Source organism: Staurois parvus, unplaced genomic scaffold, assembly GCF_062004578.1.
Source record: "Staurois parvus isolate SC_StPar_1 unplaced genomic scaffold, SC_StPar_1.0 ptg000381l, whole genome shotgun sequence".
NCBI classification, from domain to species: Eukaryota; Metazoa; Chordata; class Amphibia; order Anura; family Ranidae; genus Staurois; species Staurois parvus.
Window position 1 is genome coordinate 267,149 of NW_028318177.1, and position 144,179 is coordinate 411,327.

Below are 144,179 nucleotides of genomic sequence, written 5' to 3' on the forward strand. Positions count from 1 at the left end.
CCAGCATGGGATGCCGTCACTCCTGCGCATGTGTAGGAGCTGGTCATCCAGGCACACAGGATCGACCCGGCCACTGTAAGCTGAACTGCACATGTGCAAATTAATTTACAGCCCAGGGATCGCTGTGAGCAGGCAGGTAGGTATGTTTTATTGATGTCAATTGAAAATATTGTGGCCAATTAAATGAATAAGCGTCCAAGCTTTAAATTCAGCTACCATATTTACACGCGTTTTTGCCACGTTTAGCATTTTTCTGCTGCCAGAAGAGCTAAACATCTAGGGGAGTTCATGTGTACAAGGCCTAAATGTGTATCTGTTGATTTTTGTTTCTTTTAGTATGTCAGAATATCAAATGACAGTAAGGTTGAAGATATACTCAATCTTATGGTTACGGAGTGGAGGATGCAGCTACCAAAACTGGTTATCTCTGTACATGGTGGGAAGCAAAAATTTGACCTCCATCCTCGTATTAAGGAGGCACTCTCTAGAGGATTAGTGAAAGCAGCCACAACCACAGGATCCTGGATCTTTACAGGAGGAGTAAATAATGGTAAATGAAGAAAAGATTCATGTTATAATGCATACAAGATAAATAGTAAAAAATACAAACAATTCTTAGTAAAGTATGGGCACTATCCATGTTAAATGTACCACATCCCTTTTTTACCAAACATCCAGAAAATAGAGTACCCTATGGGACTTCTCAGGTACAAGTATCACAGACTTTAGTCTCATTACTGATTTGTTTTATTAATAACCATGTAAAATGTCATAAAACACATTGTAAACCTTATATCCCGTGACTACAACACTTTTGCCTACGGCTACATTTCAACATATCATTTGATGTGTTATAAAGTCTGAGCAATGTCTACGTATATCTGGCAGTGATTTGGAGGCATTGAAGAGTCTCAGCTTGTTTCATGAACAAAGTTCATTTCTTTAGGAAATATACAGGAGGTAAAAGCCTACAATTACATAAGTACATATAATACATAGTAATAAATACACTAATGCTTTTCATTATGTATAGTAATTGCATATCTAATATAATGAAGGTCCAAAATGTTATATTAAAACTATCAGTATCAATTGTATTCATTCCATCAATGTCCACCTGGTGGGGGTGCACCATTTGGTAGTAATAATTTTAATTTAACATTTTGCACCTTGGTAACATTATATATGTGTAGGGATCGGCTGCCTTCTACTGTCTAATTTTTAAATAGCTGATGTTTGTTAATTACCACAGAGTTAATTGGTTATAGACAGGTGCTTCCTGTTGCTGCTAGCTGAGTCAGAAACCCCAATTGGAGAACTGTGATCATTTATATAAAGGGGAGTATTCAGGAAGAAGACACAGAAGTGAGAGCTACTGTTGCTGATGTATTTTACCCAGACCAGAAGCAGAGACTACTAGGCAAATATTTCTATGTTCTAATCGTTTAAATGCAGCTGCCCATAACTTCCTGAATGTGTATGTGAATCCTTGTAACAGATGTATCTCTATTCTGTTGGTATTATTTCACTTGCGCAGTGCCAGATAGCTAGGTCTGTGCTACTGCATGTGTGTAGTGGTCACCTTCCAGTATATTAGTAGGTGAATCTGTTTATTGCAATAAAGTTTATATGCAGCTGCTGTTGTACTATTTAACCCTGTCCCTTCTGCTCTGGGATTCTATAGCTAGTTTTAGCTCATGGCTCAATAACCAGCATAGGCTTTTGCCAGGTTAGGCATCCAACTACTGCTTCGTAGTTAGATGTTTGGTTTCATAGCAGATTAAAAGCTACTAGGGAGTAAAAAGCAGAGTATATAGGCTGACTCTGAATTCCAGTGCCACAAAATGGTTCCTACTGGTGATAAGCTGCACTCAAGGTTGGTTGGAAAAACGTCTGGAGGGTCTCTCCATCATTGCTGATCTTGTCTTTAGGTCTCTGACACCAAGACGAATGTCACATCGTGATCATCCTTGGGGGCCCCTGCATTGGTACTTTGCTAAAACCTTCATCTGAAGATATCTTTATTAAAAACTATATAAACCCAGGAATATGCACGCAATTTCACCAGGACCCCCTCGAGTGACGTTCCTCTGCATCTAATTACTTTGATTAAGTTATTGGTTAATTTCCCAGGAAGGGAGTCCCCTCTGTTCACAGAGGCCCTGTCCTCAGTGGAGACACTGCCAACTTTATTATCAAACCCACTCTTCCACTTAGCAAAGGTTCTGGTTATCTTTTTTTTACTCTCAGATTTATTGCAATATTCTGTTTGGGGAGGGTCACTTCTCATAACCCCCCAAAAAGACTGCTACATATGTAAGCACCATACATAATATAAAAGTATGTGTATTGGTATTGCAGACTCTCACTTTCTGCGTATTCTCTTGAAGAAGTGAACTATGTTCATGAAACACATCTAGATTTTTCAATGCCTCCCCATGCTTCTGAATGAAGTAGAAGCCATACAAGGAGTCAGTAGTACTATCAACTATTGTTGTCCAGTCACAAGCTAGGGGAAGGACAAGACTTTTAAATGTCATAGCTACAGAAGAAGAAAATTAGGTCCCCCCGACCTTCCAGACAAATCTGGGTGGATAAAAATACAAATCTTTGGCAGGTAAAACAGTTCCCAAAATTGTTTTACCTGCTGTTCAGAAATTGACACTTTTGGGAGTGTCGAACTTCTATTCACCCTCAACTCTCAGTGGTTCCTCCCACCAAGACATCACTACAAGACATGGAAAAACCACTGGGCGCAGCAGGGGACCAGGAGTTTGATACTCTTTTAAATTTTCCTCTGCATTACTACGGATAATTCCTCTGCATTACAACCGCATTCAGTGGCATGGGCAGAAGGAGAGGTAAGCATTTACTACCCAGTTTGTATTATCCTTCAACACAAAATTGCTATTGTAATCCAGGCAGCCTTCACACTTCCCCTGTTCAGGTTTGTACACTAAACTCAAAAAAAATCTGTTCATGTATGCATTCTTAAGTCAATATAGTACCTTCTATTGCTCTCAGCCTCCTCAAAATTCCTTAATTTTGCTGCTGTGATCCCATCAACATTCATTCAACATGGTTACACTGTATGTAGGAACATAGCCACCCTCTCTTGCTCACTTTTGAGATAGATAAGGGACTATTGGGATTTCAAACGTGCATAGAGCAGTGTACATGACCACAACTAAAACGTACTGCTTGTTCCAAACAAATAAAGGTGAAGAGGGAAACAAAGAGGTTCAGGAGATCACAGAGGGCATTAAAAGGAGGCAAAAAAAACACAGTAAGAAATTATTTCATGAAAAATAAATTGCAGGACCATAAAGCAGTACATGTATATGGATTATTTTTGGAATCTAAGGATATCTTTTAGCATCACTTTTAAATTGTGGTTAATTTTCTCCTAGGTGCCTGGAGATCTGCTTATTTGTTCATGTGTTTTAAAATCTGAAACATATTTATTGATGAATTTGTGTCCAATTACATAATAAGTGTGTACAATACACCCATTATTACCAAGAACATGATAAGTTTACATTTTCCTTATGACGCAGGCGTTGCTGAACACATTGGAGAAGCTTTAAAGGAGAATTCCTCCCATCTAAATCAGAAAGTCTGCACTGTTGGAATAGCCCCATGGGGTGTAGTTGAAGGTAGACAAGATCTTGTTGGAAGAAATGTAAGTCAGCTTGGTCCATGCACAGTTTTCAATATCTGTTCACCTCCTTGAAGTGATTGTCTTCATTATTTTTTTTTCTTCAAGATTGTAGCACCATACCAAGCTCTGCTGAACCCACTTAGCAAACTCCATGTCCTGAATAGCCTCCATTCTCATTTCATTCTTGTGGACGATGGGACAGTTGGAAGACATGGAGCAGAAATTCCAATACGAAAAGATTTAGAAAACAGAATCTGTCAACAACAAATTCATCCAAGTAAATTTTGCCAATATATTTAATAGCAATTTTATTAATAATGAGCTTCAGGCAGAAATAAAAACACCATTTACTATATTAAAAAAAATTATATATTTCACTGATGAATTGCATATGTGCATGTTACTGTAACCAACTGTGCAGCAGCTTTTAGGCCCACCATACGACTAGTGGGTAAAAAAACTCTCTCGATTCCCACATCCGCACATTTAACTTGGATGCAGGAATCCTCCCCTCTGTATCACTGCATCCTGACAGCAGGGAGACTCCCCCACCATCAAAATACACTGATCAGTGCTAAAGCCTTTTGTTCATGGCACTGATGAAAGATGGTGAGTGAAAATATACCGACTAGGTGGTTGAACAAAAGTTGATCAGTAGTGGCCACACATGGACTGAAATTCAGCTGGTCTCTGCTGAACTAGCGGAATTTAGATTCAGGTATGATCAGCTTACGGCTGAGAGTATGAGGGTCAGCAGTGTCGCCAATCAGGCTACAGTATATTATATTACATTACACAGTGCTGTCAGCCTAACACAGGGAATGCACTTACAGGAGAAGAAAGCACAGAGATGACCTCAGCATGTGTTTTCTTCCCCCTTATTGTTCAGTATCACAAACATAAATTTTACCAATGGTGGTGTTTTACACCTTTTCAAAAGGCCTTGCCAGCCTTTATAAAAATTATCAAAACATAAAAACTCACTGTTAATAGCAGAATTAATAAGACTGGTGTCTTATTAAACTGACCATTAACATTTCTTTTTTTTCTTGCAAAATGTTTGCAGCTTCTTTTCTTATAGACTAGGATCTTCTTGCACTTGACAGTATTCATCATTACTAGTGATTTAATATACCTGTGTATGCAAGCAAGTTTTTTTGTCTTTAGGAACTGGCAAGCGAATACCTGTTGTGGCTCTAATACTGGAAGGTGGACCCAGTACTATCCTTACAGTGTTTGAGTATCTTCAGCAAAGCCCTCCAGTGCCAGTGGTGGTTTGTGAAGGAAGTGGTAGAGCCGCAGATCTCTTGGCATATGTGTATAAACAGACAGAGAACCAGGGGTAAGATGTCTTTTAACGAATGACATACTGTATGTGTTCTAATGAAAACCACTAGAAACCACATTGTTATTTTATTCTCATTAACAGAAATCTCCTGGAAGGCTCAGAGTCAGATGTCATTGCCACTATAAAGAAATCCTTCAGCCTAAGTCATTGTGAAACTATACACATGTTCCAGACATTAATGGCTTGTATGAGGACCAAACATTTAGTGAGTATGATGATCTTCCTTCTAATGATTTTTTCAGTGGCAATATCTGCTTCACTTATTTAAAAGTCATTTCATTTGTACACTGCTGTAGTAGTCTCTGACTTTATAAATCCTTAAAGTTGTATTAAACCCACAAACAAACATTGATTATATTGCAGCTTACCAAGCTCTCCAGCAGAATCTATCAGTTACAGAGATGTGACAAACTATTTAGCACTGATAGGGGGTGCTTAAAATGATCAGATTTTATGTATTCATATAAAACCTTTATCCCTAAAGGAAAAAAAACTGCTTGCTATAACTGCTTATAAAGTATTAGCTGGAGTTTGGCTTACGTTTGTTAGTGTATTTAAATCTGCTAGTACATCTAACACTCCCCTCCCCCCAGATTGACAACGCTGCGGTCCCAAGGTGTCCCCTGTGTTCCTTCATCCAGAACGGGGGCACAATAATACATGAGGCATGTTACTGGCCTGATCACCAGGTGTAAACAGAGGAATAAAATCCAAAGCAAAAAAAAAAAAGATGCAACCACCTCATCTAATGATTGGTAAGCTGCAATATGTTGCATTTTTGGTTTTGGGTTTAATACCTCTTAAAGTTATATTGCTGTGTTATTTTGAAAAGGTTACAAAAAACAGTTATTGCTCCAAATGTTATATAGCAGCCACGACTAGAAATCTATTCCATCCAATCCAGAATGACCAAAAGCACCTATTTCTATGAAAAAAGAACAACATGAACCCTTTGGGGTTTGGAAATTTGTTGAAATCACCAAGGAATTGCAGAAAGGCCTTAGGGAGAGAGATGTTAATGACATATAGCAATCAAAGCTTTTTTGTGGGAAATCTTCAAAGCTGAAATGTGAATTCATTTTTAAAATATTGGAGTTTTATTCAGGCCTTAATAAGTTAACCGCTCTTATTTTTAGGGGCTAATTATTAAGAGTGGTAATGCGTAATAACCAATAAGAATCCATCTTGTACAGGTTAGATTTCAATAAGTTGCAGTGGTGCTGCATTTACAGTAAACCTGTTATTAACGAAATATGAATGTTATCTGACTGGCTGTTATGTTGACCTACTAACTTTAATTCTTTCTGAGACCCTGACCTTGAATGGTATGCAAATTGGGAACATTGGAGGTAAGTCAGAAGTCATTATCACCATCCTTGTTCCAGGATAGAGATTCAGAATATTGAAGCAAAAGCATCAACATGAAAGCAAGGCAACTAGTGTTTTCAGTTAGAGAGAGCTTGGTCATAGTGGTCTCTGGATTTCTCTCACGATAGGCGTCATTTGCTATTAAAGGCAAAGGAGGCAATAACATTCTGCTCTTTTCCAAATTTTCTGTTCATTGCAATGGAACAATGTTGAGGTTATAGTATCTCCAGACATATAAAAGGCTACAGAATCTGGAGCCTTTCTTTGTTGTCTCCATTTGTTGGATTGAAAATTTGAACATGGTGTCAGTCAGGACACATGCCTGATAGTCATAGCATGGTCTTCTTCAGGTCCTATAAATATATAAAGCAGCATTTCTACAACTTTGTAACATATTGCAGTTACCCATAGAAACCTTCACCACCTCAACCCTCTCTTCTCTACTTTGCTACTGAACACCTCTATAACAAAATAACATCCCTGTCCTGCTCCAACCTAGCCACTTCTGTCTACAACAGTTCACTGTCATCCTCCCTATACAAGCAGCTCTCCCCTCTTCAATACACACAGAATCAGGCCGCAACTCCTACAACCTTGTCAAAGAGATGACACCAGAAATCTAAAAAAAACATAGCATGCTCTTGAGCGCCTGTGCTGTAAGTCTCAGAAAGTCTTCAAACATTATAAATCTGCCCTCTAAAAATACAATTCTTGTCTCCACGCTGCCAATACCTACTTTATCTCTAATTAACAACTTATCACGCAGTCCTCACTAATCACTTCAAAAATAAGATTGATACAATTCATGATGGAGATTTCATCTCAAATTGTATCAATCTTATTTTTTAAGTGATTAGCAATCACCTGGGCAGTAAGTAAGTGGGTGGAGGCAGTGGAGGACAAAATAGATAGTTGAAGGTAGAGAAGAGTTGACCAGGACTGCATGAGAAGTTGTTAATTAGAAATAAAATAGGTCTGATTGGCAGCGTGGAGACAAGAATTGTATTTTTGGAGGGCAGATTTATAATGGATATGGATATAATGGACTGTACGGATATCTCCCCCACTTACCAACCCATGTCCACAGGTACACTTAACACTTCCCTCATGCAACCTGGCTACTATAAACGAGTTTGCCAAACTTTTCTCTAACGTCCACCCAACAATCGGCCCCCTGGGCTCAGTTCCCCTGCAAATGTTACCCTCTGGTTCTATCCTACACTCTCTAACTCACATCTTCAATCTCCCCTCTCTTCCGGCCAACTCTTTAAAACATTTACTAGTCACCTCCATACTTAAAAAGACCTCCTTTGACCCCACCAACCTATGCCTCATCTCCTTGCTTCTTTTTCCTCCAAACTCCTTAAATGTCTAGTCTACATCTGACATCTCTGGATTTTTCCCTCAATATTCCACAGAAACTGCTCTACCAAAACTCACAAACAATCTACTAACAACTAAAATCAGAAACTATTCTATACTCCTACTCCTGGACCTCTCTGTTGTCTTTGACACGGTGGACCACTCCCTCCTCCTCACAAAACTGTACTCCTTTGATCTTCTTGTTACCTATCCCACTGCACCTTCAGTACCACTTACATTTCTACTTCCTCTTCTCCTTTTCCTTTCTCTGTCAGGGTCCACCAAAGTTCTGTTCTTGGACCTCTCCTATTCTCGATCTACACCTCCTCCCTGGGTCAGTTAATAGCCTCCAATGGCTTCCAATATTATTGCTACATTGATGACACCCAAATCTATTACTCTACCCCTCAGCTCACTTTATCAGTTTCCACACACATCACTGATTTATTAATGCACATATCAAACCTGGATGTCGCACCACTTCCTCAAACTCAATCTACCCAAAACCAAGCTCATAATATTTTCTCCCCTATGTACTCCTTCCCCTGACTTCTCTGTCAAGATCGATGGCTCAGCTATCAATCCCTGCATGCCAAGGTACTAAGTTTAATCCTGGACTTTGAACTATCCTTTTGGCCCCACATTCAATCAATGTCCAAAGCCTGCTGCCTCAACCTCCGTGGCATCTCTAAAATATGCCCCTTCCTAACCAGTGATAGCACAACTTTTTCCTCGACTACTTCAACTCTCTCCTTATTGGCTTACCTGTACATAGGCTATCCCTCCTTCAGCCCATCATTAATTCTGCTGCCATACTCATCCACCTTACCAACCACTCAGTGTCTGCCACTCCTCTCTGCTATTCCCTCCATTGGCTGCCACTCACCCAACAAATTAAATTCAAAATACTAACAACAACCTACAAAGCCATCCACAACTCTGCCCCCCAAGCTACATCACTAACCTTGTCTCAAAATTCACACCTAATCGTTCTCTTCATTCCTCCCAAGATCTTTTGCTCTCTTGCTCCCTTGTCACCTTCACCCATGCTCACCTTCAGGACTTCTCCCGAGCCTGTCCCATCCTCTTGAACTCCCTAGCCCAATCTGTCTGGCTAGCTCCTTTTCTGTCCACTTTTGGATGCTCCCTGAAAACCCTTTTCTTCAGAGAGGCCTACCCTGTTCTCACCTAACAACTGTACTTTTATTTTCTCCATTAGCTCATACCTCACAGTTATTACCTTTTGTATCTCTTGACCCTTCCTTGTAGATTGTAAGCTCTGATGAGCAAGGCCCCCTGATTCCTATTGTATTAAATTGCATTGTAATTGTACTGTCTGCCCTTATGTTGTAAAGTGCTGAGTAAACTGTTGGTGTTATATAAATCCTGTATGATAATAATAAAAATACAGGAACCCTTGACAGGCCTACAAGTTTAAGGGATCCCCTGCCATTAATTATTATATCAACTTCTCAAGGAACATTAACAAGAACAGTAAGCTGTAGATGTTAGAATATATAAACAATATGGAATGTGGCATGCATTGCATATTTGACAAATATGCCCACTTGCAATGATAGTATATAGAAAAGTGCCCCCTTGCATCTCTCTGACACTGGTAGTCAGTGGGTAAAAGGCTCTCTGACTGATGGTCAGTGGAAAGAATACTTTGGGGTCTGTAGTAAAAAAAGCTCTTTACAGCTCATAGGGAAGAATGCCTCTTATGTTGGTGATTTGTGGGGAGAATGTGCTCTTACTGATATCTAAAAAGATTACCGATGTCATTGGTAACTTATTTGAGAAGCAGAAATTACTCTCTGGTGAAGGAACCCCTAACAAACTCAGGAGGAACCACAGAGTTCCATGGAACCCTGATTGAGAGCCTATTTTAGAGGATTATTAAAGTGGTCATTTCTTTAAAAATTAAAATCAGCATGTACAAAAATTGCAGCTGCTGACTTTTAATAAACACTCATTCACTTGTCCAACGATCCAGTGCAGTCCTCACCCGGCCAGTTTCTTCACTGGTCTTTGGGGTCCTGGCTCCAGCATCTTAACTTTGGGCAACTGATTATGACTCCTTGTGGCTTCACAGCCAGCTCCCCACTGCTCATGCGCAAGTCATGCTGCGCCTTGAGAATGGTCCTACAGTCTTCTGGAACTCCCCCCCCCACTGTGGGCAGGGAAGAGGGGAGGAGAACTTCCACCTAGGTGATCTGAGCAGAAGTGGGAGTGGGTACCTTTCAAAACCAGGTACCCCCCCCCCCAAAAAAAAATAACTATCCCAAACATGTCAGAAAAGGGAGACAGGAGGGGGATGAGTGGAACTTCTCCTTTTGGGTAAGGTCCCGCTTTAAGCCAAAATGTGTGGTCATGAGGTGTAGTTATATGGGAGTGAGCATTAGAAACTGTAATGCTGGCCACAGACTGTTCAAATTTCCCTCAGTGCGTGCCTCCAGCCCAACATCCTCCGACTGAAAAATTGAAGGCTCTTGGCTGCATCCAATCAGATGTGGCTGCTCTTCAGAAAAGAATGATATTTTATGGGTGAAAAATCCCTAAAGCCGGCCATAGATGGACTGAATCTCAGCAATTTCAGCAATGTTAAAAGCAATCAAAATTTTGAAGTACTTTTGAACTACATTTGTCAGGTCATCAAATTTTGTGAGAATTTTTATACAACTGTTTGTTCGAAAATGTACTAGTGTATGGCCAGCGTAAGGCTTCTGAAAGTTCAAAGAAGTTCTAAATAAAGGGGGGTTGACTGGTGTTAATGAGGGATATGTAAATATATATCTATATGCATATGCAGCGCTTTTCTCAGAGAAAAGGTGCAGGAACTCATTCCCCCTCCTCTAGGCCACGCCTGTCTCCACCCCCTACACACCCTCTAGAACCACCCCCCAGGACCGCCCCTTATCTCCACCCCACACAGCTCATAGCACCACCCTTTTAGAGAACAAGTAACCAAGTGATTTGTTTGGAATTTGTTAATAAAAAGCAATGTAGTAAAATGTACAAAATGTTAGAAATATTCAGCACTTACCAAGGTAAGCTCAGAGGCACTTCCCGACAATTTCAATAGTCCCATATTCAGCAAAGAGACAGGCCCGTTTCCTGCAAGAGACAGCCCCATATCCAGCAAGCAGGCAGCCCCATATCCATCAAGAGACAGCCCCCATATCCATCAAGAAACAGCCCCCATACCCAGCAAAGAGACAGGCCCATATCCAGCAAAGAGACATCACCATATATAGCAAGAAATATCCCCATATCCAGCAAAGAGACAAGCTCATATCCAGTAAAGAATCAGATCCATATCCAGCAAGAGATATCCCCAGCCAGCAAACAGATAGCCCAGCTCAGCAAACAGACAGCCCACTCCAGCAATGAAACAGCCCTATATCCCGTAAGAGATGCCCAAATCCTGCAAGAAACAGCCCCACATCCAGCAAAAGTCACCCCCCATATCCAGCAAAGAGATGCCCATATCCAGCAAGAGACATCCTCAATATCCAGCAAAGAGACATCCCCCAATATCCAGCAGAGACATCCCCAATATCCAGCAAAGAGACATCCCCATATCCAGCAAAGAGACAGCCCCATATCCAGCAATAGACAGCCCCATCATGTCCAGCAAAGAGACAGTCCCATATCTAGCAAGAGGCATGCAGATCACTCTGCCTTCCGCTCTAGGGTTGCTGCCACAGTTAAGCTGTATCGCCCGCCCGCCAGCCTGCTCTGTACGCCCGCCCACCTGCCTGTTTCACCCGCCTGTTCTGCCATATGACCATTCCGGCGCAGCAGCAGGCTTTGCTCCAAGTGCCTCTCATACTGTCTCTGACGGAGGTGCTAGAACGGCCCTGGTCATATGTTAATCAGCTTCTTTGCATACAGGACTTAAATTAGATGACGGGTTGAGGTTATTGCTTAGCAATGTCTAAAAACATTTTCCAACAATTCCTCTTGTTTTCCAGATAACTATATATAATGCTGGACCCGAAGAACAGCAGGACATTGATGTTGCAATCCTAACATCCCTGTTAAAAAGTCAGTATATGTTCATCTTTACATCCTTGGTTGTAAGCTAATATACTTTCTTCTGTTGGCGAGGTGGAACTCATATTATTTAGAGACTGCCACTGTTGATCTTTTTCAGAAAATGCTAGTTGTCTGACTGTTCAAATTCTCTTACATCAGTACATATTAAATCACTGATTTGATGTACTGTATACAGTCTGTTCAAGTGGAACTAAACTCAAAAATTAAAGATGTGTTATATTATATGGAAAATTTAGAATGTTAACTGTGCCTAAGCAGTACCCTAAAAAATGAACCTTATGTCTGGAATGCCTTAAGAACAATAGCTGTGCCCTTTCCAGTACGTGATGGTGCCTAGGCATCTCTGTGTCTACAGCCTCATAGCTTCATACATTTTCCAGATTAGTGATTCTTGTCATATGGCCAGTGCCATGGCAGCCAGATGGTGTTTGTTGAATGGGAAGGTCTGTTTTCAGGCAGAGCCACATTTACACATCTTTACATAAAGATATCTGTCATTTGTGGAAGTATGAAAGATTTGTCAGTATCTACAAGTCTATGACAGGAATAGTATATACCTTATTTTTAGACAATGGGTCAATTATTTTTACAACTGCTTTACAAACTTTGGTCATCTTAGTTGTTTTTTTAAATACACCATAATTTAATCTGGTGGTTGAAAAAAAATGTTGATACATATTACATCGTTACATAGTTAGTCAGGCTAAGAAAAAGAAGCAAGTCCATTGAGTTCAACCAACAGAAATATTTAAAAAAAAATAGAAAACCTCCATATACACAATCCCCATAGTTGATATAATACCCATAGTTGATCCAGAAGAAGACAAAAACCCCAACAAAGCATTATGCAATTTTGTTTCAGCAGCAAAAAAAATCCTTCTTGATCCCCCAGAAGGCAAGACAATATTTTCCTGGAGCAACTATCCCTGGTATTATTACCTATAAAAGCTATATTTTGTGCATTCAAGAATGTATCCAGCTCTTTTTTAAAACAATCTACTGAGGTGGCCAGAACCAGCTCTTGAGGGAGTCTATTCCATATTTTCACAGCTCTTACTGTGAAGAAGCCTTTACGTGTCCTCCAGATGTAAAGAGTGCCACCTTTTCTTCAGTAATTACTTGAAAGTGAATAACTCAACACCAAGTTCACTATATGGACCGCTTATGTATTTATACAGTACATGGCAAAAATATACCCCCTTATATATATATTTCTGTTCCATTTCTTTTAGGCACAAATATGTCTCCTTATGATCAGCTTGTTCTAGCATTGGCTTGGGACAGAGTAGATATTGCCAAAAATTATATTTTTGTACATGGACAGCAGTGGTTGGTATGTGAACATTTCTCTCTTATTTCATAAAATAGTAAACCAAGCCCTACTAAATAATAAGGGGTTTGGGTAACAGAAAACAAATCCATATATGTAAATCATTTTTGTATTTTTTTCATAGACAAAACCCTTGGAACAGATCATGTTGGATGCACTTATCATGAACAGGGTTGCATTTGTCAAACTTCTCATAGAGCATGGTGTCAGTATGCACAGATTTCTGACAATACCCAGGCTGGAGGAATTGTACAATGCAGTAAGTGTTCATTTCACTATGCTGTTAGAAGACCCATCTTACCATAATATATTCTAGTCAGTTCTTATATATACAGTCAAACCAAGTTCATTCCTCTACAAAAACATATTCTGCTTACAACAGCACAAGTTCATTGTTCTATACCAGTGATGGCGAACCTTTTACAGACCGAGTGCCCAAACTGCAACCCAAAACCCACTTATTTATCGCAAAGTGCCATCACTGCAATTAAACCTGAATACTGAGCTTTTAGTTTAGAAAAAAACAACTCCTGCATTAACATCCTTTGTCTTTAAAGAAAAACACAATAACAGAGCTTCCACTGACCGCCAGCACAAGGGGGCAACGTTCCACTGATAACCAGCACAAGGGGGCAACGTTCCACTGATAACCAACACAAGGGGGCAAAGTTCCACTGACCACCAGCATAAGGGGGCAAAGTTCCACTGACCCCCAGCATAAGGGGGCAAAGTTCCACTGACCACCAGCACAAGGGGGCAAAGTTCCACTGACCACCAGCACAAGGGGGCAAAGTTCCACGGACCACCAGCACAAGGGGGCAAAGTTCCACTGACCACCAGCACAAGGGGGCAAAGTTCCACTGACCACCAGCACAAGGGGGCAAAGTTCCACTGACCGCCAGCACAAGGGTGCAAAATTCCACTGACTGCCAGCACAAGGGGCAAAGTTCCACTGACCACCAGCACAAGGGGGCAAAGTTCCACTGACCACCAGAATAAGGGGACAAAGTTCCACTGACCGCCAGCACAAGGGGCCAAAGTTCCACTGACCGCCAGCATAAGGGGGCAAAGTTCCACTGACCGCCAGCATAAGGGGGCAAAGTTCCACCGACCACCAGCACAAGGGGGCAAAGTTCCACCGACCACCAGCACAAGAGGGCAAAGTTCCACCGATCGCCAGCACAAGGGGGCAACGTTCCACTGACCGCCAGCACAAGGGGGCAAAGTTCCACTGACCACCAGCACAAGGGGGCAAAGTTCCACCGACCACCAGCACAATTGGGCAAAGTTCAACTGACCACCAGCACAAGCTAAAATCTTATGATAATAAAAACGAATGTATAAACCTCACAGCCAGTTCAATATATATCCTTGGCAGCTCACTAACAGTCCCTGTGAAAGCTCAGACGAGTTGTGACTAATGAGTTGCGGCTTGTGACGTCATCGCCTGGCACTGCTACTCCTTTCTGAGCATGCGCATGGCCCCTATGTGCGCTGTTATCCGATGCTCAGCTTCTGGGGTCGACTTGGCTAGCGTGCCGACAGAGAGGGCTCTGCGTGCCTGCTGCTGCATGCGTGCCATTGGTTTGCCTCCACTGTTCTATACAAGATCAATGTACGATTAGCCCCAGAAACTAGTATGATGCACTTTCAATGTACTATTTTTTTTTAAATTAAAGTATGCTTGTTTTAAGGAACATATGGGGACTTCTATCCACTGGTTGATTGGCTGTTATACTAAAAAAAAAACCCTTATCTGCATACTTGTTCAAAGTACTGAAAATAGAGGGTAAGCATTAAAACCAGGCAATCATAAGTCGCAGAAAAGGAGCTCTGCAACAGCAACCTGCATACTTCTCTCTCAGGTGTCCTTTTTGTTAAGTAGACTTTCATACTGCTCAGTCTCTCCCTCCAGCATCTTATTAAAGTGGTAGTAGACTCTCGTTGGTTATTTTTACCTACAGGCAAGCTTATGATAAAGCTTACCTGTAGATAAAATAAGGATCTCCTAAACGTGCACCCAATGCACATGTATGCGTTGTGCTGCTCTGAGTTGGAGAAAATGCTGCACGACATAACAAGCAGTTCACCAAAATGGAAAAGGGCAATTTGGCCCTAAATGACGTTTTGATGCACAGGTAGGATTATAAGAGATATAAGTCAGCAGTTAAAGTGGTTCTAAAAAAAAAAAAAGTTTTTTTACCTTAATACACTTACTGCATTATGTTAAAAAACTTCCCTCTAACTCAGGGGTGTCAAACTGGCAGCCATCCAGCTACAAGTCCCATCATGACCCTGCCTTTGGGAGTCATGCTTGTAACTGTCAGTCTTGCAATGCCTCATGGGACTTGTAGTTTGGCAACAGCTGGAGGGCCACCAGTTTGACACCCGTGTTCCCCCTGCATCCCCAATTACTTACCTGAGCCTGTCAGCGATCCAGCTTCATGCCCAGCTGCAGGTCTTCTCTCTTCACTTCTTGGTCTCACAGGAGATTCAGGCAGTAGAGGGAGCCATTTGCTCCTGTTTCTGTCAGGAGGGAGTAGGGGGCGGTGCTGAGCCACGCTATGTGTGTCTATGAATGCAGATAGCTCAGCATCAAGCCCAGGAGAGTGCTCCCATAGCACATGGCTTGCTATAGGGGGCACATGCAGTAAAGTAGGAGTGGAGAAGTGGGTAGGGGACTCCAGATTAGGAGAAAGAGGACCTCTCTGTGTAATACCATACCATTAAAAAAAAAACAATTAGGCTTTACAACAACTTTAGGTGTTGGCTGAGTTTAGAAAAATGTCTAGGAGCTGTGTGCATCAGTCAGTAGAAGATCTGTCTGGCCAGCTTTACACAGGACACAGCTTTCTAAGCGTTTTTTGTCAACTTTCCTTTAATTGATTTATGATATAATAACATACGTTTCAATGCCAATAGATTATAGTCACATATAATACATCATCCGTGCGTAGCTCCAAGGTAATGAGGAGTGACATCAACATTGTGTAATACATGCAATAATAATTTGTTTTGTTTACATTCGTTTTTTGGGAGAAAATTAAATTTTTGGAGAATCAGATGCATCAAAATTTCCAAATGAACACAGAAACTAAGGGCAACGAATACGAAAAATGTTATAACAAATGCATTCATTTGGATGACGTCTTTTTTGGATTTGTTCCTTAATGATCCAAATTCATTGTGAATAGCTGTGGTTGTTAAGGAGCTGTCAGCTGCCATTTCCTTAACTGCTTCCCATCCAACCTATAGCAGAAATACCGCTACAGGGCGGGTGCGCAAAATCACAAATATACAGTATATGTGATTTTGCATTTCAGGGTAGGAGGCGTGCGTGATCCGCATGTGCACCCTGCCCGCGCCGCCATTCATGGCCACGGCTGTCGATCACCAGACCCCAGCTGGTAATTACTCGCCAGCACCTAGTAATCTCTGACGATCACCGACGGGGATTACTTACAGTCCTCCTCCCTCTCAGCTCGGGCACACTGCTCTGTATGGCTGGGCACTACCATCCAGAGCAGTGTGATTACAGTGAATCACACACATCCCACCCCCTAGTAAAACACTCCCAGCACTCAGGTAACCCTTTGATTGCTCCTCATTGTTAACCCCTTCCTGCCCAGTGCTATTAGTACAGTGTCAGTGCTTTTTTTTAGCACTGATCAGTGTATTGGTGTCACTGGGGATGTCAGTGACACCAAGTCAGTTTCCCCCAGTGTTAGAATATCCGCCGCGGTCCCGCTATAAGTTGCTGATTGCCGCCATTACTGGTAAAGAAAAAAAAAAATCCCAGTATCTCTACCACCATTTGTAAATGCTATAACTTTCACTTTAATTAATTTACATGCATTGTGATTTTTTTTTACCAAAGACAGCAGTAGCAGAATACATTTTGGCCTAAATTTATGATGAAATTAGATTTTTTTCAATTCTTTTACTGGACATGTTTTATAGCAAAAAGTAAAAAATATTGTTTTTTTCTGAAAATTGTCGGTCTTTTTTTTTTTTATAGCGCAAAAAATAAAAACACACAGGCGATCAAATACCACCGAAAGAAAGCTCTATTCATGAGAAAAAGAGGACGTAAATTTAATTTGGGTGCAGTGTTGCATGACCGCGGAATTGTCAAAGTAACGCAGTGCCATAATGCAAAAAATGGCCTGGTCGGGAAGGGGGGTAAATCCTCAGGAGGGCAAGTGGTCAACAACCATGACTCATCTGCTGTCAGTGGCTTTTCCCTCTGTCAGCAGAATGTAAACAGAACAAGTGTCTTTAAATTAAAAAAAAACAAACCCCTCCCCCCATGCCAGGTTACATACCCTCAACATGGGGGGGGGGGGGTGCTTTGGTGGATGGGGACAAGGGCATTTACCCCACAACCCTGGCTGATTCCAGATTCCTATAAGCCACCCGCCTGCAGACCCCCACAACCATCACCCAGGGTTGTGGGAAAGAGGCCCTTGTCCCCATCAATATAGGAACAAAGTGCTTTGGGGGCCACTTCTTTTGTTTACATTTTTCTGTCATCGGGGAATCCAATAAGCAATAGTTGGGTATGCATTAATACATGTATGTTTTCACAGCAGGTCACTGTTAGATTCATCATGAAAGTATACAGTATATAAGCCCTCACCATATAAAACAACCCATTAAGTTTACATTAGAAATGAAAGGTAAAACATTTGTGTGTAGATATAAAAAACATTATATAAACTTTTTTTAAAGTGATCGCATATTCTATGTTCTCAACTTCATAAGATCTAGGGGAGGAGAAGCAGCAGCACACTAATCTTTCCAGTGAATGGCTGTGCAGGGGGGGGGAGGGGCATGTCTGTACAAACCTGATAATTGGAGTAGCTTCCAGCACACCCAGATCACAGACCATGCTGTGCTCTCATGAGAATGTTATCAAATGTATTTTTTACTTAATGGCTTCACAATATGATACAGGGAGACCAACAAATAAGTATTTCCCTTTGCTGTTTCCTAGGCTCAATACACAAGTAAAGACACCCTCCTGCAGCTAATCCAAGATGTCAAGAAGGTAATAATCCAACTTTTCCTGTGCAATGTAAATGATTGCTATACTGTATTTTTATATGGTCACTATGGACAAGTTTAGCATGATAGAACTTTCTGTTCTATATGATTATCCCCGAATCATCTTACAGTTTGTCAGCCTAAAATAAGACATATCAAGTTCAGCCACGCATAAAACAAAGATGCAGTTTGCATCCTGAGAACTCAAGACCCCCAAGTAATACAAAGCAAAGCTGGCAAAACACTGGTGGAGTGAAAATAGCTTTTTGGGTGACCCTGTCAGCCACTCCGGCCTTTCATCCTTCATCTGAAAAATCAAAGGAGCTGGGCTGAAAATGGTTGGCTAAATAGCAGCTTGATCCAATCCACTGTAGCTGCTGTTCAGGTATTCTGGCTGTCAGAATATACAGTGCCTTAAAAAGTATTCATACCCCTTGAAATTTTCACATTTTGTCATGTTACAACCAAAAAAATAAATGTATTTTATTGGAATTTTATGTGATTGACCAACACAAAGTGGCACATAATTGTGAAGTGGAAGGAAAATGATAAATGGTTTTCAAAATTGTTTACAAATAAATATGTGAAAAGTGTGGCGTGCATTTGTATTCAGCCCCCCGAGTCAATACTTTGTAGAACCCCTTTAACTGCAACTACAGCTGCAAGTCTTTTTGGGGGTGTCTCTACCAGCTTTGCACATCTAGAGGGATATTTTTTCCCATTCTTCTTTGCAGAATAGCTCAAGCTCTGTCAGATTGGATGGAGAGCGTCTGTGAACAGCAATTTTCAAGTCTTGCCACAGATTCTCAATTGGATTTAGGTCTGGACTTTGACTGGGCCATTCTAACCCATGAATATTCTTTGATCTAAACCATTCCATTGTAGCTCTGGCTGTATGTTTAGGGTCATTGTCCTGCTGGTAGGTGAACCTCCGCCCCAGTCTCAAGACTTTTGCAGACTGTAACAGGTTTTCTTCTAAGATTGCCCTGTATTTGGCTTCATCCATCTTCCCATCAACTCTGACCAGCTTCCCTGTCCCTGCTGAAGAAAAGCATCTCCATAACAGGATGCTGCCACCACCATGTTTTACGGTGGGGATGGTGTGTTCAGTATGATGTGCAGTGTTAGTTTTCCGCCACACATAGCGTTTTGGTTCTAGGCCAAAAAGTTTAATTTTGGTCTCATCTGACCAGAGCACCTTCTTCCACATGTTTGCTGTGTCCTCCACATGGCAGCTTGCAAACTGCAAACGGGACTTCTTATGGTTTTCTTTCAACAATGGCTTTCCTCTTGCCACTCTTCCATAAAGTCCAGATTTATGGAGTGCATGACTAATAGTTGTCCTGCAGACAGATTCTCCCACCTGAGCTGTGGGTCTCTGCAGCTCATCCAGAGTTACCATGGGCGTCTTGGCTGCTTCTCTGATTAATACTCTCCTTGCCCAGCCTGTCAGTTTAGATGGACGGCCATGTCTTGGTAGGTTTGCAGTTGTGACAAACTCTTTCCATTTTTGGACGATGGATTGAACAGTGCTCCGTAGATGTTCAAAGCTTGGGATTTTTTTTATAACCTAACCTTCATTACATTTTTTCTCCATAACTTTATCCTTGACCTGTCTAGTGTGTTCCTTGGCCTTGATGATGCTGTTTTTTCTCATACAAATCTCTGAGGGCTTCACAGATCAGCTGTATTTATACTGAGATTAAATTACACACAGGTGGACTCTGTTTACTAATTAGGTGACTTCTGAAGGCAATTGGTTCCACTAGGTTTTAGTTAGGGGTATAGCGTGGATGGAGAAACCTGCAGGCTGATTGAAAGAAAATGTATCATTGTATGCCAGCTTTATCACATTTAGTTCAATTTGCTCTAGCAGGGAAAAAGTCCTTGTAAATCTCCAGGGTCAATCACATGGCTAACCACATAAAAATTCTGCATTGGTACTTTGTATAAATAGTATTTATTTTATTTATTACAGGTACTTACTTTTAGTGCTGTCAATTTATGCAGTGCTTGCACATTCACATAAATCCCTAACCCTCAAGGGGTGTACAATCAAAGGTCCCTAACTCATATTCATACACACACATACTAGGGCCAATTTTGACAGGAGCCAATTGGCCTACTGTCATGTCTTTGGAGGAGGGCTAGGGTGCCTGGGTGAGGCCCATGTGGGCACAGGGAGAGCATTCAGACTCCAGGCAGGTGGTGCTGTGGTTGGGATTTGAACCAGTGACACTGATGCTGCCACGTGGAAGTGCTAACCATTAAGCCACTGTGCTGCCCCAGTATTAATAGTAATTTAGATAATAAGTCCCATATGATTTAAACAAAGAAAATATATGCTCGTGGTCCTATACCCTTAACCAGTGACCAATAAAATAGTCAAAACCACGTGTCATAAAGTATATACTGTAGTGCTATATTAGTCCAGAATATGTGATCTTGTAAGGTTATCATGAAGATAAAGTGATCCTCCTTTGCTCCCACAGTGCACACACCGCACTCACCAGAACTTTTGACCTTTTTGTTCAAGAAGTCAGAAACAGCTTGTTAGATAGTTTGTTTCGCCTTCTAAGGGGTTGATTTACTAAAGGCAAATAGACTGTGCATTTTGCAAGGCCAGTTGCACTCTGAAAGAGCAGTTGCTCCAGAGTTTGGTAAGTGAGGTAAATATTCACTTTACAAAGAATACCCAATCATGTGCAAAGAAAAAAAAAGCAGCATTTTTGCTTGCACATGATTGGATGATGGAAGTCAGCAGAGCTTCTGCTCATTTACTAAGCTCTGGAGCAACTTTACTTTGCAAAGAGCACAGTCATGTTGCCTTTAGTAAATCAACCCCAAAGATGGTATATGGTCATCAAGCTCTCTCAAGACAATCTCCTGGGTCCTCATAAGAATGCTGCCTCTGTGCCCTTAAAGTGCCTCCTTGCCTTTAAATACCTCCACGGTACTCCATTAGCATGTAGACAAAAAGATAAAGGAGCCTCTTGTAGTGGAGTATGGCTTGTTAAATAAAACAAAAAGGATAAAATTGCACTTCCAACAAAATTGGAGTTAAAAGCCGGAAATTTAAACTAAGACTGCTGATTTGTGTTCCTTATGTGCTCCATAAAGTGGACATGACGTAAACCGGAGGCTGCTGATGACGGCAGATTTACAACGTTGATTAACGTTGATTATTTCAGTTCATTAGTCATAGGAGAACTTTGAAGTGTCTGGTAATGTATGTAAAGCTTTAGGAAACTTGGTATCACTTTATTTTCTATGAATGTGTTATTAATAATTCATAATTACTTTTTATTGATGTGATTCACTTTTAAAGACTCAGTGAATTATAATTATACATAATGTATTACCTAATTAGGATAAATGGAATTTTATAAATAAAACAATGATTTGACTACTGACTTAACTAGTCAATTAAACAAACTGAATATTAATAATGAAATGCAAACAATTGATGATATGTAGTTCCATGTTTAATTATATATTAATATGTTGAAACTCCTTGTGTGTTTTATTTATTAGATGTCTTTACAATATATTAATATTATTGTGCAATACGTGAGATATGCTGTATACTATATATGCTGTGTACCTTTGTATATTTGATGCTCTGAGCTTGGCACACTGCATAAATATGTAATTGGATTGCACTATAGTAAAGGGAACCTCTAAAAATGTGTACAATCATTGGCTGTCTTGGCTTTGAAATGGGCAGGCTCTGGTATTGTCATCCTTATGCGGACAGCCCTGAAACCTTTACCTTTGAAAAAATATGGCTACTTTCACACTGCTCAGTTGCAAAAACACAGTAAAAACACATGTGTGCTTGACTGCATTTTTGCCGTGTTTCTGGTGTGTTTTGCATCTATGAAATAAAGGTGTGACTCGTTTTTTTACTGCACCAAACGCGCACCAAAAATTCAGCAAGCAGGACTTTGAAAAATGCAACTGACCTGCAAATGATCAGTGATAAGAGTTCCATAGGATTTAATGATGATGTGTATTTCTTTCACTTTTTTAATGCAAAAAAGAAGAAAAATGGATCCGTGTGAAAGCAGCCTAAGCAAAACCTACTCCCAATTTCTATCCTCAGAAGTCCACTTTAATAAATCTGATTGGTTTGATTTTTTTGATTACCATTAAATTTTTTCTCTATTTTAGACCTTAAAGCGGAGCGCCACCCAAAAAGGGAAGTTCCACTTTAAGCCTTTGTCCCCCACTCCCCAATAAGGATTGACACCTTTGGGGAGCGGGTTCCCGAATTTGACAGGTACCCGCTCCCACTTCCGCTGCGATCACCTAGGCGATCAGAAGCAGAAGTTGTCCTCTCCCCTCCTCCCTCCCCATAGTTTTCTGGGACACATGACAGGTCCCAGAAGACTACGGGATCGTGGAGAGAAGATGGCTTATAACACATATAAATGTAAAGTTCTTTACTCTACAGTATAAAGAAAACGTATGATATAGATACCCTGACTCTATAGCCAGGTAGGTGCTACCCCTATTTCATATATCAGCTCTGCAGATTCTTATGTGACTTTCCTGCTCACTGGAAAAAAAAAGACTACTGAACACTGTCCAATGATCAGGAGGGTGACGCAGGAAACTCCAAGGCTGAATAGGATAAAGGGATGTCTACGGTCTGTAAGCTTGTCTTAACAGGATGATGGGTATTTTTTCAGATACAGTAGTTCACATACACTATATTGCCAAAAGTATTGGCACGCCTGCCTTTACACGCACATGAACTCATGAACTTTAATGGCATCCCAGTCTTAGTCCGTAGGGTTCAATATTGAGTTGTCCCACCCTTTGCAGCTATAACAGCTTCAACTCTTCTGGGGAGGCTGTCCACAGGGTTTAGGAGTGTGTCTATGGGAATGTTTGACCATTCTTCCAGAAGCACAATTGTGAGGTCAGGCACTGTTGTCGGGCGAGAAGGCCTGGCCTGCAGTCTCCGCTCTAATTCATCCCAAAGGTTTTCTGTCAGATTGAGGTAAGGACTCTGTGCAGGCCAGTCAAGTTCCTCCACCCCAAACTCGCTCATCCACGTCTTTATGGACCTTGCTTTGTGCAATGGTGCGCAGTCATGTTGGAACAGGAGGGGGCCATCCCCAAACTGTTCCCACAAAGTTGGGAGCATGAAACTGTCCGAAATGTCTTGGTATGGTGATGCCTTAAGAGTTCCCTTCACTGGAACTAAGGGGCCAAGCTCAACCCCTGAAAACAACCCCCACACCATAATCCCCCCTCCACCAAACTTTACACTTGCACAATGCAGTCAGGCAAGTACTGTTCTCCTGGCAACTGCCAAACCCAGACATGTCCATCGGATTGCCAGACAGAGAAGCATGATTCATCACACCAGATAACACAAGAGTCCAATGGCGGCATGCTTTACACCACAGCATCCACCGGTTTGCATTGCACTTGGTGATGTAAGGCTTGGAGGCAGCTGCTCGACCATGGAAACCCATTCCATGAAGCTCTCTACACACTGTTGTTGTGCTAATCTGAAGGCCACATGAAGTTTGGAGTTCTTTAGCTATTGACTGTGCAGACAGTTGGCGATTTCTGTGCACTGTGTGCTTCAGTATGCGCTGACCCTGCTGTCATTTTACATGGTCTACCACTTCGTAGCTGAGTTGCTGTTGTTCCCAGTTGCTTCCACTTTTTTGTAATACCACTAACAGTTGATCGTGGAATACTTAGTAGCCAGGAAATTTCTCAGATGGACTTATTGCACAGGTGGCAACCTATCACAGTACAACACTTGAATTCACTGAGATCCTGAGAGCGACCCATTCTTCCACAAATGTTTGTAGAAGCAGTCTGCATGCCTAGGTGCTTGATTTTATACACCTGTGGCTATGGAGGTGATTGGAACACCTGAATTCAATGATTTGGAGGAATGTCCCAATACAGTGGCAATATAGTGTATGTACATTAAATCTGTATGCTTACTGTATGCTACTTACCTGGAGTTCTGCATTGCCATATCATTGTTTCACTTTAATCATTGAATCTGGTTTAGGGTAACCTCCCAGCAACATACAAGATCACACTCCTGGATGTTGGACTTGTTATAGAACATCTTATGGGTGGAACATACAGATGCAACTACACAAAGAGATACTTCAGAACAATGTACAAACAACTCAATCAGGTATTTGATGAGCTCCATTTATAGATGAAATGTGTCCTGAAAGCACTGTTATGGATCGAGTTGCTTTCTTGCTTTCTAGCTGCACAAAGTATTTTTTCCTTGACTTTCTTGTGCAACTGTCCAACCATCAGATAAAGAATCGTGATCACACAAAACATTGTAATCTGATAACTGCTTATTGTTAATACATGCAATGAAAGTATTTGGTGTATGAATTCCTTTTTATTTTAATTTATAAATCTTGAATCTTATTTCACATAAGTTTTTATATTTTTCCCCACCTTTACCTCCAACAGTAATGACACTGCCAGGGGTTGGGATAAATTACAGCAATCCCAGGGGTCTATTTACTAAAGCTGGAGAGTGCAAAATCAGGCTCATGTCTGCATAGAAACCAGTCAGGTTCCAGGTTTTATTGCGGAAGCTAAATTGAACAAGCTGAGGTTACAAACTGATTGGTTTGTATACAGAAGTGAGCCTGATTTTGCACTCTTCAGCTTTAGTAATTAACCCCCTCCCCCCCCCCCCCCAGTGTTATCTCAACAGTTACAACAATTTTGTAAAAATTGTTCAAGCAATGGGCATGAAAGGCAAATGCCAAAAACACCCACCACCACAAACACGCACACCTCCAGTGGTTTCACCTTCAGGCGAACAAACCCCTGGAAGAAGAAATGAGAGCTGGAATGAGAGTACTAGCAAAGAGAGCCAGTCATGCTCTCATGCGTTGTACCGCCTATGGTAAAATGTTTTAGGCATTAGGTGTTTTAAGGGATTTTAGGCAGTTTATAGCAATGGTGAGAGCACAGATTGGGTCACCAGTGTGGCAATGCTTATTCATAGTCTAGCTGGCAGATATAAAGGGTAACTCCATTTTTGTGAAATACAAAATATAATTGCATATACAATTGCCATATTGTAATTTAACATTATTAAAAATTACCTTGCATGTGAATCACAAGATATGGTGAACAGAATTACAGTTCACTTATATGTATGTCTTATGGTATATAATATATTGTATAATGTTAGGCTGCTAACAATTTAATATTTATTGGTTGTTAACAGAAAGACCTGTGCAATATTAGATTATACTGGTATATATTAGATTTGCTTAGTTCCATGAAAAGTAGCAAGACTCCAACTTTAGGCCCCCGGGACCTCTAGCAGACCCTTTTAACGATAACCTATCTCTCAAGGAGGTTAGGCTCTCAGAAGGAAACATGGGATGGGAGTATTGAATCTAAGGATTCTAAAGTTTAAGGAATGTATCTGTATTTGTCAGTATACTATTAGATTTTCATTTATGAAAAAAGACATATAAAACCTAGTTATACTTCAGAAAACCAAACAAATTATTTTCTCAGTAGCTAGGATAATATAGTTTGTACTAAAATGTGTTTAGGATGGGTCTTTGAAATGGAGGAGTGCCAGCTATGAATCTTTAGGGATTAGGATGTTGAGCAAATGTTGCAACAGTTTAAGCATTTTAATCCAGAATATGCTGAATATTGGACATGTCTACCAGGTGTGTTTGACATCTCCAACCTTGTCACATCCTCTGAGACATTTATGTGATTGTGTCAGATGAAGATGTGCAAGTCTGGATGGTACCATTTACCAACAAGTGAAAACAGGCAGATTCTAGGGTAATTGCCAACCAAGTGCGTTGCCAGTCTTCCTTGGATTTAGTATCACCAATAGCGTTCCCCAACTTGGAAACATAAAAATGTCTTTTATGATCAGAAAATAAGTTGGAGTGTGGGGACTAATATAAGTTTAAAGGCTAGTGGATTGTAAAGGCATTTGTATTTGTAAGTAGTCAGTTTGACTGTGTAATCTTTGTTTCATACTAGTGATAGGATCAAGTGCCTGATCTCTGGCTATGTAAAGAAATCAGTATTGGGTGCTTAGAACTTTTCTTTAAAGCTAGACCAGTTGTACACTGTGTGTACCTAGAGAGGAATTAATGTGTAAGGATGACGGTTATCCACCAATGGAATATCTTGGGCATTCCAGTTCAGGGTAGGAATAATGGATAACCTTGCAAAGTAGTGGTAAATGTGCGAGATTAACTTGCTATAATGATAAATATTATTTTTAATTTTAGGGTTCAGGTCAATCAGATCAAGGAAGCTCTTCAAAAAGTGATGACTCTCTGGGAAGGATAAATAGGAAAGAAAAAACAAGACACGATCACTTCCTTCAGACTGCCAAACCATTCAAGTCTAAGGTATCATTTTTAAATGAAACTTGGCAAGGATATGAGGATATGTTCTCTTTAATGACATTTAATATTTCCTTACTCTTTCCCTACTGGCAGAATGACACAAATGAAACAGAAAAAGTCCAAAGACCTGGCAAAGCTCATCGTGAGGATGACAGTGGAAAACCTTTCCACTATCCATATAATGAGCTCCTAGTTTGGGCAGTGTTGATGAAAAGACAAAAGATGGCACTCTTCTTCTGGCAGCATGGAGAAGAATCCATGGCTAAGGCACTGGTTGCTAGGTGTCTGTTCCGTGCAATGTCAAGGGAAGCTAGGAAATGGGACATCATTGATGATACACCGGATAAGTTCAAAGGCTATTCCAAGTAAATATATTTTTTTTATTTACTGAAGTGAACATTGGCACTTATTTTTATCAGTGTTTAAGTGACACACAAGAAAAGTGGCCTAGGCACTAACAATAGAAGCATGGGGGGGGGGGGAGCTCTCTAGAGATGTTCTCAACAATGTCACCTTTACAAGGCAATCAACAGTGATCAGCTGTGAAACCACCAACCTGGACAATTGACTCCTTTGCCTTTCTCCCAGAGAAAGCTTGGGCAGGGGATGGCTGGGTAGGGCCTTCTTATATATGAATGATCCCCAATCCAGTTATTTCCAGTTTTTAAGTGGCAGAATACCAGAGAGCCTTTTGGGAAGCAGTAATAAATGCAATATTACTGTTGTTACTATTACTATTATATTTTGTTTTCATGTGGTTTATTTTTGTGAGACTATGCTGACAACACTTTGTTATCCTCTCTACCATAGAGAATTTGGGGATCTGGCAGTTGATCTCCTTGATAAGGCCTATCAGCGGAATGAAAGAAAGACAATGAAGATACTAACATATGAGCTAAGCAACTGGAGCAAATCTACTTGTCTTAAGCTGGCTGTTTCAGGAAAACTCCAAACATTTGTTTCTCATGAATGTACTCAGAAGCTGCTGACAGAAATATGGATGGGGAGGCTGAGCCTAAGGAAAAATTCATGGTTAAAGGTAACTAAAAAAAAAATGAAAATGCTAACGTCAGCCTGGGAATATCACATGGTGCTAAAGTCAGAAAGTGCACTCACAATAGAAATTGCTAAGGAAAAAGTATAAGTGAGCACTCTGACAAGCAGCTGCTAGCACAAAAAAAGGTGACACACCAACCTAACAAAACAGTAAAAAAATTATAGTGCAGCACTTTAAATCTAAATATATCACTGCAACATAAACATAAAATGTGCAGTATGAATAATAGAACCAGATATCACAATCTTCTCTGCACTTTATACCGCCACTTGCTCCTGAATAACTGGAGCAATGAGGATCAGGAGCCCTTTGTAAAAGGCAAGGTGTGTTTAGACCTAACTGTATAGTGGGTCAATCTTCTAGGTGAGCACTTTGTTTGGATGGTGGAGGAGTACCACACCCATGGTGAATACTAATATTGGTGGCCAGGGGCGGACTGGCCATTTGGAAACTGGGGCACTGCCCGAGGGCCTGGGGTCAGTAGGGGGCTCCATGAGATAACCCCTGGTACCTTTTTCATAGGCTTTTTTGAGTTTGGGAAAGGACACAGGGGCCCCATGATCCCCTATTGCCCGGGGGCCCCATGAGTTGTCAGTCCGCCCCTGTTGGTGGCAGTCACAGTGAAGAGATAATTGGTGACACAGTTTAAATAATACACAGAATACAGTGATTTGGGACATTTATCGGTTTAAAAGCAGCACAGACATTTGTATTGAAAGCTTTATTTATGCAGTCTAATTTGATGCATTTATGAAACATGTATATACATATGTACCCCACATCAGGTTAGCTGCCAGTGACTATGGATAACAGTAATGCTATATGAGTGAATGTAATACATGTATCTAGTGCTAGTGGCTGCATCTTTTCAATTTTGTACACAATATAAAAAGATGTAAAAGTTGATACGTTTGTTGTTTTTCTAGGTGATTATAGGTATTTTTCTACCACCAGTTGTACCATTTTTTAATTACAAAACCAAGGCACAGATGTCCCACATCCCATTATCTGAAGATGCCCATCAGATGATACAGAATGAACAAGATGAAGTGAAATACACTGAAGAAGGAGTTACTCTGGTAAGGCCATAAACATTGTCTACATTTAGGATATAGAACTGTCTTGATACCAGACTGGCCATTGTATATGACAGCTAGTGGCAGGAATTGTGGAATCAAATAATAACTCTTCTTTTGTACCAAGCTATGTTCCTAATATTGCACAGTATTACTAAACCAAGTTTTCCCACCATGGAAAGAATAGAACCCTAGGTGGTTGGACACACACTCAGCTGTTATATACAGAACCGCAGAAGCAGATGAGGCTACATATTGAATTATTGTAGAATAACTGTCCTGCCTACTGCCTGCCACTTTCTAATACATTTTTAGATCTGCTAGCTCCTAAAGAAGAATTTGTGGCATTTCCTTACCCTACCATATTTATGTTAACGTCTATGGTACAGTTTAACTTTTCACATTTACTTTGTTATAGGGTGCTTGTAAGGAAGACACATTTCCTCATGGATCTGGAGAAAAACATCCTGAAATCAGGATTGAAGGAAAGTTTCAGCGTCTTCCTCTGGCACAGAAGTATTTTGCATTTTACCATGCACCAATTGTTAAATTCTGGTTTAATACGGTAAATTACATGTTTCTTGATATGTTGTCATTCTATTATTTGCTGAAAAGGCATTAATTAGGTCGGCATGATTAGCTGACATAATTACAGGAAAAGCAGCATCTGCAGTGTTGGGTGTACTGCTTTGATGATGAGTTAATTGCTTGTATTGGGGAAAAGTTGAGTTCAGTTGGCTTCATCTGTGCAAACTACCTGAAACAGGTACACTCACTGTTATCTATAGACTCCAATCAGATATAAACTATAATTGTTTTGACTGCAGATTTAGTTGTTATAACAGAGTTGTTTTTTTCTATAATTATGACCTATAAAGACTATTATTTCTAAAGCTGGCCATAGATGGATTGAAGTTTAGCCAGTTCAGCAGGGACTGGTTGAAGTTTTGATCCGTGTGGACACTTCAATTGAACAGAAGTCAATTTTAGCGCGGGAGGTGGGATTCCCCCAACTATCTTGAATGTATGGAAGAGGGAAATTATTCAGTTTTTTCTGTTCCGCCAGCCGGCTGAATGGAAAACACTGAATCATGTAAGGCCAGCTTAAAGCAGAGGTCCAGTCAAAATTGAAAAAAAAAAGTCAGCAGCTACAAAAGCTGTACCTGCTGGCTTTTAAAAAAGAGATACTTATCTGTCTCTTGATCCCGTGGCGTACTCATCCTGGCCAGATTCACTGGCCATCCTGTGTCCCTGGCATTTTCAGTGTGGTCACCTGGCTGTGACAGCTTGCGGCTTCACAGCTGGGTGCCCACTATACATGCACGAGTAGCTCTACGTTTTGTGTGTGATCCCGTAGTCTTCTAGGCCCTGTCACATGTCCAAGAAGACTACGGGAGGGAGGAGGGGAGGACAGCTTCCACTACTGATCACCTAGTCGATCACAGCAGAAGTGGGAGCAGGTACCTGTCAACTTTGGCTACCCTAACCCCCCACCCACTCCACAAAGGTGCCTATCCATAACAGGGAGTGGGCGACGAAGCCTTAAAGCGTAACTTCCCTTTTGGATGGAGCTCCGCTTTAACATTGCATCCTTGTTAACATAAATGTACCCAGGATGCAAACTTCTATAGCTAATAAATATTTAAAGGAAAACTAAAGACAAAACTTTTTTTCATTTTGCATAAGGGTGGGTTATAGCCTCGTTTTTTTACTAGGAGAGATTCCCTTGACTTTCTGTCCCATAACCAAAACAGGAAGTGAGAGGAAATCCCTCTAAAGTGATGTAATCCCGGGGTGTCACCAGAGTCACCAAAACTAGTGTACCCATTGCAAGATTTCCCCTCTATTGCTGTTCTGGTATCAATAAAAAATTTGGGATTTTCTTGTACCTTCATTTTTTATGATAATGGTAAACAGGACAAATAGAGAGGGGGCACAGCCAGCAATAAAACCTAGAGAGGATTTCCTACTCCTCTTCTCTCTATCCAAAACTAAAATAAAAGCTTTACCTGTTAGTTACATTTTAATTCCATTCCAAAAAAGTTGCCCATTGTCTATGTATAACAGCATATTATACTAGTATGTCGCTTTTATTAATGTGATCTCATTTTGGCTAGTTTTTGTCTTCAGTTATTAACCTATTATTTACTTGCATTTAGCTAGCCTACCTATCATTCCTGATGCTCTACACCTATGTTGTCCTGATTAAGATGGAAAGGTTACCTTCTGTGCAAGAGTGGATTGTGATCATAACCATAGTCACTACTGGGCTTGAGACAATGCGTGAGGTGCGTATTAAACAGAATCTAAAAGCCAAACTAAACCAAAATGGAATGTTATCAAGGGGTAGGGAGGTTGAATCACCAACTGGTTCTTTACACCAGGAGCCTACTTGAGTTTTTACCTCTGTTTTCCATTCCCAGTCACATTTATTTCACATTCACCCTGCTGAATATACTCTGTGACACACAAATCTATCTCTCTACTCCTCAGCTCACCCCATCAGTTTCCTCACATATCACTGATTTACTAACAGACATATCAGACTGGATGTCACACCACTTCCTAAAACTCAGTCTATCCAAAACTGAGCTCATAATATTTCCTCCCCCACGTGCCTCTTCCTCTGATTTCTCAGTCAGGATCAATAGCACCACTATCAACGCATCGCTGCATTCCAGGGTGCTAGGGGTAACCCTGGATTCTGAAATATCCTTTAGGCGCACATCCAATCCCTGTCCAAATCATGCCGCCTCAACCTCCAACATCTCCAGAATACTCCCCTTTTTAACCAATGATACAACAAAGCTCCTAATTCACTCCCTGGTTATCTCTCCCCTCGACTACTGCAACTCCTTCCTCATTGGCTTACCTTTACATAGGCTATCCCCCCTCCAGTCCATCATGAATACTGCTGCCAGGCTCATCCACCTTGCCAACCGTTCAGGGTCTGCTACCCCTCTCTGCCAGTCCCTCCACTGGCTTCCACTCGCCCAACTAATAAAATTCTAAATATTAACAGCAACTTACAAAGCCATCCACAACTCTGCTCCCAGCTACATCACCAACCTGATCTCAAAATATCAACCAAACCGCTCTCTTTGATCCTTCCAAGAGCTTTCGCTCTCTAGTTCCTGTGTCACCTCCTCCCATGCTCGCCTCCAGGATATCTCCTGAGCTTCTCCCATCCTATGGAACTCCCTACCCCAAACTGTCTGGCTATCTCCTAATCTATCCACCTTTAGACGATCCCTGAAAACATTTCTCTTTAAAGAAGTCTATCCTGCTTCTACCTAGTAAACTGCCTTTTATTTCCTCCATCAGCTCATCCCCCACAGTTATTACCTTTTGTATCACTCAACCCTTCCTTCTAGATTGTAAGCTCTAACAAACACGGCCCTCTGTATGTCTACTTTCATTTTGTAAAGCGCTGCGCAAACTATTGGCGTTATATAAATCCTGTATTATAATAATAATAATTTAGCCCTGCTAAACCTATTGTTCTTTTCATTGCAGATATTCATTTCAGAGGCTGGTAAAATAAGCCAGAAGCTTAAAACACATTTCAGCAGTTACTTGAATTGTAATGAATTCTTGGGAATTATAACATTCCTCATTGGTTTTGGTCTAAGATTCGGCTCTAGAAATATACCCGACAGTACCTCTAGTGAGGATTTAATTTTTGTTTCTGGAAGAATAATCTACTGTCTCAACACAATTTTTTGGTTTGTGAGGTTATTGGATTTATTAAATGTGAACCAAGATGCTGGCCTCTATGTTTTTATAATGGCAAGAATGGTAAGCCTATATAATCTGTTATTTTTCTATACTGAGTTAATATGAACCATTTCTCTGCATTCAATACTAATTGTATCATTGAGCCAGAACAAGTATGCAGCTAGTGAAGTACTAACTCCTGATCTGTGTGTAGCCCTTTTTTGGGGGCAGGGGGGATATGCAAAATGGCCCTTACCAAACAGGATATTGCACTAAACCTGTCATTAAATAAGAGAACCAGAACCTTCGCTAAGTGGAAGAGAGGGTTTGATAATAAAGTTGGCAGTGCTTCCACCCAAGACAGGGCCTCTGTGAACAAAGAGGATTCCCTTCCTGGGAAATTAATCAGTAATCTAAACAAAACTACTGCAATCAGCATATAACATTAACCATAAGCATACTGATGTACACCAGTACAGAAATAATACAAGCTTTATATAAGAAGAGATGAATAACAGTACATACTTACAGTGTACAAACAAATATTATCAGCAAAGGGCCCAATAGGAGTCCTGGTGGAATTGTGCACATATACCCAGGTATATATGGTTTTTAATAGAGATACCTCCAGATGAATGTTTCAGCAAAAGTCCACTTTCAGAGGACCCTGATGATGATGTGATGTCTCTCTTTGTGTTGAAGACCTGAAGACAACATCAGGGGTCATGGGCATATACTCCAACAGTTGTCTGACCAGCTTGGAATGGAACTTCTTACTGGAAGGAACTGTTGTGTGACACTGGAACTCAGTCATCCTATCTACGTTGTGCTTTAAGCCAGCCATAGATGGTTCGAACCTTGGCCAGTTCAGCAGCAACCAGCTGAGATTTGAACCATGGGCAGGCTGATTGTACCCAAGTCAATTGTTGGACTTGGGTTCAACCAGCATTTTGGATTTTTACATGGGGTTATTGCTAGTGGCCCCTACAGCCACTAGCAGTAATCACTGTGTTCTCTTGGTGGGGACAGCAAGGGAGAATGTCACCTGCACACCGAGGATCACCAATATGGGTCCAAAAGCTTTAATGAACTATCACATAGTTACAGCAAGGCAACGTTTCAGAGTCTCGCAGGACCCCTTCATCAGACCATGTGCTTTGGATTGTAAACTTGCCTCCTGGTGGGGGCAGCTCACCCCCCACCAGGAGAACACAATAGCTCTGTGGGAGGGATTCCCCCATCAACACTGACTGTGTTGATGGGGAAATTAAGCGATTTTCTTTCCTGCAACCACAGGTTGCATCATGTATTGCCTTCCTTAATCCCTTTATAGTAGTGTACAGTATAATAGTCTCTTATGATCCAGGAGTAAGTAGCATGGACAGGACATGTGGCTGAGTCTTTCTCTCCCCACTTCTTCCTTGTAGGGCTTCAAAGCCAACAATCCAGGGCCAGGTAGTGCATACATAATATATTTACAGGCATTTACAAGTTCAGGAAGTAGATCCCTACATGTGTATTTGTTCTGGTTCAGTGAAGCCATAAAATCAGCATAACTGCTAAACAATAAGGACTTTCAGAAGGAGAGATTAACACTCTTTAATCCTGTTATGTGTTTCTGAAAAAAAAATAATTAAAGCAGAATTCAATTCAAAATAAACAAAATAATTTCTGTACAAATTTCAAATCTATGTGTATATTAGCTTCCTTTAACAGCCTGCACAGTATTACTTGGTCTGGGAGGAGGAGGGTCAAAACTCTAAACAATTATGGGATTTATTTCTTGCACAAGGCTGCCAGTCTAAGGCTAAGCATAAGCATAGATTCCTCCATCTACGCTAAAGAATGTGAATGGAGGACTCTTCCTTGCCAGCTATTGTATTCATGTAGTCGCAACATCAATTTCATAAAGGATTCAGTCACTGTACAATCTCCAATTTTCGACCCGACTCCGATTTTTTTATTACTAGTTTGTTGGGGTCGTTGCAGCTGACAGGTGGCCCATTGCTAGAACTGCAGTCAACATGAGCTGTGTTTGTAAAGCTAACATTAGATGCTTGCATATATGTGTATGAGTGATAGTCAACTTGTTGTGTTTCAATTTTTTTATGAGCTTTTACATACATTTGGTGGCTGCCTTGCTGCTAGAACAAGGGATATAAGAATTCTGAAAACTATTTTCTAAATTTTAGGCCCTCAGATTATTACAGTCAGAAAATGTTAAATGATTCTACTATTTCTTAAGCCTGTATATGGTACTGTATATTTCTCTAAGCAAGCTTCTGTTTATAATCAAACAATTTATTTTTCTTTTAGGTGTCAAAAATGTTTTTCATTGTTGTTATAATGGGGATTGTTGTGGTAGCCTTTGGTGTCCCAAAGCAAGGAATTCTTTATCCCCATGAGGAGCCTACTTGGGCTCTTGCTCAGGCTGTTGTATTTCGGCCATACTGGATGATGTTTGGTGAAATGTTTGCCTATGAAATTGATGGTAAGTCCAGTATCTGTCAATAAAGGAAGAGGTTGCTCTTGGCCCATCACGCATCATATAATTTGTTGATGTGTCATATCTCTATGTTGGACTGCCTTACTGACTAATAGGTATGTGAGGAGGTGAGAGGAAATGGGCAAGTCTTGACACTACCAGGAAATTAAAATGCTTTGCAACACTGGGGGTTTGTGCTTGCACTTTACACCCAGTAGGAGACATATTTCTACTTTTGCAGTCAAATTTGAGAAAACCCCACTATATGTTTTGTTGTATTCCCATTCACAAAGCATACCTAAAATTGCTTATAAATATTTTTGATGTTTCTTAGGAAAAGGACTCATGGCAAACTAAGCATTTCTAGATAATCTCAGAGTGAGTTTGTCCCCAGGACAGACTGAGCTTCCTTTTGGTACCATACAATGCATAATTAAAATACAATACTTCTCAATCTGTCACCCTTTGTTAGGAAAGACAGTGTTTAAATCTAGTTTACAACTGAAAATGAGAAATGCCAGCATAGTAGAGATGGTAGCACTTGCACAAAGAAATGTCCCACTGGATTTCTAGGCTGACTGTGACATGTACTCCTTCCAGAGTCTAAAGCTACACACTGTCAAACTCTTCAGTGCTGGGGTCTTGTAACTTAGCCACAAGATTGTCAGTTGACTCCTGCTGATATCCACCAGGCTGTATCCTTGGATTGGAACTTGAAGATAAGCCCTCCAGCTAAGCCTAGCTGGAACGTTGGTGTCTTCTGGCTGGCTTCCTCCCAGAATTCTTCCCCAGGGTCTCTCATACCACCTTCTAGGCACACCTCCCCAGGGATTGGCTGGAGTTCCATAAATATTCAGGCTGCAGACTCTGTCCTTCCTCCTACTATGTTCTAGAATTCTCCAGAAGACAGGGGAAAGTAAAAGAAAAGCAGACTCAGAAACACTGAGCCACCCTAAGTAATCAACTCCCGCTCCTCTGATTACAGTGGAAGTAAAATACATTTTCCTATGAGCCTACTCTATTCTAGGAGAGTGCTATGCAAAGAAAACATAGAAATAGAGATGCCAATATCTTTGTTTTTATCTTTCCATATCTGCAAATGGTAAGGTTTGGGCTGCTTCTGCACTAAATGCAGTTTATGTAATTCCATGCTTTCTTTCATTTTCCAAGCGTGCGCCAATGAATCGGTTGTACCACATCTCTGCGGCACAGGAAGCTGGCTGAATGGATATCTTCAAGCTGTTTATGTGTTTGTTCAATACATTATTATGGTTAATCTTCTTATTGCTGTTTTCAAGTAAGTAAAATGTTATTTTGTTGCATAGTTAAAGTGGAACTCCAGACATGATCTTATTTTTTTTTTTTTTAGGAAGTGATAGAATCTCTGACAGGGGTTCTGTCTGCGTTCCCACTGTAGAGATGTTCCCTCATTTTCTGTGCCAGTGACAGTGTCCTTCCTGGGAAATGAAGAAAAGAGAAATCTTTTGTAGATGCAACTCTTTTCTTTTCTTTTTTCTTTTCCCGGTAATAATGTTTTTACAGGAAAAGGGAGAACATCTCCAGAAGAACCTTTATGTCAGCAAAAGGAACTTAAAAATGAGTAGGGTTACCAACAGGGTTCCTTTTAAGAGCCACACATACAGAAATACTGATTATTTTCAGGGCTTAATAAATCTGTAAATGTGTGTGTATATCTCACATTATTTCCATATCTAACTACTTATCTCTTATGTACATACTTTTTGCACATGATTCATTTTTGTGTCAAAGATTGACAAGGTTTTGTGTCTTTTGCGTCCCCTAGCAATGTATACTTCGAATGTCAAGCAATGTCTAATCACCTGTGGAAGTTCCAGCGCTATAATGTAATTATGTTTTATCAAGGCAAGCCAGTGCTCCCTCCTCCATTTGTTCTGTTCTCCCATATAGCCACTGCCATCGCCTGGATGTGTAGAGGAAGATCTAAAACCAAGTCACGAGGACCAAGTTAGTTTCAATATCTTTTTTACTTATGGCATTATGTGAACAATCTTCCTGGAATAGTTAACCAGAATAAAATACTACCTTTTCTGGGCAACTTATGCCTTTTGTGATGTGACCAAACACATTTACATTTGGTCTCGTGATACCTGCTGAAAAGGCCTGTCAAAGTCAAGACTCCACTCCCTCAGCAGAAATCCTGTATCAACATAGTTGTTGTTGACCTTAAGTTGATCAATGCAAAACACATAGGAAGGAATGTTTGATGACAGGGGTAATGCTTTTGACAAGAATGGTGTTAAAGACAGGGGTCCATATTTCAAAATATCATGTGTATTACCAACTAAAACATATGGACAGCCATTGGTTGGCTTTTCACCCACTAGGAGAACTGTACTGGCCAAAATGTAGTCACTGTGGCAGTTTGGAGCTAACATCCAACAGCAATACTGGCATATCTTGGGACTTTAATACTGTTATTTATTTATTTATTTATCGAGTTTATATAGCGCCAAAGGGTTTGCTCAGCGCTGTACAATAGAGGGGGGACAATACATGAAACAGTACAGTAACATCAAACAGCACACGAGGGGTTAGAGGGCCCTACTCTTTCGAGCGTACAATCTAGGAGGGAGGGGGTAGAGGCACAGGAGGAAACGGCTGTGGGGGATGGAGTGGTAGGAGGAGGGAAGGGCAGCGGCTGTTAGGTGAGGGTGGGGTAGGCTTCCCTGAAGAGGTGGGTTTTCAGGGAGCGCCTGAAGGTGAGGAGGGAAGGTGACAGTCTGATGGATTGGGGTAGTGAGTTCCAGAGGATGGGGGAGGACCTGGAGAAGTCTTGCAGTCGTGCGTGGGAGGAGGAGACCAGGGAGCAAGATAGAAGGAGGTCCTGTGAAGAGCGAAGGGTACGGGTAGGGTGGTACCTGGGAATCAGGTCGGTGAGGTAGTTAGGGGCAGTGTTGTGAATGGCCTTATAGGTCAGGGTGAGCAATTTAAATTTAATGCGTTGGGCAATGGGGAGCCAGTGGAGGGAGAGGCAGAGGGGGGTGGCAGAGGTGGAGCGGCTGGTGAGGTGGATGAGTCTGGCCGCTGAGTTCAGGATGGTCTGAAGCGGGGAGAGCCTGCACTGGGGTAGGCCGGTGAGGAGGGAGTTGCAGTAGTCCAGGCGTGAGATAATCAGGGAGTGTACTAGTAGTTTAGTGGTGTCTGGGGTAAGGAAGGAGCGTATCTTGGCAATATTGCGGAGGTGGAGTCTGCATGTGTTTGTGAGAGATTTGATATGAGGTTGAAAGGAAAGGTTTGAGTCCAGAATGACGCCAAGGACTTTGGCTTGCTGGGCGGGATTGATGGTGGTGTTGTTGGTAGTGATGGAAAGGATGGGGGGGGGGCGCGGGCTGGGGGGAAGATGAGAAGCTCGGTTTTGGAGAGGTTGAGTTTGAGGAAATGGAGCGACATCCAGTCAGAGATGTCGTTTAGGAGGTGAGTGATGCGGGCGGAGAATGTGGGGGTGAGGTGAGGGGTGGATAGGTAGATTTGAGTATCATCAGCATAGAGGTGGTAATTGAAGCCGTGGGAGTGTATGAGTTTGCCAAGGGAGGAGGTGTAGATGGAGAAGAGAAGGGGTCCAAGGACAGAGCCCTGGGGGACCCCAACAGAGAGGGGGAGTGAGGAGGAGGTGGCACCGTTGTAGGAAACGCTGAAGGAGCGTTGGGATAGATAGGACGAGAACCAGGAGAGAGCGGTGTCTCTGATGCCAAGGGAGAGTAGTTTATTAAGGAGGAGGGGGTGGTCGACTGTGTCAAAGGCCGCGGAGAGGTCTAGGAGGAGGAGGACAGAGTAGTCGCCTTTGGCTTTGGCGGTTAGTAGATCGTTGGTGATTTTGAGGAGGGCAGTTTCGGTGGAGTGTAGGGGACGGAAGCCGGACTGTAGTGGGTCAAGGAGGTTGCTGTCAGTCAGGTGGGCGCTTAGGCGATCGAAGACCAAGCGCTCAAGGAGCTTGGAAGTGAGTGGCAGCAGGGAAATTGGTCTGAGGTTGTTGAGGTCAGTGGGGTCCAGGGAGGGCTTTTTGAGTATGGGGGTGATGTGCGCATGTTTTAGGGGGGAGGGGAAGACGCCAGTAGAGAGGGAGAGATTAAAGATGTGGGTAAGGGAGCGGATGAGGGAAGAGGGGGGTGACCGGAGGAGTTGAGAGGGGATAGGGTCCAGGGGGCAGGTAGTGAGGCGAGCTTCTGAGAAGACTCTGCTGACTTCCTCAGTGGTAGTAGGGCTGAAGGAGTGCAGTGATGGGGGGGTTACGGTAGGCAGGGCCTTGGGTGTGGTGGGGGGCAGTGCCGTTGCGAGGTCAGAGGAGGGGAGAGATGAGGGGGTGATGGAAGGGGGGAGGCTAGATGGGGAGGTAGATTGCAAGTTGACTATGTCCTTGCGGATTGCGTCAATCTTGTTGTGGAGATGAGTGGCAATTTCGTGGGCGGTGAGTGAGGTACTAAGTGGAGGAGGGGGGGGAGAGAGCAGGGAGTTGAAGGTGGAGAAGAGTCGGCGAGGGCAGGTGGAGAGGGTGTAAATCAGGTTAACAAAGTAGGCCTGCTTGGCGGCGTGAAGGGAGGAGGTGTAGGTGAGGAAGGCAGATTTGTAGAGGGAGAATGCATGAGGGGACCTGGTTTTGCGCCATAGTCTCTCCAGCGCACGGCTGCGACGTTTGAGGCATTTAGTGTGGTCTTTCTGCCATGGTTGGAGCGGTCTGGGTTTGATGTTGCGTGTGGTTAGGGGTGCCAGAGAGTCTAGGGTAGCTGATAGTGAGTCGTTGTACGTGTTAGTGGCTAGGTCAGGACATGACAGTGGAAGGATGCTGTCGTGTAAGCGGTCGGCAGCCGAGTGGAGGGGGGCCGGGTGCAGGTTGCGGAGGTTGCGGCTGGTGATGGTTTGGCGTACTGGGGGGGGGAAGTTAGGGGAAGGGGAGGTGGAGAACGTGAGGAGGTGGTGGTCGGAGAGAGGGAAGGGGGTGTTAGTGAAGTGGTTAAGGGTACAGAGGTGGGAGAAGACGAGGTCCAGGGTGTTCCCATTGATGTGGGTGGAGGATTGAGTGTATTGTGTGAGTGTGAAGGAGGAGGTTAGGTGGAGGAGTTGGGAAGTAGCTGGGGTGTTGTCATTGATGGGGATGTTGAAGTCCCCGAGGATGATGGTCGGTAGCTCAGAGGAGAGGAAGAAGGGAAGCCAGGCGGCGAAGTCATCCAGGAAGCGGGCTATGGATCCGGGGGGCCTGTAGATCACTGCGATCCTTAGGGGGGTGGGTGAGAAGAGCCGGATGCAGGGAGCCTCGAAGGAGGAGAAGGTTAGGGAGGGGGGGTTAGGGAGGACCTGGAAGGTGCTCAGCGGTGATAGGAGCAGGCCGACACCACCACCTTTGTGACCGCCCAATCTAGGTGAATGGGACCAGATGAGACCTCCATGGGAGAGTGCCGCAGGGGAGGTAGTGTCAGTGGCCTGTACCCAGGTTTCGGTGATGGCTAGGAGGTTGAGGGAGCGGGAGATAAAGAGGTCATGGATGGCAGTTAGTTTGTTGCAAACCGAACGGGCGTTCAGAAGTGCAACCGAGAGGGGGGGGATGGATGCGGGGAGGAGGTGCACAGGTATGAAGTTGAGGGGGTTGCGGCGGCTGGCGGGGGCAGGGGGGTCCCTGGAGGGGGGGAGAGGTGGTGAGGGGCCAGGGTTCGGGGAGATGTCCCCGGCGGATAGGAGAAGGGTGAGGAGGGTGGCATGGGAATGGGAGGTGTAGGAGCGTGTGGGTCTGGTAGTGGTGGCACGTGGGTCGACCGGGGAGTGGAGTACCAGGAGGAGGTGGTGAGTGCCGTAGTGGGGAGAGGGCAGAAGTGAAGGGGCAATGTAGAGCTGTTTTGGGGGGGTGGGCGGGTAGAGGGAGGCGATTTTTGGGATGGAGGAGAGGAAGACGAGGAGGAGAAGTGCAGGTGGCATGCTGGGGTGAGTGCAGTGCTGTTCGGGTCGGGGGAGGTGAAGGGATATGGGTCAGGGCGAGGTGATGTGGAGAGTCTGTATCACCGTGGAGGAGTCCACTAGAGTCCTTCTGTAGCTGCAATCTGTGAGTGCAGTATGCTGGCGTCCGAGGGGTCTTCAGTGGGTCCGGTGGATCGGCGAGTGGAGGGGTCGTAGGGTGCGATGTCTGGGGGTGTTGGTAGGCACAGCGTCTGGTGATGTTGGTGGCTGGAGATTCGCTGGGTGGTCCGGGAGATTCGCTGGGCGACGTCTTGATTCGCTGGGTGGTCCGGGTGTTGGGTGTCCAGAGGTGGTAGCTGGGTGCCCGGTAGCTGGGTGCTGGGTGTCCAGGGGTGGTAGCTGGGTGCCCGGTAGCTGGGTGCTGGGTGTCCAGGGGTGGTAGCTGGGTGCCCGGTAGCTGGGTGTCCAGGGGTGGTAGCTGGGTGCCCGGTAGCTGGGTGGTAGCTGGGTGCCCGGTAGCTGGGTGGTGGGTGTCCAGGGGCGGTAGCTGGGTGCCCGGTAGCTGGGTGCAGGGTGTACAGGGGTGGGCCCAGAACCGATGTATGGGTTGGGCAGCGGAGCAGCGATCAGTGGGCCTGAGCTGATTCCTGGTGGTCAGGGATGGACACAGGGCTAGTGGGGAGGGCCCTGCAAAGGCTGGCAGGTCTGTGGGGATCGGTGGTGGCAGCTTACCCGTTCTGGTGGTGCTGCCGTGCAGGTATCCTGGGGTGGTCCTGGGCTGCTGTCAGCTTGGTGGTCCTTGCTTGCTGTTCCTGGTGGTCCAGGGTAGTCAATGAGGACCCAGGGCTGATGGGGAGGGCCCTGGGCAGGCAGGCAGGTCGGTGGTACCTGGTGATCAGAGCGGAGACGGTCCGGGCGGATGTCCGGCGATATAATATATAATTGTAAGAATACCCTAAAAGAACATCATGGGACTTTACTGGTACAGTCTAGGACAAACTCACATTTATAAAATTACACATTTTGAGTACATAAAAAAGGTACATTGTTTAAAAACAATACATGGCTAACCAACCCAAGTGTATCAGCATTGTTCTCTATAACATGTGTCCTCCAAAGGTTGACGTGTTTCACTTGTTAGCTTCTTCAGGACTGTAAAGATTGGAGGCAAAGAGATCAATTGCCTTGGCAAAGAAAATATACAGTATATATACATGCATAAAGCATTAATCATACAAATAAATTTACAAAGAAAACATAAACATTGGAAATTGTTCTTCGCAAGCTCACATACCGATGCACGTGGGGATGCAGAGTATAAGCACACATATAGGGAGTCAGCAAAGTAGTCTTGGGTGGGCACCCATATCCATTGTTCATCCTGATGTCCCAAATGTATTGGTATCCTAAAAGAAAACCCACAAAAGATTCAATAAAAGGGGGAGAGAAGAATAATGTATGTGAGCTAGCGTAGAAGAATTTAGGAAACATGGCTTAAAGCGGAACTCCAGTCTCACTTACATAGTTACATAGTTAGTCTGGATGAAAAAAGACAAAAGTCCATCCAGTTCAACCATAAATCAACCACTTGAAAAAAATAAAAGTCAGCAGCTATAGAAACTGTAGCTTCTGAATTTAAAAAAAAACAGCCACCCACTTCTCCTATGAGCCAGAGGCGTGTACACACCAGCCGGGTTCACCAGCCGTCCTCTCTCCCAGTGCTGGCATCTTAAGTGAGGGCATCTGGCTGTGACAGCTTGCAGCCTCACAGCCGGGTGTCCACTGCGCATGCGCGAGTAGCGCTACACATTTTGAATGGTCCCATAGTCTTTTGGGAACTGTCACGTGTCCCAGAAGACTACAGGAAGGGAGGGAGGTCGACTTCCGCTTCCAATTGCCTAGGTGGTCGGAGCGGAAGTGGGAGCGGGTACCTATCAAAATAGGGTACCCATTCTCCAAAGGTGCCAATTCCTCATGGGGAGCAGGGGACCAGTCCTTAAAGCAGAACTTCCAATTTTGGGTGGAGCTCCACTTTAAGATTTACTACAAATTCAATGTGAAATGGTAGTGTTAATTATCTGGGTTTATAAACTGAACAAAATCTATGTGAATAAATCTGCCCTGTCACCCACCTCTTCTGCAAAACACTGAAGGTGTCTATAAACATACAAAACAGTGTAGTGCAACCAAATATAACAAAAAATCAGTCAAACAAAATGTCCATTCCATGTGAATTATAAACGTAGTTTATATATAACATAAAACAAAGACTTAGCCCAGGTCGTAATGCATGTAGGGGGTGGAGCTTCACACATGACATCATCCTGCGGCCATCTTGCCGACTTGCGGTTAGCCTGTTTATGCCTGTTATCCTGCACAATTGAATGCTTCATCTTATAAATTTTAATCCACTTTTTAGCAGTAAAATTATTAAAATGGTAAACACTATTGGCTGTTTCTTTGTTTCTGCATGAGTGATGTACATTATAGTGGTGGAAATGAATGAGGAAAAGCAGCATCAAGATTGTTGTCATTTGCCGTGAAGCGCTTTTGACCTTCTGTTAGCTCAGGGGTCAATCTCTTACCCTAGGTTTACACCTAAGCATTTTCTGCAGCGTTTTGCATTTTGCAGAAAAGCGGCACAGTCCATTTAACATGATTTCCTATGGGACAGGTTCACATCTGAGCATTTTCACCTGGTGCGTTTTTTGGAAAGGGTCAGGGACTTTTTTGAACGCAAAAAGTTGCATTTTTGGTTCTATAGACTTCAATGGAAATGCTGCAGAAAAGCATGTGTTGTGTTTTTGCTGCATTTTGCGGTTTAAATCTGCCTAGCAACAAGAAAAATACGCACCAAAAACATGTAAAAAACGCAAGTGCAAAAACTCAAAACACAGTGTAGAAACGTCTCAAACGCAACCTGCATAGATGTGAACCTAGCCTTAAGGTGAACAGCCAACTTGCTTGGTGGAGGTTTTTTCCCATTGGTGGCACTTGTGCAGATTAAAAAAATCGCCACTTATTCAGTTATTGCACAGCGGTGACACGTGAGAAGAGTAGAACACTGTCATTGATTGGACACTGGAACTATGTGCATTATTCACGTGGAAGATAATGGACATTTTGTTTGACTGAATATTTATTATATTTGGTTGCGCTACACTGTTTTGTATGTTTATAATTATCTGGGTTTGCCTTATTTTGTAGGAACTACAAAACTTTTTAAATATGTATACAGAGAAAGATAGCACATTTACTGAAAAAGGTAACAAATATTGTCACCTTCCTAAAATAACCTTGACTGTGACTGATCATAAAAAAGAAGAATATCTATCAACCTTTACTTTCTTTCCAAACAGAACTCTTTCTAACAGAGGAAGACCAAATAAGACTTCATGAATTTGAAGGAGAATGTGTTCAGATTTATTTCAATGACAAGAAAGATCATGAAAGTTCAAAAAGTGATGAAAGAATCCGTGTAACATCAGAAAGGTATTATAAATGTAAATGTAAGCAATTCAAATGGCATTCTGCCATGCAGCATTAAAATACATATTCCCAACAGAGCCAGTGCAAAAGAGGAAATGCAAAACAGAGATGTACCCCTCCTACTCTCCATCATAAATATTTTATATTGTTTTATGTATTGGTCACAGTGTATTGAGTACGGTGACAATGATTGTGGATGGTGTGTATGTGTCACCTAGGTTTCCAGGCTTTATGATTGAGGCGAAGACAATTTTTTTGTATTCTCAGAATCTTAAAGTATACTAAAGGAAAACCTTTTTTTTAGTTGTGGAAAGAATAGAGATGGATTAGAACCCCTGTCAGTTTTTATTGCTGTCTGTGCCCCCACTAAGGAAATCCGCCCTCTCTATTTGTTCTGTATACCATTATCATCAAAAGTGAAAGTAAAGAAAATCCCACATTTTTTGTTGTCCCCAAAAAAGTAATAGAGGAAAAAATCTTCCAATGGGGGACACTAGTTTTTGTGATCTGGGGGTCCCCAAGGGATTCCCTTAATTTGAAGAGGTTTCCTCTCACGTCCTGTTCTCCTATGGGATAGGAAATAAAGGGAAATCTCTGATATGGAACACAGATGGTGAAAAAAAAGATCTGATAGGGGTTATAATCCTCCCTTGCTCTATCCAAAATGAATAAAAGTTTTACCCATAGTTCTACTTTAAGTTCTGTTCTGGGCCCTTGAGCCTGGATGTAGAGCTTTGTGTGGCATAAAGTCTCCATACTACATGTCTACAATGTCTACAGCATTCTACAAAGTCTCCATTCTGTAAGTCTACATCTTACATGACAGACATACCTCTTTACTAATCTCAGCTGTCCATAGGCCTCTATAAATGTGAGAAGACTGATGCTTAGGGCAAGATGATAATTAGAAATCTGCTTGCGCTCCTATGTAAAATACAATTGGTAAACGTGTGAAGCTGCTAACATCTGATCCAATACCCCAAGATCAAAAAAATGCAGAAGAAATACAAATGATGTAGCGCTAAAACACCCAGTTAAAGCGTCAGTGCCTTAGGACATGCAGCATGATGTTAAAATCCTATATGAACATAATACATATATGTGCGTGATGATACTGACAAAATGGAAAACAGATGTGCAACCCCTACACACAGTGCACATATAGGAATATAAAGTCCAGTGATCCTGTATCAATATTTGCACTCAAACAGAGTCCTTGGACTGTATGTGGGCCCGCACACCACCACGTGCAATCCGAAATCAGCTGAAGTGGCCTCTCACCTCCTCCCTGCGACCCTGCAGGGCCACAGAGCTTTATCAGATCCCCACTGAGTCAAGGTATGCTTCCTCTTGAGTGGATGGTTGGTATATCCCCAGTATACAGCTTCCACCTCTCCTGTGGTATCCTCCGAGGTGAGCTGAGCAGGATGCACCCCAGCTCAAGCCCCCATGGGATAAAGGAAGCAAAAGACATCCTCCATAGTGTAAAACCGTTTAATAAATGCCGGAAAATTTATTTTCCGGCATTTATTAAACGGTTTTACACTATGGAGGATGTCTTTTGCTTCCTTTATCCCATGGGGGCTTGAGCTGGGGTGCATCCTGCTCAGCTCACCTCGGAGGATACCACAGGAGAGGTGGAAGCTGTATACTGGGGATATACCAACCATCCACTCAAGAGGAAGCATACCTTGACTCAGTGGGGATCTGATAAAGCTCTGTGGCCCTGCAGGGTCGCAGGGAGGAGGTGAGAGGCCACTTCAGCTGATTTCGGATTGCACGTGGTGGTGTGCGGGCCCACATACAGTCCAAGGACTCTGTTTGAGTGCAAATATTGATACAGGATCACTGGACTTTATATTCCTATATGTGCACTGTGTGTAGGGGTTGCACATCTGTTTTCCATTTTGTCAGTATCATCACGCACATATATGTATTATGTTCATATAGGATTTTAACATCATGCTGCATGTCCTAAGGCACTGACGCTTTAACTGGGTGTTTTAGCGCTACATCATTTGTATTTCTTCTGATGCTTAGGGCGCTCACTCTTCTGTGGAAGCCTGCTGCTGGGTGAAAAGACTTACTGCCGACAGAACACTAAAACAAGTGCTAAAAGTACTGCTCGTTTGTTTTGGAGAACTTAGTAGTGTGTCTCCTGTTAGTCAGGCTTGGAAGAGCAGATTTTTTTTCATGCTATGAACTTGCTGTATAAAGCCCTCCTGCATTGATGTTATGTTTGTTTACTGCTTTGCTGAATTAAAGTGTTTGTAAAGGTTCATATTTTTTTTTAAATAACAAACATGTCGTACTTACCTGCTCTGTGCAATGGTTTTGCACAGAGCAGCTCCAATCCTCCTTTTCTTAGGTCCCCTGACGGAGCTTCTGGCTCCTCCCCCCTGCTGAGTGCCCCCAAAGTAAGCTGCCTGCTCTGGGGCACTTGTGCATGCTCGATCCCTAGCTGCCTCTGTGTGTGTGTGTCTTAGCTCCCTCCTCACTGGCTGGTCCTATGAAGAACCCAGCATATCAGACACTGCACCTTGGTGACACCTAGCACCCCAGCTACTACAACAACCTGTCACTCAGCGGCTCTACTGCCTATCCTCCCTGCACCTCTCCACCTCCCAGAACACTGAAACTCCACCTTTTTGGTAGCTTGTACCCATTCCCACCATACCCTCCCTGTTACTGCAGTGCTCCCCCTGTCACTACACACTTCTGACACTGACACTGCCCTACATCTCTCCTAACCCTCCTGTCTCTATCCCGCCCTTATCACCTCTGCATGGACACAGAGCAGAGAACATGCTGATCCTGGAGTTTCTAAGCACTCTGCCCAATTGGTGTTTGGTGCCACTTACTTCCTCCTCCCTCTGCTGTCATGGCTGGACATGTCAAGCTTTAGGATTAGGGGCAGCCTGGCAAGCACCAGTCTATACATCTAGTGTCACAGACACCCACTGCTTTTAAAGCAGAACTTCACTCAAAACGTTAAATCCCGCTGGTTCTCTACCTCTCCCCTGCCTATAACTGAGTTCCAGGCTTTATTCTGAGGGGGAGGAGAGTACCAACTTTTACAGGTATCTGCTCCCACTTCCACAATCCTCACCTGTGTGAGGATGACGTTCCTTGCCCCAACCCTCCCACAGCCTCCCGGGACAAGGAACTGGCTGTGGTTCCTCCTGAAGACATGGCTGGCTGCCATATCTAAGATGACGGTGACGAGGACCCACAGTGGTAAGAAGAACCAGCTGTGGGAAGACAGCACTGGACACCAAGGACTGTTAAGTACCTGATTTTTAAAAGTCATCAGCTAGAGTATTTGTAGTCGCTGGCTTTCAAATAAAAAAAAGAAAATCAAACTGAAGCTCCACTACATAGAGTTCTGCTTGAACAAAAAAACTGCACTGGTTATGCAGGCTGGGCTATCCCACTGTTTTGGCCAAATATTTAAAGCTAAACTCCAGAAATGATCTTTATTGCATACTTACATTGGTCCACCTTAGCACTGTGTAAGTATGCATATCTCATACTTGAAGGCCCGCAGGGGAAGCTGATAATTACTGTATCACTGATAGCCGCAATCTTCTGGGTCTCACTCTGTGCAAGCAGCTTCCCCTTTGCACTCTGACCATGGAGGGTAGCTTGCTTAGCACCCCCATCATTCAAAGGATGACAGGGACAAGATTGTAGACCTACACAAAGCTGGAATGGGCTACAAGACCATCAGCAAGAAGCTTGTTGAGAAGGAGACAACTGTTAGATTGTTCACAAATGGAAGAAATACAAAATAACCATCAATCGCCCTCGTATGGAACTCCATGCAAGATTTTGCCTCATGGGGTAAGGATGATCATGAGAAAAGTGAAGGATCAGCCCAAAACAACACAGGAGAAGCTTGTGAATGATCTCAAGGCAGTTGGGACACAGTCTCCAAACAAACAATTGGTAACACAATTGAAATCCTGAAGCACCAGCAAGCTCTCCCTCCTCAAAAAGGCACCTGTACAGGCCCATCTAAAGTTTGCCAATGAACATCTAAATGATCCAGAGAAGGACTGAAAGAAAGTGCCATGGTCAGGTGAGACCAAAATTTAGCTCTTTGCCATTAACTCAACTTGCAGTGTTTGGAGGAAGAAAAATGCTGACTATGACCCTAAGAGCACCATCCCTACAGTCAAGCACAGAGGTGAAAACATTATGCTTTGGGGATGTTTCTCTGCTAAAGGTACAGGCCAACTTTGCTGCATTGAGGGGCCAATGGATGGGGCCATGTATTGTAAAATCTTGGTTGAGAACCTTCTTCCCTCAGCCAGAACACTGAAGATGGGTCGTGGATGGGTCTTCCAGCATGACAATGACCCAAAACATACCGCCAAGGCAACAAAAGAGTGGCTCAAGGAGAAGCACATTAAGGTCATGGAGTAGCCTACTCAGTCTCCAGACCTTAGTCCTATAGAAAATTTATGGAGGGAGCTGAAACTTCGAGTTGCCAAGCAACTGCCAAGAATCTTTAAGGATTTAGAGAAGATCTGTAAAGAAGAGTGGACTAAAATCCCTCCTAAGATGTTTTCAAACCTGGTAACCAACTACAAGAAACATCTTACCTCTGTGCTTGACAATAAGCATGGCCGGATCTAGCGGGGTGCTGGGGTGGGCTGCGCCCCCCAGATTTCAGTTATGCCCCCCCCCAGACTGCTGAGCTCCTTCCCTCCATCTCCACACTCAGAGCCGAGACAAGGGAATGGGAGCCTGGAGCAGTTAAGTCCAGAAAGTGACAAAGAAGAGAGAGCAAGGAGGAGCAGTGCAGTGCTCTGCCCTCTCCTCCTGTCAGAACAGCGCTGCTCCATATAGCTAATAACACAGCATCGCTCCGCCCATTGAGCTGTACATAGTTTCATTACCTGCCCCTATCTCCTCCAAGGACTGCTTATCTCCCACAGTAGTAAATGTGGGTAGGGGGCGGGTAATGAAACTGCATAGAGCCCGATGGACGGAGCGAGCCTGTGTCATCAGCTATATGGAGCAGCACTGTTCTTACAAGAGGAAGGGGGCAGAGAACATCACAGCATGAACTTCTGGACTGTAATTTAGGAGGATGGGATTGGGGGAGTTTACAGGCAAATTGTACATAATGAAGAAAGAGGTGTGGGGGGAAATCATTTGTGCTTTGGATGGGAAGGGGCTATTTGTGCTACAAAGGGTAATGGGGTTTGGGGGGGGGGATTTCTGCTAGGAGAAGGAATTGGGGGATTTGAGATGGGAGGGGTCTTTGGGGGATTTTGTGTGCCTATTTGTGCTAAGAGGGTAGGGGGATTTGGGCTAAGAGGGGGCGGGGGATTTGTGCTAGAAGTAGGAATTTTGGTGAATTTGTCATGGAGGGGATTGGTGGATGGGAATTTGTGCTAGAAGGGGGGATTAGTGGGGAAATTTGTACTAGAAGAGGAGATTGGGGAGATTTGTGCTAGGAGGGGGGTTAAAAGGGGATTTGTGCTAAAAGGGGGGATTTTTGCTAGCAGGGGGGATTAGCAGGGGGATTTATGCTAGGCAGGGGAGATTAGCGGAGGGATTTGTGCTAGATGGGGGGATTGTGGGGATTTGTGCTAGAAAGGGGGATTGGGAAAGTTTTTGCTAGGAGGAGGGATTAGTGGGGGGATTTGTGCCAGAAGGAGGATTGGGGGGGGGAAATTCTGCTAGGAGGTGGTGAAGGAATTTGGGTTAAGAGGGGGGACCGGGAGGAAAATTGTACTAGGAGGGGGGATTTGTGCTAGGAGGGGGGATGGGGGGAATTTATGCTTAGATGGGAAATTTGAGGGGAAAGTGGATGTGTGCATGGAGGGGTGATATTTTGGGTAAGGGAGATTTGTGCTAGGAGGAGGGAATTGGGGGCATTGGAGGCGGGACTGGGGGCAAAGATTTGAGCTGGGAAGGGGGATTATACTAGGACCAGGGGGAATTTGTGCATTGTTATTTAGGGAGAATTTTGGCTTGCAGACAGACGTTATGCTTGGGGGGAATCGTGCTGATTAGTGCTGTTTTTTTTGAGGGGGGAAATTATGCTGAGGCCGGATGCTCACACATGGGGGGGCTTAGTTTGTCATGTTTGCCCTGGGAGCTAGATGACCTTGTCCTGGCACCACACACAGGGCAGTCAATAGATCTCCTCCCAACACAGCACATAGCTGAGATCAGATTCCCTTTCAGAAACAGCCTTAATCTGCAGTGTATAGCTGGCTGCTATGTTGCAGTTCTGACCCTGTCGTCTTCACTTCTTACCCCTGTCCTCTACCTTGCTGACCTTTTGTACCCTGCCCTGCTGACCCCTGTCCTCCATCCTGCTGACCCTCGTGCACTGCACTTTTGACCAGTGTCCTCTGTCCTGCTGACCCCTTTTTCTCTGCCCTGCTGACCCCCTTTTTTCTGCCCTGTCTTTGCCCTCTCCACCCTGCTTATCCCTGTTATCTCATCTGTTGACCCCTGTTTTTTGCCCTGCTGACCCCCATCTTCTGCCCTACTGAACCCATGTATGCTGCCTCATTGACTCTTGTAAACTTTCATGCTGATCTCCCATCCTCTGCCCTGCTGACCCCTATTTTGTGCTCTACTGACCGCCTGTACACTGCCCTACTGACTCTTGTACACTCCCCTGCTGATCTCTCATCCTCTGTCCTGCTGACCCCTTGTACACAGCCCTGCTAACCCTGTACACTGCCTTGATAACCCGCTGTAACTGACCTACAAACTAATGGCTTCTGTACTCTGCCCTACAAACTGCTTTCCCTATCTCTCTGCCTTGCTGGCCCACTGTGCACTGCCCTACTGGGTTCTATACACTGCCCTGTTGACCTTGTATCCTCTGCCCCCCTGATGTTTTTTACTGCACCCCCACAGCTAGATCCAGCCCTGCCAACAAGGGTTTCTCCACCAAGTACTAAGTCATGTTTTGCTTGGGGATCAAATACTGATTTTACTCACTGAACTGCAACTCAATTTATAACATTAGTATTATGTGTTTTTTTCCCCCCCTGTAGCCCTTGGTAGGGCTTTTTGTCTAAAAGCCCCCCATGTTACATTTCTAAAATTACACTAAAATTGACAACTCCTTTAATATCTGCTACTTAATTTATATTCAGAAGTCCACTGGAAGTAGAGCAAGCATAAAATAAAAAGTGAAGGCACAGGATAAATCACATAGTATTGGGCTGCCCCCTGCTGTCCTATTCTGCCTATGAGAAATTAAGCAATGCAGTCTTTATTGTATCTGTTCTGTACTTATGCATAGGTGATAATCACGCCTTCCAATTGGCAAAAAACTATTATATTATTAGTGAAAAGTTAATCTAATTGGTTGCTGTGCAAAGATATATGTACTATAGACTTTTTTTTGTTTATTTGTCAGTTATCAGCTTAAAATGCATTGTTACATCATTTTATTTTTGATCTTTCCAGAGTGGAAGATATGCTTGGTGATGTGAAAGATGTCAGAGATCATGTTGTTTTCATTAAACAGTTGCTTCATCATTTGGATGATCACATTGGACACCTACAAGATCTTTCAGGGCTCACCTTGGATTCCATGAAGACTTTATCAGCGCAGAAAACCTTGGAGATTAATAGAAGCCACAGCATCATGTCCAGTGATATTAGCTTATCGAAGCAGACTACTGATGATGGACTTGGACATTCTGTCATGTGGAGAAAAAGCAGAAGTGACCAAGTATTGAATCTTTCCCTTTCACAGCCTGGTATGGATACAATTATCCAACCTAAAGCTTCAGTCTCACTGCGAAGGGTCACTATTCCAGATATTAGTCCTAAAGATAGTTCTTTGTTTCACTCATCTGATGGCCATAAGGAGAGATGTGAAGACCTAGAATTTGAGAAAGGATCGTTCAGTGACCATAATGTAGAATATTCTCAGCCTAAATCTTTAAAAAGACGTAACTCAAGTGTAGCAAGAATTCCCAGTGCCCAAACACTGCCACAAATACAGATCACCCCAGAGCTTAATGACTCTCTTCAATCTAAAAATGTCCAGTTGCACACTTTTTCAGAATGTCCAGATTCTTCCAGCTTTTGTTATGTTGACCAAATCAACACTGAAAAGAAAGAAGGCATTGTAAATTTGGCATTTATTGATGACAGGGGTAATACTATCCACAAGCATGATGTTGACCATGAGGGTTCAGATTTCAAGATATCAGATGAAGAATCAACTATGAAAGATGGTCAGCTGTCACCAGGCATGTCACCCATTGGGGTTAGTGATTGTCATGGGGACAACATTCATAAAAATACAGTTAAGCCTACAACAAGTAAATTGGAACAAACATCTAACAGCAGTGCCATTACAGAGATGTTTCAGAAACTCTGGACAAAATCTAAACATTCAGGTAATGTTATAATACGACTTTATAAAGGTTACTGATTATTCTTTTAAACTATAGTTACATTTTGTGTAAACTAATTGACAATCAAAATGTGATGCTAAAGTGGATTTTGTTCTAGACATTATACACTTGCCATGTGTGACAATTATAGATTGATATCATTACAATATCCATACTTTATTACTTAGGACGCAAGCTGTGTGTAAGAAAGCAGAAGTCGGAGAATACTGAGGTAAACCTGATTTTTTTTGTAATTTGGGAAGGGGGAACCTCTGTTAGATTTTGTTGCTGAATGCATTTTTCTGTCCTGATTAGAAATGTTTTCTTTCCTTGGAGTCATAGACTTCAATAAAAAAAAAAAATAAAATTCTAACTCTTCCTCAGTATATCCAACACCACAAACATAGGTTATATCGAAAGCTGGGTTAGGATGAAAAGATATGAATTTGAGTACAATGTACTGTATATTCATGATTGGATATTTTTCTATCCAATGTAATGACCCAAATATCCAGCACGCTAACCATAACTGTTTTCACAATATGTGAACAATATAAAAGTATAGGGGTCTATTTATGAACATTTTCACAGAAGATCCACACAAGTTTCAACCAGGATTAACACACTTGCAATGGAATCCATTTATAAAAATGCGTGAATCTTGGGTAATATATTTATAATCAGACTCCTAAACCTAAATGTAACTGCCGTTTGATTATTAACAATTAGTCACCTTTTTCCAGGAAACTCCAGTATGAAAAATAACACTGCACCTTCTTGTTTTATTTCTAGTCCACTTACAGCAATGACGATAGTCTGAGAAGAACTTCTTCCTGCACAGACCTGAAGGAGCTCCAACCAACTTCTCCATCTATATTAAATAGTCAATGTAGGTCACACTGTCTGCCAATTATACAGTAAAAGAAAATGTTTCTGGGCATGCTTCACACTAACAAACTTCTGTTTTTAAAAATCAGTCATGGTGATAATAAATGCCTTACTTTAACGTATACAATAATTAATATTTACAACTGCCTGGACTTTTGAGCTCCTGTAGTGGGCTTGTGATGAAGCCTTTTCGGGATTGGGCCCCAATGGCCTCCCTGTTCCCATGGCAGTGGTGACCACTGTTTAAATGGTAGATAGCCTAAGATGGCAGTGGAAACCCAATCAGTGGCTAGTGTCTGAGGGAGGAAGGAGCAAGAAGTGTGGCCCTGGGAAAGGAGAGTGAGTGGGGGTCTGAAAAGTCAATAATGATTGGTCACTAGAGCAGAAAAAAGTGGGCAGGGCAACAGGAGATGGGCAGCATTTAGCCACATAGCATCAGGAGCAAGGTTGAGCTCAGGGTTTGGCTGAATTTGGGTTCAGACCAAACCTGCAGGAAGCTGTCACTTCTGCCCACTGCCTCCCAATCAATAGCAGCCAGGGCAGGGCATTCCCCTTCCTGCAGCTACATGTGAACAAAGGGGTGGGTATGCTATAGACATCATTAACCTAATATGGTCATGTAAGGTCAATGATGTCCCAAGCATCCCTGCCCCTTACTCTATGTACAGCTGAAAACTGGAGAATGCCCTACATGTACATGGTTGGGTGACACTGGGAAGGAGTGACAGCCTCTTGTTGGGTTTGGTCAGAACCCAAATTTGGACCAAACATGAACTCATCCCTAACCGAGAAAGCTTAGGGCCTCAGCAGAGTCTGAGAGAGCTTAACTGAGGGCAGCCTTTGTTATCACTGGGCAGTGGTCGAGATACCACAATCTACAGTAGGGATCCATAGTGTTGTGAGTGTAATGTGAAATTGTTTAATAAATCTGTGCCCCCCCCCCCCCCAAATGTATGCATAAAGTCATTGTTATGTCTTTATTGGATTGCCAACTAGGGAAAAAGGAAGGAGTAGCCCATCCAGACCTTATATCAAAATAACCGAGTTTGTGATTTTCTATAAATACTAGTAAGTTGCTCATGTCCTAACCTGTACTACACAACTGACAACAAGAATCAGATTGCAGCCCATAGTACACCCAATGAGCCTAATAATAACCACATTCTTGTTTGCCTTTTTGTTTACTTTTGTTTTATTTTGTCTTATATAGTTAACTTGGACAGTAAATCAATGTCGTATGAAGATCTGTATCAGATCGACTCCAAGGCAGCCCTACTGAAGGTATGTGGATTGTGGGAAGGAATTTTGAATAACACAGGATAAGAAATTTAATTTTTTGTAAAAATCAATTTGGTAATGAGCCTAAAATGCATTAAATCAGTATTATCAATGCTTTACCTATTTTCCACACAAAAAATATATTTTGCCACAGTCTGTATAGCTTAACTGTCAGGACGTGGGTCTGAACCTGCAAACTCTCCTGTGTCTGGTGATGTCTCTTCTTGCTGAGCCTCCTGGAATGCAAAATCCGTAGACAATTCCTGGAATAATTCTGCCTTGAACCTTTTTGTCTTGAACCCTTTTGCTCCTCCAATGACCTTCCTATTAAAGTCATGCCTTTGCACTTTCTGTTTGCCAAAATTATTGTGCTCTCTCCAGCCAACATCTCACTCGGCTCTCCCACTGCCATTCATATGATTGCTACCATTTTTTACCAACCTTTGGCTTGTTCCTCAACTACGCTTCTGTTAGATCTCAACTTGCAACCACTTGTTACTGATGTTTGGCTTGTTTACTGACTAAGACTCTGCTTAATCCCTACCTGCTATATCTGCTACTCGACCCCAGCTAGCTCACCTCTTAGTAGGGCAATCCTGAGGACAGTAATCTGGTACTAACACACAGCAGAACCCATCTCCACTATCATAAGTTCTGGTGAATACCAGTTAGTTCTAGACCCTCATTTTTGGTGAACCCACATCATTCGCCAGGGTGACCTACTTGTATACCAATCCTTCTGGTGGGTGGGATACTCTCTACTGCTATAGCTACTGGTCTCTGAGCCTGACCTCTGCCTGTGATATTAACTCTGTTGCTAAAATCATCCCAAATGGTGGACGCCACTATCTAACCGTTCAAACTGCTGTGACCTGCTAATACTTGTAGTACCGCTCTAAGCAAAGATGTAGAATGTATAAAGTCCCTCAGGCATGGGGTGCTGGCTGAAAATCACCATCCAGTAGTGTGTAGCATACTTAGAAAAATTGGCACTCAACCCAATGTGGTTAACATGTGTCAGATGGCCTCAGTCTTGAACCACTCCACAAGCCACACTCTCTGACATGTTTGCTCCACCTACTGGGCGCTTACACATAAAGGTATGATTAAGCCCTGGTGGGTAGGGCGAAACATGTCAGCCAGCGTAGCTTGTGGAGTCAATCCAAATATTAACAATGGTGCTGCGCTCCCGTGTTATTAATTGTGTATACCCATAATATAATGTGATAATAAAATAAATACTTAAAACAAACTTATATTCATCTGTGACATGTGTTCGTGATCAAATTATAAACCTGATTATTAACAAAACCAAAACCAAAAAATAGCAATATTCATTGGTTTTTTTCACCCATTGGATGTCACAAGTTTTTTCCATATATTAGGAGAACTGTTCACTTAATACGGACATTTTTTTTTTTTGAGGTTATAATTGTTTATTTGGTTTATTGAATTCCAATGAGAAAATTTTATTATTTTGTTTTGGTCATCATATTTTATATATTTTTTGGTTTTGTTAATAATCAGGTTTATAATTTGATCACGAACACAAGTCACAGATGAATATAAGTTTGTTTTAAGTATTTATTTTATTATCACATTATATTATGGGTATACACTATTAATAGCACGGGTGCGCAGCACCATTGTTAATATTTGGATTGAGGTGTCAGCACTATTTATGAGTTAGTGTAAGGAGCTAGCGAACCACATGTGCATTTATTTTTGATTGATTGATTAATTTAAGCACTTTTGAATTTCACCATATTAGCTCACAAGTATTACCAGCACTTGGTAGCTTGTGGAGTGTTGCAAGGCTGAGGACATCTTACACATGTTAACCACATAGACTGGATTGGGTTGAGCAATTTTTCTAAGTATCCAGACTCATGTGGAGTAACAAATACATAATGTTTTTTTTTTACTAAAGGCAAATAGACTGTGCACTTTGCAAAGTAAAGTTGCACTCTGCAAGTGCAGTTGCTCCAAAGCTTAGTAAATGAGGTAAAGCTTCACTTTGCAAAGAGTACTCAATCACATGCAAGGAACGTAAACAAACAGCGATTTTGCTAGCACATGATTGGATGATGGAAGTCAGCAAAGCTTCTGTTCTGGAGCAACCGCACTTGCAGAGTGCAACTACACTTTGCAAAGTGCACAGTCTATTTGCCTTTAGTAAATTACCCCCAATAAGTACTATACTGTGCTCTAGTGTCCCTGCATTTAAGGTAGGGCAGGAAACTCGCTCCCCCCGTACAGATCTTTACCCGAGTGCGTAATTCCAGAGATGAGTGTATTGCTCTAACATTCAGCACTGCTGAAATAGAATGGGTGATGCGTGAATGCTGCTAACTCTCATCAGCATGTCCCCCAGACGGCTAACAGGTGGACAGGATGAATAGAGGAGGGGAGGACCGCCAGTTAGTATTGATGTACGTGGCCTCCTTTTCAGTTGATTATAGCAACAGAATTAACAGGTCATGGCAAAATCTAGTTTATGTGGAGAAAAACTAATTTGGTGATTTAAAAAGTGTGTAAAACAGTGTGTGTAAAACAGGGTTTCTCGACCTTTTTACTGTGGAGGAACCCTTGGCAAAAATTTTGAGATCTCGGGGAACCCCTGAAATAATGTTCACATCTACAGCTCACAAAACATTGGTGTGATCAGCAAGCTGATTTTAGAACAATTATGCTTAGCAATAGCTTTAAATCAGGGGTTTCAAACTGGCGGCCCTCCAGCTGTTGTGAAACTACAAGTCCCATCATGCCCCTGCCTTTGGGAGTTATGCTTGTAACTGTCAATCTTGCAATGCCTCATGGGACTTGTAGTCTGGCAACAGCTGGAGGGCCACCAGTTTGACACCTGTGCTTTAACCACTTCCCGTCTGGCCCATGTATATAAACGGCCAGAAGGGAGCAGTGCAGGAGCGGGTTGCCGTTCATAAATGGCACTCGCATTTTCAGCCTGGGAGCACGTGGCGATCGCTGTACGGGACCTCTGTGTGAGGTCCCGATCATGTGATCACTGATTGGCCAATCAATGATCACATTAATAGTAGTAAGCAAGATGTCACTTCTGACATCATTACTTACTACTAGTGAAATCTGTCAATGATCACAGAGATCTCATGGCACAAGGCTATTCACAACAGCCTTGTACCATGTGACAAGCTGTGACCAATCACAGCTCTCACAGTATTTCTCAATGGCTGCAAGAATGCAGAGAGAAGGAGAAATGATTGCTTTTACAGCCTTTATGGGTGTGAAAGCAATCAGTGTAAACAAAAAAAAAATCTTCATCACCCCCCACAAGTAGTACTCAAGGGTGGCAGTATGTAAAAAAAAAAACATAAATAGCAATGTAAAAAAATAAAACAAAAATGTAAAAAACTATTTTGAAAAATAACTTTTGGTTATAAACTAATTTGGGTTATTTGTTTTTACTAAAAAGATAGCTGAATACATTTTGGCCAAGTTTTATGAAGAATTATTTATTTGCAAAATTTTATAAGAAAAAGACTTTTTTTCAAAATTTGTGGACTTTTTCATTTATATAGCAAAAAAAAAAATGCCAGTGGTGAATAAATATCACCAAAGTGTTATCTGTATCAAAACAACGCTAAAAAATGTATGTGGGTACAGTGTTGCATGACCGCTCAATTGTCATTCAAAGTGTGACAGTGCTGAAAGCTGAAAATTGGCCTGGACAGGACGGGGGTAAATGTGTCTGGACATGAAGTGGTTAAATAATGAAATCAGTATTAAAATGTACCTACTGTATTTAATGTGCAGCTTGTACTTGCTTTTTTTTCTGCAGAGATGCTCGATTCTGGGTCCAACTTGAAATAAACAGTGTACAAGGGGGTGGGGAGCAGGGCACGTTATGTGGCGTGCAGCGGGGCAGATTATGAGGCACACAACAAAAGCATGCCACTCTACAGTACTGCTTTCCTACCAGTTTCATATGAAGCATGGCAGGGAAGGAGCTGGGATCTTTCCTCTTGTGGCACGCTGCTCCCCACCAGCTCCCCTTCCTTCCTATACATCTCAGGTGATGTAACATACAAGCACCTGGGATTGACTGGAGGGGAGAAGGGGCCAGCCGGGAACAGTGGAGAAACCCCTTGTTTACTGGCACTGCTGTACATGCAGGGATGCGATCCACCCGTCAGCTGCCTGTGACTGATGGCTAGATTGCAGCTCAATCCCTGCGAACCTCTCCTGGAGCCTTAGGGTTTCGTGGAACCCCTGTAGAGAAACACTTCATTAAAATATTGATTTTAAAACAATGGTACCATTGTCCTTTGAAAAAAAAATCTGAAGAGTATATTTTAAAAAATATATATTTTTAAAAATATATATTTTTTAAATATATTCTTCAGATTTTTTTTAACATATAAAAAAGTAATTTTAACATATATCTTTACATATATTTGTAAATGCATTCCAAAAATGTAGATTTGTATTTTTTAAGACATACAGTATATTTGAAATGCATTTTTAAAATATTTTTCATATATTTTGTAATAAAAACACATTTCAACATACAGTATATATATATATATATATATATATATATACAGTCATGGCCGAAATTGTTGGCACCCTTGATATTTCTCCAGGAAATCATGTATTTCTCACGAAACGTATTGCATTAACACATGTTTTGCTATACACATGTTTATTCCCTTTGTGTGTATTGGGACAAAACAAAAAAAGGGAGGAAAGAAAGCAAATTCGACATAATGTCACACAAACCTCCAAAAATGGGCTGGACAAAAGTATTGGCACCCTTTCACAACTGCGGATAAATAAGAATGTTACAAGCATGTGATGCTCCTGTAAACTCACCTGGGGCAAGTAACAGGTGTGGGCAATATAGAAATCACACCTGAAAGCAGATAAAAAGGAGAGACGTTCACTTAACCTTTGCATTGTGTGTCTGTCTGTGCCACACTAAGCATGGACAACAGAAAGAGGAGACGAGAACTGTCTGAGGACCTGAGAACCAAAATTGTGGCAAAATATCAACAATCTCAAGGTTACAAGTCCATCTCCAGAGAACTAGATTTGCCTTTGTCCACAGTGCGCAACATTATCAAGAAGTTTGCAACCCATGGCACTGTAGCTAATCTCCCTGGTCGTGGACGGATGAGGAAAATTGATGAAAGATTGCAACGCAGAATAGTCCGGATGGTGGATAAGCAGCCCCAAACATGTTCCAAAGACATTCAAGCTGTCCTGCAGGCTCAGGGAGCATCAGTGTCAGCGCGAACTATCCGTCGACATTTAAATGAAATGAAACGCTATGGCAGGAGACCCAGGAGGACCCCACTGCTGACACAGAGACATAAAAAAGCAAGACTACAGTTTGCCAAAATGTACTTGAGTAAGCCAAAAGCCTTCTGGGAAAACGTCTTGTGGACAGATGAGACCAAGATAGAGCTTTTCGGTAAAGCACATCATTCTACTGTTTACCGAAAACGGAATGAGGCCTACAAAGAACAAAACACAGTACCTACGGTAAAATATGGTGGAGGTTCAATGATGTTTTGGGGTTGTTTTGCTGCCTCTGGCACTGGGTGCCTTGACTGTGTGCAAGGCATCATGAAATCTGAGGATTACCAAAGGATTTTGGGTCGCACTGTAGGGCCCAGTGTCAGAAAGCTGGGTTTGCGTCCAAGATCCTGGGTCTTCCAGCAGGACAATGACCCCAAACATACGTCAAAAAGCACTCAGAAATGGATGGCAAAGAAGCGCTGGAGAGTTCTGAAGTGGCCAGCAATGAGCCCAGATCTAAATCCCATTGAACACCTGTGGAGAGATCTTAAAATTGCTGTTGGGAAAAGGTGTCCTTCCAATAAGAGAGACCTGGAGCTGTTTGCAAAGGAAGAGTGGTCCAAAATTCCGGGTGAGAGGTGTCAGAAGCTTATTGATGGTTATAGGAAGCGACTGATTTCAGTTATGTTTTCCAAAGGGTGTGCAACCAAATATTAAGTTAAGGGTGCCAATACTTTTGTCCAGCCCATTTTTGGGGTTTTGTGTGACATTATGTCATATTTGCTTTTCTGCCTCTGTTTTATATTTGTTCCAATACATACAAAGGGAATAAACATGTGTATAGCAAAACATGTGTTAATGCAATACCTTTTTTGTGTGAAATACTTGATTTTCAGGAAAAATATCAAGGGTGCCAACAATTTCGGCCATGACTGTATATATATAATATGGCCAAAATTGTAGCATTTCAAATATATGTCAATATATTTGGGTAGAATATATTTAGAGTATATTTCAAATATATTTTTCTTCCTTTATGTGTCGGCGGTGACGGTTTCTGTCCTTTGGCGGGGATTTCTCTTGAGTACAGTGGTATTTTTCGACCCAGCAAAAAAATATTTGCTAAGATCTTTGCAAGGAACACTTTTATTCACAATTTGATTTTAGCAACATCTCTTTCAGTATCAGTAATATCATGTAATGTTTCAAACATTTTTAAACAGGAACAGTATTACAGCCGATATTCTTCAGGCCCTAAGTCGTAAGTTTATTCATGTTTTAAAAATAATTTTATATATTGTTAACCTTTAAAAAGCATTAGTATTTATTCAAATTTCCTATTATATTTTTAGGTGTCCTCAAAAACAAACCTTTACAAGTAAGACATTTTACCAAGTCATTTTTTTCTGATATAGATTGTAAGTCTTCACATGCAGGGCACTTCTAACCCTTTTGTTTTGAATTGTATTATTTCCCTTTATTTTGTAAAGCCCTGCACAAACTTTTTGCTATACAAGAAAGTTGTGTAACAATAATAATAATTATTCATCACATGGCACATAAAATGAGCTATGCAAAGCTGTTCTTGGGGCAAACACCATGCTCCTCCGTGCCAAATGATTATTGTAAAATCTTGTCTTACACAGTAAACTCCTAGGAATGGATAGTACAAGACTAAATGATAAATAGACAAAGCAAATCAAATCATAAGTAAAAAAAAAAAGTAACTTATCTAGAAATGGCAACAGTCCCTCTTGTCTTGTTAATTTGAAGAGAACCTGTAGTGACACCATACAGCACTGAACAGCTGAATAATAAAAAAAAAAGAATCTGACCACCTAGTGTGCTTCTGGAGCTCACCGCAAAAGCTTTCTGAAAGTCATACTGACAGGTCAGCTACATCTTATGTGACATGGCCCAGGCCTGCTGGTTGCACCAAGTATTACAGTGTGGGATGTGGGGGTGTGGGTAGAGTGCAGGGGCAGACTGACCATTTGAAAACTCGGGCACTGCCCGAGGGCCCGGGGTCAGTAGAGGGCCCCATGAGATGCCCCTAATACCTTTTTCATAGGCTTTTTTGAGTTTGGGCAAGGACACAGGGGCCCCATGATCCCCTATTGCCCGGGGGCCCCATGAGTTGTCAGTCCACCCCTGGTAGAGTGTCACTACAGGTTTGCTTTACAGTTCTATATTTAGGTTAATCTGTGGCATGCTTAAAGTGGTTGTAAACCTCAGACATGAAATATGAACAAAGCATATCCCTCTATAATGTGTACTTGTCCCAGCCCAAAGCACTAAGTGTCATTTCTCTCTGCTGCCTCGTTCCTCTGCTATCTGTATGAGTCACTTCTGAAAAGTTTTCTTGACACCAAGAGAAAAAAGGTGATATGGGAGGGAGCTTCAGCACACAGCCTACGATTGACAGTCTCAGCTCTGTTCCTGTGTGCTGTGTGAAGGGGGTTGTGTTCCTTCCCTCCAAACAGCTCTCAGCTCTCACCTCACTGAGTTCTGCAGAGTGTAACTTGAGCTCCCTGCCCCCCTGATTTATGAAAACTCAGACAAGCTGTATAATTTCTGGACTTTGAATGGATGTAGAGGAGAGAAGACTGCAGATAAACAGGCACAACTTTTGTAGGAGGATATGTTACATCTTTGGGTATCAGGTTAGCTACCTCATTAGGTATAAATGGTTTACAACCACTTTAAAGTAAGCCAGTCACAGGCTTGGGCAATGCAAAGTGATAACAAAATAGGCATTAGCAGATTTTACCTTCAGTGAAAGGTACATATCAAAATGAGCAAATGACCCAGAATTATAGGCAACCTATGTTACATGCAGATCTTGACTTTTCCTCTAAATGTTGACCTTCTATCTTTAGAGCAGGGGTACCGAATTAAAATTCACAGGGGTCCGGTCAGTAAAATTTTCTTCCAGTGGAGGTCCGAGTGTCATGTTGGTGCTATGACTCAGATCCTTCACATCACAGCCTCCCATGCACATCACAGTTCCTCCCCCACCACCTTCCCCCTCCCTTTTACATCACAGACCGCCCCATCGCAGACCCCCCTACCCCCATCACAGACCCCCCTCAACACAGATCGCCCTATCACAGACCCCCTACCCCCATCACAGACCCCCTACCCCCATCAAAGACCCCCCTCAACACAAATCGCCCCATCACAGACCCCCTACTCCCATCACAGACCCCCTACCCCCATCACAGACTCCCTACCCCATCACAGACTGCCTACCCCCATTACAGACCCCCTCATCACAGACCACCCGATCACAGACCCCCTACTCCCATCACAGACCCCCTACCCCCATCACAGACTCCCTACCCCATCACAGACTGCCTACCCCCATTACAGACCCCCCTCATCACAGACCACCCGATCACAGACCCCCTACCACCATCACAGACCCCTTACCCCCGTCACAAACTGCTTACCCCCATCACAGACCCCCCTCATCACAGATCGCCCCATCACAGTCCTCCCCACATATTACAGATTCCTGTCCCTTTCATAACATCGCAGCACTCCCCCCTCCCCCCCACTTTCCGACCTTATTCACACAAGACGGCAAGCATGGCAGGTCTGTACATAGAGCGGGACTTTTCATGTTAAAGGCGGGTAAATGATTGCTTGGACCACCCCACTGCCTAGCAACCAATCACCCGCAACCAATCACTCACTTTTAATATGAAAAGTCCTGCCCAGTGTCCAGACCTGCCGTGCTTCCCGTCTTGTGTGAATAAGGTAGGACAGTGTGGGGAGGGGGGAGTGCTGCGATGTTATGAAAGGGATAGACCTGTTGTGCCTCCAATGTTGTGCCCTTCCTTGAGAATAATAGCGGCAGTGGCAGGCGGGTGAGCCAGCGGCAGGAAGAGGACATTCACACAACTATTTGGTGAGGCTGCGGTCTGGAATAGGAATGGTTCTGTGTCCGGATCCGGACCACGGTCCTCCATTTAGTGATGCTTGTTTTAGAGCATTGCCGTTTGTCAATGAGGTTGCCCATTATTTTAAAGGGACAATATGGTTTGGGAGGAGGAACCTTTTAATGAAATATCAAGTCTGCATATAACCTGCACTGTTTATGTCATGTACCAACACCCCAAATATAACCAGAAAAAAAAAAAACTAATGGAGACAATGGGACCTTTTAAAGTAGTCCATTATTCAATCTTTGTCAAAATATATCAATTTATTATTAGAAACTATTACAAATTAAAATGTCAACATATGGCATTCATAAAATCTCTTATGTACAAAAAAGCATTCCAGTGCTAAGCTTCTTAATATATTATCATACTATCTTGCCTTCATATCAATCCCTACAATACAGTACCCCACCCACACCATCGGATTATTCCTTATTGTCATCACAATGCCAGGTGGGGGGCTCTGATGAGGAATATCCTCCCATTTTCCTCTTTTGGATTTTCATATGCATATAAATTCAGCTGTGTGCATATCTGAATCTACTGTTTGTTGTGACATCGAGTTTTTACTGTAGATGACCTCTGATTGTGCATTTTCCATCATAAGCTCAGTCTGAATTAAAGATATCTGAAAAATATAAGAAAATATAATGGAGGCATAAAGTATAAGCAGACAACACAACAAAATGTGCATGCTTTTTGTATAAAGACCAGCAGACTACGAACGTGGTGAATCAGTGCCCATCAATGCCACATACCAGTGACCATCAGTGCACATCAATGCCACATATCAGCGCACATCAATGCCACATATCATAGCTGCCTTTAAGTGCCAACTATCAGTGCCAGTCAGTGCTGCCTATCAGTGCCAGTCAGTGCCACCAATCAGTGCCCATCAGTGCTGCCTAACAGTTCCAATCAGTGCCGCCTATCAGTGCCACTTATCAGTGCCATTTATGAGTGCTGCCTTTCAGTGCCCATCAATGATGCCTGTCAATGCCCACCAGTGATGCCTGTCAATGCCCACCAGTGCCTCCTCATCAGTGCAGCCTATCAGTGCCCATCACTGCAGCCTCATTAGCGCACATCAGTGAAGGAGAAAAATTACTCATTTACACAATTTTATAATAGAAACTAAGAAAAACCTTTTTTTAGTTTGTTTAGCAAAAATTAAAAAAAACAGTGGTGAATAAATATCACCAAAAAAGCTTTATCTGTCTAAAAAAAAAGATACAAATTTAGTTTGGGTACAGTGTTGTATGACCGTGCAATTGTCATTCAAAGTGCGACAGCGCTGAAAGCTGAAAATTGGCCTGGGCAGGAAGGGGTTAAAAGTGCCCGATAGACAAGTGGTTAAAATGCTAACATTTAGACGTGTAGAATATAATAAAGCTGCATTTTAATTGAAACACTTTGTTTTTTTTTTTTTTTAGGATTTGGCCATGATTTTAAAACATCAATGGATAACTCTTTTTATTATTCTGGTGAGTATTATTTATGAAACATTTTGTCAAAAAACAAAATTATTCTCAGTAACCAATTTTATTCTGTGTATCACCAACAGCCATTGAAAGAAACAACCTATACCGGCTTTCCCAAAGTATTCCCTTTACACCCCTGCCTCCTGTAGGTAAGCAGCAAAGTAGATTGATTAAAGTGGAACATAATCAGAAAATTGAGTCCTGCTAGATCACTTCAGGCTGGCCCCTTTTGAAGGTATAGCTATGTAAAATATTAAAAATAAGTGCCTATACTGTTTAAAATCCAGTAATACACTGTCTCACCCTGCGCTGCACATGCTTAGTTGCCGAGAGGGTGACCAAATGACAGCCTAAAGCCGCCTTAATGTTTTCAGCACAGAGGAAACCTACAAATTACTTTACAGTCTCAGGGAACACCGCTAATAATTACTATATCTACAACTCACAATACATTAGTGTGATGATCAAATGGGAAGGATGCTCCTTACACTTGTGGTCACTGGGAAGAATTACCCCCTCCCTTACAAATACCTAAAAAGATCAAAGATGTCATTGGGAACTTATCTGAGAGGCAGAAATTGCTCTTTGCTCAAGGAACCACTAGCAACCTCTGGAGGAACCCTAGTTGAGAAACCCTGGCCTAAAGATTTACTGCTGCTCTGGGACTCCAGGCTTCAGCAAAATGGCAGCCTCCACCAAGTGGAAACAGGAGCAATGTTGGAAGCAATTTACAGCATACACTCATTTTGGTATCATAATTATTAATGTGTAGTGCATGTTCCTTGATAAAACATTATTTTTTATCAAGTTGATATAGGTAAAGTTCCGCTTTACGTTCTAGTTTTGTTTTTCTCAGATACATAATATAGACTAAGTGTTAAAAATCGAGTGTGTATATCTAAAAAGTGTGCTTGGTTTGTTGTAGGAGAGCTGGCCACTGTATATCGGCTAGAAGAAAGCTCACCAAACATCCTGAACAACAGCATGTCATCTTGGTCTCATAATGGCTATTATGCCACAATTGAGATACTAACTAGGGAAGAAATGGGAGGTGGATTGAGACGGGCTGTGAAAGTGGCCTGTACATGGTCTGAGAATGACATCCTCAAGGCTGGGCACCTCTATATCATCAAGTCATTCCTTCCTGAGGTGGTGAATAACTGGTCAGATGTATATAAAGATGGTACCGTGCTGCAGCTGTGCCTCCAGGTGAGTCAAACTTCTATAATTATATATATAATGGGTCACTGTCATACTTGCTGTGGCTGTGTGCTGTGGGAAGGTTAAGCCAGTTCTTGTTAGAGGGCCATCCTCCTAAACAGCAAACTTATTTGAGTCTGATCTTGGTTTAGTCGAGGACTGAATCGTCCAGTGCTTATCTGTTCCTGTCCTAATTTATCATTCTAGCTTTGGAATGTGCGCACACTGGAAGAGACTCACGCTGACACACAAGTTCAGTCTATGAACACTTCTAGTTTATTATAATGAGAAAGTGAGCTTATATATGCAGAATGATGCGAGAGTCATGTGACAACAGCATAAGCATTATATTAGTCTTTGATTGGTCATTTCCACACGAAAACAATCCCCGTCATGGTATAGGTGTGATCTTCTTCCAGGTCTTATCTATAGAAAGAAAAACATTCCTTTGTTTCAAGTTGGCACGATGGGAGGGGGTCGGTGCTTGTGAGCAAACATTTCTTAAGCAAGGATTTCGTAAAAGTACCACAAAGCCCAGCAGGCAGAAAATATTCACACAACATATGTATTCATGCTAAACATTTATAAATATGAGGACAGAAATAGTATTAGAATATAAAAATAAATATGTATAAAAATGTGTATAAAGAAAAGTGTATATATATATATATATATATATATATATATTCAATAGGAAACCAAATAGGCATTTTACCAAATCCATCACAATCTCAATCCAATGCTATGCCCGAGAGCAGCTTGCCTGCTCTCTCTCTCTCCTCACTGGCCATGGAGGCAGCAGTGGGAGCCATTGGCTCCTGCTGCTGTCAATCACAGCCTGTGAGGAGTGAATGAGTGGCGGGAGGGTGGAGCCTTGCTCACACAGAGCGCAGAGTGTTCCATAGCAAGTGGCTTGCTATAGGGTCAGTTAGAGGGGGGGAGGAGCCAGGAGCACCAGCAGAGACCCAAACAACTCAGAGCTCACTTCTACCCAGCTTCGGCGCTGTCATGGATACATTTACTCAGTGGCATACCTAGCACATCTGGCACCTGGGGCCTGTAATTTTTTTACACCCTCCTCCCCCCAAAAAATATAATATGAAGAAATTAAGTGGTGTTAAAGTTAAGTAATCTTCCCCACTCCCTGGAGTTAAATATTTTTCCCTACAGTATTTTAGTGTTACTGTGACGTTTGATTATACTTTTCAACAGAAACCAACATAAAATTCTATACCTCTTCCTCATACATGTGCCATGGAAGGCCCAGCAAATCCACAAGTGTTTATAGGTAGTTGGGGCATGCTGTATTATTGTCATAGTATGTAAGCAAGTTAATTGCATTTAATACTTTTCTTTGCTAAGTTTGCCCAGTAAACCTTGTTTTGATAGAAAAAAAATAGCATAGATGCTATAGTTATTACAAGAGCTGGTGACAGAAGGTATTGTAGCTGTGCTTTAAGGGAAATAAAGGTCTGAAGGGCATATACACTCACCACTCACTTTATTAGGTACACCTTGCTAGTACTGGGTCGGACCCCCTTTTGCCTTCAGAACTGCCTTAATTCTTCTTGGCATAGATTCAACAAGGTGTTGGAAACATTCTCAGAGATTTTGGTCCATATTGACATGATGGCAACACGCATTTGCTGCAGATTTGTTGGCTGCACATCCGTGATGCGAATCTCCTGTTCCACCACATCCCAAAGGTGCATTATTTGGGTTGAGATCTGGTGACTGTGGAGGCCATTGCAGTAAAGTGAACTCATTGTCATGTTCAAGAAACCAGTGTGAGATGATTTAAGCTTTGTGACATGGTGCATTATCCTGCTGGAAGGAGCCATCACTGTAGTCATAAAGGGGTCGCCATGATCAGCAACAATGCTCAGATAGGACGTGGGGTTTAAACAATGCTCAGTTGGTACTAAGGGGCCAAAGTGTGCCAAGAAAATATCCTCCACACCATTACACCACCAGCAGCCTTAACCATTGATACAAGGCAGGATGGATCCACGCTTTTATGTTGTTTACGCCAAATTCTGACCCTACTATCTTAATGTTGCAGCTGAATTCAAGACTCCATTAGACCAGGCAATGTTTTTCCAATCTTCTATTGTCCAATTTTGGTGATCCTGTGCTAATTGTAGCCTCCATTTCCTGTTATTAGCTGACAGGAGTGGCACCCTCTGTAGTCTTCTGCTGCTGTAGCCCATCTGCTTCAAGGTTCAATGTGTTGTGCATTCAGAGATGGTATTCTGCATACCTTGGTTGTAACAAGGTTATTTGAGTTACTGTTGCCTTTCTATCATTTCAAACCAGCCTGCCCATTCTCCTTTGACCTCTGACATCAACAAGTTATTTTCATCCACACAACTGCTGCTCACTGGATGTTTGCTCTTTTTCGGACCATTCTCTGTAAATCCTAGAGATGGTTGTGCATGAAAATCCCTGTAGATCAGCAGTTTTTGAAATACACAGACCAGCCCGTCTGGCACCAACAACCATGCCATATTCAAAGTCACTTAAATCCCCTTTCTTCCCCATTCTGATGCTCGGTTTTGAACTTCAGCAAGTCAGCTTCATCACGTCTAGATGCCTAAATGCACTGAGTTGCTGCCATGTGATTGGTTGATCAGCAATTTGTGTTACCAAGCAATTGAACAGGTGTACCTAATAAAGTGGCCAGTGAATGAATAAAATATGTGTTGATAATATCATTATAATACACATGCAGCCTTTGTTATTTTTTTAGTGATCATATGCCAACATATTATCTACATTTTATCTGAAATTTTCTATTTCTACTTCTATTCTAGGAAATCCAGCAACAACGAGCTGCCCAAAAATTACTGTTTGCTTTCAACCAAATGAAACCCAAAGCAATCCCATATACTCCAAAGTAAGTACTGAGTGTTCAAGTACATGGCTTTTTGAATTGAGTATGTGTACTTCTGCTGAGGATTTGTGACTTGCAGAACTGATGGAATATTCTTTCATGGCAGATTCCTGGAAGTGTTCCTTCTCTATTGTCACTCAGTTGGACAGTGGTTTACAATTGAAGAATGTATGGCGGGAAGATTTAGAAAATATAACAATAACACTGGCAACGAAACAGTCCCATCAAACAAGCTGGAGAAGACAATGCTGGCCTTCAGCCACTGGACCTATGAGTATACAAGAGGGGAATTTCTGGTCCTGGACTTGCAAGGTAGGTCATTTCGTTTAATAGGTCCTTCATAGTATCGGTAAAAAATGTAATGTGTCTCTGTCCTTACACCCACCATTGTAAAGTCACATTTTAATTTAAGTGGTTAACATTTATAGAACTGGTTTACTTTTCAAATATATTATCTTTAAGGCCCCTGGTGTTTTAGGATCTCTGGCAGAATTGCTGTGAATCTGCCTGCGATTCCTAATCGCACAGCAATATTGGCAAAACACACCAAACATGTTCGGGTACCATTCAGTTTCAATAGCATTCTAAATGCTTTGCAACAATTGCAGTGCAATTAGGGATTGCAGGCAGAATCACACTGTGATCCCAAATCACACTGCAATAATGGCAAAATGCACCATACATGTTTGGGCGCTATTAGTTTTCAATGGCACCTAAATGAAGTGCAGTGTTGTCCAAAGACATGCTGGGAGGTTAATTGGCTCCTGTCTAAATTGTCCCTAGTATGTGTATGTATGAATGTGAGTTAGGGACCTTAGATTGTACACCCCTTGAGGGTTAGGGACTGATGTGAATGTACAATATATATGTAAAGCGCTGCGTAAATTGATGGTTGCTATATAAGTACCTGAAATAAATAAATAATAAATAATTGTTGCACGATAAATCGAGCTGCAATTGAGGCATCTTGTGAATCTTGTCACCCAAAAAAGTAGGAGCAGGAGCGGTCTGCCACGATTACAGCACACTTTATGGCAGCAAAACTGCACCGCTTTTAGGTATTATTGAAAATGAATGAAAACCGAACATGTGTGGTATGTGTTGCCAGGATTGCAGTGTGATTTGGGATTGGAGGCAGAAACGCCAGATGGTAATGGGTCCTAAGGCAAAGCAGAATGTTGCAAATAGAATATTTAACATAGAGATTAAAGCGGTATTAAACCCCAAACCAAAAATATAATGTATTGCACCTTACCAATCATTGGTTGTAATGGCTTCATTAGTTTTCTTTTTTTCTTGTTTTCACCTGGTGGTCTTTTCGGTAACACATCTCCTGTATTAAGCCTAGTACACACTATTAGAAAATCAGATGAACATATCCATATTCAGAACGATCATTCTATCTTCTATTAGTTAGTATATTGCTTTTGAGAGCCGATATGGACTGTTCAGACAAAAATTTCCAAAGGGATATTTTTCTCATTAAGTATCATAACGTCCATTTTTTGTTTAATTAGTACAGTATTTATCCTATAAAAATCAAATGAGCAAGTCTGTGCCTGATCGGAAATAAAGTACAACCATAGACCAGACATAGGCTGTAGCTACATACATGGGAAGTTGTCGTCTGCCATTCGGGGGTTTTCGTACCACTTTGGGCATTCTTGTTTTTAATATGGGATGAGAACATGGAAAAATGTGAACAATTGTTTTTCCGATTTTCAATACTAGGATTTAGAGTGCCTCCACTCTTGATGAAAGAGCACAGGGGGGCATTGTCAGCCTGGGGGAAGGGGGGTGTTAGATGTACTAGCAGATTTAGATACACTAACAAAATGAAGCCAAACTCCAGCTCACACTTTATAAGCAGTTACAGCAAACCGTTGTTTCCCTTTTGGGATGAAAGTGTTACATAAATAAATAAAAGCTGAACATTGTAAGCACCCCTGTCAGTGGTAAATGGATCGTCTCATTCCTATGTAACTGAGGCACATGAGAGCTTGTTCTGGTGAAAAACAACAGACTTATTGACTGGATTGCCAAACTAAAATAGAAGAAATAAAGCCTAAAAAAGAAAACGAATGCAGGCATTGCATCTAGGAATTGGTAAGGTTCAATATAATGAATGTTTGTTTTTGGGTTTAATACTGCTTTAAGGCAAAAAAGTTTCCCACGCTGATATTGTTGAGCAAATACATTGTCTTCACACAGCGCTGATGTTTATTCTGGAATCAAAAAAGCATTTTCATAACACCTAACCTTTTCACTAAGGACCTCCTTGACTGTACTGTAGTTCGTAACCCAGTTTGAGGAGCACAGGCTGAGTGCAAAGTGCAGTGCCCAGAGCAGACCCACTTTGTACTGTAATAGGCACAAATATTATAGCCATCCTTGGGCACCAACATGGTGCAAATTGGCGCCATCAACCTGCAGTACTTTGCCTTTTGCTGACAGAAAGCCATTCCAGTTGTTCTCAGTGCAGGTGTTTTGTCACCTAAAATGCATTCAAAAATTGTGTTCTTCTCCATTCCTGACCTATCTCTAATAGTTAGTCTGGGCCCAATACTTAAAGCGGAGCTCCACCCAAAAGGGGAAGTTCCGCTTTAAGGACAGGTCCCCCGCTCCCCATTAAGGATTGGCACCTTTGGGGGACAGTGGGGAGCGGGTACCCGAATTTGACAGGAACCCGCTCCCACTTCCGGTCCAATCGCCTAGGCGACCGGAAGTGGAAGGTGTCCTCCCCCCTCCCTCCCTGTAGTCTTTTGGGACACGTGACAGGTCCCAGAAGACTATAGGATCAGTCATGAAGTGCAGCGTTACTCGCTGAAGCCACAAGCTATCACAGCCGGGTGCCCACACTGAAGATGCCGGCCTCCTGGAATACAGGACGGCTGGTGAAATGGGCTACGGGGGACACGCCGCGGGACCGAGGGACAGGTAAGTGGCTGTTTTTTAAAAGTCAGCAGCTACATTTTTTGTAGCTGCTGTCTTTTATTTTTTGACAGCGTGAGTGGAACTCCGCTTTAATCCTAACAGGCAGAAATTCTACAGTCCTTCCAGGCACATCCATGTGTGCAAATGCTGGAATATGTTTTAGGCCCCTTTCACACGGCATGGACTCTGTATTGATCAGGAGAGGATCTGTCTATGGATCCCCTGTTGATCAGAGCAGAATGTGCGGATGAAATGTCTTGTCCGCTCAGTTTCTGTAGAGTGGATGTGGACAGAGCCCGGGTAGCTGGGAGTAAATTGACTCCTCTGTCCATTTACACCCAACTGCCCTCCAATCCGATCTGCCTTGTCAGAGGGGGACCAACCCCCTTTAGCCCTGGTTCACACCAGTGTGGCTTTAAAGTCGCTCTGCTCAGCGTGACTTCAAAGCCGACTATTCAGTGAGATTTCATTGAGGCTTGCTGACATTCTGTGTGATTTCATTTAACCGATGTCAGTACAAGTCACACAAAAATAGTGCAGGAACCTTTTTCAGAGTCACACCAATTTTCACCGTTCCATTGCCACAAATGAGATGTGACTTTGACCTGTCAAGTCGCATGACAAGTCACACTGGTGGGAATCAGGGCTTAGATTTTTTATGTTTAATAAAAAATAAAGTAGGTGTTGTTCTCACAAATGACAATATAGTCAAGGCACATCATAAAGAACAGCTGGGTCAACACCGCGCTGAGTAACAGTCCGCAATAGGGAGTGTAGACATCCAATAGGCTGACGCGTTTCGAGGACTTGCCTCTTCCTCAGAGCCCCAGAGCTACAATTAAACATTTCTTCTCCCTGGCTCTCAAGTTTTTAAAAACTTTTTTATGCCAGACATACAAATTTTTTTTCTTTTTTATGTTTTTTGCTTTAGCACTATGCCTTAATTGTTTTTGTAAATACATTCACCACTCTTTCTACCAGACACACGTTTATTATCATTAAAAGGGTCAAAAAGTAGCAGCTGTTAACTCAATAGCAGGCTCGACACAAATACGTACAATGAAAACAATTGCATAGCACATATTTCCATGAACATCAAAGTGAGAGATATAATTCTAGAATGATTATGGATGGCTAATGCTAAACTAATGAGCTGTAAACATTTTTAAAGCGTCTCTTATGGATAATATTTGGTATAGTATTTTGCAGTCGTTTGGGGGATGCAACCAATTTATAGGCTTGACATATTTGGCATCTCTTTACTCGACATAATGTCATAATTTATATTTTATTTTGAAACAGTTGCTCAAATATATATGACTATAGTGTATATATATATATATATATATATATATATATATACACTATATTGACAAAGATATTGTATATATACACACACACACACACACACACAGTATCTCACAAAAGTGAGTACACCCCTCACATTTTTGTAAATATTTTATTCTATCCTATTTTATTCTAACCCTATTGAGCATCTGTGGGGCATCCTCAAATGGAAGGTGGAGGAGCGCAAGGTCTCTAACATTCACCAGCTCCGTGATGTCGTCATGGAGGAGTGGAAGAGGACTCCAGTGGCAATCTGTGAAGCTCTGGTGAACTCTATGCCCAAGAGGGTTAAGGCAGTGCTATAAAATAATGGCGGCCACACAAAATATTGACACTTTGGGCCCAATTTGGACATTTTCAGTTAGGGGTGTACTCACTTTTGTTGTCAGCGATTTAGACATTAATAGCTGTGTGTTGAGTTATTTTGAGGGGACAGCAAATTTACACTGTTATACAAGCTGTACACTCACTACTTTACATTGCAGCAAAGTGTCATTTCTTCAGTGTTGTCACATGAAAAGATAGAATGAAATATTTACAAAAATGTGAGGGGTGTACTGACTTCTGTGAGATACTGTATATCTCACAGAAGTGAGATATACACAGTATCTTGCATATACACAGTATCTTGCAAAATTATTTTATATATTTATATAAAATATATTATTAGTATAATTAATAATGATATTATATTTTAGTTATATGCATAATTCTGTATATGCATATAATATGAATTAGTTGCTAAAATATCATGTGAAAAATGAAAAAAAAAAAATGCTTGGGCAGGAAAAAGGATTAAAATATTTAGAAACTTTAATACTAAGAAGTCATTGTGACTTCTATTCTGTAAGTAATGACAAACATTTGTTATATCTGAAGCCCCACAGTTAATATGTGAAATGTATCTGAAGAGATCAGCTGTTAAAAACCTCATTAGAAAATATTTGTGCTTCATTTATTTATGTATTTATTTATTTTTAGGTGTTGGGGAAAATTTGACAGACCCATCAGTTATTAAAGCTGGAGAACGCAGGTGAGTTGTACATACAGAAATATTTGCTAACTTAGCTAAAAGACACAATGTACTGACAGGATAAAGTATTTTGAAATGAAAAACAAAATCCTGCGTGAGACTGGATATTCCTGTCTGACTACATCACAGAGATGACTTTAGTGGAGTTAATTACATAGACCTAAAAAATGTAATTTTTCTAACTGCGCATTTCAGTGTATTGAAGTTTTAAAGTATATTGTAAAAAAACACATATGACACTACTGATGTCTTATTACAAACATATTGACATACATTTAAATTATATCTAAACCCAAGAACAAAATTGTAATTTATTGCGGTTTACAAGACCATAGATGTGGTGGCTACATTTGTTTTTTCTAGGCTACAATCTACAATCTTTCATCTACAAGATTGAACATATATTTGTTTGAAATAACGTTTCAAACAAATATATGTTCACTCTTGTAGATGATGTCACCCCTATGCAGAGTTATCTTCTTTCCCTGAAGAAGGAGTGAAATCACTCTGAAACGCGTTGAGTTTATAGAATTTGACTCTGTAACAATATGTGCTGATGGTGATGTCGCAATATGTTTTTTAAAAATGGTTAACTATGTATGACCATATAAAATATTTGTATTTCTAAACAAATATTTTTGATGGTCATGTTATACTATGATCTTGAATGGTTTGTTATGTATTTTCAATTTACATATTTATGCCTTTAAAGTCTCAATTCACTTAGGGGGTTCCTCTCATATGTTTAATGTTAAAAGCAAAAGACAAATTTAAAACGACATTCGTCCATTCATAGAATGTTCATAGAATTTTTGTACGACTTTTCTTACAAATATTCTCATCCGAAAATGTACACGTGTATGGCCAGCTTAAGACAGGAGATCTGTAAGGAGGTGGTAGGTGGGCTTCCTGTGTTCTGACACTAGGTGGCATCCTTCCCTGGCATATAAATGGATGTGTTTTAGAAAGAGGGAGTTCAGGCTGACAGTCAGTCAGAACAGTAGAGGAACATGGAGTCTGTAGGTCTTGCCCCTATGGGACATTGTGGAGGCTGGACTGCAGCTATGTAGCCTACCATGAACACTGCATTCACTGGCTGAGGAATTCCTTGGAGTCTTGTTTCTCCCAGTTGGGCTTAGGGATAGGAACAGGACGAAAGACTGTCCACTATGGGAAGTGCTGACACTCACCTCTGGAATTAGGTGTATTGTAGTTGCAGAAAGTAAAGAATTGGAAAGCAAGCTGGACTTGTCTCTTACTTTCACTGGTGGCCTATTCTAAGACTGGTTACGCCCATGGGAATGGGAATATGCGCTGTGCTAATTGTTTGTGTATGCTAAGGTGGAACTGATCTTCAATCACTACCTCAGGGAGCGGGGCTCACACCAGCTAGAATGTAGGCTGAAAGCCTGCTGATGGTACCCAAGGATGCAACTAATGTCCTGTGTTCTCTTGGCCCCACCTACAATTGTTTTACTTGCAAAATCACCAGGTGAAAATATAGGAAAAAATCCTTATAAAAGGAAAACTAATGCAACCACCATATCTAAGGACTAGTAGCATTTAAGGGTTCAAATATGGTCTGAGTGTTACTGGAGGAAAAAAAATATTCTGTCCTGGAAATTCATATATTGTAAATTGGAAGGATTTTAGACAACTTTAGAGACTTACCTACTGCGGTTTGTATTGAAAATAAACATCCCACTCAAGACTGGTAACCTTCTTATATCTAATATACACATAAGGGGAGACTTTGGGGTTGATTTACTAAAGGCAAATAGGCTGTGCACTGCAAGTGAAGTTGCTCTAGATCTGAGGGGAACATGCAAGGAAAATAAAAAAATAAAAAAAAAACAGCATTTTTGCATGATTGGATGAAAGAAATCAGCAGAGCTTTGCCTGACTTCAGAGCTTCCCCTCGGATCTAAAGCAACTGCACTTGCAGTGCACAACCTATTTACTTTTAGTAAATCAACCCCTATCTGTTACATTGTTTAAACTGGCATTGACTTTCCCTTGACGCTTGATTCTAATCTAACAACAGAGACACACACAAACACACAAACACATTATTATAAAAAAAATATTGCTGGATACATGTTGCAAGAATTCTCCCAGGTGTAACAAATTTTCCTCATATTTTCTAATATGATTATCTCACATGATCCATTTAATGGCCATAATGTGGTATTTAAAAAAACAACAAAAAACATCAGTTAGGAAAATACCACATTGTAGCCACTGGATGGAGCTGACTTCCAAAAAAAGGGCAAAATGTGTTATGGATTGTAGAATGCATGTGATATTTGTCCAGAAAGTTACTTATAGATAGTCCCCATAGTGTGCTGAAATGGAAATGATCTTAAAGGCTAAGTTCACCTTTAGGAGCATGTGACTTGTTACATGGCCAGTGTTCCCCTCTTTGTGACAGGGGATCTTCTCCCCGCACTTGCTGTCATAATTTGATAACAGTGCAATTGTGCGGGGCACAGTCAGCCATTGCGGCCAACAGCTTGTAGTTCTCAATGAACTGTGAGGGTGCTGGTGAGCGCTCTCGTACTTTATTGTAACTGCCTGCCCATACGGAAGGTATGGGCAGATGGTATACTGCGAATCTGCAGGAGCCTGGCATTGCACCTGCGGTCTGCTGATTGTGGGTGCAATGCTTTAAAGGTGGTAATGTAAAAAATATTAAATGCACATTTTTTTACCTGCATTTATTATATTTTTTTTTTTACAAAAGGTGAACATATCCTTTAAGCCAGTTTCTGACTGATCGGGTAATTCCTTACCTCAGCTATAGTCTTTATGGCTTGTCTTTCTTACTCTTATCCAGATCGAATGACATGGTATTTGGACCAGCCAATCTCGGGGATGATGCCATTAAAAACTTCTGTGCCAACCACCAGTGTAACAGATGCTGCAAGCATTTAAAACTTCCAGGTAAGTTGTGGCCAGGGGCGGACTGACCATTTGGAAACTCGGGCACTGCCCGAGGGCCGGGGTCAGTAAGGGGCCCCATGAGATGCCCCTGGTACCTTTCATAGGCTTTTTTGGGTGTGGTTTGAGTGTGGGCGAGCACACAGGGGCCCCATGATCCCCTATTGCCCGGGGGCCCCATGAGTTGTCAGTCCGCCCCTGGTTGTGGCACACTATACCTAATGAAGGACCTATGAGTGAACTATTGCTTTGTCAGTCAATTGCCGGTGAAAGATTCAACTAATCATGTCTTCACTGAAGTAATTTATTGTCATTTAATGTACATGATGAAAACGTAAGGTCCTTGTCTTCAGCCAACCTGCAGAATACAACTCACCCACAGCAATGAATGGGGCACAGTGAGCCGGCTTGCTTAGAAGAGGGACCGGCTCTGACACGTTCTCTAAAAAGGCTGAGCAGTGCTGAGCAGAGCCATATAGTGAAGATCCCTGGAATGGGAAGGAGTATTAAACGTGGCATTCTGCATTCATGGGGTAGAGGGGATTTGTTAAAGGGTGAGTTCTTCATAAGTGGTTCCTATGGGTCCTATTTTATTTCACAATACTTGTCCCCTGTACAATGTACAACATAAATATTCTTCAGATGTGTTTTATTCTGTATTCTCATGCACTTCAGAGAGAGAAAAATCAACATGCACAAATGTCCTTGTTTACATCTTGCCTATTTGCATTGCATCCCTCAATGCTTTGAAATGGACTAGCACTACATTTCATAGGAGTGCATGCTAACAATGGTCACAAGCTGGCAGCAAAATTACCATCTAGATCAGTTGTCCCATGTTTGCCCCCTCACATCAACAGAGGGACACACATAATATTCAGTAAATGTAATGCTACACAAAGCTGTCAGAGATTGTACACATGTAATAATATTTTTTCTTGACTGGCCTGAATAGGCACCAAAAACACAGACCTTCCTGATGGCTGCATAATAAATGCTCGAGGGCCCCGGGATGGGCACAGAGGATCTAGATCAAGCTTAGATAAAACACGCTAAGACTTACCATAACTCAAAAAATATTTCCCCGCATTCAAGAACAAAATCTTCTCATTCAGTAACACCATTGAAACATAATCATGAATGAAGATCTATCTCTTCGGGATCTGCATGGTACAAATAAATACTCCTGTAAGAAGGCCGTAGATGGGTAGTATTCTTTTTTTCATTCATGCCAGTAGGCTGAATGAAAAAAACCCTGGAGATTTCTCCATCTACACAAATGAGGTGGATGAAGGAATCCCTCTCACTGAGACATTAGGGAAGATTTACTAAAACCGGTGCACTCAGAATCTGGTGCAGCTGTACATAGTAGCCAATCAGCTTCTAACTTCAGCTTGTTCAATTAAGCTTTGACAATAAAACCTGGAAGCTGATTGGTTCCATGCACACCTGCAGATTTCGCACTCTCCAATTTTAGTAAATAACCCCCATTAAATTCTGACAGTGAGACCCGCTGCTATCAGCATACACTGATCTGTGGCAACACCTGATTGGCTGTAGCTGCTGATCGACCAAAGCTTTCTAGCATGTCCCTTTAACAGACATCAATCGACTTCTGTTGAAAAGGGTCAGCCACACACTGATCATAATTCATATGGTTCAATTTTGATCTGTCTATGGCCAACTTTAGATTGCAAGGTACAGGGCAGGGTGGGTATTGGAGAATGGCAGCTTCCACTTGTAGATTTTTACACAGGCATCATGGCTTTGTGATTTTTTGATTTATGGTAAAAGTCATGGCATCTTGTACCTAGGCTTGATCTAGATCCTCTGTGCCCATCCTGGGGCCAACAGGAAGGTCTTGAGTAGTTTAAAGGCTAAGCTCACCTTTGTAACCCCTTCCCACCACTTGGTCCCGGCCCTTTAAGAGGTTCTAAATGCTAGGAGGCATAGGCAGAGGTGGCCATTCCGAACATGTGACTGCTGTGATTGGCAGTCACAATTGTCACATGATCTGAAAGCTCCCGATCGCAATTATGCATTGGGAGCTTTCCAGTACCTGAATGTGAGCAAACATTTTTTGATTAATGGTAAAAGTCATAGCACGTTGTATCTCAGCTTGATCTAGATCCTCTGTGCCCATCCTGGGGTCCTCTGGCATTTATTATGAAGCCAACAGGAAGGTCTGTGTTTATGGTGCCTATTTAGGCCAATCAAGAAAAAATATACCACGTTGGGGGCCTTTAAGAGGTTCTAAATGTTAGGAAGCAAAGGCAGAGGTGGCCATTCCGAACATGTGACTGCTGTGATTAGCAGCATGATTGGAAAGCTCCCAATCACAATTATACATCAGGAGCTTTCCGTTATTATTACCAGGGGCGGACTGACCATTTGGAAACTCGGGCACTGCTCGAGGGCCCGGGGTCAGTAGGGGGCCCCATGAGATGCCCCTGGTACCTTTTACATAGGCTTTTTTGAGTTTGGGCAAGGACACAGGCCCCATGATCCCCTATTGCCCAGGGGCCCCATGAGTTGTCAGTCTGCCCCTGATTATTACTATGCTGGGAGCGCACAGGGCATGCACTCTCAGTACAGAAAGATTTTTATATAGGGCCGCCCAGCATTATATTCGGCCCCTCAGCATTAAAGTCCACCCACTGAGAGGCTGTATATATGCGTACAGCCGGCAGGATGAGGTTAATAAATAAAAAATGCACAATGTACATTTATAATTTTTTTTCCAGGAGCCTGAAGATCATTGCACCCTCAATCAGCAGATCATGGATGCAATTTCAGGCTCCTGCATAGTCTTCCTCCAGCTTTGTGCCTGAGCCTCTTCATGGGCTTTCTGTCAAAAGCTACAGGACATAATGAATGAACTACTATCAGAACCCCGTATAGCCACACCATCTATAAAATATGACAGTGGCTGCGGGGAGAAGATGCCCCACCTGCTGTCAAAGTGGGGGGGGGGGGGGGGTGTAACATGTTCAAAAGGTGAAATTATCCTTTAGATGATGTACCACCCTATACCTCTCAACACCCTAATCATAAAATAGAACACTGCAGCATATTTGCTCAAACCTAGCTCCGATTTGGTCAAAATCTTAATGACTGTCCTCTTCACTGTCCATAATTTAGGCCGTCCTTCCATATTATGGATAGTTGGATGGCACTCTTAATTTGTAACAGTACTGTATGTGTGAATATAGTTGTATGCGTTTTTGTTTGACTTTTTTGCTACGTTTGTACATCTGCTAAACAAGATCATATATATCTTCTTAGAGATAAAGAAGAACGACTATGTGGTAGATGAAGCTTTGCTCCGAGGAAGCACTCTACTCATTACTGAGAGTCATGGGACAGAAAGGCCAATCCAGCAACCTCTAAGGGAAGATCAACAATATTAACCTGAAAAGACTGTTTCCTAAGCACTCCACTGCCTAGAATAATGGTCATTTGCCATGATGTCTGGGTATCTGATGAACGTGCCATTTGTAGGTCTTTTTCATGGTTTATGTTAATCTTGCAAAGAAATACGCATAACGAGTGTTCCCAAATTTTTAATTGTTATTTTTAAAGTGTGTATTGCGCATAGGGCAGCCTATTCACTTCAATGGGCTGCCCTATGCACGTCTGTCACCCCAAAGAAGCTCCTGCTTTTTTTTGGGCAACAAGCTTAGCACAATATTTAACCGTGCGTTTTGCCGTGATTGCTGCTTGATTCTGTCACATGACAATCATGGTTAAATCACAGCACTTTTAGAATCACCTTACATAAACAAGGTCTGAAGCAGTAAAACAAACCTCAACTAAAGCATGTTAAAGTATAAAAACAAAATGTTTTTTGTTTTTTTTAATGTTGTAAATATTTGTCTATAGATTATTACCATATACTATGTAATATTGTAATATGATGTACATTTTTTTGTCAAATAAAAGGTCTACTTTTTGTAAAAGTTTGCCAATATAATTTCCATACTAAAAAAGATTGTATGCCTATATAAGTACTCATCATGACATCCTAGCGAATTTATTTTTTTACATCTGGCCACCCACTTAGTAGAATTTTGTTCAACAATTTTTGTTTTTTTGAAATATTCATTATTTTTTATTATCATTTAAAAAAAAAATCTACATTTTTTTTTTTTCCCTAATGGCGAGATTTGAGGAAGTAGGATTGAAAATTTTACCCAAATGAACAGCTTTCTAACAGTGGATTTCTTTTTTGTTCTGGAAATTCCATTCCTATCAAAATTGAATGTTAATGCACATGAAATGTTGTACTTTCAAACGACATTCATGAAGTGTCTGATAACACTGGAATTAGAATGTACTGATGAGATTTTTTGTATTTATGAAAATTTACCAGTGTATGGCCAGAGTAACCCCTTCCAGCGACTGCCTCCCAGCCCTTTAAGGCTACGTTCACACTAGCGTTGTGTGCAGGCGGCAAAGAGGTGTTTGGGAAGCGTTTTTACCGCTTCTCAAACGCCTCGGACAATTCTGCACATTGCAGCACATGGTGCTGTTCTAATGGGAGCGTTAGCGCCGCGGCAAAACGGACGCCTCTGGTCGAGTCAGGAGGCGTTGAAGCCTCCTATTCTAGTCTATAGTACCACTCTGCAAATGCCCGGCCAGCATTTGCGGTGCGGTTGCAATGCGTTTGCGGGGCGTTTGCGGAGCGGTAACACCATTTAAACTTCATTATAGGTGTTTGTGGGGCATTTTTACCGCTCTGCAAATGCCTAGCAACCGCCGCTAAACTTCGCATGCAGCGTTTGCAGAGCGTTAAAAAACGTCAACTTCCGGTTCCGGTAAAGAAGTATAGAAGTAGATACCGTATTATAGGCATATATCGGACATTGCTGGCATTGTTCCCTTTTCCAATATGGCGGCGAGTGTTTTGATGCCGTGAGGAGGAGGGGTACAAATAGAACTTGCTTGCTTGATGGTCACACCCCTTATGATTAAGTCGATGACGAAACGCGTCAAGGGATAGTGACGTCAAGACGTTTTACCGGAACCGGAAGTTGCCTGGTGGCCATTTTGGAGAAGGGAAAAGATCGTGGAAGCACACCTGGACGTTTCCCTGGATGGCTGTGAGACTCATTTCATTCCCTAAACATGCGATTTTAAAGCTTTATAATGTGAGCAGCTGAAATAAAAGTACACTTTGTTTATCTGTTTGGCGGTATCACACTATGTTTTATATGTTCTCTTGGAGACACTGGATACAGAGTATCTGAGGAGTTCAGAGAGTGTCGTGATAACAGGAAAGATCTGAGAAAGACCCATGGGAGTTCCTTGAGTGTTTGAAGCATACTTTTTTGGGATGGTTGGTAAGGGTACCCTTACTACAAATAGAAGTGTGCACTAAATCTTTGCTTTGGTTTTGATGTGACACTGATGAGTGTGGTATACACTTGTTTTTCACTGATTCACGTTTTTTCACTTTTTTCACCATTTTTTCACGAATATTCACTATATTAATTATGTGATGGTTTTTAAAATAGCTTTGATTTATTTATAAATGGTAATGCAAAACTATATGAATTTTCTTTTTTTGAGGTGGATACAATTTTTTGGACACCATTGGAAGAATTGTTTGGATTTTTTTTGGAAATTTCAGTGGACTTTATTTTGTGGTTGACTTTATAAATATATTTTTATTTATTTTATTTTTTTGTTTAAAATGAATAGTAGATGGAGGGTGTAGAGATTATGTTACATAATTATTAGTCTATAGGATGATGTTGTAAAAACACTTTCACTTGTATGACTTTATATAGTTTGTTTGGGCCAAGTTGGACCAAACGAACTATGTCCCTCACTAACATGTGAGGCCACTGGATGTGCTGCATAAACTGTATGTAGCGTAGGCTGTATACAGTATCCAGCTCGGTGTTCCGGTCTGAGCCAAGACCTTCCTGTCTTAGACCTAGAACACAATAGAGTCTGTCTGAGTGGCGCTCAGCCACTCATGTAATCAATTGACAGAATACATCACTTTCTATGAATGGCCGAGCTCTGCTCAGACAGACTCTATTGTGTTCCGGGTCTGAGACGGGAAGGTCTTGGATCGCACCCAGAATACGGTATACAGTTTATACAGCATGCCCAGTGGCCTCACGCTCACAGCACGGTAGCTGTCAGGGATCAGTAAGCTCCCGGTGCATACTTGCAAGTATCAGAAGCTTTCCAATCGTGTGAGTGAGGGACATACAGTAGTTTGTGTGGGCCAGCTTGGCCCAAAAGTGTAACAAAAGCTGGAGATCAGCTTTAAGGAGTAATTCCAGCTATTCTACGCTACAAATGGCAACCTTATCATATGTTACAGCTAGCCTTATCTGAACTATGATACAGAGCTGAACAAAGGCTGTCAACATGAGCACAGCTTAGACTAAATAAATACTTCTAGCCTGCCTGAATAGCGTATCATCCAGTTTTGCACCCTGTTTGTTTACTGTGTTTGTTTGTAGTAGATACACTACCCTGCAACCACAGGAAGACCTGATAGGGCTGTTATCTGTCACAACAAAGGCTCACATGGAGGTTGCTATTTACTGATTCCTAGGAGTGGTTACAGTGATAGTCCTTGAGCATATTTCGGCACTACCCTATACACTGATCTAATTGCATCTGTCACCACTTCCAGTAGTTGGCCAATTCCCAGGTGTAGGATGGGAGCCTTGGCTGTGACAGGTAATAGATGTCACTACAGGTCCCATTGAATTCACTTTAGAGAACAATCATCTCATTCAACAAATAAAAAACAATATCTCATAAAGTTATGTGTTGTGCCACAGAGTGGTGAATTCTTTGCCTTTACCTCATAAAGGGCACACCAGATTGGATGAAGTTGTGATATTAGGCAAACAGGCAAGTGTAGGATAACTGTAGTTGTCGAAAATTGTGACGTTGCATATTTCAAGTGTATTTCCACTTTTGCATCCAAGTTGGGATAAACCTACTTTATATTTGTTACATGTCACATAGCATAACTTTGAAAAAATATATACAGTTGCAAGAAAAAGTATGTGAACCCCTTGGGATTAGGTGGAGTTTTGCATGAATTGGGCATAAAATGTGCTCTGAACGTCATCTAAGTCACAACAATAGAAGAACACAGTCTGCTGAACATAATACTACACAAACATTAGATGTTGCCATGGTTTAATTGCACATAACATGTAAACATTCACAGTGCAGGGAGGAAAATGTATGTGAGGCCCTAGCTTAATGACTTCTCCCAGAGATAATTGGAGCCAGGAGTGAGCCAACCTTGACTCCAATCAGTGTGATGATATTGGATATGTTGCTGACAGCTGTCCTGCCCTTAAAAAACACACACCTGTTTTCGGTTTACTGGTTTCAAGAAGCACTGTCTGATGTGAACCATGCCTCGCAGAAAAGAGCTCTTAGAAGACCTAAGATCAAGAATTGTTGACTTGCATGAAGCTGGAAAGGGTTACAAAAGTATCTCCAAAAGCCTTGATGTTCATGTGTCCACGGTAAGACAGACTGTCTACAAATGGAGAAAGTTTAGCACTGTTGCTACTCTCCCTAGGCATGGTCGTCCTGTAAAAATGACTGCAAGAGCACAGCGCAGAATGCTGCATGAGGTAAAGAAGAATCCCAGAGTGTCAGCTAAAGACCTACAGAAATCTCTGGCACATGCTAACATTTTTGTTGACACATCTACAATAAGGAAAACATTAAACAAGAATGGAGTACATGGGAGGACACCACGGAGGAAGCCATTGCTGTCCAAAAAGAATATTGCAGCACGTTTGAAGTTTGCAAAAGAGCACCTGGATGTTCCACAGCAGTACTGGCAAAATATACTGTGGACAGATGAAACCAAGATTGAGTTGTTTGGGAAGAACACACAACACTATGTGTGGAGAAAAAAAGGCACAATGGCTGCAACAGCACAGAATACTCCTTCTGGAGTGGCCCAGTCAGAGTCCTGACCTCAACCCGATTGAAATGCTGTGGCATGACCTTAAGAGAGCGATTCACACCAGACATCCCAAGAATATTGCTACACTGAAACAGTTTTGTGAAGAGGAGTGGTCCAAAATTACTCCAGATCGTTGTGCAGGTCTGATCTGCAACTACAGGAAATGTTTGGTTGAGGTTATTGCTGCCAAAGGAGGGTCAACCAGTTATTAAGTCCAAAGGTTCACATACTTTTTCCTCCCTGCACTGTGAATGTTTACATGTTATGTGCAATTAAACCATGGCAACATCTAATGTTTGTGTAGTATTATGTTCAGCAGACCGTGTTCTTCTATTGTTGTGACTTAGATGACGTTCAGAGCACATTTTATGCCCAATTCATGCAAAACTCCACGTAATCCCAAGGGGTTCACATACCTTTTCTTGCAACTGTATATTTAAAAATTGCTGCTTGAGATTTTTTACATGCCTCTTCGTTTTACTTGCTGTGCTGGCAGATCTCCTTATCAGCTATAAAACCAGATTTGAACACTGTCAGTCTTAACAAAGGGTTAAAATTTAGAAGCTGGCCTCCTACCCTGTGTGTTAATGAGGGTATGTGAGTATGTCACCGATGTGTGGGGACAGGGACGCTGTGAGATTGTGCAAAAATGTTTTCAATCTGCAGTGGCCTCCTCAGATAGATGGTAAGAAATCTTTTTTTTTAATTTTTAATATATATATAGTTAGTCTGGCTGAAAAAAGACAAAACTCCATCCAGTTCAAGCTTAGAAAAAAAAGTTATAATCCTATAGCCACAGTTGATCCAGAGGAAGGCAAAAAACCCAGCAAAGCATGATCCAATTTGCCTCTCAGGGTGATCAGGAAGGAATTTTTTCCCAGCAGGAGCAATCGAATATTCCCTGGATCAACTTTACCTATAAATGTTAGTATCCAGTTATATTCTGTTTATCTAAGAAACAATCCAGGCCTTTTTGAAGCAATCCACTGAGCTGGCCAGGACCAACTCTTGATATATATGCATGTTGTGTAAATGGGAACACGTTACAAACCAGACTTTAGTGGAAATTTCTCAAATTTGGAAATACACAAAGTACACAGAATTAAATAAATGAACACTGGAGTGAGCCCAATGGTTCAGTTATGTATTCATTACAAAAAATGAATAACAGGCTTGTTCCCACTATCCCCCTCTACACACCCAAATTCAGGTGAAGACATTCTCCTTAAAGAAGAACTAAAAGCAAAACTTTTTCAGGGTTATAACCCATCAGTTTTTATTTGCCAACTGTGTCCCATTGGAGAGAGTTCGCTTCACTTCCTGTCCCATAGCCAAAACAGGAAGTGAGAGGAAATCCTTCCAAATTATCACCAGAACTAGTGCCACCATTGGAAGGTTTCCCCTCTGTTCTTATTCTGGTGACAATCCAAACTTTGGGATTTTCTTTCACTCTCTGTAATAATGGTAAATAGGACAAATAGAGAGGGTGAATCTCCCTAACAGGAGCACAGACAGCAATGAAGATGTGAAAGGTGTTCTAATCCCTCTTTGCTCTACCCAAAACTAAACAAAAAAAAGTTCTGCCTTTAGTCCTACTTTAATTTTTTTCTGCTCTCTCGGCACTGCAATTCTCACTGGCTGCAATACCTATTTCGCTATGTTGCCAATTGGCTTGGACAAGGCCAGACTTCCACTAACTAGGCCTTTGACCAACGGTTGAATGGCTTATGTCCACATAAATTGAGATCACACATCATTCCATATCTAATGATGGATTGCTTACCATCAGAATAATGCTTTTATTCTGTGCATTGTTCACCTTTATGATTAATGTTTGCTGCTCTGTCACCACACCCTACTGCAGCTGTCTTCCAGCTGACTCTGTATTAGCTCACCTTACCTGAAAGCTAAACTATGGTTCTTTCACTATATTGGAAAACGTACAAATAAAACACATAACAAAAATGTTAAATGAATTGAATCTGTCACTGTGCTTGGTCTCCCCCACCACCATCACCTTCCTATGTTTCCCTTTGCCATGCTCCCCTGCCCATTTCTTTGTCTCTCAGTGCTATCACAAATACCTACTGATACATCACAAATACCTACTGATACCAGGTATGCAGAACATTTTCCTCCTCTCAGAATGCAGTTCCCGGGCCTTGGTGGCCAATAGCCAAAGCTAAGCACTGACATATGGGAAAGAGTAGCAGGTCATTAAAGCAAAACTAAAGGTTTTGGATAGAGTGGAGAGGTATTAGAATCCCTGTCATGTTTTTATTGCTGCCTGTGTCCCCATTAGGGAGAGTCACCTTTTTTATTTGTCCTGTTTAACATTATCACAGAGAGTGAAAGTGAAACCAAAGCTGGGTTGTCCCCAGAACAGGAATAGAGGGAAAATCTTCTAATGGGATTCTCCCATTTTGGAGGGATTTGTTCTCACTTCCTGTTTTGGCTATAGGACAGGAAGTGAAGGCGTCTGAGGTCAATATTACTCGGTAAGGGGAGGAGCAAAAGAATTTTATCCAAGGGAGCCAGGTACTACGATATTTCTATTTTTTGTTATAGAGGGTAGTTGTTAGCTCTTTCTTCTTGCAAATTTCATTGATTCTGAAGAACCACATATGAGTCATAGGGAGGGGTCATTGATTTCCAAAGTGCCAGAACACAGGCTCAGGCCACATTAAGAAGTGTGGCTGTAGGAGACATTTTGTAGTGTTTCAGTGGTACAGCATTTATGTGTAGAAGGTAGCTGGTAGGGTTCATCAGCAGATCCATCAAGGAAAGCTGGAGAGTTAGCCTATGCACCTCTGATCAGAATGGTCATAGTAAGCGGTAGTCCTAGAAGATGTGGTAACAGCAATCCCAGACCAGGATGGTATCACCAGCAGTTGCTAGGAACTTGGAGAATCTGCTTATGAAGAAAGGTAGGTAAATGGTACCATTGTATTTAACTATTATGTAATGCTATTCCTGGAATCTGTTAGATAGGGATGCATTATGGGACAAAGAAATAGCCCTTTTTTATCTGGGTTCTGAAGAGGGGTATTAGAAGTTTGACTTCCTATTTTCATATGTATTGAGGGACATCATCAGATGGCGCAATAGGCAGCTTATACAGCTACATGAGAGAGTACATGAGGGACATTTGTCATATCATGACATAAAGACTCAAAAGGGTTAAATGACCTGGCATATTGTTTTAGTAAGCATGGAGACCTAACGAAGTGCAAAGTGATCCAGGGGAGGGGGGCAGCAGAATTTCAGTTTCCTCATGATTGCTCCAGTTTTGATTCACTAAGAAATGCAAAGTTCTGATCTTACCAACATCCATAGAGCATCGTAGGTGTTTGCTGTCCAGGCCAGTAGAGAACTCAAGGTGACCCTGTTCTAGGAGTAGCGGGGGTGGCAAAGTTTGGAAAGGTCTGATTTGTGACCCTGAGGGTGGCTCCAATGGTCAGTGGCATTTGAGGATTCACCACATGCTGGGAGGGAGCCATGGGAGTAGAGAAAAGGATAAAGAAGGACTATCCTGTTCAACAGCTACCCAGTTATTGAGCACTGGGTATGCACAGCATGCAGCTACCCAGGCTGAGTGTAAGGCTTTGTAATATTTATCAATGTCTGGGAGGCTGATACCTCAATCCAGTTTGGGTAGGGACGAGAGGGAGAAACTTAATCGAGGACACTGTTTATCCCATATGTAAGACCACAACAAGGCATGGAAATGAATGAAGTAGACTCAAAGGATATACATGTACATCTGTATAAGATGAGGGAGCTGAGGAAGGATGAACACATTACACCTCCCAAACCAGGACAATGTGAGTCACTGCTAATTGCATGGATCAGATCTGATTTTCTTCAATAAAGTACTAGAGTTAGTGTCTTATAAATCGGAGGGTTCAGGTGTTATTTTGATTCCCACATATTTAAGGTATGAACAAGCTCACTGAAAGGGTTAATCTTTCTTCAACTTCTGAATCAGGGCTGTTGGGAGGGAAACATTAAGTACCTCAGATTTACTGTAGTTGACCTTAAAATTAGAGAGCTTCCCATACTGACGAAATAGGTGTTGGGAGGTTGGAGTCGGGATTATAGATTAAGAACAAGAGGTTGACAGCATAGGATGCTATTTTGTGTTTGGTGTGGAAAGCTTGGAGGCCTGAAATGGAGGGGTGTGATTTAACTGTGCATAGGAGGGGCTCCAAGGTAAGAATAAATATTAACAGGGAAAGGGGACACCCCTGCCGAATGCAATTGGTGGGGAAAAGTAGTCACAATGGCATTCATTTACTTTATCTGCTGTTTGGGATTTAGAATATAAAGCTGAAATTCAAGCTCACATGTGGTGTCCCAGACCTATGTGATGCAGAAACTGCCAGTCCACCCAGTTCAAAGCTTTCTTCGCATCAGTCGAATGCAACATCAGAGAGGTCGAGATAAGGTGGATGTAGTCTACTTGCCAGAATTTCAGTAAAAACTTTATGGTCAACATTAAGTAAAGCTGTAGGCCGATAAATGCTACAATGTCCTGGATCTTTGTCCACTTTGGGTATTGGAGTGAGGTCTTACCTGATTTGGAGGAAGAGAAAGCTGAGTGTGGTTCCTCCTCCGAGAGGAGGGCCTCAAGTGCATTTATGATTGAGGGAGCACTGGAAGATTAGAAGCTTGAATATAAGATTGAATGTGTTCAGAGTGGGTAGGTGAGGAGGTCCCACTTGAATCAAGTAAGCTATAAAGTTGATGGTAGTAGGTGCAGAATACTTGAGAGATTCCTCAAGAGGTAATGACTTTCCCACTGTCTGGGGATGAGATGTGGGTGAGAAAGGTCTTGTTCTGAGAACCTCTCAGGACATTGGCAATGAAAGGACCTGGTTTGTTACTATTTTGTAAATACAGTGTTTGCATCTCAGGAGTTTACATTTAGGCTCTGTTCCTACTAGTGCAACTCGAAAGTCATGTAATTTCAAGTGCAACTTTGGTGTCTGACTTTGTTGCAACTTTGCGCTTACGTATCAAGAAAGTTGCTTCAGAGTAGTGCAGTAAACTTTTCAAAGTCACTGCAACTTTAAGATGGATAGGTCTGAACGGGTGCCATTGAAATATATGAGTTGTGATGTTATGTGACTTTATGTATCCAACGTCCCATGAAAAGTCGCACTATTTGGAAGAGATCCTTTGTGTTATGATAGAGGAACACATTCCATCACTCTCTTTGTGCCTGCTTCTCTATAGACAGGAATCCGAATATTTTTTACGTGCCTTCTAAAGTAGCTGAATCTGAGTGTAAAGCAAGGTGCTTTGCTACGTGCGTTCCTTTTTTAATTCTACTTCATTCTTTAAGGGAGATATCCGTCACTACATATTTGTGTGCCTCACAAAGTACAGTGGAACTTATCTCAGGCATGTCATTAGTGGAGAAGTATGCACAAAGTTCAGAAGATACTTCTTGCATTGTAATCATATCTTGTGTGATGGAGGGTAAGTGGGACAGAACACACAAGGCAGACGGCAAACAGACAACAGTCACTCAATAGGGAGTAGTGCAGGGAGAGAAAGTCCAAAATACTTGTAATCCAGCCCCGGTGGGCAAAGTTAAAGTCTCTACAGCAATTTGTAATCCAAGAGGCAGTTCATAAGCAGTCAGATAGCACAAGGGAAGCATACACTCACACAAAGCTGATGCGGTGGTCTCAGGCAGAGCTGATGTGGTAGTCTCAGACAAAGCTGATAGCGTTTCAGGCAGGGCGGATGTAGCTTCTGGGGTCCCCCTTCCTCCAATGGTGCTCAGGCAGAGTTGGGGGGCCACTAGAGTCCAGCTGGACCCCTCAGTGGTTGCCCAGCAGAATGGCTCTCAGGAGAGACCAGCCCTGACTTCTTAAACCCCCTGAGCAGGATGAGAGGTGGAGGGGGGTCATTAGCAGGAAGGCAATGGAAGGACTGGCTTAATTGGGTTTAGGGACATTTTGGATGACAATGGACAGGAATGGAACTACAGTAAGTTAATTTGCAGCTGTAAACAGTGTAACAGTGGGGAAAATACATTAATGCAAAAGTAAGGCACTAATTAGTGGGGAGGATATTATAATTGTAAACAACACAGGTCTCTCCCCTGTCAGCATGGACATGCTGTTTTGTGTCTCTGCACAGCATGCCTCTATAGTAAAACACACACACACGATACACATAGTAAAACACACACAGCACACAGTTAACCCTTTGATTGTCCAAAAGTTAACCCCTTCCTGCCCAGTGCCATTGGTATAGTGTTAGTGCTTTTTATTAGCACTGATCACTGTATTGGTGTCACTGGGGATGTCAGTGGCAGTTAGTCAGTTCCCACCAAGTGTCAGAATGCCCGCTGCAGTCCTGCAGTCCTGCTATAAGTCGCTGATTGCCGCTAATACTAGTATAAAAAAAGTTTTAAAAAATTCCAGTATATATACGGCCATTTGTAGACACTATAACTTTCACGTAAACCAATTAATTTATACAGTTGTGACCAAAATTATTCAACCCCCACTGAAATTGAGTGTTTTGGCCAGTTTGACATTGCTTTTGATCATTCAGTCATCTTGCTTACATTTACATTAAAGAGGCACTTGTAGGTCAGACAAATATAACATAACAGTTATAATGAAATAACCACAAATGTCTTTTCTGTGCTCACAGCATTATCAGTTTTATTCAACCCCCAAGTGACATTCAATCTTAGTACTTAGTACAGCATCCTTTTACAGTTATAACAGCTTTTAAACGTGAAGCATAGCTTGACACAAGTGTCTTGCAGCGATCTACGGGTATCTTCGCCCATTCTTCATGGGCAAAGGCCTCCAGTTCAGTCACATTCTTAGGCTTGCGCACTGCAACTGCTTTCTTTAAGTCCCACCAGAGGTTCTCAATCGGATTTAAGTCTGGTGACTGCGATGGCCACTCCAAAATGTTCCAGCCTTTCCTCTGCAACCATGCTCTAGTGGACTTGGAGGTATGCTTGGGATCATTGTCCTGTTGAAAGGTCCAACGTCTCCCAAGCCTCAGGTGTGTGACGGACTGCATCACGTTTCCATCCAATATCTCCTGGTACTGAAGAGAATTCATGGTACCTTGCACACGCTGAAGCTTCCCTGTACCTGCAGAAGCAAAACAGCCCCAAAGCATGATTGACCCTCCACCATGCTTCACAGTAGGCAAGGTGTTCTTTTCATCATAGGCCTTGTTCTTCCTCCTCCAAACATAGCGTTGATCCATGGGCCCAAACAGTTCTAATTTTGTTTCATCAGTCCACAGAACACTATCCCACAACTTTTGTGGTTTGTCCACATGGCTTTTGGCATACTGCAGTCGACTCTTCTTATTCTTTGGAGACAGCAAGGGGGTACGCCTGGGAGTTCTGGCACGGAGGCCTTCATTACGCAGTGTGCGTCTTATTGTCTGGGCTGAAACTTCTGTACCCACATCTGACAAATCTTTTCTCAGTTCCTCAGCAGTCACACGGGGACTTCTCTCCACTCTACGCTTCAGGTAGCGCACAGCAGTCGAAGTCAGCATCTTCTTTCTGCCACGACCAGGTAGCGTTTCAACAGTGCCCTTTGCCTTGAATTTGCGAATGATGCTTCCTAAGGTGTCTCTTGGTATGTTTAACATCTTTGCAATCTTCTTATAGCCATTGCCCTTCCTGTGAAGAGAAATCACCTCTTCTCTTGTCTTCCTGGACCATTCTCTTGCCTTCACCATGTTTGTAACCACACCAGTAAATGTCTAGAAGGAGCTGAGTATCACAGTCATTTTAAAGCTGCCTAATTGGTGCTTATTATGCTTGATTGCTGCTCGGTGACATCCACAGGTGTTTTCAATACCTGATGGAAAGCACCTGTATGAACCTCTGTTCTTCAGAGTGGTAGTCTTTAAGGGGTTGAATAATTGTGGCAATGAAGAAACCACATAAGAACCATTTACTACTGTATTACATAAACAATTGATGTCATTTTAGTTGCATTTGGGTAGTTACAACGTCCTTGTAGGATTTGATTCTGAATACAATTCCAAATGTACACTATAGTCCCTAAACCCCTTTACAGCATTGGGGGTTGAATAATTTTGGTCACAACTGTACGTATTGGGATTTCGTTTAGCAAAGACATGTAGCAGAATACATTTTGGCCTAAATTTATGATGAAATTAGATTTTTTACATTTTTTATTTTATATAATTTATAGCAAAAAGTAAAAAATATTGGTTTTTTTTTAAATTGGCGGTCTTCTTGTATTTATAGTGCAAAAAATAAAAAACACAGAGGTGATCAAATACCACCAAAAAAAAAGCTTTGTTAGTGGGGAAAAAAGACATACATTTCATTTATGTACAGCGTTGCATGACTGCACAATTGTCAGTTAAAGTAACGCAGCGCCATATAGCAAAAAATGGCCTGGTCAGGAATGGTGGTAAATCCTCTGGAGGGCAGTGAGTTTCTAGCAGAAAGATTATGTTGCTCCCCATTTTGCCAAGGTCTGACAGCAATCTTGATTGTTCTTCTTGAACACTGAGTTCCTTCACATTATACATAGTGAGTTTAATTAAAGACCTCTGTTTCGGGTCTAAGTGAACCCCACTCCCAGTGCACATTGTGGTAGATAGAGTAGCAGATGACCGCCAAAGGTCACTCAGTGTTGCAGTGTCTAATTGGACAGATACACAACTGCCGCTACCTGTGGAGTCTGCAGAAGAAAAATGTTCCTCAATGCCTCCACTCTTTGTGCCCAGCGGGACAGCAACACAGTGCCACCTACCACATGGAGGACAAACTGCATCTGCCAACAAGAGGATCCAGAATAGAGCATTTAATGAAAAGGTAAGATGCAATTTTTAAATATTTTTTCTAAGTTATTATTATTATTATAATACAGTATTTATAAAGCGCTAACAGTTTGCTCAGCACTGTACAATACAATGGGAGACAATACATGCGACAGTACAATAACAATACAATGCGATACACAAGGGGTTTGAGGGCCCTGCTCCTTGGAGCTTACAATCTAGGAGGGAGGGGATAGTGGTACAGGAGGAAAAGCTGTGGGGGATGGAGTGGTAGGAAGAGTGGAGCAGGTCAGCAATTAGCAGGGGTTGGGGTAGGCTTCCCTGAAGAGGTGGGTTTTCAGGGTGCGCCTAAAGGAGAGGAGAGTAGGTGATAGTCTGATGGCTTGGGGTAGGGAGTTTCAGAGGATGGGTGACGCCCTGGAGAAGTCCTGGAGGCGGGCATGGGAGGAAGGTACCATGGAACTAGAGAGAAGGAGGTCTTGTGTGGAGCGGAGAGTGCGTTTTGGGTGGTACTTGGATATTAGGTCGGTGATGTAGTTTGGGGCAGTATGATGGACAGCTTTGTACATCAGTGTCAGGATTTTGAATTTGATACGTTGGGCAATCAGGAGCCAGGGGAGGGATTGGCAGAGGGGGGTGGCGGAAATGGAGCGGTTATGCTATATGTTTGGGAACATGTAACATATATCAAGTAGGTGTTATTCCAATCTGGCTGCAAAAGTGAGAATACACTAAAACAGTGAATTTCTAAGAATAGCATCATTTAGAGCTCAGCAATAAATATAACAGTCACCCATAAATCAAACACAGAAAACGTTAATGGCTTTGTTGTCCAGAAGTGCTTTCATCATAAAGCTTCCTCTGCAGTGTGTAGACACAGGTATTGCTGCAATCTCTTCTGTTGGCACACACCATAGTAACCGCTCTTGCAGAAAGTAACTATGTACTTCTTTTATTCTTCTGCTAAACTGCGTCCTGTAGAGATGATTTACACACTTCTCTTGATAAGTAATTTCACTGTAGAACATGTATGAAATAGCCACTAATCTGCCTTTTTTGTTGCAAAGGGCCTAAAGTGTTACTAAACCCAGGACCTTGCTTTCACTATATCTGGTCTCCCACAGTACACACTACATGGAAATGTAATTATTCTAGTAAATATAAACTGCTAAATACCTTTTCTCATCAGCAGTTAGAGCAGTCTTGTGACTTATATCAGTGTCCAGCAGAGCACTGGTTAAAACTATATTCTGAAAATCATCCATGATGAAACCCTCTTCATCCTAGGGTCCCAGAATGATTACCTCCCACCTTCCATGACCCCAGGAGACTGCAACGCCTTAATGTGCCTAAAAGAGGACTTTGACCCTTAAATTTTCACTAACCGTGTCCCTGCTGGCTTGAATATACCATTACTCTGATACAGAGGTGGACTGACCATTTGGAAACTTGGGCACTGCCCGAGGGCCTGGGGTCAGTAGGGGGCCCCATGAAATGCCCCTGGTACCTTTTTCATAGGCTTTTTTGAGTTTGGGCAAGGAAACAGGGGCCCCATGATCCCCTATTGCCTGGGGGCCCCATGAGTTGTCAGTCTGCCCGTGCTCTGATAATATCTCACCCTTCCAGAGGTCTTTGTGCCTCAATATGTTTCCTCCTGTCTGTTGAGGTACTGCAGTGGACTGTCGGTTGTATTGGTGCTCTCACCATGTGAAACTTGTCTGCACTTCCTCGGGATACTTATCTACCAGTATGTCCTCTACGCTGGAGTAGTTTTTTACAAGATAGGATGTGATGTGGCTCTGGACCTACCGTGAGGGGAGGCTGCTGTCTCTCATGGGCATGGGCGTCTGGTATGGGGACCGTGCTGCCTCGAGACCCTGGCCCCCCATGTACTGCTCTTGGAGTGTGATCCATTGCTGGTAATACTGGTAATACTGAGTGACCCGTGTCCAACTGATGCTTTTCGATACATTGGTGTTCAGACAAAGCAGGGGTGACCACTGGTTAAGTTTTACCATCCCACCTCCCTTAGTTTTATGTTATTTCTTTTATTTGTGCATTGCAATGTGGTTACTTCTAATGTCGAGGTTATAGATGTTCACCTACTTGAGGGTGGTGAGGTCTCCCAGACTGCAGCCTGATGTCCATCCACTGGGAAGAGCACTTCTTTACCTCTGGTGGTAGCCCATGGGACCCCGCCGCCACCAGTGTTGACTGTTGGAACCCTGGTATACTGGGGGGCTCACATGTTCAGGATATCAGGGCCCACATCTTGTGGACCCTGATATCCTGAAAACGAACTTCAATTTCAAATGGACTACTTCAATTCTTCACTATCTAGGCACATATATTCTTCCACAACTAAGCCAAAATTATACGCTCAACTTTGTACCCCTACTTAGTAAAGTACACCCTCTATTCTCTACATGGCACCAAGGCCTATTTTCTTGGTTTGGCAGGTGTAATATCATCAAAATTTCCATTTTACCTAAATTCACTAATCTTTTTCAAGCCTTACTGATCCGTATACTCAGAGAATTCTTCAAACAAGCAAATGCCTTACTTATTGACTTTATATGGGCCCACAAGAGACCTAGACTAAAAGGCGCTTATTCACTCTACCTAAACACCATGGAGGCCTTGCAGTGCTGGACATCCAAAATTATTGCCAGGTGCAGCATTAGGAAGAGTTATAGATTGGTGCCGACATATTGCCCTCAAATTCTGGCCGCAGATTGAACAATCTCAAAGTAATAAGCGGCCTGGTGCTTTAGGGACCTCCAATCCAACCTTAAAAGGCATCCAACTCTGGGACCCACACTGACCATTTGCTCCCAGTTGTGCCTCACCACCCCCCTATCATCCGCTTACTCCCCACTTTATTCAATTTTAGGGAACCCACGCTTTTCTCCCGGACAACTGGGGGGATCGTTTCATAATCTCTTGGGCTCCCATTGTTACCGAGCATCCCACTTTTTGAGCTCCACACATTGGCTGTCAATTTTGACATTCACCTCCTCGACGGATCGCTGTCTGAACTTTTGGAGTACCTTACCGCTAAGACATTTTTTGACTACACTCCCTCCTCCAGACAGTTTTTGACATCAGTTGACCCCCTTTGAATGACTTTGTGAAGGGGATGGCCCCCTGCCTCATTCACTCTCTCAGATGTACTCTCAACTGATCGCTCCACCAGAGGGCTACTCCCCCCCTTTCCTACGGAAATGGGAATTGGCGTTAAACAGATCCTTCTCTTCCTCCCAACAGAGGCAAATTATACATTTTGCTCCTAAATCATCCACTTGTACATGGATGCAGGAAACAAACTTCAAACTCCTTACCAGATAGTACCGCACACCGTCGATACTTCACAAATACTGTCCTGCAATATCAGACCAGTGTTGGCGATGCCAAGACGGGGGGGGGGGGGGGGCTCTTTATTACACTTCTTTTGGACGTGTCCAAAATTGGAATCCCTCTGGAAAGAGGTACACCGTATCTCCCAGAAGTTCACTGATTATGTCCTTCCAGAAGACCCGGCCCTCTTCCTCTTACAAGTCTCAGAAATCCCCAAAAAAACACACAGCAAATCGATTCTGCGCAATTTGTTTAATTCTGCCAGATCATGCATCTCCTTACGGTGGAGAGATCCACAACCCCCTCCTATCTTGCTTTGTTTCTGGAAAGTAGAAGAAGTGAACAAGATGGAGGACCTGGTGCCATCAGCAAAAAACAGACATGAAGCCTACTCAAAAACCTGGCTTTACTGGAACGTTTACTTTCTCCAAAGAGGGGAAACCCCTCTTTGCATCTTCCTCACAAGATTGATACATCGAACCCCTTTTGCTGGGATCATCCCTCCCTCCTCCGGGATCCCCTTCCTTTCTCCCTCCCCCCCTTTATTCTTCTCTCTCTCTCTCTCTCTCTCTCTCTCTCTCTCTCCCCTTCTCTTCTTACTTTCCTTGTCTGATTTCACCACACTCTTCTCCCCTTTTCTACACAATCTGTTAAAACAGACAAACCCAGGCGTTCATAGAAACAGTCAGATCCAACTATGAGGTACACCTTTTCCTTAGTTCCCATTTTGTGGTCTATGGGTTAATTTTAAGTTCTACAAGAGTTTATTTTGCACTTTCTACTTGTTGTTGTACCTTTTCAAGACGACCTGTGTACTTTAGGGGTGATACCCCTTTGTTTTCTATATTTTGGCTATAGTGTATTGCTCTGTGAATGCGATGTTGTCTACATAAATAAATAATTTGTAAGAAAAAACTTGTAGGAGGAGTTTTCTTTCTGCTCTAGGAAGATGCAGAACCCCTGACCTCTGTCTGGACAGTGCTGATTGTCCCTGTGCTGATCACATGCACTCTCCCTAGAAAAAAAAATCCTCTCTAGCAATACACACCAAACTGAGCATGTGCAGAGTGTCTCCACACGATATGTCTTATCAGGAGATAGGAGGTAGGTACTGGAAGAAGGGGAGGATCAGAGAAGTCAGGATCAAACAGCCTTTTTACACAATACAGAGGATTAACCCCTTAGGTTCCACGGTGAGTATAACAAGCATGCTTTACTGCATATACAGACTGATTGTACTGTTGTGGGTTTAGTAACACTTTAAGATATACTGTACCTATTTAATCACTCTTTTGTATAAGTTTTCACCTTTAGATTAGGACCAAATAATGTTCATCTACTAAAGCGTATCTAAAGCCTAGGAAACAAAGGTAACATATTGCAAGTTACTAGTACTTAGATGTAATCACTACCTTTGTTTTCTTTTTTTAAGGCATCTTCCCTTTATTTTCATCTGGTTATCCCTCTCATAACACATTTCCTGTCCCTTTGGGTGAGATTTACTAAAGCTGGCGAGTGCAAAATTAGGTTCACTTCTGCATAGAAACCAAATCAGCTTCTAACCTCAGCTTGTACAAATAAAGTGTTACTAAACCCACAACAGTAAAATCAGTCTGTATATGCAGTAAAGCATGCTTGTTATACTCACTGTGGAACCTAAGGGGCAGGGGCGGACTGACAACTCATAGGGCCCCGGGCAATAGGAGATCATGGGGCCCCTGTGTCCTTGCCCAAACTCAAAAAAGCCTTTGATAAAGGTACCAGGGGCATCACATGGGGCCTTCCTACTGACCCCGGGCCCTCGGGCAGTGCCCGAGTCTCCAAAAGGTCAGTCCGCCCCTGCTAAGGGGTTAATCCACCGCATTGTGTTAAAAGGATGTTTGATTCTGTCTCCTCTGATCCTCTCCTTCTTTTACTGTCCCCAAACCATTTTGTGATAGAACAGAGCCTTGGGAGCAAGCTCCACATGCTCAGTTTGGTGTGTATTGCTAGAGATTTTTTGTGGGGGAGGGTGTATGTGATCAGCACAGAGCCAATCAGCACTGTCCATACAGAGATTCAGGGGTCCTGCAGCCTCATAGGATAGAATGAAAACTTCTCCTACAAGCTTTAACCAGTGCTCTGTCGGACACTGATAGAAGTCACAAAACTGCTATATACTGCTGATGAGAAAAGGTATTTAGCAGTTTATATTTAGTAAAATAATTGCATTTCCATGTTCTGTGTACTGTGGGAGATCAGATATAGTGAATGCCGGGTCCTGGGTTTAGTAACACTTTAAGCTTTGGCCATAAAACCTGGAAGCTGATTGGTTCCAATGTAGAAGTAGCCTCTCCAGCTTTAGTAAATAAGACCCTTTTTGTCTACACTAAGTTCTTCATTGTATCTATGGACAGAGCCATGGTTGTCTCACAGGCTGAACTTCAAACATGTCTGCCTTTATTCATCTTCATTACATGGTAGATTGATGGGACTGGAAATGTAAAAATATGTTGAATAAATATCAATCTAAAAATATAAAAAAAATTAAATGACATTTTAAAAATGTATAGAATTGTAAAAAGTAAAACTGAGCAAAAACGTTGATAGACAGAGAAATATGTGGACTTCCATGGTAGCTGCCATCTGAAAATGATAGCACTTAGTTACCGATCCCAAACAAGCATTGTAGAATGTGCTTTGTCCAGGGCTGCATTTAATAAAGCAAACAAAACTGCAGTACAGTTGTACCATGCGACCTGGTTGCTGTGCTTAGTTTTGATGCAGTTTGGCACAATTTCAGCCCATTCAAATGAATGGCGTGAAATTGCACTGCACCCAGATCGCATGTGCGTTCCTGTGTGATTCATGGTGTGAACCAGCCCTAAGGCTAGATTTAGACACTTGTCTAAACTTGCTGCTCCTCTGAAGAGCAATCCACATTCGGATTGCTTTTCAGAAGTGATTGACAGTTGATGAGGAGCCAATGTGACACATACTGCCTATTTTAACCCCATTTTTGCCACACAATTGCACGCAGTTGCAGGTCATTTGTGGCACTTCTCCATCTGCTTGAATGGTGCACATTCACCAGGCTAGCCCCTGGCTGATTGCAACATGTTGGATAGTTTTTGCTGTGGGTATGAAGCAAAGAATCATGATCATGACATCTAAAAACCCCCGTCCACTACCATTGCAGCTTAAGGAGTGAGCGATTGGGGGGTGCTAAAATGCAGCTCAACTGCATGTTTTTAATGCCCCCCCCAAAACACATATAAACTTAGCCTTAGTGCTATGGTACTATACTAAAAGCCGCAGAGAAGAGAAACAGAACACTCAGAAAGATGTCCCAAAGTAGCTTGAAGCTCCACTGCTTCCACCATGACTTATATTTCATATATATATAACTGAGCCATATAGAAAGAAATAATGTGATACATAGGAATGCCTTACATTGTTATTAACATGACCTGGGGCAGATCTAGGACTGAGACTGAAAAAACTCATATTTAGATGTGTGTTTCGGTTCGTTATGATTAGTTTTTTGGATGGAAATTTCATTTTTGAAGGTTTGGATGTATACGAATTTCCCAGTAGACAAAGTAACGAATGTCAACGATTGAAAAAAGTTATAACAAAATTACCAAATGCATTTGTTTCATTCGGATGACGTCACATGATGCCATAGTAGTTCGGGCCCATGGGAAATAAATTAAATTTCCAACTTTGTTTGATAACTTGGATAATGAATGGATCTGAATGTTGTTCCATTCGGTAATTCGGATGCACATGACGCCAGTCGATATTGTCCAATCAGCTCATACCATTTCTCTTGGTGGGTTGGACTGGCACCCAAAAATATCAAATCACAGTGGCTAAATGGTTAGCACTTCTTCCTGGCAGTACTAGGGTCATTGGTTCGAATCTCAGCCACGGCACCACCTGCCTGGAGTTTGCATGTTCCTGTGCCTGTGTGGGTTTCCTCCAGGTACTCCAGTTTCCTCCCACACTCCAAAGACATGCTGGTAGGTTAATTGGCTCATGTCTAAATTGGCGCTAATATGTGTATGAATGTAAGTTAGGGACCTTAGATTGTACGCCCCTTGAGGGTTAGGGACTGATGTGAATGTACAATATATATGTGTGAAGCGCTGCGTAAATTGACGGCGCTATATAAGTACCTGAAATAAATAAATAAATCCTTCCAATCTGAAACCATCCAATTTGATATGTCAAATATGTAGCAATCTTCCAGAAAAACTATAACATTTTCTGAATCCACCTTGTTAATGAATATATGAAACGAATTCCGAAGATATGAAACGAGTTCTGAAAAATAAATTGGTTCAAGGTAATAAATATGATGAATCGAAGTTCATCAATGAACGAATATATCTGAAACAAAGATTTCCGGTATGCACATGTCTACTAATTTTATAAATTTGAAGACATGACAAATTAAAAAAATAAATAATAAATCACAATAGATAAATTGTATTTTGTATATAATGTATCATCTTATCGTTAATCAATTGGTATTGATTTTTTAAAACAATCCTTTTCCTTTTAAAATGTTTACAGAAACTGCTGCATATGAACTATTTATAACCACCAATCAGCATAATCAGTAAAAGAAAATCTCTGCTCCAGCTTGCCCCCTGAGACCCAAATATTCCCCCAAGGCTATTTTGTGTCCAGGCAACATAGTGAAGATGAAACAAAGATACTGTACCTCTGTCCTCCCTGTGACAGTCATAAATCATTGCTGTTTGTGTGTAAGGATGGACCACCCAGGGACCGAGTTTTAAAGCCAGTCCCAAGCCCAGGTGCCCAATGTAGACCTCCCCAGTGGCAGCTTTTTTCTAGTATATGTAGTATATATATAAACCACTTGCCTACTAGGTACTTTCACCCCCTTTCTGCCCAGGCCAATTTTCAGCTTTCAGTGACTATTGTGCGGACATGCATCACATGTACACATATGTACTTTTTATCATTTTTTTGAGACATATAAAGCTTTCTTTTGGTGGTATTTAAACATCACTGGGGTTTTTATTTTTTGCTAAACAAACAAAAAAAATCACAAATTTAAAAAAAAAACATTTTTTTTCTTAGTTTTTGTTATACAATTTTGCAAGTGGGTAATTTTTCTCCTTCACTGAGATGTATGCTGATGAGGCTGCACTGATGGCCACTGATATGCAACACTGATGGCCACTGATAGGCTGCACCAATGAGTACTGATGAGGCTGCACTAATAGGCAATGATAGGCTGCACTGATGGGCACCAATAAGGAGGCACTGATGAGGCTGCACTGATGGGCACTGATGAGGCTGCACTGATGGGCACTGACTCGCGGCATTGATGGACACTGACTGGCTGATGGACACTGACTGGTAGCACTGATGGACGCTGTTGGGACTGCATTGACTGCACTGGACTGCCTTTGATTTTTAAATACATTTGGGGATTATCGGCTCTTCTCTTTCCTCCGATGTAACAGCATGAGGAAAGTGCAGCCGTTAACCGGCAAATGTATTTACACTGTGATCAGCTGTGTCATTGGACGTGACTGATCACGTGGTAAAAGGGCGCTGTGATTAGGCCTATACCATGTCATGTAATAAGTTGTGTCCGATGGAAACAGCGCTTACATAGCAAGCCAGGTGCGTGCCTCAGGGGGTGCGCGGGAGGCGCGGTTCTGGAGGATGTCATATGATGACCTCCCAGAACTAGACGACCACGCTGTAGCCATCATTCGCCTATAGCTTGGTTGTCAAGTGGTTAAGGGAGCAGCTTACTTAGAATGAAACCCTGAATAAATCATTTACTATACACATGCATACTGAGAGGTTATTGAATAGATAATTGCCCAAATGTGTAAAGGACTATTTGATGTGAGTATCCATGTATGATATCCAGAGGGCCGCTCGGGTTGTGGAAAATCACTGTGGTAGTCCACACTATATACAATGATAGCCATGATCTTCCAGATGGCTTCCCATCTGCGCACTGAACATGGAGTCGCTTGTTCAGCACTGCTGCCCTTCAAAGTGGTAATAAAACAGAGTTCCACCCAAAAGTGGAAGCTCCACTTTTCTCCCTCCTCCCCCCATCCGCTGCCACATTTAGCACTTTTTGGGGGTAACAGATATCTGTCAAAAGCAGCTGCGGCAAACTGAGTTTGAAGTTCGGCCCACCCTCCCCACAAACCTCTGGGACAATTCCATGGTCCCAGAGGACTGCGGCCCATTCACAATGCACAGCCACTTTGTGCATGCGCAGTAGGGAACTGGAAACTTAGGTTTCCCTAAGTCAAGATGGCAGCTCAGGGTGAGGACACCACTGCATGCATGGACAGGTAAGTGCCCTAATATTAAAAGTCAGCAGCTACAGTATTTGTAGCTGCTGACTTTTAACTTTTTTTTTGGGAAGTGGCGGGGGCCAGAACTCTGCTTTAAAGGTTCGTACTTTTTTTTTTAAATAACAAGCATGTCATACATATCTGCCCTATGCAGGGCCATCTTTAATATTGATTGGACCCTGGGCAAACATTTTCTTGCCCCCCATTGCAATTTCGCTCTTCACCTGCTCTGAGGCAAACCAGCTAGACTTAAAAATCAGTTTACTGCAGCAGATCAGGCAGTGATTGTGACTGGTTGCCAGTGGTTACAGAATATCATTACTGCTCACTTACTGGTTGCTAAAGGTTACAGCACACACTATGGCTCACTGATTAGTTGCTAGAGGTTATTGCACATCATTACCACTCACTGATTTGTTGCTAGAGGTTACTGCACATCCTTACCACTCACTGATTGGCTACTATAGGTTACTGTGCATCATTACCACCTACGTATTGGTTGCTAAAGGTTATAGCACATCATTATGACTCACTTATTGATGACTTCTGCACCCCAAACCTCCCCCAACCTCTCTACTCCACCCCCCCCACCTTAACTCTGCATGCCTGCTCATCTATGTACCCACCTTCCTTACCTCTGTACATTCCCTCCTTGCTCACCTGTCTACCCAAAACTGTAATTCTTTCTCTGCCTACCTGTGCACACCCCACCCGCACCACTTTGCTTACCTTTGCAGAACAGGCTGATGGTAGGCTCAGTGACCACAGTTGCAGGCAGGACTTTCAAGCATGCCTCTGTTTACCTCCCCAGTGGGCAGCATTCATCAGAGGTGATGGTGGATGGAACCTCAGAGGGGCATTTTATACATATGAATGCTGTCACTATTCATATATGAATGTCACTTATTTTTACATGTGAATGCCGCCACTATTTACATATCAATGCTGGTCATTTACATGTGAATGCTGATATGATCTGGGTCATCTGTACACTGCAATAGGGCAGAGCTGGGCAGTATAAGTGCCAGCCCTTCACAGTGAGATACCAGGGCACAGCGCAGGAGGAAGACTTCAAGGGACAAAAGTATGTAAACAGGGACAATTGGCAAACATGGGGCAGCTGCTTTGGGTCCCACAAAAATGACTGGGCACTGGGCTGCTGCCCCTTTTGCTCTGCCTAAGAGATGGCCCTGGCTCTATGTAATGGTTTTGCACACAGCAGCCCAGATCCTCTTCTTCTTGGGCTAGTGATCTTGGCTCCTCCCCCTTGATTAGTGCCCCCCCAATAGCAAGCCAAATGCTATTGAGGCACTGGTGGGTGCTCGCTCCCAAGCCCGGCTCTATGCATTTATAAGGCACATAGAGCTGTGGCTCGGCTCCACCCCCCCCCACTATCTCCTGATTGGCTCACTGGCTGTGATTGACAGCAGTGGGAGCCAATGGGTCTCGCTACTGTGTCTCAGCCAATGAGGAAGTGAGACCCGGGACAGAGATCCTTCAGCCTTTACAACCACTTTAAAGAATGCCTTGCATTTTTTTTATTGAATACAAGGCATTCTCTGATTGGATGAGGTAGAGATTATGACATTATTCACCTCTCCTCAATACCTTGTCCATTCAGAGAATGCCTTGTATTCACTGAAAAAAAAAACAACCAAAGAATTCTCTGAATGGCGGTGGTACTGAGCAACCCAGTAGATTGTGGCTATCACTGTATGTAGAGCACACTACTATAGTGATTTATAGTGGCCCTCCAGATATCAGATATGAAGACTTACATCAGGCCAAGCTGGACCAAAATAAATATACAAAAAAGATCATTTCTAGCATTTTGCTTTAAGGGCTGGTTCGCACCACAGAAACGCAGTCCAGATGTATTCCAGATGTGTTTCTGCAAGCTCATTTTTTATGTGTCCTGGTGCGTTTGTGATGCATCCCGGTGTGTTTTCCCCCTCTTTTTCTCTTGACCATAAATTGGAACATGTGCATTCCAGTGCGATTTTGATGTGTTTAGGTGCGTTCTGGTGCCATTCCAGTACAGGTCCATGCAGAAAAAATGCAGTCTGTTCTATTTTTTTTGACTGCCCTAGAAAACCCGTTTTTAAATGCACATTGTTAGAACAGGCTAATTGGGTTGTTGGCTGGCTGGCAAATTGAACTGGCTTTCTTATCTCCCTCTTTGATAAGTTATACCTATCCATGTTCCATTGTTAGACTGGGGCTGGCTTACAAGTTGAACTGGATAGCCTAGGTAGTTTATATTAAATGCCCGTCCATGTTCACTGCTGTATAAGTCAGTTATAGACAAGGGAGGTGACCCACTTCTTTCCTAGAAAACACTGCACTAGTGTGAACTATGCCATTGGAACCCATATAACTATGCATTTTTGATGCAAAAAAAAAAAGCACTGGCGTGAATTGGCCCAAAGTCCAGATCATGAACTGAACACGCACACAAGATGAAGTCATCATTTAGCAGCATCTGGACAGGAAGATGTAGCAGATTTCAGCTGGACTAGCTGGGGAGTGGTGTGTGGAATCTGTGCATTTGGCATCACCAAGATATCACTGACTGCTCTATGGACGCACTCCCACCACTCCCAGTCTTTACTCTTTTGTGTTGCTGGTTTCATCTGACAGGACACGTGACGCCAGAGAACACGCTCACAATGACTTGGCAGCTTTTCTGGTTCTTCCTGTAGCAGTGATCTGTTTTCTGCTTTAAATAGAGGCAACCCAGTCCTGGAGAGCACAACAAAGCAGCAAGATGATGAGCCAGAGCCAGAGCCAAGGCGTGAAGGTCCATGTGGAATATTGGTAAGTAGAACTGTCATCAGGTATCAGATACTACAACAATGGTCAGCTTGCATCATTGTGGTCCTATGATCGCAGGACTTGTATTCAATATTCTGCTAGCAGCAAGGAAATCCACAGGAGTATGAAGGAGCACATTGTTTTCTCTCAAAGGAAATCTTTCGTAAGAGAAATGTGAGCTCCCCTATTGCTGAGTGCATGCTAGTTTCCAGCGTGTTATGCTGATTTTCTTGCTGGAATACATTGATTCACTGATGTGGAACAAGTGTGCAGAAATCTCAGTCCATCTTTCATCTAACTAATCATAGACGGCTTGATTTTCCATCATTCAGCTCCGAGCGAGAGAAAATCCATCGATTCCCCGATCTGTTCTACATTTACACGTTGAACAGTGTAAATGTAGAAGTCTCCATTGCTGATGTTTGTATTTCGGAGTCACAGCACCCGGTATTGTTCTGCCGAACAGTAATTGTATCTGATAGGATGCAGGCACAGTTCAGCAGATGATTTTCCACCCTGGTGCTTGTAGGGTTGCCCAAGGTTCAAACTCTGGCTGATTCAGCCAAAATTCAAGTCGTCTATGGCCAGCCTTTTGTGAGCTGGGCGGTGCTTGCAGGACCACCTATGGCCCAAATTTGGAGCCCTCTTTGGCCAGCCTTCTGTCATCAGTGGCCATGGCCGGATCTAGGGGGGTGCTGGGGTTGGCTGTGCCCCCGCAGATTTTAGCTGTGTGCGTGTCTCTCTGAGAGTGCATCCACTAATCCAAGAGCCAGTCTGATGACAATAATTGATGTAAGGAGGCACTCTGATGGGAACCTGATGTAAGGGGGCACTCTGATGGGTACCTGATGTAAGGGGGCACTCTGATGGGGCCACCTTATGTAAGAGGGCACTCTGATGGGGACACTGATATAAGGGGGCACTCTGATAGGGTACACCTGATGTAAGAGGGCACTCTGATGGGGACACTTATGTAAGGGGGCACTCTGACAGGGACACCTGATGTACGGGGGCACTCTGATGGGAACACTGATGTAAGGGGGCACTCTGACAGGGACACCTGATGTAAGGGGGCACTCTGATGGGAACACTGATGTAAGGGGGCACGCTGACAGGGACACCTGATGTAAATGGGCACTCTGACAGGGACACCTGATGTAAATGGGCACTCTGACAGGGACACCTGATGTAAGGGGGCACTCTGACGGGTACACCTGATGTAAGGGGGCACTCTGACAGGGACACCTGATGTAAGGGGGCACTCTGATGGGGACACCTGATGTAAAGGGGCACTCTGACGGGGACACCTGATGTAAGGGGGCACTCTGACGGGGACACCTGATGTAAGGGGGCACTCTGATGGGGACACCTGATGTAAGGGGGTACTCTGACGGGGACACCTGATGTAAGAGGGAACTCTGATGGGGACACTGATGTAAGGGGGAACTCTGATGGGGACACTGATGTAAAGGGGCACTCTGATGGGGACACCTTCTGTAAGGAGGCACTCTGATAGTGCCTCCGAAGGGGCCACCTTATGTAAGAGGGAACTTTGATGGGGACACTGATGTAAGGGGGCACTCTGATGGGGACACTGATGTAAGGAGGCACTCTGATGGGAACCTGCTGTAAAAGGGGACTCTGCTGAGAAGTTATGATGTACAGAGGGTCTCTGATGAGGACTCCTAATGTAAAGGGGGACTATGCTAGGGACATCGGATATAAGGAGGCACAGGTTCTTTTTACTTACTTTAATCTAATGACAGCCTAATACATGATAATGTTTCCCAGGTTGTGACACTGTGTGACAGACTGTCACTGACTCACACAGTGTCGACATTATGCTTCCTGAGTTTTTTCATTTCACCCCCAGATCGGATAGGCTAGATCTGGCCCTATGAGTGACTAGAATGTATTCGATGAATAACAGTCAAACAGGTTTGGTTATTGATTCTATATTTTTGTTTTTCCCCAGCGGTAGGTGAGGATATGAGGCCCGTTATCAGGAGCTTGCATCTGAGATCAAGGAGCATGTACCTGATGCGGAGATCACCGGTAGTGTAGGGAGGACTGGTAAGTGTACTGATCTGTTTTTATATTACAGTATTTGCTTTTTGCATATAAGAGATCGTTTTACACCCATATTGCTGACTTCATTCTGAAAATGCAAGTTGCCTGACTGCCTTTAGTTTTAGTACACTGAGACACTGATGCAGAAGAAGGCAGTAAGTTGGGTCAGAGAGAATACAAGTATGCCTATGTGCATACCTGTCCTGGGCTAGTAACTCGGAAAATTCTGAAGCCAATGGCAGCTGAACAGCCATACAACCAGCATTTTCAGACGTCCTCTATAATTTCTCTTGGCATAGGTTTCCTAAGAAAACAGATCTTTGTTGGGCTTGTAAAGCCAATAGGACTACAACATCATTCTGTGATTATAATAATTTATGACTATGATTCCAGCTTATAATAACATTGGATTTAAAGTAACAATTTCATTCAAGTATTCCTAACTTTAAAAAGTCCCTTCTATTGCACTCAGCTTCCTCCATATCTTCACATTCCTTTTTATTTGCTGCCATGGTCTGACTTCCTGTTAGAGGGTGTTTCCATTCCCTCTCCATGGTCCCACTGTATGTAGGAACGTAGCCACTATCTCTTGCTGGTTCCTGAGAGGAACTACGGACTATGGGATTTATACAGAGCAGTGCACATGACTGCAACCAACATGCACGGCCTGTTCTAACGAAACAGAAGTGAGAGAGAAAAAGAGAGGTTTAGGAGCTCAGAGGATTTCACAAGGAGGCACAAAAACATATTAAAAATGGTTTCATGAAAAATAGATTACAGGGACATTAATTAGTGGATGTGCAGTGCAGATCTATCCCCTTGTTATATGCCAGGTTGTTTTTTTTCATAATCCTGATGTGTTGAATGCATATCCCTGACAACTATGTCTCTTGCTACTTGTGCTGTCTTGTATCTCTTTTGTAAAGCCTTCTAAATCAGTAGTCTCCAAACTGCGTCCTGTGGGCTGGGTGTGGCCCTGTGCTTGTCTTTATACAGCCCTCGGGATGCTATTCCTTCCACTGATACAAGGCATTATTCTTCTCTCTGACTCCAACAATAAGGCACTATTCTCCTCATTGACACCAACAATGGGGAGCTATTCCTCCCACTAAAACCTATGATGAGGCACAATTCCTTCTCCTCTTAATCACAGGGGTGTGGAGTATTTTCTACTCCCACTGGCTACAGTCTGGCCCCGCTAAAGTCTGAAAGACAGTAAATTTTGTGTTTCTATTGTGACTGGTCTCAGGAATCAGATCAGGACTGAGATTCAGCACATGAAATATCAGGAATGCTCCTGCAGAGCAATAATAAACGTTACCTGTAGGTAATGTTAAAGCACGGGCGGACTGACCATTTGGCCCGGGGTCAGTAGGGGGCCCCATGAGATGCCCTTGGTACCTTTTTCATAGGCTTTTTTGAGTTTGTACAAGGACACAGGGGCCCCATGATCCCCATTGCCCGGGGGCCCCATGAATTGTCAATCCGACCCTGTGTTAAAGATAAATAAAATATTTGCCTTGGTGACCAATTTACATACAATGTGACTTTTCTGAATCTAAAGAAATTTGCGTTTGATCCTTTGTAAACAACATGTCATTTTGTATAAAGAAATATTTAGTACATGTAAATTTCCAAACACCTATACATAACACAAATCCATAAACCGTATAAATAGTAGTGATGAGCTTAATGTTCGAGTTGAATGTAAGTTTGACTCGAACATCGTCTTTCGTGTATCTGCTGTGCCCCACAATGCACTGCGCTCTGACAGATGCAGTGCTTTGGCCAATCACAGCCCAATTGGGCAGTGCTAGCGGTGACCACATATCCCATTTGATACTGAAAATGTCAATTCACTATTGCAGTATGCGGTATTTACCGAAAATAGCAAAAACGCTCAGTAAGTACCCCATAAAAAGACCTTAAAGTCAATTCACTTGATGCATGCGGTAATTAAGTAGTGGTCCAGACATATGGTATGTACGGGTATCTGTCAGTAACTGTCATGGGTTGTTATAGAGAAGGTGGCCACAGAGTCATCAGCTGTCAGTGGGGTTCCCTTCTGACAGCTGAATTAAAAAAAAAAAAAAAAAAAAAAAAATTGCCGGCAAATAAAAATTCGCAAACAAAACAGCATGGGGTGTCCATCCCACATCCATACCAGGCCCTTCTGGTCTGGTATGGATCTTGAGGGGAATGCCCACACCAGAATTTGAAAAAAAAATGGCGTGGTGTCCCCCCCCAAATAAAAAAAATCCATACCAGACCCTTATCCGAGCATGCAACCTGGCAGGTCAGGAAAGGGGGGTGGGGATGAGCGAGTACCTCCCCTCCTGAACCATACCAGGCCACATGTCCTCAACATGGGGGGAGTGCTTTGGGGCAGGGGAGCTCCCCCCCAAAGCACCTTGTTCCCATGTTGATGGGGACAAGGGCATCTTCCCCACAACCCTAGTCTGTGCTGGTGAGGCTTGGCAGGCGGGGGGGGGCCTTATTGGAATCTGGAAGCCCCCTTTAACAAGGGGGCCCCCAGATCCCGCCTCCACCATGTGAATGAGTATGGGGTACATGGTACCACTACTCATTCACAAAAAAAATAGTGTAGTGTAAAAAATTATAGTAGACAAGTCCTTTATTAAAACAACAACATTTTGTCCCCCCCCCCCCCGATGTAGATGTTGAAAAATGTTACAATGAACTTGGGGTCTAAAAATATGAGTTACTCGCTAGGGGGAGATCCTCTGGGGAAATCCAAGATGGAGAAAGATCTGGGGGTCCTAGTAGATGACAGACTCAGCAATAGCATGCAATGTCAAGCTGCAGCAAGCAAAGCTAGCAGAATATTAGCGTGCATTAAAAAGGGAATTTAAAACAATAATCCTGCTACTTTATAAAACTCTGGTTTGGCCACATCTGGAGTATTCCATCCAGTTCTGTTCACCAATTTGTAGGAAGGATGTGTTGGAACTGGAGGGAGTCCAGAGAAGGAAAACAAAATTAAGAAAGGGACTGGACCTCAGTTTCGAGGAAAGACTACAGGGACTAAAATCTATTCAGTCTCAGGGAGTATAAGAAGACAAGGGGCCACTCAATAAAATTGGAGGAGAAGCGGTTTAAACTGCATAGGGGGTTTTTCACTGATAGAGCGGCAAGAACGACAACTGGTGGTGTCAGGGGGAAGTACTGATAGTTTTAAAAGTCTTGGACGTGCATCTTAGTGCTCACAATATACAGGGATATGGGAAATGATTCACACACCCATACAGGTTGAACTGGAGAGACTCAACCTTACCAACTATGTAACTATTTAAGGCTGTCCAATTGGTGGTCTGTGGGATGCATGCCCTAAGGGTACATTCTTTTGGGACTCACAGGGCCCCAGCTAGACTGTGCTCAGTACAGAGTGGCAGCAAGGTGCCATGTGGGATCCCCGTGGAAGCTGGAAATCACTGTAGTAGACACCACTATTCCAGTGATTGCTACTAGCTTCCGGGAGATCACTAGCTTGGGGTCCATTTAGAGAGCATTTTAAATTTTTACTGATTATTATGGTTGTCATCACTGTCATCTTTCTTTCAACAGGAAGCTTTGAAGTTAAAGTTAACGATGAGCTAATCTTCTCCAAACTGGAATGTGGTGGCTTTCCATTTGCAAAAGATGTAAGTGTCAGAATATGATCACTAAACCAAGAAAGCATTTTCCGTGCACATGTGTAATCATTAGCTCCAAATGGACATAGATTGAAAGTTGTTGAATAATTGATTTATTCATATAGCCAGCTTTGGTATTACAAGAAAGCCTGGTCAAGTGTTGAATATTCTATAACTGCACCACAGGCTTGTACTGGATGTGTGGGTCTGTTATCATGCCAGTAAGCTTTTAAAACCAAATTGAGCAGTGATCCAACATATTTCCATTTAACGAAGCCAAAAATGAATTTTTTTGCCATTTGGATAGAGTAACGTCCCATTGAGATTTAATTTTACTTACTGTACCATAGCCACAGCAGGAAATAACAGGGAATTTCTGATTGTCAACAGAACTAGTGTCCCTATTGGAGGATTTCCCCTCTACTGTATTACTGTTCTGGGGACAACCCCAAATTTGGGATTTACTATCACTCTCTATCTTAGTGGTCAACAGGACAATTAGAGAGGGTGAATTTCCATAATGGGAACACAGACAGCAACAAAAACCTGGCATGTCTTCTAATCCCTATCTACTCTATCCAAAACAAACAATAAAAGTTTTGCCCTTAGCTATACTTTAAAGTAGAACTATAGAAAAAACATTTTTTTCACTTTGGATAGCATAAGGTAGGATTATAACCTCTGTAAAGTTTTTTTTCGCCATCTGTGTCCCATTGGGGAGATTTCCCTTCACTTCCTGTCCCATAGCCAAAGAGGAAGCGAGAGGAAATTCCTGTAAATTAAGGGAAGATTTATTTCTGATACCTTTTCTGGGGACAACACCAAATTTTTTATTTTCTTTCACTTTCAATGATAATGGTAAACAGAACAAATAGGGAGGGTGAATCTCCCTAGTGGGGACACAGACAGCAATAACAGATATTCGAATCCATCCTCTCCCTATCCAAAAGTATTGGATATTGAAGACCTCCAGCAACAGGTGTTCTGCAGTATTTAGGGGGGTGTTCACAGCTAAAGCTAACCATACACTATGTGAATTTTGTTTGGTTCCTGAAAAACAGGCCAAAATTTACTACTTGGGTAGCCCTGTTGCCACCCTCCCATGTGACATCCTCCAGTTGAAGAATCAAAGAAGCTGGATGAAAACTTTTTGGACAAACAACCATGGCATCCAATCAGAAGCTATCTTAAGTGTGCACAGCCTATTTCATTAGGGTGTGCCCCCCAAAGCTCAAACACACATGCATATCTTTCTGATCTCCATTTTCTCCCTCTCTTATAAGCAGAAGCACTCAGTGGGAGATCTTTCCCATCTCCTTATTGGCACACAGAACAGTAATAGTAATGCACACGGGGTGATTTGGGTGTGCCCAGGCACAACTGGCACACCCTGTGCACACACCTATGGAAGCTATCATAATACAATAGCCCAACAGGCAGATTAACTTATATTGCCACTATATCGCTCTAGTAGCGCCACCTGCTACTAATTTGTAGCTTCTGCAGTGATTGCTCGAGTTATAAGATATGCATACTTGCATTGTGCTAAGCTGGACCAATGTAAGTTTGCAATAAAATTCATACCTGGAGTTCAGCTTTAAAGAAGAACTCTAGGCAAGAATTAAACAGTTGTGTCTAGGGAATAATCTTAAAAAAACATGAATTATCTTTCTCCGTAGTACTGCTACGGTTAGTTGTTTGCCTTCCCCCTCCAGCACCAGAATGTGGGCAGGAGTTCCTACATTATCATGTACAATGCAGTACCAGTGTTGGCCTCTAGTCATGCATTGTATGTGATGACACTGGTCAGAGGAGTGGCGACAAGACCGGTTAGAGACTGGCAAGAGCAACTTCAGGGAACCAGTCCTCAGAACTCCAACCAGCAGAGAGGAAGACTGCAGGACCATGGAGTAAGTAATCCACTGTTTTAGATTCTTCCTTCAACAAAACAAGTATTATATTTTGTTTTATTTTTGCCCAGTGTTGGGTTTTCAATGTCTGATATGGTAAAATTGGTCCAACAAGGTCTGCGTCTGTCTTTACAAGATGACTGAAAATTATATTTATGGACCTTTGAAAGTCTACTGGATTGTTTTTTTTGTCCATTGACACTGACTCAACCTTGGAAAATACTGGAAAATGATGATGATGAGGACAATGATCAGAATAATGAAAAAAAAATGTGTTTTTAGATTATAGAGGTGGTGCAGAGGATGAGAGATGGCAAGAAAGCTGAGAAGGTCATCAGGAACAAGAAAGCATGCACTATCCAATAGAGTGCAGCTGGTATGGAAGACTTGAAGACGGTCTGCCTTACAGACTAGGGCAGGTTCTGCTAATGACTGGTTTCGTCAAAAAGCCGAGGAGACCATGAATATCCTTAGAGTCTGTTCTTAAGGGCTGTAAGACAGCTTATTCATGTCTATATGTAATAAAACATGACAACATTGACTGGTTATTGTGTTCTGTCATTTTTAACAAAAAATGGAAGAGTTTTCTAATGACTTCATTCCTTGCTTTGAACTGAGATGTTTTGGAAGAAGCACTCATGCTGTTCACTTTTAAATTCCACCTTTACATCAAGACATAGGAAGTTCTTCCCATGTGATCATACATTTCATTTAGAAATGGGAATTTAAATTTTTTGCAAGATTAATAATAGAGAGCTTTTAATTCCAGTTCTCTTTGATTCTGGTATCAGGGTGGTGTAAATAAACAAAAGCTGAGAAATATGGGGGCCTACCATTATTGACCTCACTCTAGCTGTTGTCTAACTTAAGGCAGATCTTCACCTCGAAAGAAAATTTGGGTGTACCTGGCTCCAGCCCCAACCACAAATTGATTTTTTTTAATGGTTGTTTTATTAATTTTTTTGCCTGAGAAAGTATAGCATTGTGCAGATGGACTGAAGGGTTCTGTTGAGTTTCTGGACCCAACAGAGCAGAGACCTTTGAACCATCTGTGCATGTGTGGTTTTCCACATGCAAGTGCTCAAACGTGGCACAGTGAAGAAGGTCCAGGTCCTCCCTCACTGTGCATGCATGGCCGCAGGACTCTCCCAGCCCCAAAGGCTAGGCAGAGCTCTTTGGCGCATCTACACATGCGCTGAACTATCAAACATGGCACTGTTGGTGGAGGGGGGACAGAGGTATGATCAAAGGAACAAGCATGCAGGAAATGAAGTTAGAACATATATAGAAGAGAAAGCTTACCCAAGCTCAACTACTATGTTGAAGGTGTGGAGGGAGGAGTCTGGTGCTCTGGCTAAAGTGTCCACTTCTGCAGCATAAATCCATAGGTAGCCAGCAACGCGATGACTTCTTTATAAATGCTTTATTGGTTACACAAATGCAGATACAAAATCCAAATCTGATGCGTTTCAGCTCATAGAGCCCTACTTAAGCATAGCATTGCATTGCAATGAGTAAGGCTCTATAAGCTGAAATGCGTCAGATTTGGATTCTGTACCTGCATTTGTGTAACCAATAAAGCATTTATAATGAAGTCATCGGGTTGTCGGCTATTATCTATGGAGAAGGTCAGCAATGGCTGCTCTCATTATAGGACTCAGGCACATGTTCAGTTTGGTGTGTATTGCTAGATTTTTTTTTTCTTGGGAGAGTGCATGTGATCAGCACAGGGGCAATCAGCACTGTCCAGAAAGAGGGTCATAGGATAGTTAGAAAAGAATGAAAACTCCTCCTATAAGATTTAACCAGTGCTCTGCTGGACACTGATAGAAGTTACCAGACTGCTATATACTGCTGATGAGAAAAGTTATTTAGCAGTTTTTATTTATTAAAATAATTGCATTTCCATGTTCTGTGTACTGTGGGAGACCACATATCGTGAATGCAGGGTCCGGGGTTTAGTAACACTTTACACACCAGCTGGCAGTCTGTCTTGTTGGGATTAAACACCCACAACCTCCCCACAAAATAACAGACTATTCTAAAATGTTTGCAGTTTTTTTAAGGATTTACCAGATATGGATCAACGGCACACTGGACATACACAAATCACAAGTCAGCCAATTCTATGTGAGTGGGCCACAATTTGTTCAGTGGGCAATCCTGGCCAGTGTCGGATTTAAATCCCCCCCTCCCCTTCCTCACACTTCACAGGTCCCAGGAGACTGCGGGAAAATTCACAAAGCGCAGCACAGCTCGGGCATGTACAGTAGACCGGCTGTGATGCAAATGATTGGGACCCGAAACTCCTGATTCCGGGTCACCTGATTGCTGTGATAGCCTCTGATTGGCTATCACAGTGATCAGTCACTGTGAAGCCTGCCCCTGTGTTTTCTCTCTCTGAATGGAGGGGAGAATACATTGTATTTCTCTCTGTCCTTTCAGAGAGAAAAAAACAACAGTATTAAATGCATAATACAAAATAAAAAAAAATACCTAGATCTAGGTCAGTGCCAGGGTTAGTGTTTGGGTCAAAGGTCAGGATATTTTGGGCAGGATTTTATTTTTTTAAATTAGTATCAGTGACAGTGTCGGTGTGTTTTAGGTAGGACAAAAGATATATCAAAATACGCACTATTGTTTCTACGGGTACAAACAACATACAGATATGTGGCATCACTGTGATCGTCAGGAGCAAGAGAATTTATTTTGGGTTGTTCTTTGGTGGTTGGTTATGGTAGTAACAAGAAATATACAGTTACATTTTAAAAGTTGTTTTTTTTTTGTTTTACAATTTTGGGCCAGTTTTCCTTTGATAATAGAAAAAAAATAAAATCAGGTGATATCCATTAACATTCACCACCAAATGAAAGCACAATTTGTCCAGAAAAAAACAAGGTACAATTCACCTGGATGTACAAAGGAGTTGTGATATGTACGGATTTACTAAACACGTCAAAGTTGCAAAATTGTGGGAGAGTAACCCATAAAGTTTTGACAGCAGACAGATCAAGTCAATTAGCTTGTTAGGAAGTGAGTAATGGCTGCCTACATATTTATATCAGTACAGGTTTTCTTTAAGCCAAATAAGAAGCCATATAAAAACTTCTCTTTGTGGCAGCACCACGAGGACAGCTCTATTCCATGGAGCAGTCTGCTCAAGTATTGCATGCCCCATCCACAATATGTCTAGAAAATATCTAGAGCTTTAGTAAGTTTTTTTTAAATTTTTTTTCTAGATGGTGTGGGCAGGAATGATGCCATGCAAGCTTTGCCCCATGCTCTGCATTTTTTTAATACAACTTAGCCACTTTTTTATTTTGTTTCCTGCTAGAGAATTACTTAGAACCTCCAAACATTATATATTCTTTGAAAGTAGAGGCCCTGGAGAATAAAAGGGTGGTTGTTGCAATTTTACGTTGCACAATATTTGTGCAGCCATTTTTAAAATGCAAATTTTCAGACAAAAATAGACATTATATTCTGTTTATGTGCACTGGAATTCATTAATTTCTCGGTAAAACATGATGATATACTGAGTAAATAGATACCAAACATGTCGTGATTTAAAATTGTGCATGCCCATGGAATAGCAACAAGCTAGAGAACATTAAAATTATTCATAGGCAACACTTTGAAAGCCTTTACAGTTCGGAGTTAAACAGGAGGTCTGGGGATAGAATTACTGCTCTCACTTGCATAGATCACATGTGTATGGGGGAGGGGAGTGTTAACTTTTTTTCTTTTTTTATGGTCTTTAATTATTTTATTTTTTTGTATCAACTTTATTGCTATCACAAGGAATGTACAACATGTGGGCAAAATGGACAGGTACTCTTCACTGAGAGATCTAGTAGACCCCAAAGCTCTCCTCTGTCCTCAAAAGCATCTGATCAAACTGAGATTGGTTTAATCAGATCTTTTACAAGCGGACAATGGCTTGCAAACAACAAACTAAAACCAACAAAATCTTTGTTACTTCTGGTTTCATTCATCACAGAGGAGGGGCAGGTACAGATATACCTTCCTTTTCTCTGTGTTCAGCCGGCCAGACAGGATGCAGTGATCCCAGGCTCCTCAATTGCACCAGGAGCCCAAGAATAACAGTAGGAGGGAGGGGGCCCCTTTCGTGCTCTGTAGAAGTGATCAGACAGCTGTAGAGCCACTCAGATCAGGTCTACAGGAAAGCCCATTGTTGACTGCATATTTTGATAGTGTGATTATGGCTGCAGCTATGATCCCAGAATAACCACTTCAACCTAAGGACATACAGGTACATGCTGAGGACATAGTGTGGTTAAAAAGCAGTTGGAAAGTTTTATAATAATTGTGACACCACCTCCATTATAATGAGGATCCTTGGTCTGCTTCACTTTTCCTACTGTTGCCATTTGCAAATATGTTCGTATTTGTACTGGACCCCCATATTTTTTTTTAATCCCTATATGAAGTGGAGCATAAACTGTTGTAAACACACCTGTCAGCAAAATATTTACCTGGCAATATGAACTTGCACGTGCTTATTATTTTCCAAACACAAAGAGGGCATCTCATTACAAAAATAAACCTGGTAAGCAGATCTTCATGGAGCCATCAAATAATTTGCAGGCTACAAATATCTATATCATTAGTGAATTAAATAGAAGTTCTTTATTTCATAAAATGCATTTCTAGAGAAAATTAAGTGCACACTTTTTAGCAAAATAATAGAAGAATTATACAGCTCAGCATGAAATCATTGGAATGGAACATTTCATTGCATTTGAAAGCGGCCTGGCAAAGTCAAATAGGTCTTTCCATAGTTTATTAGGCTCATAAGACCGAGATGAGCTCAGTGAGATTTTAACAGTTCACAGTGGCGATATCAATATAAGAGGAGACAATACTTCCAGACTCTTGTATCTCATTCACACATTTGCAGTTTAACATAAAATACACCAAAAAGGTATGTCTACCCAGACGTGACTTAGGGGGCTTCAAACTGAGTTGTGGTGCTCTAGAATTGTTAGAATTCATTGCCACCTTGACGTGTATATTACATCTCTGAATTCCATAATTTAAAGTAAATGACAAATCCAACAGCGAAAATAGGACCCCTCCTCGTAATGGATGCGGTTGTACAGTCCTGGAAACTAGCACAGAGATCTCACCATCGGAGTCCATTAGAAACAGGTGGCTTCAATTTGCAGGATCTGCCAAAAGCTCAGGGTGGGCTGACCTCAAATACACCTTCCCATCATACCTTCTTGGTTGATAAATTAGGATGCCAAATGCCTTATGAACAAGCACTATGCTGCACTGAATACAGCACAATACTAGATCACCCTAACAGAAGAATGGGTTCCTAGTGACTAAGCTATTCTATGTAACTGGAAAGAAGTTAGACAGGAAGTACAAAGTAGTAAAAAATAAATGAATAAAAAATATGAGGCAGTGTTCCCTAGTTGGCAAACAGAGCAGCTAAATTCAAGCTAAGGTGCAGTTGACTCCTGCACACAGTGAAGTCCAGGGGTACAGATATTGACATCACACCCTATTCATTCCGATACTGGATCTAGGACCAGTCCAGGTTAGTAGGCGCGGTCTTGTGGAATTATGCTGCCTATTGCATATTGTGTAGCATTTAGAATACGGATTTAAGCTTGGTTCACATCTGTGCGGGTGGTGCAGCTGCGAGACCCGCACAAATACCTGCAGCCGCACCACCCACACAGAGGAATGCAGGACCCATTAATTATAATGGCATGCCGCCCGCACTGAAAATCGCAACCATACTGGGAACCTCAGTTCCCGCGCGGGCTGCGATTTCCCAAGTAGTGCAAGGACTTCTTCCCTGCGTGTCCTGGAGCATGGGAGTCCATTCAAATGAATGGGCTCCTGTGCCCATGCAAATCGTGGCCCGCACATATGTGGACCAGGGGTTAGGCTCCATGCACACTAGCGCTTTTTATAAGCTCAAAAAAAATGCTAGAAAACAACGCTGGATAAAAAAGGCTGAAATTTGCGTTTTTGTGCAAGCTTTTAGTAGCAGTTTTTTAGAATTTAGGAGCCTTAGCATTTTATTAGCGTTTTTTACAGTACATGAAGGAAAAAAAACACTCAAAAAAGGAGTTTAGCATTTTTTCTGCCCAAAAACGCTACAAAAACTATTTTTTTTTCTGCTCCTAAAAACTGAAGCTTGAAAAATGCTTCTAGCATAAGATAGTGTGCATGGACACATAGGATAGCACTACTCACTTCTAGGAGCAGAAAAAAGCTCATAATAGCTTCTCGGAGCGTTTAGTGATTTTTTTCTGCTGGGAAAAAGTTCCCATAAACTCTATATTTTGTTTCTGCTCCTAAACGCTGAAGCTTGAAAAATGCTTCTAGCATAAAATAGTGTGCATGGGCACATAGGATTCCGCTATTAGCTTCTAGGAGCATGCTCAAAAGTGCCTCTAGGAGCTTAAGATATGCTAGTGTGCATGGAGCCTGGAGCTATTCTCATTTATAATATATAGCTGAACTTGTCATTCCCACACATCAATTTTTTTTTTTTGGCTGCTTAATTACCTTTCTGTACTTTCTTAAACAAAAAATCCTCCATTCTTTCTATTACCCCAGCACACTGCAAAGCAATGTTCAGATTTTTAAAAAGCTGCCTCTTCTCCCATTGCATACCTCTATGTTCTGCACAGTCTGTCTGCAGAAAGTTCTAGGTGTTCTATCACCTCTGTCTTGGGTAGACAAAAAGACGGGTTGAAAGTTAGGAGTGCATGCCCAGTGGCTGCTCCCAGCTAGTTCAAACTTTGCCAATGAGCTCAGTCGCTGCTGCTAGAGGGAGAACGAGCACAAAGTGCATGGCCAAAGCTTGAACAAGCCTGGAACAGCTATCATATGAATAGAGAAAAGCAAACAGAGGGCGCCCCGGACTAGTGCATGGCCTTTAAAATATGTTTTATGGATGTAAATAATAAGTATTATACTCACAAATAGTCAAATAAAAGGCACATCATAAAGGAACAGCTCTGTCCAATTCACACTGCATGTCTATCTGTAGCCCTCTTGGGCTCTGAAGAAGAGGCTAGTCCTCGAAACGTGTCAGCCTTTTGGATGTCCAGAGCTCTCACTACAGACAGACACGCAGTGTGAATGGGACAGAGCTTTCTTTATGATGTGCCTTTTATTTGACTATTTGTGAGTATAATACTTATTATTTACATCCATGAAACATATTTTTAAGGTAGTGCACTAGGCCTGTGCCCCCTCTGTTTGTTTTTCTCTATTCAGTACTTTAGGACTCCCCCGATCCTTTGAAGGCAGTATGGCATGTATATACCAAGAATTTCGTTATGTGGTCCTAATGACATTGAGTCCATCCCCAAGCGCAGGAGTAACTGGTTTTTCCACTTCTACATAGCTATCATATGATCTGCCCAGCAGTTTAACCATGGGGAGGAAGGGGGGGGGGGGTCTGCAGACAGGCCATGTAGGACATAGAGCCATGTAATAGGAAAAGGGCAGATTTTTAAAATCTGAACAATTGTCTGCAAAGTGGTGAAGGTGATAAAATATGTACAGAAAGGTGAGCTAACCCTTTAATTTGCATAGTCTGGGCACAGGTACAGTATTTACATATCCTGATAAAGTAGTGAAAGCAGTTTAAAGGGTTGGATCACACCGGGATCGCATGGGACCACAGTGCACGTTCCTGTGCGATTCCTGCTTGGTATGATTTTTCAGCCCTCTCGTAGGAATTGCCTGCAAATCCCAGTGGAACACAGAAAACGAAGTGTATGCACTACTTTAAAAAAAAATGCGCTGCACCAGATCACATAGTACTGAAGTACCATGTGATTGGGTGGCCACAGATGTACTGCGTTTGTGATCCGTGCTCGGGGCACTGTTAAGAATACGTTGGCAAAGACAGTGTGCTTTTAAGCTGTTAGAAACTAACTGAACCTGGTTTTAGGGCTCCTTCACATGGGCAGCCAGGGGTTGGTAAAAGAAAGAGGTTGAGATGTGGTTTTACTGTCCACCAACAGACATCACTGCCCCTGAAAGTGGCCCATTAAAGTGAATAGGGCCGCGCCACTACCGCCCTGCGTCTGCGGTGGTTCAATCTGTAGGATTTTAAACCCTGCTTGTCAAACACCTTCTGAAAATAGACTCACTGCGGATCGCTTTTAAGAGGGTCGGCAAAAGCTACTGCACATGAGAACGAGTCCAATTATTGAGAATAAATTGCGTCACAGCACAAGCAGCTAGAGATATCAGTGATGGCTTGTTTGAAAGCCCCTTTTCTGCTTCTTAAGAATATGGCCTGGGCACCGATGCACCTTCAAGTATCTATAGTATATTGCTCCTCCCAAACTCACCTCTTTTTCTAGTAAAAATATGGACAACAAGCCAGTCATTTCTTCTCTTTGTAGTGTTTGGTAGACACACGAGGTTGTTAGCGGTTTTAGATGGTTCTAGGTGTCTCACGAATACGAAGGGCTGAAATAGCTGTGTAGTTCTACCTGTAAACTTTCAGTGTTAAACTCATAGATTAGAGCATCTGCAGAATACAGGTTTAGTGTACAAAAACAGGCAATAGGAAATAGATGCAAAAGTGATGCCGTTACCCACAGCAATCAGAGTTTAAACTGAAATATAAAACATGTTTCCACTTTTGCAGACATATTGAGAAAACACCTATATTTGTTACATGTTCCCGTCCACATAGCATAACATTACAAAGGGTAACTCCACTTTCGTGCAAAAAAAAAAAAAGTGTATACAATTAAGACACAAGTCATATTGTAGATAAATATTATGACAAATTCTGTCCTTTTCAACCAGAGGGGCTGTCATTTTCTGTAAAATGCAATGCAATATGGCTGCTTGGCAGTGTTCTGTACACAGATGGTGACAGAAATGCCATTTTCTGCTTGCATGCTGGGCTCATCAATTTCCCCAAAAGTCACATTTTGGGCATCCCCTGCATCAAAATATTCTAGCAGCAAAGGGACTGATATCCAAGTATTGGAGGAGACAGGAGGTGCCAAAAATAAAGGACTGGGTGGATAGGCTGGATCAAATATGTAAATTGGAGGAACTTTATCATTTGAATGAAGATAAGATGGAGAGTCACCATACAAGATGGAACAAATTGGAGGAATTCAAAAAGTCAAGGCTAGCCTTAGAGGCTATGGGGGATTAACATAGAATAATATGGAAACAGATTTTGTTCTTTTATAGGGATTATGATCTCCAGAAATGAATGGGAAAATGCAGAGCAGAAGGGGTCAGGGATTGGATGTGGGGAAGTCAACGTAGCAGGGGGAAAGGGATGAAACAATAAATGTTTTGATAACATGCTAAGGTTTTAATGAGTATGTTTGTAGAACTTGTTTATCTGACAAATTTATAAATATTTAAATGATAAAAAAACAAAATATTCTAGTTACAGCAATACTTCCAAAGGGAAATCACATCTAAAAGGGATGCAGACCCTGCAATTTTTCTCATTCGATCCCTGCAGGTGCAGCAGCTGATTGAGAATTATGAAACCACTCCTATACAGATTCACTCATTCATGGACACAAACAGCCAGCTATTTCTTCAGAACAACAAAAGGTAAGAATCTGCAACAAAATTAAAATCCCTGCAATTTACATAGATCACCCAGAGGGGAATGTAACTTTTCTCAACAAAAGTGGAGTTACTCTAAAAACAGCAGCTCACCTTTTCTGGGATTTTTTTTTTCTGGAAACGACAGCACTGACAAATCTTAGTTCTCCGACTATGAGAGGGTTGGGGAGCTGTGTGAGCCATAATCAACCCTGTCTATACTGTGCTGGAGAATCAGTTGTAAACTAGATTTGAACATTGCCCTAACAAAGGGTTAAATGTTTAGAAGCTGGGCTTCTCTATTGTTTGTCAATGAGAACTTGTTGGAAAATGCTTGCAGTCAGCCATGACACCTTCTCCCAAGAAACAGCTAAATGTAAAAATAAATGAATAAAATTCAGGAGTGCTATGTGAATTTGAACACAAACATAATGGTGGAGTTTTCTCAGATTTGACTGCAAAAGTGGAAATATGTTTTAAGCAAAGAATATTGTTATGGGCAGCTGTTCCAGACTTGCTCTAGTTTATGCAATTCAAATAAAGTCTGTTGTTCTAAAACATAACTTCTATATTTATTACTCACTAGAGTGCATGTAGAGTTCACCACAATTAAATGATCTATAGGACCATACTGAGTATAAAGGAGGAGGAAAAGGACTAATGCAAGCCACCTGTTACTCTAAAAAGAGCCACTGTAGGCAGGATATTTTTTTTCGCTGTGTTTTTTTTCCTGCCTATATTCATTCTATAATTTGAAGCACAATAGCTACATATAAACATGCAATATGATAAATCTACCTGCCTGTTGGGAGTCTTCTGTGGAATGTACACTGACCTGCGCATGCACAGCTCAGCTTATACCATACATGTGTGCCAAAACTACTGCGTTCCTTTGCAAGCATGGGAGTGACGTCATCCGGAACTGATCCATCAAGATGGCCGAAGGCCGACACCCAGATGAAGTCCAGGAGAAGCTGCCAGTGCCGACAAGTGGATGATGGATCGTTAAAGCAAAAGTATTCATTGAGGAGTTTAGTTCCACTTTAACACAGTTACAACTGAGCCATCTTTAATAGGTAGATGAGAATACAGATGTGACACTGTTCATAGGGTCGCCTATAGTCTACTTGTACGCTAAGCTTTCCAGCAGTTTTGTGGGCTGAACCAATATTCGTCAGAAAGCTGAAGATGTGTTAACAAGGAGACAGTGCCTGTTATATTCCTGCTAATGGAGTGCCTAAAGGTTCAGTATAACACATAGATGAGTTGCGTTTTTAAGACCCCCCCCCAACTATTCCCCATTAGGCTGGGGTTTTGCCCAGGCTGGGGTAACGGCAGGAATTAATCCCCCTGGCACTACTGCCTGCCAAACACGATGTATTCACGTGAATAGAGCCACGCTGCAACTGTCCAACAACCACATGCAATGCATGTCAGTGAGGTGTGGCAGTGCTGCATTTAGGGAATTAAACAGGCGGTGAGATGACATATCACCTTCTCAATACCTGTCACATGCCTCTGAAAAGCAATCCGACAAAGGCAAACTTTTCAGGGGATCAGCCAGGGCCGGACTGACAACTCATGGAGCCCCCGGGCAATAGGGGATCTTGGGGCCCCTGTGTCCTTGCCCAAACTCAAAAAAGCCTATAAAAAAGGTACCAGGGGCATCTCATGGGATCCCCTACTGACCCCGGGCAGTGCCCGAGTTTCCAAATGGTCAGTCTGCCCCTGGGTGCAGCAGTCCTTGGCGCTGGTGTTTGCAAGGGCCTTTTTGTATTATTTAGAACGTAGTGCTGAGCCACAAATAGATGCTGAATCGATAACCCAAAAACAGATTCACTGGGAAGCTGGGAAAGGCTCTGTAGAAAATCTAGCGCTGGCTTCATCTGCCTTGCCAGCTGGCTCTCCTTCCTCCACCAGCTTTGGGCAGAGGTGTCTTTCATAGCTGAGTACATCTCCCAAACAGTCACATCCGGGGAGCTTTCTATAAAGGTCTGATTTAGACAGTACAATCTAGCAGCTCACACTGTGAAAATGACAGGTACGTCTTAGAATATTATAATTCAGATTTGTCAATTCAGACAAGTACTCTGATTTAATTTCATTCTATATTTCTACACATCTTCATAAGACCAGGCATTCTGGGATAATAGACAACATGTCAGAGTGCTGTAGAGTAACATATTTTATATAAATAGATTATCTGACAAAAGGAAATTGGTTATATACACAGCAATGATGTGCAAGTAGGCAGTCCTTGCTTCATATACATTCCAAATATGCTGAGACCATTTCTATGTCATAGTAGAGAAGCGTACACAATAGGGAAGAGAAGGCCACTACAAATAGAGATGACATATTCAGGGTTAATTGAGGACATTTTCAAGGCAAATCTATCTATTTCTTAAACTGATGAGACTATAGGATAATTTGCACGAGTGAGTTATAATGCTGATTCCCTCTTATAATCACTATTTCTGCATTGGAATTCTCACTTTTGGACCAGGAAAAGGAACAAAAAGTCTTCTTTCCTCTCTCTGGCCATTAGCAATGATTAGCCACCCAAGCAAGGAATATATTTGCAGACTGTCCTCTAAGAAGTCAACTCTGAGACTCGAAGATCCAATGATGTGTAGAATAGAATATATGCAGCAGAGGTCTTTACAGATGACACTGAGATGTCCGATACTTCGTGGTCATCGAATTTATACCACTTCTGTTTCAATGCATTTTTACAGTACGCTGTGTAGTGTCCTCCATCCAACCCTCCATAGTGATTCTGTGTGAAATATAATTATATGCCATCAAAACAGCTATGCAGTTAACAAAATCAATAATAGAAAAAAAAAACTTCCTAAATGCATTACTCAGATTCAAAATAATTTGTATAATGGTGTAATCGATTTATCACAGAACACTGCCTGTTCACACTGCCCAGCCAACTATTCATACAAAGGTATGCCATGATAAAAGCAAAAGGGTAGGAGGCACCTCCAGAACTGCAAGTATGAATATTTCTCAAGTCAGGGACGACATGCCAACTTTACTAAGGTAGTACAGGCTAGGTGCTGGGTTGCAAAATGTTGTTTGAAGCCTATGCTTAGAAAAAAGGGACAATACTTATATTTAATCTAAAGTGTCGCTTGTGCTTCTTCCAACTGTAAATGTGAAAATCCGAAGTTCCCTTGTCCCTCCCATACCCTACAACTGTAACCTTCTGGTGCTGTAGGGGTTAATACTAGAGCTGGACCTGTGACAGCTACCCATCAACAGTGCCAAGCCTCCCCACACTTCCACACTCACCTCTCATTCATGGAAGCTATAGTACAGCCTCTATGAATGAAAGGTAATAAATGATGGAAAGACAAGCACCTTTCATTCATCTGTCTGTCGTCCATTTATAGAGTACTTTCAATTCATGGAAGCTATAGTACAGCTTTGATGAATGGAAGAGGGGGGAACATAGCTGGCACGCTCGATGCTATGAGCACCTGTCACAGGTCCAGCGATGGTACCGGAAAATTACAGCTGTGGGGTATGGTAAGGGGGGCAGGGGACTTTGGATTTCAACTATTACAGCTGCCTCCAGCACAAGGGATACGTTGGATTAGAATTCATATCCCTTGTGCTGATTTTTTTAAAACTTTTTTTTCTACACTTTGCTTTGCCTGTACAAAAATATTACACAGTGCCTAAAGTGTTATTTTTTTTTATTTACTTTTTATTTCATACTTATATAAACAACATTAAAACATTCCATCTTCCAAAATATACTTTTTTCTTTTCTCCCCTAAATGAATAAATACATTCTATAACCTCTCCATATTCTTTTAAATATTCCCATCTTATCCTCCTCTAAACTTCTCAGTTCTTCCATTCTGAAAATGCCTTTCACTCTATCTATTCAATCCACCAATTCAACACTTTATTCCTATTTACTTCCGCCATGGGCTCAGAATAGTAGAATAAGCATTTCAGTGGGTCCCCTTGAATATCTACCCCACATATTTCCTTGATATAATATGCTATTTCCCTCCAATAAACCTGTATCCTCGGCCAACTCCACCAGATGTGCTCCATATTGCCCTTTTCTCCACATCCTCTCCAGCACCTCAGGGAGCTTTCCCCTTGCTGTTTATGGGTTATACTGGGTGTTAAATACCATCTCGCCAAGCATTTGTAGTTCATCTCTAATGTGCGAATGTTTACTACCTTGTGTGTTAGGTTAAAAATACCTTCCCTTTGCTAAGGGTTGATTTTTTTTCCTAGTTCCTTTTCCCATTTACTTAAATATCCAGGGGGCTCGACATCATCTAAGTCCACAAGGATTTTATATATCCTAGAGGTGATGTGTTTTGGGCTTAATTCAGCATTCATTCGTTTTTCAAACGGGTTCATTTCTCCTACATCCCTAAATGGTTGTGGTAAATTTGCAACGAAATAAGACAACTGGTTATACTTCCATTCATCTATTCTAACAAACAAATCCTTATTCTTTTTTAAATTCTGAAACGTGCATAATCTCCCATTTTATATCCTTTATCCATCTTCCACTTATTTTAACATTTCCTGGTGCAAAAAAATCTGTTCCCACTAGTGCCTAAAGTGTTATGTATTGTGTCAAAGCTGCAAAGTTTTCCATGCAGCCGGGTTTGGAGACAACTGGATCATAACTAAATGAGCCCAACATCAGTATGAGTTAGTTACTTGCTGTTACTGGGACAGTGAGACTGGAAATACTAATTGTGTGTAGTGTTACCACCCCACAAAGAGCTAAAATGTGGCCCGACTCAACCTACTGGCAATGTCCACCAATTAAAAATGCTGCAGTTTTGTCACAGTAGATGCTATAGGCTCTGTACATCTTGTTAGAAAAAGACAGATCATTGTTAAACCATCAGCATCAATATTAATTTTTCAGGTCATAGGAAAGAGCTTGATGATAGAAAAACAAAGCAGTGTAGCCATCACTCCATTAGTTTGCTAAGCAAAAATACTTACAGAAACTCCAAACAAACTGTACTTCTTAAATGTCTTGGGTCCTATGACATATTGTGAAAGATCAAGGTGATCCAAGGGAAAATCCACACATGTCTGAAGTTTCTGCTTCCACCGACCCTCATAAGAAAATCTGGAACCATACACAGAAGTGCAAATGAAGAGGTGTATAATTGTTCTATTTCTTGTACCCCCCCCTCCAAAAAAAAAAAAATAAATAAAAGGTAAAGATGAGAACATTACCTCTTTAAGTGCACTAGGAGAACAGGAGGGAGTTTCCATATTTCAATTTTCTTTGTGGAATCTCTTCTAGTTTTGCAATTGCTACAGTAGAATCTATTATTATCTGTGAGCTTCTCTTCCTTAGAAAATGACTTAAGGCAGTCCTAAAAAAAAACAAAAAACCCCCACATGAATTAGAGGCTACTCCTGATTGTGCTTGGGGTGTCTGAAAATAAAGTTTAAAAGGGTCATTAGGTCCTGGCAGTCAGAGGTTTGTAAAAGCATGGCTCAACCACTTGTCTTTACCATCCCTCATTCACACGTGTAAACGGAGTCTAAAACAGGCGCACATATGAACAAGCCCTTAATAGAACCTAAACTCGACAGCCATAACCTCACCTACCTTAGCATACTAACTTTGGAATGCAAAAAGACTATGGTTTTCAGGTTAGGTGAAAGCTCAAAGTATAACACAGATAGTTTACAAACAAAAGAGAAAGATCCTCAATATACAAACAGTAGGAGCGATCTAAATATGGAAACAGCTGACAGTACATTAGGACACTAAACACACACAAAAAAAAAAAAAAAAAAAAGAATGATTTGATGCGTACCTGAAGGGAACATTTGCTGGAGGACGGAAGTGGCAGTGACAGGTACATAAACGCTTCAAAGGTTCTGGATTTTTTGTGGCAGGTTAGACATTGGACAGTTGACTTGAACTGACCCTGGAAAAGTGCTACAATGATGGATTCGTTAAGTTGCTTGTGTTTGATCCAAGCTGAATCCGCAGCCTGAGGATCACTTAAATGGTCGTTGTTTTCTTCTTTGTGTCTCTTCCGGTTATCTGCCTGCAATTAAGACGTGCGTTATTCAACAAATAATATTTAGATTTAATTCCACAAACTGCATTATGTGCTTCAAGTAAATGTCAGCTAGGATTACTTATTGACGGCACAACAAGAACTATGTGACAACCTACAGTTTACCATCATGTGGATGTTCTGTTATAACGGACAGCACCAACAGTAATCCAGATGGCCTTTGAAGTAGAACAAAAAGACAAAACTATAACCTCTGTTTTTCACTATCTGCACCCCATTGGAGAGCTTTTCCTTAATTTTCCAGTCCAATGGCCACAAAAGAGAGAAAAATCCTTTGAAGTGAAGGAATCCCTGGCTGTTGCCAGAACTAGCGTCCCCATTGGAAGACTTCCCCTCTCTTCCTGTTATGGTGACATTTGCTTTCACTTTCACTCTCAAGGAGAATCACCCTCTTTATTTATCCACTAATAGGGGCACTGACAGCAATAAAAACTCAACAGGGGTTGTAATCCCTCTCCAATCTATCCGGAACTAAAAAAAAAGAAAAAAAGAACAAAAAAGAAAAAGAAAAAAAGTTTTGCCTTTAGTTATACTTTAGTGGAGACCTGTGACAAATGTAAGCTGGGCACCCAAAGAGGCAGATATTTTGGGTTCTCTTGCAATGCCAGTCCTTTAAAGTGTTACTAAACCTACAACAGCAAAATCAGACTCTATATGCAGTAAAGTATGATTGATATACTCACTGTGGAAACTAAGGGGTTAATCTTCTACATTGTGTAAAAAATCTGTTTGATCCCGACTCTGATCCTCCCCTTCTTCCAGTGCCCCCCTCTTATCTCCAGATAAGACATACCATGTGGAGACACTCTGCACATGCTCAGTTTCGTGTGTATTGATAGAGAGGATTTTTTTCTTGGGAGAATGCATGTGATCAGCACAGGGCCAATCAGCACTGTCCAGACAGAGGTAAGAGGTTCTGCATCCTCCTAGAGTAGAAAGAAAACTCCTCCTACAAGCTTTAACCAGTGCTCAGATGAACACTGACAGAAGTCACAAGACCGCTCTAACTGCTGTTGGGAAAAGGTATTTAGCAGTTTATATTTACTATTAATTGCACTTCCACGTGTTCTGTTCTGTGGGAGACCAGATATAGTGAATGCAGGGTCCTGGGTTTAGTAACACTAAGGTACGCTCCCGATTATAATGCCATCCTATATTACACTTCTGCCATACAAAACCTAGTGCGAACGTGCAGTCTGCTACTACTATATACGTGCACTCTTATCAGAAGCGAGAAACCAAAATTAGAAGAAAAAAAAAATGGAGCCCCTTCTTTATACTGTCATGAAAAATTCAACTTAAATTTATTACTACAGTCGAAGGTTGGCCATACACTAACAGACTTACAGAGGAACCCACAGCTTTTATTTTGGCTGATTCATCATGAATCTCTCTGAAATCTGAGCCATGTATGGCATCCTTAAGAAAAGCAAAACTACAACTTCCAACCACCACTGCGATCTACTGACACGTTCACACAATGATCCTGGGTTAGGTGTAGTGGGAGCCATCATGGTGTACTGTAAAATTCTTTATCGTGCCCTAAGGGCTCTTTTACATGAGAAACCCTTCTCTGAACACCTCCCTTAAACTAGTGTCACTTTAACAGTGGCCTGAACCCAGTGCGAAGGCCAGCCAGGTTCAGCTCCACTACTGACCCCTGAGGTTCCCTCTTTCTAGAGGGGGGTGACAGAGGGTTGAGTTAACCCTGAAGTCAATCTCCTAGTGACAAAGTAAAAATAATTTATTGAAATGACACAAAAGATAATCCAGTGCCTGCTACAGTTACGTCAGGCATTTAAACCTATAAGCAATGATGATCCCAGTAGCCCCCATTTTTTTTTGTTAGCTTAAAAGGGGAACTCCACCTGGGTAGCCAAAAATTAAAGGTCAGCAGTTACTAGTACTGGAGCTGCTAACTTAACAAAACAAAAAAAAAAAAGAAAAAAAAAAAAGCATCACCAGCCCATTTAGTCATTTAATCCACCGCTGTCTTCCTAGAACGAGTTTTCACCCGTGTTCTTGTTTCTGTGACACCACCACCTTGGATTTGGGAGGGAGCTGGCTGTGACTTCCTGACCACTCTCAGCCAACTCCCCCCCCCCCCCCCCAACACTGCATATGGGTGTGATCTGCCAACAAGGGGGAGCCTCTCCCTGAGGTCTCCTGGATTTGTGGCATGTGTGGCAAGAGTCTGTAGGTGGGAAGAGGGGTGGACTGAGCGAAACATCATTTTCATCTAGGCTGAGACAAGTACTTGCTTAACCCCCCCCCCCCCCCAAATAAAAACAAACTGACAAAACACGCATTACTGGCCCAAGTAGTCCACCGCTGTCCTAGAACCCGAAGTCTTCACCCATCTTTATGTTTCTGTGACACCACCATCTTGGATTTGGGAGCCGGCTGTGACTTCCTGATCACTCTCAGCCAACTCATCCACCCCCCCCCCCCCCAATACTGCAAATGGATGTGATCTACCAACAAGGAGGAGGCCCCCTGGATCTGTGACGTGTGCAGCAGGAGGCTGTGGGTGGGAAGAAAAGTAGACTGAGTGAAACATCATTTTCATCTTGGCTGGGACAAGTACTTGCTAACCCCCCAAAAAAAACACAACCAAAAAACTTTTAAACATGTAAAAGGGAGGGAAGAGAGCTTGAATAATGACTAATTGTTTGCGAGTGAAGGCTTGATTTAAGGAGTTAGGTCAGTATGCAAAACAGAACCAATGTATAACCAAGACAAACATACACACTAATTAATGGTAACAGAATGGAGAGGATAGTCTATAAAGCACAGCAAACTACACACAAATGTTATACACATACCCATCTATGTCAACAACACAGCTGCACTCATTCTAGTCACACAACATAAAATCACACCTATACTGTAAAAACAAGACAAATGGGTTTTTGGACATACACCAATGACTTTGCTTACTTACTCTCTAAAGGGGTCATCAAAGGACACATAAAATGGAAAGTAGAAACAAAAATTTAAGTTGTGCTGTATAGGTAACTTACATATTGTCACTTACCATAAAAACAATTACTGGACATCATGCGGTGGGAGGCGAGGAGGAGGCAGCCAAGTCGGCTCTCATTTTAGAACCCACACAAGGAAAACCATAGCTGGCATATGACTGGTTACGCACCATTTTTGGAAATCAGCACAGCTACTGGTTCCCCCCCCATCTAGTCGGCACAGTTCAGATTTTTACAACTTTCAAAGTAAATTTCAGGGGAAAAAAACCCAATTGAATGACCAGATGAGGACTTGCGATGCTTGATATCAGATTTTTAGGCCCGTTAATTCACTTAGTTGTAAGCATGCACATGTGTTGTAGAGCTCAGGTTCCCAACCAGTGGTAAAATGTACCCCAAGGATGTACTCTGCTTCTAAGGTGTCATTCACATGGGTGTTGAGGCCCATACACAATCATTTGTTTATGCAATTGGAGCTGCCAGGTGCTTCCTGCATGCTGCTTGTGCAAATCTATGAGGATGCAATCGCTGCAGAGACACAGACACTTGTCCTAATTTGACAGTTGTGCAGGTGAGTGTGCCCACCTACACGTCTATGTCCCTGCAGCCACTGCGTCCCCATAGCAGCACAAGATGGCTCCAACCACATAAACAAACGTCCAATGCATAGTGAACGGGTCTCACTGCCCATGTAAATGAGGCCTTAGAGTGGTTTTAGAAAACAGATTATAATTGTATCAACTAATAGATTTCATATGAAATAGATCCAAACTGTCATGTAGCCAATGAAATAAATATAGGGATTGGACAAAAATATGGAAACACTACATAATTTGTAGCATTGTGCAGGATTGTGACCCGCAATAAGAAAATAACTGCTTCAAAAGTGACTGCAGTGCTCAATCTAAGTATTTTAAAGCCCATGTCCACAAAAACTGTGGAGGGAACTCCATTAGCAAAACATTCACAGGTGAGCTGCAAATGTCAAACCACTAGTGATAGAGTGGTGCAACACCCATAAGTTGTGGACTGTCGGTCAATGGAAGACTGTATTATGGTCTGATGAATTGAGCTTCACACTGTTCCCATCCACCGGACGTATTTTGTGTGGTGAACACCATCCAAAGCTTATGACTAGGACTGTCTTGTGCCAACAGTAAAGCATGGTGGAGGAACAATCATGGTTTGGGCAGCCATATCTTGGTATTCTGCAGGTTCCATCATCACCAGCAACTATGTACAAATTTTGCCCAACCATGGGCACCCCATGGTGCAGACATTTTTTCCCTAAGACAGCACCATTCACCAAGACAATAACGCTCCAATTCACACAGCTGGTGTTGTTAAATCGTGGTTTGACAACCGTGCAGACAAAGTCTTGCACCTTCCCTAGGTGCCACAGTCGCTGGACTTTAATATCATAGAGCCACTATGGTCAATTTTGGGGAACAAGGTTTGGGCTCTTTTTCTACCTCTGGCATCTCTGCAAGCGCTGGAACGATTTTTGCATGAAAATTGTTATCAGATTCCATTATCACCAATCCCAGACTTATTTTTATCAAATTCCCAGGAGAATTCAGACCATCTTGGATTCCAAAAGGTGGTCCTGGTGTTTCCATAATTTTGTTCAACCTCTGTAATTGTCCGGAGATCATTTACACACAATTAGTGGATTATGGCAATGTGCATGTCAGGGGGAATTTGACATAAATGACCCAAGCCAGGAGGTAGTAAAAAAAACCCTGACAATTGGGTCAAGGCATAAGCACTGTTGAAATGCAATGTTGATGAGAGTCACAGGAGCAGAAGGGCATAAGAAATAAAGTAAAAAATAAAAAACTTGTTACATTTGAAAAATCATTTCCGACAACTAAAATTTTAAATTCTAATACTATTTTCAAATTTAATTTATTAATAGCAGTGGGACACATACTTTAAATACACAGAGCTGTACCTTATTGAGATCCTCATGGAGTCCATCCATTAAGAAGAGAAGCAGCTCCTGTGAGTCTTGCTGGCTGTATCCAGCAAATTGATCATTGATCTTCCCAATTGTCACTTTAAAATCTCTAGGGCTTATATACTTGTATTGACCAGTCCACAGAGCTTTCATTATAATTCCAAATTCTTCTGCCACTTCCCCTTTATGGCCCAGAAGGTTTGATCTGTAAAAGAACATTTCTTGCGTAAATTACTTTGCAGACCCAATACAGTAAAAAATTATTTCAAGCGAGAACTGATGCATGTGGAGTCTACGCATCTTAATAATTACACTGACAGTGATCAATAGCTGCACTCTGGCATCTGGGAGCACTGGCGCCATTTAAGTATATCCTGCTACTTTCTATCCAGACACAAGGTGATGTTGTTTGAAATTACATCTATAAGGCTGGCTGCACAATTTTAGATTTCTCTAATTCCACACTGGCTGAATGACAAAAATCTATGAATTCCCCCCTCCATGCTAAGCAACATGGATGGAGGAATCTGCTCTGCCGGCTACTGTATTCTGACTAAGCTGTTTTTTTTAGAGTGCATTAAATACATAATTTAGTATATACAAAGTTATGTATCCATGCTTCCAGCATTTATTTTTTTTTAATTGGATGAATTATACAGCAAAAAAAATTAAAATAGCATTAGATTTCGGTGCGCTGTAAACTAAAAAAACCTGTACTAATAGGCATTGAGAAGCTGCATGGACTATCAGAGCACTGCTGATCAGTGCAAAGTGCTGACAGCCTTGCCAACTATTGGCTGTCTCTTTCTCACACAGATACAGCTGATCACATCGTAAAGGCCTGCTGTGATTGGCCCTTTACCATGATCTGTGATCAGCTGTGCTCAAAAGACACAGCGGTCACAGAGCGAGCCTGATGCGTGCCCTGAGGGGGGGGGTTGCGAGAGGCATGTTCTGGTATGACATTTATAGACGCCTTCCCAGAACAAGAGAACTAAGCTGGCGCACTATTAAAATGGTTAAACAACCACTACATAAATTACTGAAATTTAGGATTCAAAAATAAAAATATACTAAATGTTTTCATCATGCACTTACTTTTTTTTTTTTTTTTTAACACATATGTTTTATAGATTACCTGTTTATGTCTGCCTGGTAATAGTTCTTGTGGAAGTACTCCGCTAAGTGTGGAGTGTTGCACAAACATTGTAAGATGGAATTCATATAACAAGTATTGCCGAGATTCCGCAGACCAGTGAGAGCTGGACCAGCGCCTCCAAACACTGGATTCAGGCTGCGGATCTTAGATGCTGACAGTTTTGTGATTTCAGTTTTAGTGTGAGTTGCTGGTCTACAAGAAAAAACAAACATTCACATTTGTATAAATCTTCAGATGCCATTCAGTATCTATATGCAGTGTGTTCATTATAATATATATATATATATACATACATACACACACTATAAATACTTACTTATTTTCACGGTTAATTATAGGAGTTTGCTTCCTCTTTTCCTCATCCTTTATAGCCTGGGTTAAGTCTGGTGAAGAGTAAGATCTCTTTAACTTGGTTTGCTCCTTGTCTATGTCTGCATGCACCTGCGGCTTGACTTTCTGAACTGGAGCAGATGTAGAAGTAGGTGTTGGAGCCATTTCAGGTGGATACATGTGAACCGTGTGAGTTGGAGAATGATAATATCGGTAAGTACCAGTTACAGGTTCAAGAAACTGTAAAGGATGGCAAGCTTGCATTAGTAACTACCTACAAAAGTCACATAACAGACATGTTATATACATGCACATAAACACACATGTATTACCTTGACCCAACCTTCTGGCATTCCAGGTACAGTTCTACCCATCTCTTCACTTCGAGCTCGCATCAAAGGCTCCCTCTAAATCAAAACATTTGTAAGTTTAAGCGACACTTGTTGGCTTGGTTATCATCAGGAAATTAGTTCAACGGTTAAAAGAGGAGCTTCCACTAGAGGCCCCTCCTAGAAGTGCACATACAGGCAGCAGCTACAATGACTTTCTGCTATGGCCGAATGTCAGAAGTTCTGAATGCTTGCCTACCTCCTCCCTACTCACATACATTTCGACTGGCCAAGGAGGCAATTCATCATAGTAATGAGCCAATAAGAACGTGAAGAAGATGACAGAAGGGAACTGGCAAGTTCCAATTATATCAAGAAATTGGAGCTTTACAAACTCAAAAGAGCCAACACTTAGCCATAGCAGAGAGAGAAGAGGCCTGCTGCGGATATGTGCAGGCCCCTCTAGGTGATTACAGTGTATCTGCTAGCAACTTTTAAAGTGACCAAGTTATTTTATATAGATGTGAATATAATGTAAAAAAAGAACATATCTGTAAAAATGATACTCACTTTAGGCTTTTCATCTTCATTTATTTCTTTTTTAAGGACATTAGCTTTATCATCAGGAGTGTTTTTCTTTGCTTCGGGCTGCAAAGTTATTCAAAAACATAATGTACAAGTAGGAAATAAGCAATAAGCATCTGCTTCTATACATAATACAGATCAAACCAAAATTCTAATTAACTTGGATTTATATCCAAAACCTGAAACATTGCAACTTTATTTAAATAAAACGGTCTCATTCCTCTTACATAGGATGCCTCATACGGCATGACTTCTGCTACATGGATAACACATACTGCATGTTCACAAGTGAGCCTTGGGATTGGAGATTACTCGTAAGGATTTCACAAACATTTCCTATGTATTGTATAAAGATTATCACAAGGCTTAATTTCTTTTTTTAAAAGTAGACATTTTATATCCACGGTGTGTGTTTTCACAAATAAAAAAATAATAATAAATACATTTTTTATATATATATAACAAGTTTTTCAGATGTGAAATAATTAGACCGAGATATATCACTTCTGAATCTTTTCCACCTTTAAAGCAGTAGTCACGTCATATAAGAACAAAACAAAAAAACGGTCCTACAATTTAATGACAGACTTACCTGCAAAAGGGATCCCTCCAACGGAAACTATCACTGTTGCCAGGGCTTCCACCTGCACCCAATCTTCCTTCCACATTTGAGGACTCTAGCTGTTTAAATGACCGAGCCATGATAACTTTACTACTGCACATGCGTACGGGAGTCATGGCTGCAGCACCTTCAGTGTGACCTCAATTCAGAGCGCAGTGTGCATGTGCTGATGATGTCACTGGCTGAAGAAAATGTGTATATCTCCTAAACAGTGCACGTTTAGGAGATATTCATTGTACCTACAGATAAGCTTTATTATACACTTACCTGTAGGTATAAATGACCAAGCGGTGTTTACTACCTCTTTAGGGTGACATATAATACTTTTTGAAGCACCTTTTGATTTTATGAGATAATTGGTTGTTTGGGGTAGGAGGCTATTAGCATGGCACATCTAGCCTTGGAAATTTTTGCCCACTCTTCCTTGAAAAAGTGCTCTAAATCAAAATGGATTCAAGTCCGGCTCTGTCTGGGCCATTCCAAAACTTTGAACTTATTCTGGTACTTAAAAAGCATCAAAGGAGTCTTGTTGTTGGAAGGTATCAGTCAGGGTACAAAAAACAATTCCAAGGCATTAGATATACCATAGAACACAGTGAAGTCAGACACCAACAAGTAGAGAAAATGTGGCACAACAGTAACATTACCAAGAACTGGACCTTACTCCAAAATTGATGAAAAAACAAGAAGTAAACTGGTCTGGGAGGTTGCCAAGAGGCCTACAGCAACATTGCACAACACAGTGGCTAAATGGTTAGCACTTCCGCCTGGCAGTACTAGAGTCGTTGGTTCGAATCCCAGTGTGAGGGCAGCACAGTGGGTAAATGGTTAGCACTTCCGCCTGGCAGTACTAGGGTCGTTGGTTCGAATCCCAGCCACGGCACCACCTGCCTGGAGTTTGCATATTCTCCCTGTGCCTTCGTGGGTTTCCTCCGGGTACTCCGGTTTCCTCCCACACTCCAAAGACATGCTGGTAGGTTAATTGGATCCTGTCTAAATTGTCCCTAGTATGTGTATGTATGAATGTGAGTTAGGGACCTTAGATTGTACACCCCTTGATGGTTAGGGACTGATGTGAATGTACAATATATATGTAAAGCACTGTGTAAATTGACAGCGCTATATAAGTACCTGAAATAAATAAAAATAAAATAAATTAAAGGAGCTGCAGGAATTTCTGGCAAGAACTGGTTGTGTACTACATGTGACAACAACCTCCCCCTATTCTATGTATGTCTGGGCTGTAGGGCAGGGTGGCAAGACGGAAGGTCTTTTCTTACTAAGAAAAATATCCAAGCCCGGCTATATTTTGTAAAAGCCTAATTCAAGTCTGCCAAGATGATGAAGGAAAATGAGTTATGTCTAAGACCATGATTGAACTATTTAGTTATAGTTCCTAAAAGTATGATTGGCAAAAAACCAACACTGCACATTAAAAAAGCACCATACCCACAGTGAAGCATGGTGGTGGCAACATTATACTTTGGGGCTTTTATTTCTTCAGTTGGAACTGGGGTTTTAGTCAAGGTGGAGGGACTTATGAACAGTTCCAAATATCAGTAAATTTAGGCACAAAACATTCAGGCCTACTAAAAAGCTGAAGATGAAGAGGATTTTTCACCTTTCAGCACAACGACCCAAAGCATACTTCGAAATCAATAAAACAATGGCTTCACCAAAAGAAAATCAAAGTTTTGGAATGGTCCAGCCACAGCCCAGACCTGAATCCAACTGAGAATCCGTAGGGTGACCTGATGAGGGCTGTGTAGAGGAGATGCCCTTGCAATCTGACAGATTTTGAACATTTTTTGCAAGGAAGAGTGAGCAAAAATTCCCAAGGCAAGATGTGCCATGCTGATCGACTGCTACCCAAAAAGACTGAATGCGGTCATAAAATCAAGCTTCAACAAAGTATTAGTTAAAAAAAAAATAAAATGTAAAACAAGCATCTCAGACCATGCAATGTAAATTCTAGTGTATGTCCTCTACCTGGAAAGCCCAGGCACGGCATACAGCCATCTCTAGACATGAATGCCTGTGCACAGCTGTACTACATGATGATGCTTGACTAAACATGAGTATAATGTATGGGCATTTACAATGCAAGGGTTCTGGTACCTGTGGGCAAGAGGGCCAGTTTTTTTTTTTTTTTTTTTAACCACACATAAATTAATTATCTTTTTAACAAATGCCTAGCTTTCAGCTTTAAACATAGAGGCTTGTAAGGGAAAGTGCCAGAACACCGAAGTTGAGAGGAAGTGTATATTTGAATACAGGGTGCCCTGGGTTTAGGACCTTCTATATAAAATCAAGAACAGCCTACTTAAAAGTGATGACAGTTGTCTATGTGCATAGTATGAATAACTCCGAGTGTCTCACCTTCTTTAGAATGGGTGATATGGTCACTTCTTTCTTTCTTTCATCAGAAACATTTTGATCTTCCCCTGTGCTTTTTATATCCTTCTTTTCTTTCTCAGTCACGATCTGCTTTTTTTTCTCCTGTTCAGGTTTCTTTTCAGGGGATTCCTGGTCAGGCTCACCAATACTGTTCTTAGTTGTTTCTTTTTCTTCTGGTCCATCAACCTCTCTGATGTCATCCACAGGCCTCTCTGTCTTTTCCTTTTCTGGAGTGTTTTTATCCATGTCTACTTTGGGGGGTTTATTGTTCAATGCTGGCTTTGTGGAACGATCAGGGATAACTTTACCATTTATTGCCGTTTTGTCTTTGACTTCAGTCTTTATTTTTGGGGGGTTTTCACTAACCACCACTGAAGGTTTCTTTGTGCGGTCAATCTACATCACAGAAGAAAAACGATTAGAACATTAAGTTATGTGAAAGCGTAGGGGCTCATTCACCGAGTATGGTGACTCACGCTTTTTTGCGCACTGAATAAATGCTAAACACCCATTCACATTGCAATGCAGCCTGGAGGTGAGGTGCAGAGAGCGGTAATAAAATGTAGACCTGTAGTATTTTACCGCAAAGCACAGGTAGGCAGTGCATGCCACCACACAGCACCACAACAGACAGCACTGCTGTATGGAGACATGAATGTAGTAAACGGTGTACTGTGCTGAAAATGTGCATCACTTCACCTCCACACCGCAGACAAAACTGACAGCTGCCTGGATGCTAAAACAGATCATTAAGGCTACGTTCACACTAGCGTTGTGTGCAGGCGGCAGAGAGGCGTTTGGGAAGCGTTTTTACCGCTTCCCAAACGCCTCTGCCAATTCTGCACATTACAGCACATGGTGCTGTTCTAACGGGAGCGTTTGCGTCGCGTCGCGGCAAAACGGACGCCTCTGGACGAGTCAGGAGGCTTTGAAGCCTCCTATTCTTGTCTATGGTGCCGCTCCGCAAACGCCCGGCCGGCGTTTGCGGTGCGGCGCGGTTGCGGGGCGTTTGCGGAGCGGTAACACCACTCAAACTGCATTATAGGCGTTTGTGGGGCGTTATTAACGCTCAGCAAACGCCTAGCAACCGCCGCTAAACCGCGCATGCGGCGTTTGCCGAGCGTTAAAAAACGCTCCGCAAACGCCGGACCAACGCTTGCCAAACGCTATAGGGGCGTTTGGCAAGCGTTGGCAAAACAGCCTAGTGTGAATGAGCCCTTAGTGTGCAGTCGGCACGGATGAGCCCTAACTGTGCATTTATTGCTTCTCCCAGATGTCACAATACTTCCCCTGACAATGCCTACATGTTCCTCTCTCTCTCAGACAGGCTGATGTCATCTTTGTTCAAGATCACCCAGAATTAACAATTACTACTTGGGCTAAGTTACCATCCCATAGATTACTTTAGCATCTAAATCGCAGTCCCTGACTATATGTACATATGTTTTACACAGATCTGCTCATGCCTCTAACCTTGCGACTGGCTAAAATGTTAAGGAACAGCTTCTTTGTGCCTACAGCAGACTTGAAGGCATGCTCCCTTTAGCCTAAGCAAAGGCACTTGACCGGAGCACGACTACTGCTTTTTAATAAGAGGTACTGTATATGGTTTGGCATTTTTAAAGTACCTGCTTCTTTAAATTATGGTGGGCTTACCCCCAACTTCAGGGTCTGCGTTCCATAGGAATGGAGCACAGCCTAGAAGTGTATAGCACTCTGCGGCTAACTACATTCATTGCACAAAGTGCCAAGATGAGCGCCCAGCAGGATCAAGTGCCTGAAGCAACATTACAGGCCATCCCGACATTGTGGTCCGGGTTTCACTCCTGATCTTGTGGCAATTCGGATGCACTGCCTCCATTATGGTTTTAGGAAAAAAAAAAAAGTTGATTGAAGAATCCGAAGATAAAATAAAACCAGTTAAGTGCAGAGTGGTTTCTTCATAAGGGAGAAGAGGTCCATCAGCTCAGGACACTAGCAAAAATTGAGGACTGACAAAATGGGATAGGGTGATAAAGAGAGCATCCGGAGGGCATGTCGTCAAAGGTTTTACCATTGTAAAATCAATCATTGTAAAATCAATCAAGTATCAGCCTATAACACAGGTCTATGAATGCTCAGCCTGTGTTCTGTACTGTATGATTAGGATAAAACATTATCTTATTTATTTACAGCCTGTCAATAGCATTAACATGACGTATTTCTGAGCCTCACCCTTACTCCTCTTTTTTTACCTGTTATCAAGCTGATAGAGCTGTTATTTTTCTCAGACCAAGCTGTCCAGCAAACGTGGTAGTTATAGTGGCATTTAGACTTCTTTCACACTGAGCCATAGAAAAAACACATCTGTTTCTGCTGCATTTGCGGAGTGTTTTTTACAGGACATGTGAATCAAGAACTGCACCAAAATGCAGCGTGGGTGGTTTTTTTATGCGTTTGCCACATTTTCCATTTCAATGGGGAGGTGCGTTTTAAGTACTTTTTTTTTTTACCGTACCAAACCTGCACCAAAAATGCAGCAAGCAAGATTTTTAAAGAAACGCAGCGACCCTGCAATGGATCAGTGTGAAGAGTTCCCTAGGGTTGTATGGTCACACATTTTTCTTCCGCTTTTTTTTTTTAAGCTAAAAAAATGGATCAGTGTGAAAGCAGCATTTTATTAGTTCCACTCTCAGCTGCTAAATACAGCATTGACTGCAGCAAATTGGTTGAGAGCACAGGGTGGGCAGTCCCAACAGCTAAATACTCACAGCAGAAACAGACTGGTTGAGAGCACAGCTACACTTTCAGTCCTGGTTCAGAACTGTGCAGCCCGTGATTTGCACGGGCACGAGAGCCCATTCATTTGAATGGACTACTGTGCCCCGGGACACGCACAGGGGAAGTCCCTGCACTACTTAGGATATCGCAGCCCACACGGGAACTGAGGTTTCCAGTACGGCTGCAATTTCCAGTGCGAGCGGAGTGCCATTAGAATTAATGGGTCCCGCATTCTTGTGTGGGTGGTGCGGCTGCAGGTATTTGTGGGGGTCCCGCAGCGGCACCACCCACACATATGTGAACCAGGCCTAAAAAACGCTGTACCTGAGTTTTGATACACTTTAAGGCACACTAGGGTTTTTTTTAAGCTCCTAGAAGCTGTTATCAGCATTTTTTTCTGCTCCTAGAAGCTAAATAGTGTTATCCTATGTGTCCACGCACACTATTCTTTTTCAATTGATCAGCTTATAAAAAAAAAA

General features: G+C 42.1%; 2 protein-coding genes and 1 long non-coding RNA gene across 4 annotated transcripts in view; 2 read left to right on the forward strand and 1 right to left on the reverse strand.

The window, feature by feature from the left end:
* The first annotated feature begins 336 nt into the window (after positions 1-336).
* Positions 337-81,904, forward strand: LOC149455918 (transient receptor potential cation channel subfamily M member 7-like). Its single transcript, XM_089685692.1, has 35 exons — positions 337-550; positions 3,558-3,682; positions 3,767-3,938; positions 4,829-5,003; positions 5,091-5,214; positions 11,717-11,789; positions 13,034-13,134; positions 13,256-13,390; positions 18,128-18,181; positions 24,224-24,355; positions 26,466-26,588; positions 26,679-26,950; positions 27,396-27,624; positions 28,569-28,721; positions 29,137-29,283; positions 30,878-31,006; positions 32,235-32,516; positions 34,752-34,926; positions 36,091-36,217; positions 36,725-36,906; positions 44,205-44,337; positions 51,784-52,727; positions 52,913-52,956; positions 53,517-53,613; positions 54,823-54,893; positions 61,394-61,431; positions 61,523-61,548; positions 65,551-65,601; positions 65,682-65,747; positions 66,524-66,807; positions 69,612-69,694; positions 69,798-70,003; positions 74,954-75,005; positions 77,842-77,948; positions 81,231-81,904. Exons 1-35 carry the CDS (start codon positions 385-387, stop codon positions 81,353-81,355), a joined length of 5,403 nt encoding a protein of 1,800 aa, XP_089541818.1. The 5' UTR covers positions 337-384; the 3' UTR covers positions 81,356-81,904.
* A 25,173-nt stretch (positions 81,905-107,077) lies between these two features.
* On the forward strand, positions 107,078-115,422 carry LOC149455919 (uncharacterized). The gene is made up of 4 exons (XR_016313996.1): positions 107,078-107,246; positions 109,219-109,316; positions 112,899-112,975; positions 115,159-115,422. It is a non-coding gene; the product is annotated as an uncharacterized LOC149455919 (long non-coding RNA).
* USP8 (ubiquitin specific peptidase 8) overlaps positions 109,671-144,179 on the reverse strand; it is a 95,523-nt gene continuing 61,014 nt past the window's right edge. The window contains exons 11-20 of one of the 2 annotated variants that reach the window (XM_089685695.1): positions 140,923-141,336; positions 137,907-137,984; positions 137,340-137,414; positions 136,994-137,247; positions 136,657-136,869; positions 135,513-135,723; positions 130,305-130,541; positions 129,712-129,854; positions 129,472-129,601; positions 109,671-109,985 (exon numbers count right to left, since the gene is read on the reverse strand). In XM_089685695.1, the coding sequence (XP_089541821.1) occupies positions 109,923-109,985; positions 129,472-129,601; positions 129,712-129,854; positions 130,305-130,541; positions 135,513-135,723; positions 136,657-136,869; positions 136,994-137,247; positions 137,340-137,414; positions 137,907-137,984; positions 140,923-141,336 (1,818 nt within the window). In that variant the 3' untranslated portion in view covers positions 109,671-109,922. Of the gene's footprint in view, positions 109,986-119,507; positions 127,250-129,471; positions 129,602-129,711; positions 129,855-130,304; positions 130,542-135,512; positions 135,724-136,656; positions 136,870-136,993; positions 137,248-137,339; positions 137,415-137,906; positions 137,985-140,922; positions 141,337-144,179 lie in introns of those variants that run through there. The other variant, XM_089685693.1, reaches the window with a different exon arrangement.

Coding starts and splice junctions, on each gene's coding strand:
- LOC149455918 (XM_089685692.1), top strand. CDS start 385: ATGGTTACGGAGTGGAGGATGCAGCTACCAAAACTGGTTATCTCTGTA. Junction 3,683..3,766: donor AAGATCTTGTTGGAAGAAAT/GTAAGTCAGCTT, acceptor TTTTTCTTCAAG/ATTGTAGCACCATACCAAGC. Junction 3,939..4,828: donor TCAACAACAAATTCATCCAA/GTAAATTTTGCC, acceptor TTTTGTCTTTAG/GAACTGGCAAGCGAATACCT.